The 144,179-nt window shown below is 36.0% G+C and overlaps 4 protein-coding genes, 2 long non-coding RNA genes and 1 pseudogene across 20 annotated transcripts; 5 read left to right on the forward strand and 2 right to left on the reverse strand.

Moving 5' to 3' along the window:
* Nucleotides 1-14,147: 14,147 nt before the first annotated feature.
* LOC148779051 (uncharacterized) lies at nucleotides 14,148-18,157 on the reverse strand. The gene is made up of 2 exons (XR_016047321.1): nucleotides 17,748-18,157; nucleotides 14,148-14,334 (listed from the first exon to the last, which is right to left on the reverse strand). It is a non-coding gene; the product is annotated as an uncharacterized LOC148779051 (long non-coding RNA).
* A 670-nt stretch (nucleotides 18,158-18,827) lies between these two features.
* Nucleotides 18,828-50,716, forward strand: LOC18433907 (26S proteasome non-ATPase regulatory subunit 2 homolog A). 2 transcript variants are annotated; one of them, XM_020667013.2, is made up of 27 exons: nucleotides 18,828-18,942; nucleotides 19,030-19,143; nucleotides 19,275-19,375; nucleotides 22,273-22,393; nucleotides 22,477-22,536; nucleotides 23,189-23,256; nucleotides 25,871-25,913; nucleotides 37,799-37,864; nucleotides 38,083-38,121; nucleotides 38,206-38,288; nucleotides 39,828-39,942; nucleotides 40,031-40,105; nucleotides 41,819-41,980; nucleotides 44,401-44,508; nucleotides 44,599-44,703; nucleotides 44,784-44,924; nucleotides 45,022-45,126; nucleotides 46,544-46,765; nucleotides 46,990-47,103; nucleotides 47,200-47,415; nucleotides 47,508-47,567; nucleotides 47,643-47,756; nucleotides 47,838-47,923; nucleotides 48,333-48,441; nucleotides 48,536-48,714; nucleotides 49,407-49,535; nucleotides 50,446-50,716. In XM_020667013.2, the coding sequence occupies exons 2-26, from the start codon at nucleotides 19,039-19,041 to the stop codon at nucleotides 49,489-49,491; spliced, it is 2,682 nt and encodes an 893-aa protein (XP_020522672.1). In that variant the 5' UTR covers nucleotides 18,828-18,942; nucleotides 19,030-19,038; the 3' UTR covers nucleotides 49,492-49,535; nucleotides 50,446-50,716. The 2 variants fall into 2 exon arrangements, with proteins under 2 accessions (XP_020522672.1, XP_011623224.1); XM_011624922.3 differs by having other exon boundaries at nucleotides 18,828-19,143.
* Nucleotides 50,717-54,395: 3,679 nt separating this feature from the next.
* SWA1 (transducin family protein / WD-40 repeat family protein) lies at nucleotides 54,396-70,302 on the reverse strand. 5 transcript variants are annotated; one of them, XR_016047324.1, is made up of 6 exons: nucleotides 70,159-70,302; nucleotides 56,569-57,256; nucleotides 55,610-56,249; nucleotides 55,313-55,526; nucleotides 55,002-55,058; nucleotides 54,526-54,844 (listed from the first exon to the last, which is right to left on the reverse strand). XR_016047324.1 is itself a non-coding variant. In XM_006843983.4 (4 exons), the coding sequence occupies exons 2-3, from the start codon at nucleotides 57,224-57,226 to the stop codon at nucleotides 55,342-55,344; spliced, it is 1,566 nt and encodes a 521-aa protein (XP_006844046.1). In that variant the 5' UTR covers nucleotides 57,227-57,256; nucleotides 70,159-70,302; the 3' UTR covers nucleotides 54,526-55,058; nucleotides 55,313-55,341. The 5 variants fall into 5 exon arrangements, 1 of the variants encoding a protein (XP_006844046.1); XR_002280905.2 differs by lacking the exon at nucleotides 54,526-54,844 and adding an exon at nucleotides 54,396-54,485 and having other exon boundaries at nucleotides 55,313-56,249; XR_016047323.1 differs by having other exon boundaries at nucleotides 54,526-55,058.
* Nucleotides 70,303-97,793: 27,491 nt separating this feature from the next.
* On the forward strand, nucleotides 97,794-98,829 carry LOC18433903 (uncharacterized). 2 transcript variants are annotated; one of them, XR_016047330.1, is made up of 2 exons: nucleotides 97,794-98,234; nucleotides 98,792-98,829. It is a non-coding gene; the product is annotated as an uncharacterized LOC18433903 (long non-coding RNA). The 2 variants fall into 2 exon arrangements; XR_002280892.2 differs by having other exon boundaries at nucleotides 97,794-98,228.
* A 162-nt stretch (nucleotides 98,830-98,991) lies between these two features.
* Nucleotides 98,992-102,713, forward strand: LOC148779052 (DNA mismatch repair protein MSH7-like). 6 transcript variants are annotated; one of them, XM_088855487.1, is made up of 6 exons: nucleotides 98,992-99,115; nucleotides 100,536-100,552; nucleotides 100,720-101,093; nucleotides 101,395-101,490; nucleotides 102,063-102,118; nucleotides 102,461-102,642. In XM_088855487.1, exons 3-6 carry the CDS (start codon nucleotides 100,737-100,739, stop codon nucleotides 102,507-102,509), a joined length of 558 nt encoding a protein of 185 aa, XP_088711613.1. In that variant the 5' UTR covers nucleotides 98,992-99,115; nucleotides 100,536-100,552; nucleotides 100,720-100,736; the 3' UTR covers nucleotides 102,510-102,642. The 6 variants fall into 6 exon arrangements, 3 of the variants coding, with proteins under 3 accessions (XP_088711613.1, XP_088711612.1, XP_088711611.1); XM_088855486.1 differs by having other exon boundaries at nucleotides 98,999-99,135; XR_016047328.1 differs by lacking the exons at nucleotides 98,992-99,115; nucleotides 100,536-100,552 and having other exon boundaries at nucleotides 100,591-101,093; nucleotides 101,395-101,476; nucleotides 102,063-102,199; nucleotides 102,461-102,713.
* A 101-nt stretch (nucleotides 102,714-102,814) lies between these two features.
* LOC148779053 (DNA mismatch repair protein MSH7-like) lies at nucleotides 102,815-104,940 on the forward strand (annotated as a pseudogene). The gene is made up of 5 exons (XR_016047329.1): nucleotides 102,815-102,955; nucleotides 103,277-103,414; nucleotides 103,498-103,531; nucleotides 103,614-103,659; nucleotides 104,741-104,940. The product of XR_016047329.1 is annotated as a DNA mismatch repair protein MSH7-like (transcript).
* Nucleotides 104,941-105,047: 107 nt separating this feature from the next.
* On the forward strand, nucleotides 105,048-119,629 carry LOC18433902 (glutamine synthetase nodule isozyme). 3 transcript variants are annotated; one of them, XM_088855484.1, is made up of 15 exons: nucleotides 105,048-105,145; nucleotides 105,357-105,541; nucleotides 108,934-109,120; nucleotides 115,115-115,154; nucleotides 115,280-115,383; nucleotides 115,530-115,578; nucleotides 115,762-115,868; nucleotides 116,364-116,451; nucleotides 116,730-116,858; nucleotides 117,271-117,345; nucleotides 117,491-117,544; nucleotides 117,655-117,692; nucleotides 118,345-118,504; nucleotides 118,705-118,765; nucleotides 119,300-119,629. In XM_088855484.1, the coding sequence occupies exons 3-15, from the start codon at nucleotides 109,047-109,049 to the stop codon at nucleotides 119,389-119,391; spliced, it is 1,071 nt and encodes a 356-aa protein (XP_088711610.1). In that variant the 5' UTR covers nucleotides 105,048-105,145; nucleotides 105,357-105,541; nucleotides 108,934-109,046; the 3' UTR covers nucleotides 119,392-119,629. The 3 variants fall into 3 exon arrangements, with proteins under 3 accessions (XP_088711610.1, XP_020522650.1, XP_006844043.1); XM_020666991.2 differs by lacking the exons at nucleotides 105,048-105,145; nucleotides 105,357-105,541; nucleotides 108,934-109,120 and adding an exon at nucleotides 113,817-114,133; XM_006843980.4 differs by lacking the exons at nucleotides 105,048-105,145; nucleotides 105,357-105,541; nucleotides 108,934-109,120 and adding an exon at nucleotides 114,835-114,997.
* Nucleotides 119,630-144,179: the final 24,550 nt, after the last annotated feature.

Below are 144,179 nucleotides of genomic sequence, written 5' to 3' on the forward strand. Positions count from 1 at the left end.
ACTATTTTAAAAAATTTCATATGCTTATAGATCTACTTGATTTTAACCATTTTTGGAGTTTAAAAGTTTATAATTAGATATAATAATAGATTTTCATATAATCCGAAGAATTTTTTATACCAAAATTACAGGTTATGATAAAATTTGGAGGTACACGATAAATAGATTGTTTAGGGTTGCAACGTTATAGAAACCACACCCCCTTAGTTAATATGAGAGGTCAAAATAATTGTTATATTTCTTTATTAATTGTTAGTGAGAGAAGTACGGGGTGAGGTGTTTGGCATTTATTAGTCTTTTGAGAGAAAGAGAGAAAATGGTATTACAGGTACGTTTGGATTCCCCTATGTTAGTAACTCAGTTCTAAATCTTGCTTGTAAGAAGAATAACGTTAGTTAGGGAAAAGAAGATTATCTTCTCATCCGCTAATACTTAGCGGCTTTGGAGACTATTATCTTCTTCTTGGTCAATAATGCTCTTATTACTATCAAAATGTAAATTATATTCTAAATGGGATTCGAAACAATGTTATTTTGCATTCAATGTTATCCCTGAGGATTTGGCGGTGCACCATAAATAGATTGGGGGAGTTTAAATGTAAAAGCATTAAAGATTTAGATTGGGGGAGTTTAAATGTAAAAGAATTAAAGATTTAGATTGGGGGAGTTTAAATGTAAAAGCATTAAAGATTTAGAATTAGGAAGATCTTCTTTGAGGATTTTCTTGACACCTGCATCTTACAATTTGATATTTGATTAACATGAGAAATTAAAGATAAGCACCTGTCTGATACACTTCGATATCGAATTTCTCTTTGCTCTCTCTCAACAAATGCTATGTGATGAGGACAATTTCAAATTATATTACTATATTATAATAAAAGGTTATTATAGTGTATTATATAAGGAAAAAAAATTATATAAGGGGCAATGATTTCATGCAACCGTTGTATAGTTATATGATGCAACAACCTTAAAAAACCATCTTATAGCCATTTGTTTGATCCAAATTTTGAAATATACACTCTTTTCATTCTAATGAACAATCACAAAAAAAGAAAAAATGGAAAACGCAATCTAGAAACTATTTTTTTAGCCTAATTCATATAGGCCGTTCATTTTTGTGAGATGCTTGGATCTAGGCTTGGAAGAATTTTTTCATTTCCATTTTTTTTTGGATGGTTTTATTATCATTAGATGAACAATATTAAAAAAGAAAAAAAATGATTAGGTTAAAATATTGAAATTCACAAAATGAATGGTCTAGATTCGTTTTTGGGGGGATTCATTTTGGCCATATCTAGGGTTCAAATTGAACTTTATTTATTTAGGGGATTGATTATTGAGATGAAGAGAATGTGTGTGCAAAATTTGGGGTTATGGCACCTTTCTTTCCAACTCGAAAGATCAGAAAACCCATCAAGAATATCTTCCAGAATTCCCACTTGTTTCTCATTTTGCTCTCTTTCTATCTGCTACGGATTCTCTTTCCACCATGTATATGGACTGCCGGCAACAGTCCACAAGACTGCAACAATGAGTTCGAAAAAGCGAATAAGTTGCTCTCTCTTTGTCGTTGAGAATCGTATTCATTCTTCTTTAAAACTTTAAACGAGATGAGCATGTTTTACTGCAATGGATGTCTTTCGGTGTGCGAGAGAGAATACATAGTAAATGCAATCACCGTCATTAACTTGTCTATTAATAATAGAAGCGATAGTAACACCTTTATAGACTCTTTAAGTTCTTGTCCTAGGTCCTAACTAACTAGATAGATCTTCTGCTTCAAACGCAACCCTAATTATTAATCAATACAAACCCAAGCACCTATCCAATTACTCGGTTAAGTGGGGTTTATTATCTTAGTTAAGGAAAATGTTTATATAAGGTTGCAACCTTAAAATGTTGAATTACATATGTACCTAAAAAATCCATCGTACAAAATTATTTTAACGTTGGAAACCCCTCTAATTGATCATCTCGAAATTGGGATATATGAATAAAGTTAGTTAGAGGAATCTTCCTATATGTTAGAAACTCAATTCTAAATCTTGCTTGTAAGAAGAATAAAGTTAGTTAGGGGAAAGAAGAATATATTCTCATCCGCTAATACTTAGGGGCTTTGGAGATTATTATCTTCTTCTTGGTCAATAATGCTCTTATCACTATCAAAATGTAAATTATATTTTAAATGGGATTTGTAATTAATTTTATTTTGCATTCAATGTTTATCCTCTGGATTTAATAAAGTTTCAAGTAAACAAATATGCTTCAAATTGCAACAATAAAAGCAATTCTTTTGTCAAGAAAATTTGTAACTTTTTTAGTTTTTGTTTATTTAATTGTGAGCGGATGACTATAGAGTTCAATTTAAAAAATGTTTCCATATTCGAAGGAATTTCATAGGCTCCATTACATTAGAAGAACAAAGAATCAAGAATAGGGATCAAACCTGAAATAATAAATTTTTTTTTTTATTGGAGTACACTATCCATCTAGCCCCTCAAGCGTAACACATTTTATGTATGTGTTTTTTAGATCTAAAATTCTGGGAATGTAATATCTAAAATGTAGCAGTAAACCTTAAAGAAAAAAAAAAAAAAAAAAAAAAATTAACTCCACACTCTCTATGTGCCTAAAAGAATGATATCCCATGGCAGACAAGCGTCCAATTTTTATAGGAAGAGATCTAGATGTTCTAAATTCGAAATATTTTTTTTTATGAAAATAATCATTTTAGTAATATTTAGATGGATCCCCAGATTTCAAATTTTAAAAAAATCCCCCAAAATCACCATTTGGCCTGAGAGAATTTTTGTACACATAGCATGCTATATGCGCCCTAAATAATAATGATTTAAGTGGGATTAGTAGCTAAATTGGTTTTATTTTAAATGTTTTAGAGAAAATATATGCTTCAATTGAATATTTTTCAGAAATAGTATGATTCTTTAGTTTTTTAACAAAGGAGAACCACAAAAATTTGGGATATCTGTTATTACACTTATACCAGTTTTATATCCATTATTACAATAATACACAAAAATTGTTTTAATGAGTAAATTATCCTTCTTTAGATTTTCAAAATCCATTTTAAAACTTTCGATTGCTTAGCATGTGATTAAAATTTTCTATTTTAAAAATCCAAATATTGTGAAAATAGTTTTAATGTTAACAAAAAAAAAGTTAACAAAAAAAAAGTGTCAAAACAACATTGGGTTATGGACAAAAATTGATTTGAAAATTGAAATTTTATATTTTAAAAATGTGAGAATTGCATTTCAGCCACCCAACAATTTCAGATTTTTAAAATCTAAAATTTATTTGCAAATTGCACTATTGGATATTGCATATCCGAAAGTGGCATTTAGTCTCCCTGAACATTTTCGATTTTCCAAAGTCCAAAATTTCCATTATAAAGTTTGGATTTTCAAAATCTTAGAATTGCATTTTCCTACCATATCATTAATTTTTGTTAAATTCAGATATTAAAAATACAAAAAAGTTTCTCAAGGAAAAATAATAAAAAATCCAAACTCCCCTTCAAGATCCAAAATCTGCAATTTCACATCTTGCATGATTCGATATTTTTTATTGATTTTGCATCTAAGAATATCATAAATGTCAGCAATTTTGAAATCACCAAAAAAATGGATACACATATAATAGCAATAAATTATGGGTAAATTTTAAATACTGTGAAGTAAAATGGATACTAATGTAAATTTCTCTTTTTAATATCAACAATGAGACACACCCCGACCTCTGAGGTGGGGCCAGTTCTTGACACAATCTCCTTTCATTCATCTAATATGGTAGTGATTAAGCTCAAGCCCACCCTTTTTTTTTTTTTGCGGTCATGCGTTCCAAAAAAATAAAAGCAAACAAAATCACCTACTAGTCTGGACACTCCATGCATCCAAGTAAAGCAAATTTTAGATTCTAAATATAGACAAGTGACGTTAGAAACAACAAAGAAATTGATAATTAAGACACCATAAAAAGCAAAAAAAGATCAAAATAAATAACAGAACGTTAATCTCAACATTCTCCCTAAAAGATAATAAAAATTGAATAATTCCATCTTTTGCTGCATGCTCCAAAACAAAAAGAAACTCACAATGATTCTTGACCATTTCTGTCACCACGAAACTAGGAAAACTCATCCTACACTATAAAAAATATTAATAAGAAATACTATGAACATCAAAGAAAAAAAAAATATAGGGTCGCTTCTTCATCTATCTATAGAAAGGCAAAAAAGCTCTTAGATGAGGAAGCTTCAGTATTGAATGACATCTGCGAGCATCCATATGACCACCCAATGCTTGGGGAGATTTGAAACGCAATGGACAAATCCTGCATTCATAAAATCTACATTCATTGCTTTCTTTCTTCTTTTCCTCTGAATTCATCTTTGAAATAACTTTTCTGTGGGCAGTCATGTGACCCCCAAGGGCCTGGCCAAAAGTGAAACTCGCGCTCCAAAAACTACATCGATGGCCTTTACTAAAATTGGAATTTTGAGAATCTTGCATATCATCATTGCCCAAATATGGGTTATAGGGCTGCGCTCACCAACATCTTCTAAATCTTGAGTATGATGGCTAGAATATGCTTGCAAGTGCATGAATATGTAAATAAAGAGTGATGAGAAGAATCTTGTTGGGGTAAAAACGAGAGTAAGAGTTGTGGAGATAGGTGGAAAGGTGGTACGGTTGCCTTGGTATGAAGGTAAAGAAAGTAATAAAGAAAGAGGATCAATGATGGTGGGGTTGGGATTAGAGAGAAAGAGAGAGAGAGTTAGAGAGAGTTGCTCAATGTCCATCTAATCCAAAAGAGAGAGTTAGGTGCAATTTATTGGTGAGAGGGACTATTATTTTAGAGGAGCGAGGGTCTAGGGCTTGTATGATAGATTGAGAGAGAGAGAGGAAGTTCTACTTTATATAGGACTTACCTGTATATTTAGCCGCAGGGGTAGGTGAAAATTTCCTGGTACTAACTGATGGAGAATGTGACCAGGTTTGAACTGAATCTGGAAAACATCCTAAGGTTAATGTAACCATATCAAAGGCTGTTTGGGCCTTCAACCGCTTTAGGCGGCCTCATGGCGGACCGGAAGTAGAGGCACAAGAACTATAGTTGGTGCTAACTTAGATTTGTAAATGCCTACCAACCGTCAAGGTAGGCCGATATATGTTGGTGAACATTGTTGACCAAAAGGCATTCTTAAAGACAAGGGTGCTTGCAGCTTGTGCTGCAAGCACACGGTAACCTAGAGAGAGAGAGAGGGGAAGTTCTATCGCGTTTAGGACTTAAAAGAGAGAAATAGAGAGGATATGCGTATGATGGAGACAAATTACAATTTTGGTGAAGGCAAGAAGTAGAAAAAGAAGTCAGGGGATAAAATAGATGCACCGGAATTTAATTACCAATGAGTAAGCCTATCATTGATTGGGTGCGGTTTGTATAGAGCGTAGGCTCTGAACAATTAGAGCCTACGTTCAAATAGTTTGCAGAAATGTGGTTTCAATGTTGTAAATCTTTGTGATAGCCTTAAAATGCATTTTCATCTTTATTTATAAAGTTTAAAGCTGTAAAAATAATGTAGATCGACAGATCCATGAGAATTTGAAAATCTTGAAAATTAACGGTCCACAAATGCGTTGTAAAATACACTATTTCCAAAACTTGAAATCCATTTTTCTCTCGTGTTCATACATCTTGATGTCGAGATGATCAATTTGAGGATATTTGGACATCAAAACAACCTCTTCTAACTCTTATTTGATTGTTTAGAGCCTTGGCTCTCTATAAACTTTTCCCTTAATTAATTACCAACGGGTAGGCCTATCTAATAGCCTCCAACAAAGCTTTATCGGAAGAATGGGAACAAGAAGAATAACAATATACTCCCTAGGGCAAAACTCATGTTATAGATAATTTTTAGATCCCAAATTTTGGAATTGCCATTTTTCAGGTTTTCAATTGCAAAAAAAATAAAAATTGTCCTAACAATTTTGAATTTGGAAAATAAAAAAAAAATTATTTGAAAATATGAAATTTATTCGAAAATTTAAATTTCAGAATTTAAAAATAGAAAATTACGTATAAATATGTTATTTTTGCCATTTTTACAAAATCACCAAAAAATTTGTGTTATATCAAATATTACAACATTTTGTCGCTAGTTTTAAAAATGACCGTACACGCAACTTGATCATAATATACTACTCAAAGTCAAACCTGTCCCGATGTATTTGTAAACTTGTTATTTAAAATACTATGTGTATTTGTAAACTTGTTATTTAAAATACTATTTAAAATACTATTTAAAATACTATTTAAAATACTATGTGTATTTTGTAAACTTGTTAAAATTCCAATCTATGATAAATTAATTTAGAATGAGATTTCATTCTATCAAATGTTTTTGGAGCAAGGTGATAAATATTAAGAGAAAAATATGAGAAACAATCAAAAGAAAATACATGGAAACAGGGCCCTCAAGCCCAGCACTAGGAGTTGGGGCCTAGATCAAACGGAAAAAGTGAGTCTATGTTGCTTTCTCCTTCGAGGATTTGCCAATCAAGATTTTGTTTTTTGAACTCCTGGGAGAGATGCCTCGAAATGTTCTTCTTGGGCTTGCAGGCTAGAAGGAATGTTCTTCTTGTAGGTTTTGTTGGTTTTGTTCTCAGTTGAAGAGGATATAAGGTTTGGTTTGATTTGAGGTTTTGTTACACTTCTGAGGATTTCTGGACTAAAACTAGGAGACTAGGGTGTAGATTTCATCTGCCATAAGTCCCGAAAACCACAAACGCATCATCAATCTGAACCACTGAACCATCAAGCGACGTATATCGCATCCCTAGAATGTAATTAGCTCAAAATCTTGGATTTTACTGGGATTTTGTGATTTGGGGATTTGTAAATACTACAATATGTTAATTTTCAAATTTTTTATTCCTGATAATGGGTTTTGTGGAATATTTGGGGAATATTTGGTGGTTGGACAGTGATTTGGAGATGTGGACAACAAGTTTGGTGTGTCCAATGGTTCATTATGCTAGTGTGGTCGTTAGGGTTCAGCATTGTAGGTTTATAGGAGTTCTTTTAACCACTACTTAAAGTAGAGCGTCTACAATTGCTTCTCTTTGGCACTCCTTGTTCTTCAGAGAGCATGATAGCGCTAAAGAAGTAGAGACGTTTGATACCAAGTTTATAAAATGAAAAAACATTCACTTGAATGGCTATCAATCAGGATTTATAGGGAGTGCATATTGCCAACGCTTCGAAGTGATGGTCATGTTTAGACTCAAAATGGTTTCTTCAGCCCTAAACTGCCAATTCTTCGAGGGGATATTTAACTGTTGCCGATTCTTCAATTCCGACTCTCAGCTGTCACTTATTTGAGGCGAAAATAAGTTGTCATCATTCTGACCCTTACTTGCAACTACTTCGAGGCGATGGTTAGCCGTTGTCGGTGGCTTTCAAGCTCTTAACTACCAATGCTTCAAGAGCGATGGTCTATCGTGGCTTAGGTACTGGTTTTCAATTGAATGTAGAGAAGTATTGACTTAAAAAGAAATATGGAAAAAATAAATTGGCAAATTGAATGTCCATCATACCTTCGACTCCTGAGGTTATCTAGAGCTCAGGTTGATTTTAAGCGAAGGCTTTGACTGGGACAGTTTCGAAAAAACATTATTTTTCTTAGGACTTTTTGTGTCCTTGATTCATTCTTGATAGACTTTTAAGCCCGACAATCCTCTCGGGTTCTAGATTTAGACTTCTTATGACAATATGTCAGTGTCATTATTTTTGGAGCCCTATCCAACTCTTTTACCTTTTAAAACATTTTACAAGTTTAAAAAAGGAGAGATTTTAGAATTGGTGCTAGATTTAAAAATAGAAAATTGAAGTTCTAAAAAATATCTAACCTAGAATTTACGAACTTAAAGGGAAACTTAAACTTTGTTTAAAGTTTTTTTTTGAAATAATTTGTTCTTTCTCTTTTTGAGAAAATATTTTCACTAAACATTTTTTGTGGGCCCTACAATTTAGCCACTTTTTTGTGAATTTTTTATTTACATTTTTTTTTTTATTGATTTAGGGAGTGTTTAATTGGGATCCTGTTTTAAAAAAAAGAGATTTGCCAAGTTTCCTCTACAGATTCGGAAGGGTAGGATGACATCAAGATTCGGTAGTGGGCGCAACTGCACGCTTACAACGTGTCGTGCTCAACTCCTTTAAAATTTTGGTAAGGCTTTTGTTGCATCTAATTCCCAAAGTTTAAACAATGAGTTAGGTAACTCTTCTTTCCTTTCTCATTCTTTATCTTCTTGGATTATTGATTCTGGTGCCACTGACCATATGATAGGATCTAAATATGTTTTAACTCAATATCATACCTCTCAAAAAAATACTCTTGTTACTATTGCTAATGGGTCCATGGTTCCTGTTGAAAGAAGTGGAAAAACAATATTTTTTCACAATCATCCTAGTACTGATGTTCTGTACTTACCTGATTTCTCGTCAAGCCTCCTTTCTGTTAGCAAAATTACACAAATTTTAATTGCAATGTTATTTTTTCTCCTACTGATGTCATGTTTTAGAACCAAGCCATAGGGAGGATGATTGGTGAGGGTCGGTTGAAACGAGGTCTTTACATATTAGATGTCCATTCAAAGGCATTAGTTTCTAATAATAAGAAGGTAACAGAGAGTCAGTTGTGGTATTGGCATTTTGGTCATCCTTCAGATAGAGTACTGGGAGTTCTCTTCTTTATTTGCATTTGGACTGTGAAAGTCGTGGCGTTTGTCAGTTTGCTAAACAGACTCGTTTGCCTTTTAAGACTTCAAGTAGGACTTCCTCGACTTCTTTTAATCTAATTCATTTTGATGTTTGGGGACCTGCACTTGTCCCCTCATGTCGAGGACACCGTTATTTTTTAATGTTTATTGATGATCTCTCAAGAATTACTTGGGTCTATCTTTTACAAACTAAGGATCAAGTTTTCTCAACTTTTCAGGAATTCTATAAGATGATTGAAACTCAATATGAGACTCCAATCAAAATTATACCATCAGATAACGGGACATAATATGTAATTATGTTTTTTCTAATTTTTTTGAAGAAAATGGAATCCTTCATCAAACCTCATTTGTGGGCACCCCATAACAAAAATGGGATAGCTGAACGAAAAAATAGACATCGCTTAGAGGTTGCCAGATCCATAATGTTTCAATCTAATGTCCCAAAGTGCTTTTGGAGTGATGTCGTGTTAACGACCAGCTACCTCATTAATAAATGGCCTAATAAATTTTACAAGAAAAAACTCCTATTAAAGTGCTAACAAAAAAGAAGAGCTCATCATCTCACTTGAAGGTGTTTGGGTGTGTTTGTTATGTGCACAATCCTGGTTTTGACAAAATTAGTCTTAGGGCACAAAAATGTATGTTCCTTAGCTATTCTCCTACAAAAAAGGCTTATAAATGTTATGATAATATAGAGAAACGTTTAATTATTTCTCGCGATGTTATGTTTCAAGAAAATGAATATTATTTTCCTCAAACCCAAACTGATGAGGAAAATAAGCTTCAGGGGGAGAATTATATTACGCCTCTTGTCACCGATGAAGACTATGTTAAAACCGATACTAAACATGAAGGAACCAATGATGGAAGACACACTTAAGAAGAAGAAGAACCTCAAGCTTCCGCCCTTATACAACGGCTCCTCAAGTGGCCCCTCCCATGGTGCCCATTATTGACTCTAATCGCCATCGTCGCACCATTCGACCTCCAAGTAAGTTTCAAGATTTTCAAACTTACCAAGTTTCTTTAAAATATCTCACTCAAAAGGTTTTAGATTATTCTATAATATCTAAAGAACATCATTGTTACCTTAGCTCTATTTCTGCCAATCAGGAACCTATTAGCTTTCAGGAGGCATTTTCTCACCATGTGTGGAAAAAAACAATGAAAGAAGAACTCATTGCTCTTGATGAAAATCACACATGGGAACTTATCAAGTTACCAGAAGGAAAAAAGGTTGTTGGGAATAAATGGATATATAAAATAGAGTACAATAATAATTGTACAATTGAGAGATAAAAGGCAAGGTTGGTTGCTAAGGGGTTTACTCAAACGTATGGAGAGGCGCCGATCCTTGCATGAACTAAGGATCCGATAATTCCAACATTGATTCCTTCGGACGTGTCAATTGGGCAAATACGTCCATTGCAAGGAAACATTCGCTCCTATTGTTAAAATGAATACTATTAGAATTATGCTCTCCATTGCAACCAACCTTGATTGGCCATTGTACCAACTTGTGTTAAAAATGTGTTTCTTCGAGGGGATCTTGAAGAAAAAGTTTACATGAAAATTCCTCAAGGTTATCCAAAGGAAAACTTAAATATGGTTTGCAAGCTAAGAAAAGCTATCTATGGCCTAAAGAGCCTGGTATGTCAAATTGAACTCTGCACTTATTTCTCAAGGTTTCTCTAGGAGCACTGTTAACACCTCTACATTTATAAAAATCGGAAAACAAGGCAAAGTTGTTATTCTTGTTTATGTGGATGACATCATAATCACTGCAAGTGATGTTCAAGTAATTTCTCTGATTAAGAAATATCTTCATCATGTTTTTTATCTAGAGGACCTAGGGAAATTGAAGTTTTTTTTTGGTATTGAAGTTGCATACTAAAAAGGGGGTACTTTCGTGTCTCAAAGAAAATATACTTTGGATTTGCTAACGAAAACAGGTAAATTAGGCGCTCATCCTATTGAAATACAAGTTGAAATAAATCAGAAATTAACTCTTGAAGATGGAGAACCCATCAAAGATATTTCAAGATGTCAACAACTTGTGGGAAAATTAATTTATCTAACTATCACTAGACCAAACATCACTCATGCTATGAGTCTAGTTAGTCAGTTCATGCATGCTCCTCGCACCACACACATGGAAGTGTGGGGTAGTCTAGTTAGTCAGTGCATTAAGATACTTTTAAAGTATCTTAAAAGTTCTCCAGGAAATGGAATTTTAATGAAGAAAAATTGTCATACTACTATTATGGGATATTGTGATGCTGATTGAGCAGGAGATCCTTCTGATAGAAAATCCATTATGGGATGCTGTACTTTTGTTGGAGGAAATTTAGTCACTTGGAAGAGTAAAAAACAAAGCATTGTAGCTAGATCTAGTGTTGAAGCTGAATATCGGGCTATGACTTCTAGAGTGTGTGAACTCAGCTGGTTCAAGGCTCTTCTTCATAATCTTGAGTTCAAAAACTCCACTCCAATTAAGCTCCATTATGATAATCAAGCCGTTATTCACATAGCATCAAACCTTGTGTTCCATGAACGAACTTAGCACATTGAGGTTGATTGTCATTTCATCAGAGAAAATGTTCAAGATACGATCATTCAAACTCCTTACATTGACAGTGGAAACCAACTTGCAGATATTTTTAAAAAAGCCATCAGAAACGAGAAATTTAAAGAAATTCTTAACAAGTTAGGTGCTTTTAATCTTTTTGTACCAACTTGAGGGGGAGTGTTGGAATAGTTGGCACTGAGGCTGTAACCGTGTTGACAAGTTGTATATAATGATTACCTCAAAACCTTGGATTTCTCTCTATCACCTCTTATTTTTTCTCCTCTATCTGCTTTGAAGTTGTAATCTTATATAATGTAAGAGAAACAAGGAGTCGTACAATCATAAGAAAGCAATCTCCCTTCTCGTGGATGTAGGCAAAAACGCCGAACCACATAATTCCTTCTTCGTTTTATTTTTCTCAATATATTCCTCTCATGGGGTTGTCGTATTCTATGTTTCCTCATATGATGGTTGGTCCTCTAGCTTATTCTTGGCTTGTGGCTCATGGGCTAAAGCAATCCCCATCATCATCATTTTGACGATCCTCAACTATAGAGTCTTATTTGAGCTCATGCTTGGGTTCATCTAGATCTTTAATCTGATTTCTTCTTGTACCCCAAAGCAATATTGGATGATCTTTTGACCTGGGTTGGGTCTTTAACTTATTTTTTTGGAGTAGGTTGGCCTCAACTATCGTTGAGGCTATCAGAGTCGTTTCTTCCTCTTCATTTATTTGAGAGACATTGTAGGCCTATTTGTCCTTGACGCTTATAACCCCTTTGTCAATGAGTTATTAGACCACAAGTCTAAAGGTGAGGCACTCATCGATGTCATATGCATAATTTTGGTGCCATGCACACCATTTTGATTGATCTCTAGTGGGGAGAGGGAATGCCTACTTAGACCAGTCTATGGCTGAATAAAAGGTTCATAACGTCATTCATTGGCTCAACAATGGTTGTGAATTCCCTGGGTGTGGTGCTTTGTGACCACCATGTGTATGAATAAGCTTAGTTTTCATCTTGAAAGCTATGCATGGACTTTGTTGTTGGACTATCTACCAAGCTCCACTAGTCAATTCATTATGTCCTAGTAGAGGTTTGGCCGGTTTGGGGTTTTGAAATGGCATGATGCTAGTTGCATGACACTTTGCTTGCCCATAAAGTTCAACCCTTTCAATCATGGAGTTGATTAAGAAAGATAGGATTCACTTGTTTAAGAAGTGATTTGTATTCAGTTGTAGCATTCTCAATGATGATACTTATTTTTGTAGGATCAGACCATGAACACTCAATGATCTGTGAAGCCTTTTTTTTTTAGTCGAGCAAGGTAATCACTTAAGGATTCACCTAGGGTTTATCTTATGACTGTTAGTTAACCGAGAGAGACTGTCTGGGGATTTGCTGCTCAATAGTGTGAGGCACCTCAACATATTGTTAGTGGTGATGTGAGGGAAGTTTTTCATCGTTTCCCGATGCCACAAGAGAGCGTCTCATAATAAACTATATTAAAACACCGTCATAAGGCAATTAGGCCTATCCCATAAGGAAAGAACCGCATGGAGGTATGCTTAGAAACGTGTAGTTTGAGGTTGCCTCTTCTTGAAAACTTGTGCCTAAATTCTAGAATGACAAAATTGGTCTATAGGTTTTCTAGGTTCTTAAAGGGTTTCTTCCACATGGTTTTTAAGGGGTGAAAAGTCTTAGATCCCCATTCTTTTTAGGGATAATTGAAGGATTTTCATGCTTTCTTGCATCTTAGTTAGCTGAGATGTAGGCATGATGATGACTGAGCCAGCTTGCTAATTGTTTGGCACAAACTGGCATGATTGCATCGACTGTTAATATATCAACTGTTAGGTTGCCCCAAAGGTTGGATTGGGGGAACTGACCAAGCGATGTATGTTGTTTGATAGTCAGCAAGGTTGTTAAGTTGAATTTGTCGACTATCTGGTGTATGAATTTGGAGGAATTAGAACTGGCATTTCAAACTCACATAAATTAGATACGAAGGCTATCTCCATGCCCATACTATCTGGTGTATGAATTTGGTGTACTATTATTTTAGTATTAAAAGCTAAGGAGTACTATTGGAAGCGCAAACCATCCATAGAGTTCGTAGGAAGGGGAGAGAGAGAGAGACAAACACGCACACACACCCAAAGAGTGAGAAAGAGAGTAAGATAGCTAGGTCACGGATAGCGTGAGAGATCTACATATTGTTTACAATATATGGAAGCTATACAAAAAATTTATTTGCAACATCAATTTGCAAAATGGAAAGCTATACAAAAATTCCATTTGAAGCTATTCAACGTGCACTTTGAAACTATACAAAATTCTACTTGCAACATGAATTTGCAACATTTGGAAGCTATATAAAATTCCATTTCGAAGCTCCATTCTAAGATAAAGTCTTCTCCACAAGCATTGGGGATGCAAAAACTTTCTAAAATGACGAGCTTGATTGTTGAGCTTTGGGCTTGCAAAAAATTTCTAGGATGATGAGCTTGATTGTTGAGCATTGGGCTTGCAAAATATTTCTAAGATGATGAGTTTGATTGTTAAGCATTGGGCTTGCAAAAAATTTATGAGATGATGAGCTTGAGGGTTGACCATTGGGCTTATAAAAAAACTCCAGTCTTGATCTTAAAGTTATGGCCTCTGCTTTGACTTCTTGCATTGTTATCCAAACTAATATAGTCATTAAAAATTTAAAATATACATTAGCTTGGCAACCAATTGAAAATATAAACCAATTGAAAATGGAAAGAACTAAGCATTTAACATAAAACATATGCCATTATATCCTAATACATTTAATATATAACAATCAATTAGTGCAAATGTATTATCAATATACTATCAAAAAAGCGAATGGTGTACATAGCGAAGTCTACATATTGTTTTGCTCAGCTTCAGGCTCCATTGTGGGAATTTTCATGTCGGACCTGCATAAGTTGCAAAATAGTGATTAGTTGATGCATTATTTCAAATTCACAAGAAAATATTAAAGTATAACAATATTAAATTATAATTGAAAGCATAATTATAATTTTACCCTTGAGTTCTAAAAGTTGGACAAGTTCGCCTATCGTGCCCTACATTTTGGCAAACAGAACACGTCCTCATGCTTGTCTTCTCTTCACATGGTGCTTTCTTTCTTGCAGTGCTAGGCCGCCCTTTTGTTCGAGCACATTGTGGTTCAAGTATAAAAGTGTTCGAATTAGTCTATGGTGTATAACTATGACTAAGCATTACATCATTTATATTGCTACCTTGATTCGAACAAGTTGCCTCTTTTTCATAATCCAATCTCTTCCTCTCCACTTTTTCATTATACTCCATAAGTTTTTGTAAATTCCCAAAGTCTTTCACTATCTGATCCGTTCGATACAACTTTAAAGGCGACTCTACTTAAATCATCGTAACGAGCAGTTTGAGACTCCTTATAGTCAACCTTAATTTGAACACCATCGCCATCTGATACCATCCCTTTGTTTCCTTCCTTAGTCCATTTTCTTATGATGTAGTACTCGGGAATGAGCATAACATTATTTTAATAGAAAACCTAAGACATGTGCACAAAGAATACCATTATGTTCATACAAGCAAAATGTACAAGTTGTTGTAATTTCTGATTCATTGAATACCACTTTATATTGTGGTCGATTAGCATCATATTTATACACCTTATATGTGGTGGTATCATACTTATACATCCTATATGTGGTATTTGGTCGATCAACTTCTATAGACTCTACAATCATGAGAGGTATCTTTTGAATTTCCTAAATACACTATGAGTATACAACTTAGTAGCTTGTTTTTCATAGGGGAATGTCGTTCTCATTATTGGAATACCTTAAGTGCTCTTAAAGTCCATCATATTTTTTTTCTTATATAGATGATCAATTGCTTTTTGGCACTGCTTTACAAATCCTGAAAAATTAGTGTGTGAATTTACATACTGTTTAATAAAACTATTCATAGTTACACTCTGTTGATTAGACCGTGCACCATCAAGAAATGTATCATTCATATATACATCAACCCATTGAGAACGACGTCCATATATTATGTCCAACCATTCATTTCCCCTGAGCTCATATTTTTGGAGCATTTTGGACCAACGATCCTCAAAATCATTAATTGTCTCATTATGGTTAGTAATGATTCCATTCAACTCATGTAAGAACCTTGGGTGCTTCCGCTCAACATGGCCCAATTTTTCTTGAAACTTTCATGAAAGGTGCCATCTAGATAATCGATGCCGTGCATTTGGAAGAACTTCTTTAATTGCAGCAGCCATGGTTGCATCTTGATCATTAATGATGCAACCCGGTGCTTGACCCTACATAGCGTCTAACCAATGCCCAAACAACCAACTAAAAGACTCTATTGTCTCATGCCTAATTAATGCACAACCAAAGACTATATTGTTTTTATGGTGGTTTGCTCTAATAATAAGGGTAAAAGGCATGTGATATGCATTTGTCTTATATGTTGTATAAAAAATAACTACATCATCAAAGTACTCATATGATATCATTGATCGCGAGTCAATCTATAGCACATTACAAACTTAACCTACTTCATCAAGTTGTATTTTATAAAAAAAACTATGGGTTCGCCTCAACACGCTCACGAAAGTACGCCAAAAGAGCCTCTCCATCCCTCCCTCTAATACTCGTCTTCCTACAAGTTCTATGGATAAAGTTTTTGACATCTACGTGAGTGAAGCCCAGAGCACTTGACCGATTCACATGTTCTGTTAAAATTTACATAATTTTATGTACACCAAACCTTGCTGAAGATATCGCTTTAATCAAATTCATGGTAATTGTTGGGATAGCCCAATGTGATCTCAAATGTAAACTTATGGGAATGCTCCTCAACAAATTTCATTACAACCCACTTTCCCTCTTTCATCCTGCGTACCCTTAACCTTGCTTCGCATCCCTCCCTTGTTATTGGTCGAGGATGAATTTTTCTTGCATACTTTGGATCACGTTTACCTTCTTTTGAGCAAACATAATCTCACATCCTCAAATTGTTGTCATTGTCCTTCCTTGGCCTCTCAAGACGAATGCTAAAGCCTTGTTGTTGGGCATATGTATTGCAGCATTCTCAGATTCAAAGTTCATTCTTACAAATAAGTCCTTTTGATGCTCACTATTGTCTTGTTGATCACAAAACAGTGGGACCTCATTGTCCTCACCATCCCCAGTTACTATGACATTATCATAACTCGCTTCCATAAAATTGTCTTTATAGAACTCATGCTGGTCCATCTTTATAGAAAAAACATTATTTGGATGTTATGAAAGGAAGCTAAAGAAGTAACATTTTTCCTTTTTGATAAATAATATAGTTGATAATGAGAGATAAATCCGAGGCTTGGGTATATGTAATCTACAAAGCCAAGACACCACACGCGATTAGGCAGTGAATTGAGCACTGAGCAAAGAAGTGTTCGATTAAGTAATTCATTGAGATAAGCAATCACCATTCAATAAAAAAAAAATGCCAATTTAAGGGGGTGCCTTGTTTTTTCTTTCTCTTTTCCTTTTTTTTTTTTTTTGGAGCAAGGTTTAAAACCAGTAGCCCACTTTTGCAAATTCACAATTTGTGTCTCATTCAGTGATCAAAGACAAGAATCCCCTATCAACATGGATCCTTAAAATGACTAAAGAAATACTATTAGTTCAAAAGTTCAACAAAAAAAAAATGTAGGAGCCACAGTTTTAAAGGATCCACAAATTAACTAAAAGATATTGCTTGGCCCTGATATTCATAAAAAATGGCAAGGATAATCAGTTCAAAATTCATAAAAGGAATTTTCCCCTCAATGGGTCCAAAAAACAAACAGGTAACCACTACCTCAACTTTCAGATTAAAGAAAAAATGGAAGCAATCCTATGCCTAATGGATTCTAAAAATTGCATAGAAACACTACTAAGCTCCAAATTTCACAAAAAAACAACGCTCCAAAAATTTCACAAAATAGCAACAAGCCCTACCAAGATGGATTAAAAAAAGTAACATAGAAAATTTCCATGGCAAGAACCTACTAAGCTCCAAGGCATCTTAAAAATAAAAAAGTCACCACTTTGCTCAAATTTCACATAAAAAAACAGCTATCAATCCTTCATAGCTCTAAATTTCACAAAATTAGTATCATTCAAGAAACAAAGATAGAGAGAGATAATAAACAACTCTAAATTTGACAAATAATGCTAGAGAGAGAGAGAGCAAAAAGCTATAAATTTCACAAATGATGCTACAGAGATTACTTTAAAATATACACACGCGCAAACACACATCTAAATTAAATAAAAAGGAAAATAGACAAATATCAAACCTGTGATCTGCAAATTAATGGCGAAGATGAGAGCCTTGGGTGCTGACCTAGAGGCTTGGGCACGGCGAAGAGCAGCGGCTACCCTGTTGTCGGGATGACCGAGCAAATTGTCGAGCCTCACACTCGACCACCACCAATCAACCACAAGTGGCTTCAAGAGCCAATCGCCAAGGGGGATTTTTGTTTTCTGGCAAAGCAATTCTTGGCCCTAAGAGAAAAGAGGTCGCCAAGGGGTGGGCCCACCCTCTTTCTCACTCCTCTTCAAGAATCTTCTTGCCTCCTACCTGCCTTTCTTGTAGACTCTCTCTAGGATCTTCCTGCTCTAATCCTTTGAAAAAAAAAACTCTCTCCCTCTCGGGAAAGCTTTCTATGCTTCCCCTATAGCATAGAGAAACTATCCTCTCCCTTCAAGAACCTCCCTCTTCCTCTTTTAAAGGTGCGTGCTCTCTCTCCTCTCCAAGAAGCCCTCTCTCCCTCTTTTACCGTTGTGTGCTCTCTCTTTCTCTCGCACTAGTTTATGTGTGCTCTCCCTCTCCTCCAAGAAACCCTCTATCCCCTTCTTCTCCTATGCTCTTTCTCTCCAACAAGAAGCCCCCTATCTCCTTCTTCTCCCGTAATTTCTCTCTCTAAAAATGGGTTTCTCTACTACAGACTTATTTCAAATGGGTTACCGGTTGATCCCGTGCCTCCCATTTTGTCACAACTTGAGTGAATGAATATCAACCCTCCATTTTAAATTAATGGTTAAAAAAGTAGGGGAGGATAAAACTTCTATGCTATAGGAGAAGCGCAGAAAGCTTTCCCTTTGTATTGGGGGTATTAGCTAAAAAAATTGGTTTTGGGAAAAAATATGTTAAAAAAAATTATGATGGGGTAAAGTGCCTAAAAAGTCTATATTTGTCAAGATTTAATTTGTTACAATAGTGATTTCCAGATGTGTAAAAAGAAAGGCTGAACTTCCAACCAGGGACTAATTGTACAATATGCTCCCGCTGGAGCACCGTGTACTCGGTCGGCAAGCAAAGCGTTCCCCGACTGCGCGATGTCTCAAAAGAAGGGAAAGGCCAAAAACAATCTCTCCTCTCTACTTGAACTACACGTTTACCGCTGTGGCTTTTGAGGCTTTTTCTCAATCTCTTCCCTTTCCTCGTCTTTCTCAGTCTCGTAAACCCAAAGGAGCAAACATCCCCTTCAGGTTTTTAGGGTTTATCACTATTCCACCAGGGTTTCTGCTTCTATTGGTTTTGTTTACAGGGTTTCAGGTTCCTCTTATTTTCTTCAGCTCTTCAAGATGGCCCAAGATCCCAATCAAAGCACCAACTCAGAGCAGGCGTCTGTTAAAGTCCCATCTAAAGACCCTAAAAAGAAGAAGGATGAAAAGAAAGATGAAGATTTGGTAAACATTTTAACAGTTTATTGTTCATTAATATACATTGTTTTGTTGAACGTGTCCATCGAGTCGTCTCGTACTTAAAAAATTATCAATTTTTTGTTTATTTTGGGGGGTTTATGGTTTTTTTGCTCCAGTCTGATGAGGATTTGGCTTTGAAACAACAATTGGAACTGTATGTTGAGAGAGTCCAAGACTCTGACCCAGGTGTCCAGAAGTTAGCTCTTGAAAGTATGAGGTAAGGGCCTGGTTTATTGTCCTTTCCTAAAATCATCTTCCTTTTCCATTCACTGTTGTTATTGTTATTGTGATTTGTTTATTTGCTCATTTGTTTGTCTGATTGATTTAGTCCCACTTTTTATCTTGACATCTTCTTATTTATTTGATTGATTAGTGCTACGTATTTATTTTAGTGTACAATTGATATTCCGATTCAATTTAACGATTATTGTTGCCTTTTAGTTGGTGTGAGTGACTGTTGGAAATTCAGTGTATCTGTGACTTGCAAGTGCTCTGAAATCATGCTTCATGAAGTGGCATCAAATAGTTTATTTTTGTCTAAGGACTATGGTTGCCTAGTTCAACTTTTCTGGATTGCTACTCCAGTGCTCTCCATTATATTATAGATGTCAAAGTTAGAACAGTCAAGACTAATGTGAGTGCTATTATGTTTCTCCCTCTCTCGCTCTACCAGTCTGAGAAAACGTAACTAGCTAATTTTGTCATGATTTTTTATCATATTTGACAAGCTACCTTGGAGCATCCTTCCTGACATTATAGGTCATAGCAATCTTTTGCCAGCATGGAACCCTTGTTCAAGACTTGAGAGCATCATATCTGCCATTCCCTTTTCTTTTTTCTTTTAGATTAGGTCATCTGTTCCATGATATGTTATCCAAATATGGATATCCTTTTTAGGTACAAACATTTTTCTCATTCAAATGCGTCTTGAGTTGTGCGCACCTAGAATTATCAGTTTATATGGTGTCAGACACTGAGAATCCAACTCTCACTGAACATCAGAATTCCTTTGTCCTCCTTGCTGAAAAATCTCTTACCCCAATTGAGATCTGAATTCTCTTAAAAATATGAATAAAATGTGGTTCTCAAATCTCTAAAATGGGTTTTAGTTCCTTCTGAATCCAGATCTTTGGCAAATAACAAATTCTTTTTGATAATAAATAACATTTAATAAGAGAACAAGATCATCGAACTCTTGGATTACTAGAAACTCCCATGACGTAGAACATTGATTTCATTCATTGGCTTCTTTGTCTCCTTCTAGGTGGTTTCTATCCTAAAGTTTCCAACCTCACCGTTTTCTCTTACAGCTCTATGAACACGCTTACATATTGAACAACTTTGCATGCTTGTTTATGCGATCGTCAGAAAAAAATTAGAAAAGAAAAATTCTTGTTGAATATATGTTCCAGGCAACTATTTCTGACATGCAAGATGCAGTATGAAATTTTAAATTTCTCTTTCCTAGACTCTTGAGAAAAGGACTGGGATACTAGCTTGGAACCAACTCTTGAGTTCGCGTCTATAAATATGACATGCTATTTTATTATAATATGAAAGTGATTATGCTATTTCTCTATCCACGAATTGGGGTTGGGCCACTAAAATTCAAGCAACTAAGTCTTGGTTCCGCATGCTAAATTAAGAAGCCAAGTTCCTCATACTTGTGAGGGTGTCCCACACTAGCTTAATAGCCCTAGGCTTATGTAATTGATGACCATGGATATACTGACAGAGAGGAATGTCCATCGTCTCCTCCAAACTTCGATGCGTGGGCTTCGTATGAGAAGTAGAACCCTCAATTTCGGAGATGGAAGTTGAAAAGAATATTGTTTTACAATGAAACTTACAATACATGTTTCTTTTATCTCCTTTTGCTTCACAAGAACCAAATTTGTTTCCTCGAATGTCTTGCAAAAAATGGGGGGTTAATGGTCATTTTCCTCTTGATAGCGTGTTGAAATGGTCACCACTACAAGCTCCTCCTCTTCCCTACACTGTGCACTTGTCAGTATGAGAAGTATGAGAAGGTGGTTATTGTGGCCATGTTAGGAGATGCTATAGTTGTATGCATATATACTACTGATTAGCTTGTTACCAGTGGATTGCTTGTCCTAAAATATGAAATTTCAGTATATCTTAATTTCCAATCCGAAGCTATATATAAGGTTAGGAGTTAGAAAAGGGCTATTTGTTTGGATGAACTTATCAGAATTCTACGGTGGATCTATATGAAAACCCAACTTTTTAAGCAAGTAGGTTCATTCAGGTGTGTTTGGTATGCTTGGAGTTGAAGTTACATAATATGCGTGTGCATGTGTTGAGTTACATATGCTAATGAAACAAGAAAAATTTGTAAAAAGGAGTTACATGAAAAAATTGGCAACTTAGTAAAAAAAAAAAAGCACATCAAGAAACTTATATGAGAATTTCAAGAAATTTATCATATATTTCCTATTGTTAGCATGTTGAAATGGTTGCACTGTGAGGTTAGCATTCTCCTTTGGTGATTATTCGAGCCATATTTAGAAAATTTTCTCTTGTCTGCATATGTATTATTTGGCAAGCTACTTATGCTAAAATGCAAAATCTCACTAGATACGCTACTTCTAATTTTAGGAGATGGAAACAGATCTAATGGTAGCAGGGATGAACTTGTCGGCATTTTGTGGCAGATCTATAGGAAAATCTGTCTTTTTTTGGCAAATAGTTTTTGGCAAATAGGTTCATGATTTAGGAGTGTCCAATAAGCTTGGAGTTCAATTATTGCATGTATCTGTGTGCATGTGTGGGTTGTATACGCTAATGTAACAAGAAAATTTTGGAAAAGGAGTTACAGGAAAAAAATTGTAAAATAAGTAGCGATATAGAATAATAGATCACAAAACTTATAGGAGCATTTCTATCTATATATTTTTAGTATGTATGTATCTATGTGTGTGTGTGTGTGTGTGTGTGTTTGTTTGTTTGTTTGTATCTGTGTGTGTGTGTGTGTATATATATATATATATATGCTGCGCATATTCTGTGAGTTGTAAATACTTATGGTTCTGGCAAATTGGTCCCTTTTTTTCCTAGCTTTGTTTAGTATTTATTGTTTATTTTCTTCAATAGGCAAGAAATACGCACTTCAACAAGCTCCATGACTTCCGTTCCAAAACCCCTGAAGTTTCTTCGTCCCCATTATGGTACTTTGAAAGCATACTATGAGGCAATGGCAGATACTGATCTTAAGGTGGGACTTTTTACGTTTACACCTCTCAGTGTTTTTGTGGTTAATGTTGCATGACCCACTCATTTGTTTCATGCAAATTACAGAAATACTTAGCAGATATTCTCTCGGTTCTGGCGCTGACCATGTCTGCAGAAGGGGAGCGGGTATGTGAAAAGTGAACAGTGAAACTATTCCATATGGTCTATTGATTTCCTTTCAATATCTTAGTGACTAAATTCTATTTGGACCTCAGAGAGTTAATGTATAATGGAACCCAATGAATGAATATTTAAATGCCGACTTAAACAAAAAGAAAACTTTCAATGGTAACATGTATTTGTCAGAAGGTATAGTGGTTGTCTTGTGCATATGTTTCTCTATTCTCTCTTTCCATGTACGTATCTTGATTACTTCTGTCAGTAAGATGGTTTGTTCTTGTCTATTGGCTGCTTTCTTGTTTTTCCATCATGCAGCTAATGGGATTGGTTCCTTGAATTTGACTTGTCAACTATGCTTGCAAGTTTTGCTTAAGTTACTTGCATATCTTTAGAGGGTACTCTCGGATTAACCCAAAACTCTACTCCAAACTCTTTATAGTAATACAAAAGTTAACGTTTATAAAAAAAAAATGTTACTTGCATATCTTTGTAGAGCTTTATAATATTGAAATTTGAATTTTGTTATTTTTGCTGTGGTTACAGTTTGCAACCAACTTATACCGAATGAGTCGAACAATTTATAATACCTTAAATAATCCATTTACTATTATTCATCATTCCTCAACAATATAGTATGTTTGCTTGTCTATATTTGTAGGAGAGCTTGAAGTATCGGCTGTTGGGGTCAGAAGGAGATATTGGTTCATGGGGCCATGAATATGTACGGTAAGTATTTTGTCATGAATGAAGATTTGGATTTTAGGTTCCTTGTTCTTTTCCTTTTCATTTAGGATTTATCTTATCAAATGAGAAAATACAATTATGCGTTATCATATGCTTATTAGACATTTTTTCCCATTGGATTATATGCTTATCATACATTTCTAGGTTTGCTTGATGGTGTATTTTGAAACTAATGACTAAGGGGGATACGACACGAAATTGTTCATTTTAGATTGATGTTTCTCAACAAGATCTTTGTGCTTCAAAAATATTGAGTCCCCTGTCATTTAATAAATTCACTGGATTAGGTTGTTCGAGATGGATACCATATTATTGTTCTTTTATAGACATTAGTTGATGCAACAAATATTGGTGTTTCAAAGATAGAAGTTGGTTTTGTTTTATGCTCTGTTTTTCTTTATTGGTGGCCAATGCTTGTCTATGGTGGGACGCAAGTAGAGACCATGAAACGTGTGAAATGGCCGTGAAACATTTCAAATTCTAGGAGTTATATAGAGCTTTGATGTGTTCTCATGAGAAGAGGTTGTGGAGGTTCTTGTTAGAGATGAATCACTGAGTTCCATTGGGTCTTGAAATTCGATTTGGAAGAGTTTCACAATCTCATTGCATCTTTGTCCTGTATTGGGGGTGATTTCTGTTATTGATTTTATGGAGTTTCGGTTGGAAAAGAGCTTAATCCTATCTGATTCAATTCATCCTAAAAGAGAAGCTTAACTTATGTTTCAAATTTTTTTCTTGAATACAAATATAGTAAGAAACTGTATGTAACACATATATCAAGACATAAGATTATAATCTACGCTCAAAATGTTAAAACTACTTTCAACTTGAAATGTATATCAGATGAAGTCGTTTATGATACTACTTCAATTAAAATGGTGTGCATCATACGTCAAAAGACTGGTAATTTTTTTCAAAAAAAAAAGTTTAGGTCAATTGATTTAACAATCAGGAGAATTCCAAGTGAACTGTTTGTAATTCCATTGCAAAGGTTTTGAGTTACAAGGGTATGAGTACAGTGAATCCCCACCCCAGCAAAATGTACTCTTCTAATGTCCCACATTGAAGTCAAACATCCTGCTGACCGTGTTCTTGCTTCTCCTACTTATACTGGTCCCCAAGAAAGAAGGATGAAAGACCCCCTTGGCCTCGACACTCTAAGCTACAAAGTTTTATTTCTTGGTGTTGTCTCTCTCAGTGCCAAGCCTACCCAAATCACCATAGCAGATGTTGTCTGTCATTATAGAGTCTCTCAGTGTAATGATCTGCCTGAACCTCATCTCCTACCTCTGTGCTGGCATCAATTGTCTGCAAGTTTCAGTCATGTATCACTAGCCCTACACTCTCCTATACATATCTTGTTGACGTATGAATATGATTAGGCATTAGCCTTTATTAATGATGCTGTTATTTTAGAAAATGGAAGTAGCAAAAGTTAGTCTGAAAATTTTTCATTTTACTGTTTAGAAAGGGTTTCCAAAGGTCGTTTTGAGCAAGATGAAGTCAAAATTGAAGCCGAAGGACTAGGGAGGTCTCGAGGGCTACAGAGTGTATTGATAGACATTTACTTATAATTGCTGGAGGTCTTTAACAGTTCCATGCAGTCTTATGTGTTACTTGGTTCTTATACCATTCTTGACATTGATTCAAATGATGTGTACAGGGTTCTTTGGAAGTGCTGGGCATGTGACATAAACTTATCCAGATCTTTAGAAATATTGACTCTGAGTTTTATGGAGAGTACATTTGGCTTCCTATCAATAAGCTTTATCCCCAGCACGCTTTTTGTATTTTTTCCAAATTTTCTGACTGTGTAGGATAGTGTCCACAATGGGGTTTCCTACTCTGGATAATAGGGATTGGTCTTTTTTTTTAATCCACAAGAAAAAGTTTGCAGTATTCATATGCACTGTTTTAATTTAATGATTAAATCTCTACTATGGGGGGTAATTTTGTTTGCAATTTGTGTGCTACATTTTTTTCTCTTGCTCGTCCTTTTCCCTATATTACTATTGCTGTATTATTTATTGTTATTATTATGATGATGATTTGTATTTTTTACCTTGGGAAAGTGTAGGGTCCACATGATGTGGGCGCTTGAATGGTGCACAAGCACCCTCTCAATAGTTTAGATTACAAGGGAGGAAAATGGATGGTCACGATTGCATACAGTTCTTTGGTTTAAATTTTTTATACAAATTGTATTAACTTGAAATTTTTTATGTGCACATTTCTCAATGAGGCACCCCTAAAATAAATATAAAAAATTGCAAAAAAGACTAAACTACTGGGATGTAGAACAAAATTAAAATGAAAATACAGTATGAAATTGGGACTGGCATTTTCTTCCATTCTAATATGAACCGTTGGAGGGTGCTTGGGTACCATTTGAGCATCATGTGGATGCTCTACCAACCCTTTTGCGTTGTTGCTTTACTGTTAATGCTTTGTTTGCAACAAAAGCATTGTTTTACTGTGAACCCTGGTGTTTCCTTTTTTTAGATTATCCTTCTGCTTCGTATCTTTTCATTTATTCAGGTTTGAATAACTTGAGTGTGATTGATACTTTTTTCTCTGAAAATATTGTTCTGGTCAGGAACCTTGCTGGTGAAATTTCTCAAGAATATACAAAGCGCCAGGTTATGTTGAATTGTTTTGAACTTTCCCAATAGTAGAATTTTTTTGCTTTGTGCTATAGGCCATGCATGTTGGATTTGTTGGGTGGTTACCACTACTTTGAGGTTCTTGTTTGTGCTTCCAGCCCCTATTTTGATGAACCGTCTGCTTTTGATGCTGGTAGATTTCACACTAAATGAAACTTGATGGCTGTTGCAGTTGTGTTTTTCCCATAATCTCATTAACTGTTTTGCTGTTGTTATTGGGACTTAATTAGGTATGGAATGCTTGCACATTCACAAACTGTTTACCTAATAAATATTGAATGTTGAAAATATTTGACACAGAAATTATGTAATTGTTGACATAATAGACAAAATGCATGGAATCACGTGACTGGACCTTGGAAGGTATTTGGGATTTGTTTCCCATACTTTGTTTCTACAATAGTTTATGTGGTCAAAGACTTTGAGACTTTAAATTGGTAAGACTTGCTTGGGAAACTGTTGAGATGAAAAGCAGACTTGTTTTTTGTGAATGTAGCCTTAGTAAACATCACTGCTGGTGAAGTACCATATTTCCTCTCTAGCATAGATGTCAATCAATCACTTCTGTCTTCCTTTTCTCTGAGATTGTTAGGTATGATTTGTTTTTTGGGTGAATAATCAATTGCCATTTCAGGCTTAATCTTTCAGTATTTTGCCCTTCCTGGTGTGGTGTACCATCTGAAAAGTCAGAAAATGTCTTGTAGTGAATGTGGAAGAGGCCTTTCTATAGGATTGCTTCATTCTCCTCCTGCTTGAAATTACCTGCTGTTTCTTGTGGATATAATTCTAATGGCGTACATTAAGTTACATTGGACACTACAGACAATCGAAGATGTATACTAAAGAATAGTATGGGTGGTTATTGGAGTGAGAGATCATTCCCACTATAGATGAAGCTCTTTACGGTTCCACCCACTCTTTAGGTTAAAGTCAGCTCCTAAGTAGCAACTCTAAGCGCACGTTTGTTTTTTGAAATATATCTTTTGGAAAGTTGAATGTTTTTAAATCTTTTGGAAGTTGAATGTTTTGTTCTAGAAGGTTTAAATAAGTTATGGGTACTATGTATACATATATATTAACAATATAAATATAAATATATTATATATATAACATAATATAATATTAATATAATATATTTTATTAATATATATTTGTATTATATAACATATAATATAATATTTATTATAATATAAGATATTTATATATTATATATAATATATAATATATATTTAATATATCATATATAATATATAAATATCTTATATTATGTTATATATTATATATGATATATTACAATATTATATATAATATAATATTAATATATATTATATATTTATATTCATTTTACTAATGTAATTATATTATATATTATTATATATTATTATATTTTATAATATTATATTATATTATATTGATAATATTAATATTATGTATTTATATCATGTATAATGAATAGTGATCAACAAAAATGTTCTGAAAGATTAAGCTCCTACGCCCCCCCCTCTCCCACAGAGGAACTTAATGTTTCATGTTTTAACAAAAGAATGGGAACTTTGATAGAAGATTACTTTTTGAACTTTTAGATGGAAACCGTGCGTCAAACACCGAAATTTTGGAAAATTAGAAAGATTTCTTTTTGAAAGAAATCTTTCAGAAAAACAAACACGCCTAAAAGTTCAATAATCTTCCAACAAAGTTCTCATTCATTTGTTAAAACATGAAAGATTGAGTTCTGACGGGGAAAGGGGGTAGGAACTTAATCTTTCATAATGTTTTTGTTGATCACTATTCACTATGCATAATATAAATACATAATATAATATTATAAATATTATATTATATTCTATAGTATATAATGAGTAATGATCCTATAGGACCCTTCTATAGATCCGTGCCACACATGGGTGTGGGATTGGACTTTTCTATAGATCCATGCCAAATTTAATCGTGATCCTTTGGGGTCCTACACACATGGGTGGGGCAGGGTCCTATAGGATCATTTCTCTTATATAACATATATTTATGGTATTATCTATAATATATGAATATATTTATGTATTATATATAATATATATTTATTATATTATATATAATATATATTTATTATATTATATATAATATATAAGAGTAATGATACTATGAGACCCTCCCACACCCATGTGAGTAGGACCCCGAAGGATCACCATTAAATTTTGACACAGATCTTTAGAAAAGTTATCAATAAGCCCATTCATCCAAGTCCCACACCCATATGATAACTTTTCTAGAGATATATGTCGAAATTTAATGGTGATCCTTTGAGGTCCTACTCACATGGGTGTCAGAGGGTCTCATAGTGTCATTACTCAATATAATATATAAATATCTCATATTATATTATATATTATATAATAAATATTATATGTTATATATAATACAAATATACGTTAATAAAATATATAAAGTACATTTTATTATATATTATATTATGTTAATATACAATCGAGCAGGTTTTACCCGAAGAAAAAAATTTTGTTCAACATTTTCTAGTCGATACTGGAAGGAGAAGAACCCGACTCGGCATTGTTAAAAGAAAAAAAAAGAGGAAGCAGAACCCATTCAAGATGATACGGATCAACCCGTTCTTCTTGCGCCAAAGATCTTACCGTTTTCGGAGGAACTGGAGCTACATCTCCTTCCTATTTCCATTCAAGAGTTTTTGTGTTTCCACGCCCTTTTGAGACCTCGAAAAATGGACTCATTCCTTTTCTTAGGAAAACATATAGGATTCGTCACTAAAAAAGGATGATGGTAACCCCATTGTTAACTACTTAATACAGATATACATTAATAAAATATATAAAGTACATTATATTATATATATTATATTATGTTATATATATTATATATTTATATTTATATTGTTAATATATATATATATATATATATATATATATGTTATCAAACACTATACCCAGAACTTATTTGAACATTCCTGAACAAAACATTCAACTTTCCAGAAGATATCTTTCAGAAAAACAAACGCGCCCTAAAGGTATTCTTTCCTTCTGGATTGCTGCTTTCTCATTCTTGTTTCATGGGAAGTGGTGGACACTATAGTGGCTGAGAAAGCACGTTCCGAGCCTTTCCCAACGTGCCATGTATTTTGTCTCTATCTGGTGACAAACTGTTACAGGGCCCATGGAAAGCACTTTCCAACCAAGGTTTAAGAAAACGTTAGGTAGGCCCTAGGCGGCCGGCCTGGCGCCCAGCCCCCAGCACTTAGGAGGGTGCTCAGAACCTCGGGCGCCCTGTAGTACAATTTTTTATCATATATACACTTATTTGCTGTCTAAACGCACATATATGCATATATTTATGTCAATTTTGTAATTTATTGCATTTGAAAATATTGTAACATACGTTTTTATAACAAACATATGATATATCGGCATATCACATGTTGATTGTTGAGAATAAACTTGTTCAAAATTTCAAAATTTCAAAATTCAAACCATAATAAACTGACTCTCCAATTTTCCATTTTTCATATCCATAAAATAAACCATAATAACATTGAAGTCTCCAACTCTCGAAGTCTTCAACAAACTAACTTTCAAAAGTATAAAACCACACAACAAAATAGTCCAAAAAGGCAAAAAAAGTATGTTTAACATCCAAAATCCAAATGTCTAAAGCCTGAACCAAGATGGTGCAATAAAGATACTACAAAAGAAGAGAGACGACCTCAATAAGAATCCAAATAATCATCGTTATTGCTTGCATTTTCATCGGAATCGAGTTCGTCATCATCAAAATCATCACCCTCTTCAACATATTCCTCTTCTTCAATAGATTCTTCTGAATTTGCCTCATGTGAAGTACCAACAGAAGTTGTTGCTCGAGTGGCCCTCCGAGGGTTAGAAGCTCGTCCCAAAGCCTCCTCGACCATTTCCTAGGTCAAACTCTCTCCTGGGAAGACCTCCTTAGCACTAGGGACCCCAACTAGCCAATCTGAAGCATTCTCCATGTCTTTCGAAGCGATGGGATCATTCTTTGGCTGGTTTTTCTTCTCCTTGGGTTTCTGATGGTCTCTGACATAAACCAAGTCATTGAGCTTCTTTTGCTCAAGCGTATTTCTTCTCTTGTATGCACTTATAAGGAAAAATATATGAATACTAAACTACTATGATCTTCTTATCTTCTATGAATGTATATTAGAAAGATGAAGTAGTAAATGAGAAAAGCATAGAAAATAGAAAAATACCATCTCAAACGAACTCCAATCACGCTCACAACCAGAAGAGGTTAGTTGTCGAACTCAGGATCCAAATAGCCATCTTTTGGAGGTGTGGAGCGCTACTCCCATGTTGTTTCCACCATTGGGCTGCAATATGTGGACAACCTTTATAATTAATTAAAGTATTTAACATTATCATACATAATTTTAGGAACCTTAAACGTTGAAAGAAAGTTAGAAAACTATGAAACAAAAGTATAAAACATATTACCTGGTTCGTCTTTGTTTCGTTGTCTTAGTGTCATGTCTTTCCCAAATGACATCAAAGCACACTTGTACGAAATGAGCTCTTTTGTTGATATCTTATTTTGGATATGTGGATCGGGAACTAATCTCTCAAGGCACTCATTAAAACCATCCATAATTGTACCTTTTGCCTCGATATCTGCATCTGCATTAAAGAATGAGGTTCAAGTAGGAACCTGCTGCATGCAATGGTCTATGGAGCTGCTTAACCCACTTGACATCTATAATCTCCCAAATTGGGTCGTACTTGGTCTCATCATTGCTCAAATTCTCTGCAATCTCATTCTTAGCCCTTTCAAGTGCATCATATATAAAGCCCATGGAGGGCTTATCAGCATCAGCCAAGCGCAAGACCTTCACCAAGGGACGAAATACTACTATCGCATGTTTTACCCCACGCCAAAAATATTTAGAGAGATCAATATCTTGTGCCTTCTTTCCCTTGGCATCTCTAGGCCACTTACACCTACTCCACTTCTCTGAAGCAAACATAGACCTTTTTTCCCTTTTTCCTTCCCTTTCTCAATTACTGTCTCAGGGCTAGGTGTAAAAGAACTATCAATAGATCCTCTCATACGAGGCTGCTTAGACCCAAAAGGCCTCTTACCCTTAGAGCTCTGAGTACCAACCATGACTACCTCCTCTTCCCCCTCTTCATCCTCTTCAGTGTCAATACCATCATAAAAAACATTGACCCCTGCCATTAATTCTGCCATATCCTTTTCTTTTGATTTTTTTTTATTCTTTTGACCTTCAATGTACTCAGAAATTTCTTTCCTTACAAGCTCTAGGACTTTCTTACACAGGGCAATATCATCTCTAATATCGGCAAGATGCTTCTTAAATTTATTTATGCTGACATTAGAAACATGTCAACATAAATTGCACATAATTTTGTTCCTATCGTTTTTATCTGGGTTAACACAATACTTCCATCCCGGATCCCCACCCCTGGTAGACCCCGCAAAAGACATCTCAAATCGGAAAAATAAAACTCAAATAAAGATTACAAATTGACATTTTTGGCCCAATCTCTAGTCTTCGATGTTTGTTACCTCAATCAAGCTACTAATCAACTCAAAAGTCTTCTAATACCTCCCATAGCATTTTAAAAATAATTTCAATGAGAAAAATAAATTTTTTCAATCCATAAAAAATACTATCTTGGGGGTCAAAATGACCCCTTTGCCCTTTTGGGCCAATTTAAAAAACGAAAAAGGGTCTACAGCCATGAGTGCTTGCCCAGGTACATCCGCCCATGTAGGGACGCCCGGGTTTGGGAGTGCGGTGAATATGGTCTAGGGCGTCGAGACGTCGGGTGGACTGTTTTTTAAAACATTGTTTCTAACAAAACAAATGTGCCCTAAGAGCATGATGGAAAGTCATACACGGCCTACCACTAACATCCAAGATTTCTACAAGCCTCCACAAATATAGTAATAATGGTTCTTGACAAGCCCAACTAATCACACAGTACAAATCTTGAGTTAGTTTGCCTTTGCCATTGGAATTTTGAAAGAGAATGAAAAGAACATTCTCAAGGCTCACAAACACTTCAGTAAGGTTCCCCATGTCTACGGTTTACACATACACCTTCTCACTATAGAACTATTCATAAGAAGTTACCTTCCCCTCGAAAGGACCTACAGTACCTTGTGAACTGCCTTTGAGCTTTAGAACCCTATCCAAGGGATCTACCAATTTGGTGCCAATGTTGTCAAGGCCATACTTGTAATGGAACTGGTGAGGGCAGTGATCTGGTCAAACCGATCTGACTAGATTGGTTTATCGGTTGAACTGGAGGTCTAACTCAAAAAAAAGAAAAGAAAAATAAATGAGTAAAAAATCCAAAAAAGGGAAAATTATTGGAAATTCATATAAAATAAGAAAATTTTGAAAAATTAAAACAAATACTACAAAAAAGTAGCCCATACAAAAACAAATTGTGTGTGCCTGTCTATCTATCTATCTATTTATCTCTCTCTCTCTCTCTCTCTCTCTCTCTCTCTCTCTCTCTCTCTATATATATATATATATATATATATATATAGGGTGCGGTTTGTATAGAGCCTAGGCTCTAAACAATCAAATTAGAGCCTACCTTCAAATAGTGTTGAGAAATGTGGTTTTAATATTGGAAACCTTTGTGATAGCCTTAAAATATATTATTATATTTATTTAATAAGTTTAAAGCTTCAAAAATAGTGTAGATCGACATATCTATGAAAACTTGAAAATCTTAAAAATTGACGGTCCAAAAATGTGTTACAAAATATACTATTTCCAAAACTTGAAATCTATTTTTTTCTCATGTCCATACATCTTGATGTCGAGATGGTCGATTTGAAGATATTTGAGCATCAAAATAACCTCGTCTAGTGAAATTTTTGGGGTAGGCTTAAATTTGATTGTTTAGTGCCTCAACTCTATATAAACTTTTCCCATATATATATATATATATATATATATATATATAGAAAAAACTACAAAACGGCTATAGGTGAAGTTTTACCGTACTTCATCTATGGCTTTATCATCGTTCAACGTTTTTCATTTGGTCACAGAGGGTTGATAGTGTTTGAATTTTAAGATTTTCTTTACAAATCATAATGATCTGACATTTTGTAAGTGTGTGCGCCTTAGTGAGATGGACATGAATAAAATATAAAACAAATAATTTGAATGATAAAAATTATGCAAAATACCCCTATAAAGTTTCAGGGGTAATTATGTCATTTTATTTTATACCTATTATTTTTTTTAATTTTTATTTTGGTACAACTTGGTCATATGTACACAGCCCCAAATTTTAGATAAATCTGATTAGTACAATAATTATAAAAATGCAAATACTACCGAACAACTGTGATTGTGTGATGAACTTTGGACAGTGATGAGATGTAGGTGAAGTATTGTAGAACTTCACCTATAGGCGTTTTGTAGATGCTTCATATATATATATATATATATATATATATATATATATATATATATATATATATATATATATATATATATATATATATATGGATAACCTCAAGTTCACAACCCTTCAAATTATAAAGTTGAGTGATAGAATGAGTTGTGAAGGGTCGATTTACTAACTTTGTGGTTTATTTCTTTAAAAAAGTTACTTTTGTGGTATCTTGCTCATTAAGAGTATTTTTGTAAATATCACTACCAAACTATGGGTACTTTTGTCATCTCCATATGAAGTAAAGTTGAAATTTTTACTAAAGGACAAGGGCACTCTACAAATAAAGGTTTAGGACACTAACTTTCAAAATGCCATTGTACTTTTATAAAAATTTCAAATATATCCTTGCTTAATAGTTAAGTTACTTATTAAATTAATTTTTTAAATATCTTTTTGATACATACACCCATCACAATCCCTTCTAAACTACTTTTGTATTTTGAGGGGTTGTTAAGGTTAAAAGTTAGAAGGGGTTGTGATGGGTGTATTTACCAAAAAGATGATTACTTTTTGTTTAAAAATTTATTTTAATAGGTATCTTAACCATTAAGCGAGGGCAAATTTGAAATTTTTACAAAAGTACAATGGCATTTTGGAAGTTAATGTCTTGAAATTTTATTTGTAGAGTGCCGTTGTCTTTTAATAAAAATTTCAACTTTACTCTTTATGAAGATGACAAAAGTACCTTTTGTTTTGTAGTAATATTTACAAAATTGCCCTTAATTAAGGATGAAAATATGACTAAAAGTAATTTTTTTTAAAAAATAGACTATAAAATTAGTAAATCCACCCTTCACAACTCTATCTATATTTAACCTTTGTAATTTGAGGGTTGTGAAGTTTAGATTATCCCTCTATATATATATATATATGAGTAATGACACTATGAGACCCTCCCATACCCATGTGAGTAGGACCCCAAATGATCACTATTAAATTTTGACACAGATATCTAGAAAAGTTATCACATGGGTGTAGGACTTGGGTGAATGGGTTTATTGATAACTTTTCTAGAGATCTGTGTCATAATTTAATGGTGATCTTTTAGAGTCCTACTCACATGGGTGTGGGAGGGTCTCATAGGATCATTGCTTTATATATATATATATATATATATATATATATATATATATATATGGAAGCCACTATGCAATGCTTATGGGCGAAAATGAACAGTGTTTTCGCCCATAGGCTCGGCGCCGTCCAATTTTTTAGGACGGCATGGATTAAAAGACCGCTACGGACATAGTAGGTCTGTTGCCGTCAAAAAAACGTGGAAACTGCCACAGACCACACGCTGTCCGTTGCGACTCCGTTCAATAAACACCATGGACATAATAACATGTCTGAGGCGGGGCGAAACACTGTTCATAATCGCCTATAGGCGTTTTTAAGAGTTTTCCTATATATATATATGGAAAAGTTTTCCTAACGTCTATAGACGAAAATGAATAGTGATTTCTCCTATGTTCATCATCGTTCAAAGTTCATCCCACGGTCACGATTGTCCAGTAGTGTTTCAATTTTTCATTTTTTTCTATAAATCGGAATGATCTGAAATTTGAAGCGTGTATACATCTTAGTGAGACACACCTAATAAAAATATGAAACACTAACGGACAACTGTGACCGTACGATAAACTTTGGACGTTGATGAACATAGGAGAAATCACTGTTCATTTTCACCTATAGGTGTTGCGTAGTGCTTTTCTCTCTCTCTCTCTCTCTCTCTCTCTCTCTATATATATATATATATATATATATATATATATATATATATATATGGTGTGGTTTGTGTAGAGCCGAAGCTCTAAACAATCAAAGTAAAGCCCACCTTCAAATAGTGTCGTGAAATATGGTTTCAATACTTGAAATCTTTATGATGGCCTTAAAATATATTTTCATCTTTAATTTTAAAATTTAAAGCTTCAAAAATAGTGTAGATTGAGCAGATCTATGAAAACTTGAAAATTTTGAAAATTGACGGTCCAAAAATGCATTAAGAGATGCACTATTTCCAAAACTTGATGTCCATGCATCTTGATGTCGAGATGATCAATTTGAGGATATTTGGGCATCAAAACTACCTCTTCTAGTGAAATTTTTTAGGTAGGTTCTACTTTGATTGTTTAGAGCCTTGGCTCTATATAAGCTTTCCCTGTATATATATATATATATATATATATATAGAGAGAGAGAGAGAGAGAGAGAGAGAGAATGGCACAAGGACTGTAAAAAACCCATAAAAAAGCATTATTTTACGAAGAAAGTGGCATGAAAAAGCACTCTCACATAATGATATTGGATTGAGATTGAAGATCACTAATCAAGAGATTCAAGACTCATTACAAGAGTTCTTGCAAAATCCTACAAAACATTGTATTTTTCTGTTCTTTTCCAACAGTGACTAAAACAATAAGAAAAATGGTTGAATGTACTTACTTGGGCTTCAGAAAGGGCAGATTGTTGTTCAGATTCACCATCGAAAAGTCGTTGGAAAACAGCCCTAGGGATGATGATTTTTGGTAGAGAAAGAGAGCAAATATTTCCCAATTTAGCTCTCCCCCTTTAAAATTTGTTCTCTGAAAACCTATTCTTTCCTTTTATTGTAGTTGATGAAAATGGCCTAAACAATTTGAAAGGTTGAAATTGAACCAATTAAAATGGGTATTTTGGATAAAACATAGGGCATTGTGTAAAAACAATGTGATCTATGGACCGGCCGGTTCGACACTTGACCGTTGGACCAGCTGGTCCAGACATAGGATTGGCCGATCCTGCTGTCCAGTGCCGGTTCACTGGGCCACCCAGACTAGTATAGTGGACCGGACCATATAGGCAACCAGTTCAGCAGTTCCGGATTGAACTGGCTTGTGGATTGTGGTCCCGATAGCATTGATTATCACAGATATTTCTTGGGACAAACTTCGCAGGCACCTGGTATTTTTAATCACCAGCGAAGTCTAGCTCCCTTTTGTGGAACTCTACACCTTATGAGTTGTCAGATCTTGAACCTAATCTCAAACTGAAGCCTAGCTTGAGACAATCCCGTTGGAATTTGTGTTGTTTCTTTATTACTCTACGGCCTAGAAATCTCCATAATTGGTGACCTTTTTGGTCAAAATGTCCTCCATCAATGACCTTTTTTGTGGAAGGTCTGAATAGCCAGTACAAATTTGCCGCTGAAAGTGACTTGACCTTGGAGACCCCTAGTAAGGAACAATATTCACATTGCTCTGGAGAAAGAACATTTAAGAACAACATCCACATTAGTAGATAGTTTGGGGTTCTTTAGTTCCACTCTACAGATCCTTGAGAGATGGTCCCTGACAAGGACATCATTGATCCTTGTCGATTAAATGAAAGTTAGAACCCTCAGCAGGATTAGGATGTCCCAAACAAGGCAACAATATTCTTTTGACCTTGGAATTTGGTGATGAAGATGGGCCTGGTAGCTTGTTTTTTCATAGGTGTCTGTTGAGAGTGGTGTTGATTTATCTGTTATTTTTTACTTCCTTGAAGGCCCCAAGAGGCTCACTTGCACATCCTCTCTCCAATATATGGTTTTGAATGGCTGTATTTTAGTGTCTTATCTTCTCTTACATTATTTTTTGTTTGTATATGCTCCTCCTAGAATATCAAAATAATAACAAAATCGATTGTGGTCAATACATTGAAGCATTGCTTGGGGATATTACCTTCTGTATTGCTTTTAGGAATGTGTTCTAGGTTATATTATTTTTGGAAAGGGTTAACTATGGATATATGGAACTATATTTTGGTTGTTATAGCATGTTATTTGTGGCCCATCTCAAATTCTGTAGTTTCGAGAATAGGGGATGAATTTCTCATGCAAGTTGCTGCACTGTGTCCAGTGACTTTTTGCTTCATTTGCATGCTACCCCTAAACATACTTTGATGCTGATCATGCTGTTGAGGCTGCCTTTTAGGTGAGGGATCCTTTGTGGTTCAGATGGTCCCTTTAAATTCCTCTTTAGAGACCAAGTAGAAGTCACAAACTCACAAAATGCCACTGTTTTATGCGTGACATGAAAACTGGAAATACCGGTTTTCATCCAACTTGCAAACGGTGTTATGTGGTGCTTTGACCAACCACTTGACCAAAATGTGTATTGGTATCCAAACTGGTGTTACTTTGCATTGGCGATTTTCTCAATGAGATAAATGGTTAGGATTCCATGGTCAGACAACCTCGACTTTTATTAGCCATTTAATGCATTGCTGCTGCTTATTGTTTTAACCAACTATCAAATACAATGTCATCTTATGTACAAATTATGCCATTCTATGAAGGTTCCTTGTGTTCTGGTACCAACTCCATCACTTCTTTGTAAACAGATCGATGAAACCCCAATTGATGATCTTATGGAACTTGTTCAGCAAATTGTTGCTTTCCATGTAAAGGTACATTGCTAATGTGCCTCAAATTTTCTTCTTCATGCTTTTCTTATGTCCTCAGTTGCTATATTTTTTTTGTGGCTCTTCAACTGTCTGTAAAAAAAAATCTTTCCACAGCTTCTTTTGACAGACTTCATCACTGTTGAACTACTTCACTTCTGATTTTGCTTTGGTGTTCTTTTTTTATATCATTTACTGTTTCTTCTGTCTTGAATTTGTTGCAGCACAATGCTGAACCTGAAGCTGTTGATCTCTTAATGGAGGTACGCTTCTATTCTCCCATTCTTTTTGATGCATAATACTTTGATCTTTATTTTTATTTGCTAGATTTTTTATTATGTTTTCAGGTAGAAGACTTGGACATGTTAATTGATCATATCGACTCCACTAACTACAAAAGGACCTGCTTGTACTTAACCAGCTTTGCCAGGTGAGAGCCTTGTAAACTATTGGACAAATAAGTTGGTTACTTTTCTGATAGTATCCATTAGTTCTCTATATGAGTTGTTTTCTAATGTAACTTCTCATAAAACTGTGAAGGGATTCAAGTATGACAAACGCTGAATTCAACTTTAGGGAACAGGGATGGAGTACATAGTAGTTCTTGTAAATGCACCCATATTTGGCTATGGAGTTGAAATCTAGTCTTATATTCCATAATACATGATAGGGAACAGTTCATGGCATGTGAAGCTTGTGGATATCTTGATCATGTTTGGTTATCAATGGCACTTCACTCTACCTTCGAATCATATTCAATAGATCACTTGCCACTGAAAAAAGCCCGTAGAACTCCTAGAGAAACAGTTGTGCCCAATTTCAAGTGCTCTTGCTTCTGCATGGGAATCACAAATGCCTTCAGTCTCCTGAATGTCTTTCAAACTGAAACTCCTCCATTCTGTATAAGGCCTTAACAAAAAAAATTTCCGGAACATTTATAAGGCTCCACATTTGATGGCTAGATTCTGTTTGGATCTACCATCAAAATTACATATTTTCCCATATTAGTTGCTTCCTCATTGGAAGTGGGGTTTGAATCTTATCACTTTTTTTTGTATTTTTTAATTTGCACCTCACCAAAATGACTCATCTTTCGCTGAGTCAAATCATACACTTAGATGCCATGGAACTTTTGCATATGCCCTGTCAAAGCTCTAATATGCAGCTTGAGATCCTCGATCCTGCATATCATTTGAAATTCTGTTGTTCTGTTTCTTACTGAGTCCGCAAACGATAGCTGGAAGGTATATCCTTATGAGACTCTTCCACTTTGGAGGAAGGGTAGATGTTGGCCTCACAATAGGTCTGTGACTTGTAGTGGCATCCATGAAGCACTGAAGATAATTATATCCTCCTGGCATAGCCAGGGTGTAGTAGAAAATGTTCCATTGGTGCACATATAAAATATTTGAGAAACTCGATGATGCTTTAGCGTTTGATTGTTCCATGCCCACCACACAACCTGAAGCAAACAGCCTTGGCATGGTCAGAACGCCATCCATACCTGGTTAGGTATTAGGATTCCTCTTTTAGTGTGATGAATTCAGAAAAAACCTTTTATCATACTTATTCCTTCGATCTAAGACCTTTTAAAGGGGATGAATGCCTCTTCTAGTTCAGCCAGAAGCCTATACTTTCAAAGATCTCTTTGTCTCTACGGCTATGAGGCATAGATACTTCAAATAGGAAGCTGAATCCGTATCGGATACTTCAAATTGTATATAATATCTCAAAAAATGGGTGTTTTGGCTGCTTGCACAGTCGTATCTCTGCCTCATAGTTCTAAGGTCCTTTCTACAGCATGGGTTCCAAACTCTACCCTAACCTGCTGCTCAAAATTGTGTAACCGAGAATGTAGCTTCAATGTGTAGAAGTATTTATTTGGGGAGATTGTTGTGTTTATGAGTTTCTAATTGTTGTTTTGTGTTTTTTATTTTCGACTAATAATTCAGTATTCAAAACCTGTCAGTTATCTTCCTAGCCCTGACGATATGCTGGTTCTCGAAATTGCATTTGCCATTTACACCAAGTTTGAGGAACACACCAGTGCACTGTGTGTAGCACTTCGCATGGATAATTCTCATGTATGCTCCCTTTTCCCTTGATGTCCACTATGTTGCCACTATTTATTTCTTGATTCCATTAGCTTACCATTTGTTTTGTCTTTGACAGTATGTCCGACAGGTGTTTGTTTGCTGTTCCGATCTTTTAAAGAAGAAACAACTTTGTTACATTTTGGCTCAACAGGTGGGTGTCCTCATAGTTTCACACTTTTTATCTTGGGAATCTCTTTGGTGTATTTGAAGCCTGAAGGCCTAAGTTTGTTCTTTTTGATGTTGCTTCTTCGTATGTGCTTCTTAGTTGGAAATGATTTTATCCATTCAGAATTTTGTGAAACTTTTCTTGCTCTTAATAGCCAACCTAATGGTTTGAAGTAATGGGACCAATGGATCTGCAATCCGGTAGTCACATGCTCAAATTCTTTATAGTTTGCATGTCTAGTCTTTGGCCGTGTCCACGTACTGAACTATTCTAAGTCAGTGTGTGTTGCTAACTATTCTAAGTCAGTGTGTGTTGCTAAGATCTGTATTGGTACCATTTCTGGGGTATTACATTGATAGTTTCTTTCTTTGGGCAGAACATTATGAGTTATACTTCTAATTGCTTTGTCATGTCATAGCTACCTAGAAAGTGGTACCCGGAATTTTTTGTAATGAAGTTGACTGTCTTGAATCCTAAATCCTTGTTTGAAGGATATTGTTTTTGTAGTTGTATGAAATATGAGCTATTTTTCTATGTGCCCGCTCCCCCACCTACCCACATACTGACATGCACCCAATAAAAGAAAAGAAAAAGAAGGGAAAAGAAATCAAATAATAGCATACAAACCCATGAAAGAGCTAAGGGACCTCACGTTGCCTTGATGCTCCATGATTATCTTTGAAAATGCTGGCCAACGATAACTCCCATGTCCCTTTTCCGTACTTCTGAGAAACTTCTTTAAAGTCAACGAGTCTTGGATATTACTTCCCACTTGTGTGAAGCACAGATTTGCTTGTTATTTTCATCTTCTTCATTGTTCTCCTGTTTAAAAAAAGAGCATTTCATTAGAGACCTAACTCAACATCACCTATTCTTCCAAATTTTGGCGATTGCTATCATATCTTGCTAAGTAATTGGCATTATTTATCCATATCATGGAGGATTCATGAAGCAATTCTACTCGTTTCTACAATACACACTTTCCTTGTTTATATACTTTGCATGACTAGGTTTTTTGAAAACATTTTGTTTAGAAACAAGTTTTCAAAACTCCACTTACCTACTTTAATAACTTTCTTGTGCTTAATAATTTCTTTTAAACCACAAGTCTGATCCCTATATGGCTGAAGATCAAGTGTTACAAGTATTAATGCATCTATAGTTGTTCAAAAGGATTTTCGTATTCGAATTTTTTCTTGAAGTCCCATTTTATTATTGGAATTTAAAAATAGTCCCCTATACATTTCTTATGCTCAAATCCCACTTTTTGAGAATGCATATTGTACTTCATTTTATTTTTGCTATATGCATCAGATTAAAGCTCAAATGGTGTCCATACTTCTCACCAGTCATGCTTCTGTAAAAAGTAGGAAAAAATAAATTTTAAAGAAATAAAATACCAAAACACCCATGAAATTCGTAGGGTTATTTTGGTCATGTATTCTATTGAATTATTAGTTTATATGTTTTAGAGGTGCATGACTATGACTATGGACTTGCCAAATTTAAGCTCAATCCGATGCATAGGAAAAAATAAAATTGAAATACAATATGTGCTCCTAGAAAGTGGGACTTGAGCGTAAAATATAAAATATAGGGGACTATTTTTAAAATTCTGATAACAGATAACTTTCCTGTAAGCTTTTCTTTTGTTTTATTTCCATTTTTTTAGTTTTGTATTCACATATCTTGGTTCAGGGTGTAACATTGGAACTTGATGATGAGTTGATTCATGGAAACGAAGAACAACGAGAAATCCTACAAGAAATCATGAACAACGCTAAACTAAGTGAAGGTTATCTTACTCTTGCTCGTGACATTGAGGTCATGGAGCCTAAATCCCCTGATGATATCTATAAGGTAATCCATCTAGATTTTTTAATTCTGAAGTGATCTATGTATTGCTATTTTTATTTTTTAATTTGTCTTACCTGTGCATTTCTCTGTAGTACATTCTGTTCTAGAGTTTCCATGTGATGTTCAAATATATCATATTTTACATTATGTGTTCGTGGCTGTCGTAACTTTTAAAAAAATCTTCATAGAAGTTGTCATCTTTCATCTTGTGTGTCTAGGCCTACCTTAGAAAACATTATCTGCCGTCTGGACCTGTGTGTCCATGTGCATGTCATTGGATATGTACTGAACATTTCTCTGTTTTTTTTTTGGTGTGACATGGCATATTTCCATTAATTGATTATGTATTGGTTTTTACTCTTGTTCTTTTTGGATAAGAGTATATGGATTTCTTAATCTTGGATATGGTATGTGCTCTGTGTTTATAGAGATCTTATGGCATGTAAAACTTTTGTTGCATAAAGAGAACTTATCATAGAGTGTATTGGTTAAATTTTTTGCATGATTTTTGAGAATCTACTTGTTAAAAGAAGCTATAGACCTAATAATCTAGATTCTTGGATGAATTATTCTTTGGTATTCTTTGTATTCATGACATATGGTATCAACATGTGCGATGATACCCATGCTGATCTCGACTATAATATCAAAATTTTGCCTTCTAATATGATATATCTAGTCATCCTTCTGGCAAGGCTCAGTATAGATATATGATAAATTTTTATCTGTGTGTGTGCATGTGTAAAAGTGCACATGCTCGTACAGGTGGGTTCTTGCGAAATACTGTGTCATATTCCAGCTAGAAACATAAGCACCACAAAAATATGGGGGATTGATGTGTTTTTATGCCTTATGAATTTGGATATTTCCCTCAGAGTCTACAAGGCATCATATTTTATGTTACTATCCTGAAATAGTTCACGCTTTTTTTTAAAGAAAAACCAAAGAAATTCTCGAGATTCCAAAGTGATGTTTCCCAGACATAGTTTCACAGAGCAGCTGACTTTTGTTGCTGCTAGTTCTCACTAACCACCTGGGATTTACAATTAATCCCTAGTTATTCTGTCATACTGCCTTCCACCTTAAGTCTACAAAACATTTCGAACTTAGTCCAATGATTTCGTAGTTTTCCCCAAGAAACAAGATGCTCGGGGAAAAACATTGGTTGACAATAAATATTATCTGAAAGAAGCTACAGGCAGTAACTGCCGGCTGCAAATGTTTTATGAAACAGCAGAGGTTTCCATTCATTTCATTGAGAAATTGTTTTTAAATGGATATGGGATATCCAAAAAGCGAATTCACCCTTTAGGTATTGCTTGCCTTTTAAGTAGTAGCTGTAACTTTCAAGATAATTGTTTGTCTTATCCATTATTGGAATCAGTCAATCAAGTCTACAAGGAACACATGATCACCTCATATAATAATAGGAAATCAGATTCTTTACATCATGTTTACGAAACAAGAAGGTTGCACATCTTGCAACTATATGTTCACTGAACAGAAGTAGAGATGAACCCTAGTTTGGGCATGGCAGACTACAGGGTTCATCTCCTTAGTCCGTCTTAGATCTAAGGAGGATTATATCTATTAATGAAAAAAAAAGAAAAAAAAAGAAGAGAATGGATCGGGGATGCCCTTGCCCCACTTGTGTATTGTGATTCACATATAAATGATATAGTGTCCTTATAATGAATCAAATTTTTGGATTGGTATTCCTCAGCTTTTTATTCTGAGCTGGTGCTGTGATCATTTATCCATGTCATATTTATGAGGCACTAATGGCTTAGCTTTAAGGCTCTTTTAGGTAAGCTGGTTTGTATGAGGGAAGAACTCTGAATGCTTGAGCTTCCTCTCATGGAAAGTGTCAGACTACTGGTCTAAACTCTCAACACTTTGTTAAGATGAACATGCTACTGCTTTAAATGTTCGTCTATCCTCAAATGTTCTCTTGAACTTCATAAATCTGTTCTTCTCAGTAGAATAACTCTTTAGGAACACCTTTGGCCTTTTACACTTCTGAAGTTTCACTACTATAAAATATATTTTGAACCGTTGAGCCCTGTCCTTGGTGGCTAGAAGACATCTTTGAGGAGATAATTTTATATGGTAACAGATCCATATCGTTTTGTCATTTTCTTGGGGATGCCATTGTGGAGGTGGACATGTTGGCAAGTAGAGGGCTTATTACTATGTTACGTTTATAGTGGGAAGTAACCAGCTGTCAATCTCTTGAGATTGGCATCTTGACATTTTTCGACTTCACTTGCTTGTTTTATCCTATGTACTTTTATTTACTTTTAATGAAATGTATTGAGAAATATATATTTGAAGCAAAGGAACCTTTAATAGTCGGAGTTGTAATTTTCTTGATAGTTGTTGGAACTAATTGGCTTTCTTTGTGTATTATATTTTTTCCCCAGGTGCATTTGATTGACGGCCGGGCGAGTGCTGGAGCCAGTGTTGATTCAGCTAGGCAAAACCTAGCAGCCACTTTTGTTAATGCATTTGTGAACGCAGGTTTTGGCCAGGTAACTGACTGCCATGGTTTCTGGACATGGAAATACTTGATTAGCCATGGAAAGTGGATTGGATTTGCCTTTATATTCCTCATTTTTCAGGATAAGTTAATGACCGTTCCTTCAGAATCTTCAAGCGGTGGTTCAACAGGAAGTTGGCTTTTCAAGAATAAGGAACACGGAAAAGCCAGTGCTGCTGCAAGTTTGGTAAGTTAATTTAAGTATATGGTTAGTGTGCTCCTCTTGAGTTTTTCTAAAATTTTTAATACTGGGAGCTAATTATCCAGGGCTTGATCCACCTATGGGAGGTAGATGCTGGCCTTGCACAAATTGACAAGTATTTCCATAGTAATGACAATCATGTCATTGCGGGGGCTTTATTAGCAGTTGGGATTGTCAATTGTGGGATCCGCAATGAATGTGACCCCGTAAGTTTCATTACATGTTATTTTATGTTTATCATCTGGGATTAAGTAAGTGGATACGGAAAAACTAACCCTTCGGTATTTGCATTTTGTTTTGCAGGCTTATGCCCTTCTTGCGGATTATGTAACTAAGGATGATTCTAGCATCCGGATTGGTGCTATTATGGGGCTTGGTATTGCCTATGCTGGAACCCAGAAAGTGGAGGTATTCTTTTTTCTTTTCCTGATGATTCCAGAATCTGGATGTGATTTTTCTTTTCTTGTTTTGTTTGAAGAGTAGCCTTATTTATTCATTAAATAGTACAAATCAACGTTTTAGTACTTGGGCCAGTCGACTCGGACTCATCTGAGCAACTCGGGCTCCACAGGTTGCCTTGCATGAGGAACCCCAAACTCAGGGGTATCTAAATAAAATAAATTTTACAGTGACATTTTTACGCTAAATGACTTAAAATCAATTATAAGTGACTTATATTTTTGTTTTTGTTATACTTTTAGGAGGTTTTACTTTTTTAATGACTTTCTGTTTTTTTCTATAATTTCTCATTTTTCTGAGAAACTAATCTTTAAACAGTATTTTTTTTTTTTTTACTTTCTGGAAAATTTTGTCATCATTTATACATTTGTGCTATTGTCTTCCTTTGATTCCCCCCCCCCCCAAAAAAAACAGATTTTTAAGGATTTTTCCATATTTTTTTAAGCTTTTTTTTGGTGTGGACTCATGGGAGTCAACTTGGACTTTCCCGAGTAACTTGTCCATGTCAGTGGTCGAGTTCTGTGGCCGAGCTGAGTAAAAAAGCTCTTGGTGCCAAGCCACAACTGAATTGGCGTCTGAAAGAAAACCGAGTCCTAGTCATCAAGTGGGATAGGGTCTTCATTGTCCTTGACGTTTTTTTGGATATCATAGCACAATTCGAGTCCCCAATGGATGGGACAGACCTTGCTAGCCCATTCTTAATTGTCATGACCACCCTGTTGATCTTGTTTTATTAGTCTTTCATATTCAATAGACCAGAAAAAAGGTTTTAAGAAAATTTTAGGGCCCAGCTATAGGAGCTGTAAGCCCAGGAATCAACATTCCTATGCAGATTGCATACACCTTAGTGAACCACACAGGGTTCATCTCTTATATGTCCACCATTTTGAGCCCTAAGTTACCGAAATTTTTCTTCTAATTTTTCTGTGGGCCCTCCCACCTATCTGTGGCCCTTACTTCATGCAACTTCACCACATGGTACACTTCCGAATCCTGCCAACCACAGATTTATCAAAACTGTCATGAAAGTTGGTCCTGCGAGTACCCATGGCTGGATTTCTACATTGTCCAGGCCTTAATCTATAGACCTACACTATATTCAATTTTCTTCAATATGACCCGTAAACTCATTGATGATGAGAGCCAGAGCATGATGTTCACTGATGCCCTGCCCTACCTCATCCCTTTGCATTCCTTCCAATTTCTAAAAAGATCTTCCTTGGCCAGTATCGTCATTAAAAAAAGAGTAAAGAAAGATAAGGAAAGATAATAGGCAGAAACATGATTATCTGACTGTAGAAGGTTGGTTTAAACTGTCTCAATTAATCTAATGCTGCCTTTACTTGTGCTGCTTATGTTTTCGCAGGTTCTTAGGCTGCTTGCTCCAATTTTGATAGACTTAAAGGTTCCGATTGATGTTATTGCCTTTACTGCTCTCTCACTTGGGCTTATCTACGTGGGTTCTTGCCATGATGATATTGCGCAGTCCATTATACTTGCACTTATGGAAAGAAGTGAATCTGAGCTCGGAGAGCCCCTTGCTAGGTTTCTTTCTCTTGGTCTTGGCCTTTTGTACCTAGGGAAACAGGTAAAATGTCTTTCAACTTTGGAGAAATTATCTCCTTCATTATTTATTTCTTATTCTTTCTGGTGTCTAATTTCTGAATTAATTTCGTTGCAAATTTTTTGTTTAATGGATTTCTATCGAATGATTTAGAAAGTCCTCAGGATCACACTGTTCTATATTTTATGCCTTGTCATTATTATTTTTATTCTCCTTCAATAACTAGTTGGTGGTCCTGTCTGTAATAGGAAAATGTTGATGCCACAGTCGAAGTTGCTAAGACATTTAATGAGAAGATCTCCAGATACTGTCAAGCGACACTCATGTCTTGTGCATTTGCAGGCACTGGAAATGTGCTCAAGGTCCATTTCTTCTTGATCTTTTAAGATAGAAACATGAAAAATCTGATATATTGCTTGCTTAAACTGTTTTTTTTTTTTTTGGGTATATTCTTACAGGTTCAGAGCCTTTTGGGCCTCTGTGCAGAACATCTTGATAAAGGCGAGATCCATCAAGGACCTGCTGTACTTGGATACGCACTTGTTGCAATGGCTGAAGAATTGGGTCTCGAAATGGGTATCCGATCACTGGAGCATCTTTTACAATATGGAGAGCAGAACATTAGAAGAGCCGTACCTTTGGCTCTTGGCCTGCTTTGCATCTCAAACCCAAAGGTTTCCTCTTTGACCCAACTGGTCTTCTGTACTTCGTCCCATAAATTGTGGCTTGGGGAGATTACATGTGCTGACATATTTGATGTGGCTAGGTCAACGTGATGGACACCTTGAGCAGATTGAGCCACGACTCTGATTCAGAAGTAGCCATGGTCAGTGTTCTTGGAGCTGGGACTTTTGTTTTCTTGGACTTCATTCTTAGTTTCTGACTGCTATGATATTTTCAGGCAGCCACCATCTCCTTGGGCTTAATAGGTGCAGGCACGAATAATGCCCGCATAGCTGGGATGCTTCGAAACCTTTCGAGTTATTACTACAAAGATGCCAGCCTTTTGTTTTGTGTAAGTTAATAATACCAAAGTCGCATCTTTTGAGTGTACAAACAGGCTTTTGATCTTTTGTTTCACTTTAACTATATGCAGGTGCGGATTGCTCAGGGCCTTGTGCATCTAGGCAAGGGGTTATTGACTCTAGCTCCATATCATTCAGATCGATTTTTGTTGTCACCGTAAGTCAGGCAACCACTGCAGGAGTTTTATGGAAAATTTTGGGAAATATCAGCCAAAACTCTTGGGTTAGAACTTTCCTTTTTTATGGTGTAGTGGCCAGTGGGCATTATTTATTTCAATGGAATGTTTGCGAAAGTTGAGTCCAATAACCCAAATTCCTCTCTGAAATTTGGTTCCAATCTTAGTTAATTTCAAACATGTTAATATATTTCCCCTTTTCCCAGTTTGAAATGATATAGATAGTGAAATTAAGGCTTCCATCAGACTTCCAAAACTTGTTTCCAGAATTTTGTTTGACTGAGGAGTTCTCAGACACTGCTTCTCATTATATTGCATGGTCATGTCTTCATTGGTCTTATTTGTTTCATATGATTTATACATCTCAGTCTCACTCTCATTTTCTGTCAGTTCTGCTGCGGCTGGATTAATAACTTTTCTACATGCCTGCCTTGACATGAAATCCATCATATTGGGGAAGTACCACTATGTCCTCTACTACCTTGTTTTGGCCATGCAGGTGTGAGCTCGGCTTCTACATATCTTTTCGACTGTGTTAAGATTGATGGATAGGGATGATTATGTTTTATGCTTCTTGATTTCTGCTATTTCAGCCGAGAATGTTAACGACAGTGGATGAAAATTTGAAGCCCATATCTGTACCAGTCCGAGTTGGTCAGGCTGTTGATGTTGTTGGGCAGGCAGGTCGCCCTAAAACTATTACAGGGTTCCAGACTCATTCAACCCCTGTCCTACTTTCAGCAGGAGACAGGGCAGAGCTGGCAACAGAGAAGTATGGTTTCTCCCTTACTGTGCTTCCATTTATTAGGGCCGGACAGGTCAACCCTGGCCCTACCCCGCCTTGATCCCCTGGCGTGGCCGCGACAGGGCCAAAGTGGCCCTGGTCCAGGCCCGGCTCCAGCCCTATCAAGGATGGGCTAGGCTGGGCCAAGCCAAATGGGGAAAAATGAAGTTAAAAAAATATAAATAACAAAAAGGGCCAGGCAGGCAAAACGAGCTTGGATCTGGCCCCACCCTCAGGCCACATTGTTTGGTCCAGGCCCAAAATTTTTAGGGCCTGGCTGACTGGGCTGGGCAGGGCCTCCCAGCTCATTGCCATCCCTACTATCTATTTGCACCATTCCTAATCATTTTGAACATAAAGAATTAAATTTGGATACTCTTAGGTCACATAATTTTTTGGCTCCAATTTGAAGTTGGTTATATATGGGCAGGGCATTTTTGTTGTCAGCATAATAAATACAGCTCAACCTAACCAAAAATTTCCCCCTTCCTATGAGAAATTGCAAAATTTCCCAGTACCAAAATTTTAAAGCACTTTAGGAATGCCCTCCTAAGTGTGGTGTGTACATGCACACCTACAAAATGTTTCTTGCATTCATTTACTGTTGCATATATTTCTTCTGATGTCCCTTTGACAAAGAAAATGTAGTGGATAAATTTGTGGTCTGTTTCCACTTACAGATATGTGGCACTCTCATCTATCCTCGAAGGTTTTGTCATATTGAAGGAGAACCCGGAATATCAGGCTGATCACCACTCGAGTTAATTTGTTTGGGAATTATTTCTTCCGCAATGGTTTGTCTCCCAAAGGTACATTCAGCTTAGTGTGCTTATACATAAGTGCTTGAATACCCATGAAATTGCATATATAATGAAAATTTTCAGCTATAAATCACTGCGTGCAATTTACAGTGGTGGGAGATCTACCAAAGTGTTAAGATCTAGAAAGAAAAGTAAAAATCTTGAAAGCAATTTGCAGAATTTAAACTGATGTCATGAAAGTAGAAAGGCTGGTTTTTTTTGCAATAGAAGTAAACAATTCCTGGATCGTTTCTTAAACATAATGAGTATTTCAGTTAGGGAAGATATTCTGCACCTAGGAACCAGGCTTGGATTTGATTGTTTCGTTGTTGATTGCAATGCTACATCCCAAGTTCGATTCCTCCCACTGAGCTATGTAAGAAAAGGGAAAAAAAGGTACTATTCCCACTATGGAACAGTCTGCAAGATGCGTGCTCCATTTACCAGAGTTGTGACCTTGGATATTGGACCAGTGTAGACCGATAATTATGTATGGCCTGTCTCATTGGTACGGCCTGATGGTGCTGTTGAGCTTCAACGTGCAACATTATTTGGATGGTACTGCTCAGTAGTAAATATGGAACACTACGCTCAGTTCCGTTCGGTTATATTATCTGGCTTTTTCTTTGGGGTGGGTTAACTTGGGGATTTTGTCACTTGTGCCTTGAACTACTGTTCAATAGGTTGGACCCCGATTTTGAAACCCCACCTAGTTTCCTCTGTAACTCATTTGGCCCACTCTGGTTTTCCTGAGAATAGAAGTTAATGTTCATCGTAGCTTTGCCGACTATGTGTCAAAGATCTTAATCGCGTATATAAGTAATCAATTTTTTCATCTTAACGTAGTTTTGGGTTGAGTTTTTTGGTTTGGAATGATTATTTGTTTGTCAAATGTTTTAATTTGTGAATATGTTTACAGCTTGTGGAACAACCCTCTTTTTGTGGAGTTTCCAGTGTAATTTATCAGTGCTGCTCAGAAGGTACAATGGAGAAGCTTTTGCTTGAATGCATCCAAGGCAAGGGGAAAGGGAAGTTAGCAAGCCATTTATGAATGATCTGGCAAGTTTATTTTAGTAGTAGAAATTTTTTTTTTTTTTTCCGCACTTTTTATATATATATCTGAAGCAGTCATTTTTCTGAAAGTTAAAGCACGGTGAGGTTTATGAGAATGGAATCGTTCGTTTACTGTATCTTTATATGAATTTTGTCTTTTATTTTTTATTGGAGAAGTGGTTAATGCGTTGGGGAGCGCATAAAGATCTCGAGCGCATCGCACATCCATCCCCTAAAGATAGATGTGGAGTTGTGGTCTCTCCATCTACTTTTTAAAAATTTCTTTCAAAAAAATCCGCATTTTCAATTTTTAAAATTTATTAATTCATTTATGATTTGTGTTAGAGATTATATATACTTAAAAAATTAGGTCCAAAATTCATCTTAGAAAACAAATTGTGAATAGGGGACGCATATCTAGATATGAGTCCTAGGATTCATAAAAGGGAAATGCTTATCTAAAAAGGAAATGTCTTGTGTGACCCCAACATACATTTAAGTTGTTTGTGACCCTATGATTGTTTTTAAGTTTTATCTACAAAATATTTTTGGATGAAATTTTGGGCATCCCATCATAAAATTAGGGTGAACCTGGCAAAAACAAATATATAGTGTAAAAATAAATGGTCAAAATGCCCCTGTAATTTTAAGGGGTATTTAGGTAATTTTTATCACTATAAATACTTGATTCTTTATCATGTGCGCCCTTGTAGATCGCCCCTAATTTTGCTTTAAAACTCTATTGAAAAAAAAAAAAAAACTGGGGTGTCGGCTAAAATCTGATGATTAAGAGCTGACTTGTGACTCAAGCGATATCAGCATCTACCAAGATCGATTAGCTGAGATTAAGGGTCACATATATTATACAGGGTTACATATACTATACATATACCATACATGTGGGTGGGGTCACATAGAAAGCTCCCTCTCAAACTGTACTTACTTTCAATGAATTTAAAATCCAAACTGACGCCAAAATTTTGGTCTCAATATTTGGTGGTCTAACGAAATAAAGGAAAGCATAGCCCATGAGAACCCATAGTCCTCAAGGCCATTACAAAACATGGACAACAATGGATGCCTTGGAACTCACCAATGGGTTCATTTATGGTTTTGGGATTCTCACCCTCGCTCTGTTTATCCATTTTGAATGGATGGTGATGACCCTAAGAACTATGGCTTTTCCACCGTCCGTTTACACGAGCAGATGGAGAGTGCGTATAGCCTATTCCTGTGGGATCATATTGTACACTTGGGAGAAATTTTTGGATCCAAATTTTGGACCTTGAATCGGTAGATGATTTTTTTCTAAAAATTAGATTTTATGTTCTACACTTGGATCTTGCTCTCCAAAAAATGGATGGTCAGTCGTTCAATCTTAGGATGTTATTTTCTCAGGTAGAGAGTGTGATTTGAAGTTTCTTAAATTGAGGTTGGTCATTAGATTTAGGAGGTTACATCCTGAAACTTGGGGTCCTAAAATTACTCCCAACTTTGCTTTTAGCCGAGGGTGTAAACGGATACGATCTGCAGGAGCAGGAAATTATTTCACAAGAAAGAAAGAAAGAAAGAATGAGCCAACACCTTGCAATAGGAGATTTTCAACATTTCGTTCAATTCATTGAGACTGGGAAGCTATGAAATAGAAATTGGTTCCAAGAAAAACGCTTTTCATGCATGGGAGAACGTCTGTATTCTCTTGTAAAAGATTAAATGACCAAATAATAAAAGAAAAGGTGCAGTGATATAGAATGCTAGTCAGTATTCTCGTGGAAAAGATTAAATGACCAAATAATAGAAGAAAAGGTGCAATGATATAGAATACTCCAAAGAGGTCAAAGAGCATATGCCAACCAGATCCCTGAAGTACAAGCACTCGCCTAACGCCGTGTTATCCCCAATTGTCTGAGGCCAAGAGATCTCAACTTTGATCGGTAGAGGTTTATACTGACATGCATATATAATTAAAGGGATGGTATACAATGAGACCATTTACTTTTTGTTTAGAGTGGTCACAATTATTTATAACCATCCAATGTGAAATCTGACAGTTTGGATGTCACAAAGTTTGAAAAAATTTGTTGTGAACTTTGAGCTTGGTTGATGAAATAAATGCAACCACTCAATTTAACATCCAATGGTCATGATTAATTGTGACCACCTTGTACCAAAGCAAATGGTCTCATTGTATACTTTCCCATAAATAAAAAGTTGTATCCCAGGAGACACATTCCAATATTTGTATTCCCGAGCTTAAACTATATCTTATATAAATATATAAAAGGAAAGTCATCAAATCATAGATCCACTAGTTAAAATTTCATAAAATTTATCCCAAAAATAGTGTAGAAATCGTTGGAGGTGGGAGTGTAAATGGGCAGGGTTGAGGCCAACCTAGGCTTTGGCCATTAAGCTAAAGGGCCTTGATTGAAGGCTCGGCCTGGCCCGGCACTGTAGGCCTTATTAAGGGGCCCAAACCCTGCCCATGACAGGCGTGCCTTCAAGGCCCATTGGACCTACAAAGTCCATTTACATAATTTTGAACTAAAGGCATGTTTGGTATGCATAAAAAATACTAATGTGAATGTATTTTCATGCGAAAAAACTCCATCATGCGACTAGACATGAGAGTTTTTTCATACTAATTGACAGTCAATAGTGAAAAAACTCCCACACCAAATCACATAAAGGAGTTTTTCCTCGTAAAAGACTTGACAGAAGTATTTTCATGAGTATCAAACGTGCCCTAACAAATTTAATATAATTATGGCCTATCGGACCTTATACTAACGTACGGCGCAGCTTGTTAAGCTAATAGGCCTTAAATTAAGGACCCGCCAGGCCGTAATTACCTATTTCGTGAAATGCGCACATTAGCCAAGGAAATTAGCTTTGCTGGAGACTTTTGGGTCGATGCTTGTATGGGTAATTATTGGTCTCAGGGCTAGTTATTGTATGTTACTGGCCAAAAGCTGAAATTATGTGCATGTGATGTGGGTCACTGAAATTGGCCGCTACCTCGAAGTGGATTCACTAACGCAGTTGTCCCTGTAGCTCAATTTGGATGGAAAGTTAGAAGGCCGTGGACTCCTTGGGATTTTGATTGTGCCATAAAAAATGAAAACCTCAAATTGGAATTAACATGGATATTTGGATTAGAAAGATATAGAATGAGACCATTTACTTTTGATACAAAGTAATCACATTATTCTTAACCATTGGATGTGAAATTGGATAACTGCAATTATTCCATTGACCAAGCTCAAACTTCAAAAAAAAAATTATCCAACTCTATAATATATCCAAACTATCAAATTTCATAACGGATGGTTATAAGTAATTACAACTACCTTGTACCAAAAGTAAATGATCACATTGTATACTTATCTTATTTTTTAACCTCAATATCTCAATAAGCCACCACACGTGCAAATACTGTTGTTTTTACACCAATATCTCACTCACTCTTGAGCTATTGGTATTGGAATTTATGAACACTAATCTCGAACGTTTAGAGTAAGGGATTCGTATTCCAAATACAAATATCTCACATAGGTTTGGAAGGGCGAAATAGGAACTTCCATTCCATTAGTGTGACCCCTTGTGACGTGTATTTTTTGGGCTTCTTGGAGAGAGGACAAAAGCAATGATAAAATGTTCAATGGCGAGGTGAATCTCTAGAGTGTGTTCTGATAAATTTTCCATAATTATTACCCCCTACGTCTCTACATCTACCAAACCTAGCTGATGACAGCCACTAAGCAAAGGGTCTCTCTCTCTCTCTCACTTGGGTGGGATCCTCATCACTTCCTCTGGTTTGTATAGAACCAAGATTCTCACTTCGATAGAATATTCAAACAATTACTTAGGATATGAAATGCCCCTCCTCAATGGTGTTGCGAGTTTCTGAAAATATAGGCATAAAGCAGGAAAAATCAGATACAAATGATAGAAACATGTGGAAGATATTAAAACAAATGGGCATCCTGCGACACAATTCAACAGGGACAATAATCAAATCTCAAATTCCAAGTCTTATATGCCTCAATTTCATCAAAACTTTATCTTCTAGCATCTCCCCAGTTCAATACCCAGGTCTCAAATGAACTAATCCATTGCACAGCAACAACCCCATTGGTCAAAAATCTACTCCTTGGTTCAAGTCAGGATGGATACAAAAAGTGGGGGCAATATGGGATACTCTTGTCATTTTCTGAAGATGTGGGGCTTCTCTGTCAGGCTCAGTCGTCAATAAGGAAAATTTTCTGTCACGCAATACGTTCTTTTCTTTTATGAATTCAGTAACACTACGCAGAGAATAAAAAAACAAACAACGACGTCCATGCAGAACAGAAACGACCATGACACCCCCACAGATGCATGCACTCCAAGAAATAATGGGAATATAAAGACATTTCTTACTTCTTTAATGTGCTTGATTTCCATGCCCTGAAAGCCACCAGACGATTCCATCCCTTACTGCAAATGCATAAAATTGTATACAATTTAAAATATATTTTTATAAAATGCAAAGAGATGGCAAGAGAGCAGGACACAACACTAAGTCTTGCACCTATGTCTCCCCCTCTCACCATGACTGTCTGTTTCACTGGACAGTGATGACCCAGTGAACCAATTTAACATATTGCCCACAGAGATTATTATCGTGTGGAAGTCATGAGGAAAGCAAACAAACAATAAATCTTTACCACACAAAAGGAAACGAGGAATACCTTGTCATGATAATGTCCATACAATAGAACTATCTCCCAGCCATTCTCAGTATTGGTGAAATGATCCCTTGTATCTCCAGGAGTGAGCGTTGTATTTGAATCTCTTCGCTTACCATACCTTTCAATCGTAAAACATGGTATGTCAACTCCTCTGAACCTTCAATATCCTCCCCACGCAACTGAAGCACCCTCTCAGCAAACCTCATTAGGAGCCCTGCGTATCTCGGCAATGTCACATATTTATCCAAGAACTTCATCAGCAATTCAAGTTCCTCCAAATCCAAATTCATAACAGACCTCACCATGGCCTTCCTTGCCACTAATTCCTCCATCACAGGCACCACAACCTCCGGGTTATTGGAGTTCAAGGCCGATACAAAAGCTTCCTTGTGATGAAATTTTCGCAACAACTTATCATGCTGTGGAACTCTCACCCTTTTTGGTTGGTTCACAACCAAGTCCCCTTCAGAGTGTTTCTCAGTTTGTCCCCTTTGAAAATATCCCCGATGCCAAGGCTTTGTCGGGGCCCACTTCCCGTTTTCCTCCCCAACCCCTTCAATTGGCAGCATTAGCTCATCAGGCCCATCTTTTTTAGGCTCCACTTTATGACCCTTCCTCTTGCCAATAAAGAATCTCCCATTTGAAGAGCCTGCCACTCTACATGAGGAAGAGGGTGACATGCCAACTGAGAGTAGAGAAGCTGGGAACTTTGCAGTGTGGACCACTTTGAAAGACATGTAATCAAAGACCTTCAAGTATCCATCAATCGACACACTAAGAAGCCGTGATTGCTCACTCTCTCCTGGAACCAAGGCCTTCCCAACACAAAGGGACGTCACAGTCTTATTATGGCTCTCCATAGTGTGGACTAGCTTTCCCCCACCAATGACGTCCCATATTTTCACCACATTACCACCCGCCGTTGCCAAGAACCCACCTGTAGTTTCACATTGTTATTATCAAAGGAAAGTAAAACAGCAAACATGAAAAAAAATAGTCCTGAACAACAGCATAAAGTTCGCTCCAAATTTTGAATCCCAAAACAGTGCTTAAGGGGGATCAATTTTTTCCCTAAATCGATCAATGTTCCCTAAGCCATTTTAGTAGACCACACTCAAACTTGCTACAGGAGCAACAGTCAATTAGATCCCTCAAACAAAATGTTGGTCTGGACACTATTTCATACAACTATGTACAAAAGAGCTACAGGCACTACTTTGGTATTTTTCAAAATAAAATGAGAAAAATAAAACCACCTGAAGGAAGGAAAACTGCTGCCTCTACCGGCTTCCCGTGACCCAACTCCATGACAGGGCTCGTGTTTCTGAGGTCCCACAACCTCACCATGTCGTCATACGAGCCTGTTGCCCACAAGTGCTCACTAGCTGGACTTGGTGACCCACACCGAATGTAGTCACGATGCCCTGATAGCGTGGTAATCTCAGTCTCTGACGCCACATCCCACCACTTAACAAGGCCATCATCCCCACCTGAAAGTATATGAAGCTTGTCATTGTGAGGATAAGACACATAATGAACAGGGTGAACGTGGCCCACGAGGCGGCGAAGGGGATCTCCCTTGGGATTGAAGATTTGGACATTGCCAGACTCTCCGCCAGCAGCAAGCAGTTTCCCATCGGGACGGAAAGTTCCGGAGTATGCAACGTCAGAGAATTTGCGGATGGTGGATTTGGGCGTGAAGGTGATGCCATCAAAGGTGAAGAGAGTCGCGGAGGAGGTGACTACAAAGTCGTGAGGGGGTTCTGGGCAGAAGTTGATGGAAGTGATAGGGAGGTTGTAGGTTAGGAACGTGGTCTTGAATGATGACCAGAACTTAGATTCAGGTGAGGATTTTAGGGTTTTTTTGGGGTGGAGTCGGGCAGAGATGGGGACAAAGGTTCCGGGGCCATCCATTGGGGAGAGTAGGGGAGATACTATTCTTACCTGCTTATTAAAGAAAACATTGTTAGGCAGAATATATATATAACCATAAACAAACATATTTATTTAATTAATTGCTAGAAAATATAAAGAAAAATTAACTGTTAAATAAGTTGAGGTGCACAAGCATGACTATGCCCTAGAATGCATGCAGCATCTTCACATGCTGTTCGGGAATTATATTTCTTTCAAAAGGTGTTATCTCACAGAGGTAAATATTAAATATTTAAAATCCATGAAAAGCACATCAGGCTATATATATATATTGGTTATTCTAGGAATACACCACACTAATGGTGAACTTAGAATTTACTATAAGATATTGCCGTTATATGTTCAACAATGACTTTTGACTATAAATAGTTTATGTAGTTTTAGAAGGTTATTTTTGTCTTTTTAAAATCCCTCCACAACTCAATTTCAAATTTAAAAGCATTACTTTGATTTTTTGAATGATGACTGAATCTTTAAAGCAATTTAAAATTACAAAACTGTCCTCAAAATTTTCAAACAAGCTATTGCTAATGTAATTTTTATATTCGTAATGGCATTATGTTGTCAAAAACTCCAAAGTAATTCTAAGTTCACCATTATATATATATATATATATATATAGGGAAAAGTTTATATAAGGTTGCAACATAAAATGTAGAATTCCAGATGCACCTCAAAAATCTATCGGAAAGGTTGTTTTAATGTTGAAAAATCCTCCATTTGATCATCTCAACATCGAGATGTAATATATAAAAAAAAAATTTTGAGTCTCAGAAATAGTGCATCTTGCAACACATTATCTAGACCATCCATTTTCAAGATTTTCATATGTTTATAGATCTCCTTGATTTTAACCATTTTTGGAGTTTAAAATTTTCTAATTAGATATGAAAATAGATTTTAAGATAATACTAAGAATTTTTTACAACAAAATTACATGTTATGATCAAATTTGGAGGTGCACCTTAATTGGATTGTTTAAGGTTGCAACCTTATAGAAACCACACCCATGTGTATATATTCCTCCAAATTTATGAAAACATCCGCGTCACTCTTTGTCGATGAACTCTCATTCCTAAAATATCTTTCCATAAAAATTTCTTTCATGTGTTATTAAATCCTATGATAATAAAATTGCCCAAAAAAAAAAGCATGCCCATCTCTCCTTACAAATCTCTTTTACATTTTATCCCAATCCTGAATCTGTCCCAAACACCCCATCTCTCTCCACCACTACCCTCCGGTTCCTCGTTCCCACCCCCTACCTTCTATTCCTGAATTTTGAGAAAGATATATGCCATGGACAATATTAAAAAAGGCAGAGGTCCCTGCCTAGGCAGTTTGGGGGCCTGGCTGCCTATACGAGCGCCTAGGAACAAGGAAAAGGTAACCCCACCCTAAACCAAAAAAAATATTCTTAGGTAAGGGGTTTAGGCCCCTTAGGCAGTTCTTAGTCCATAAGATTTGGTCTAAATACTCGCATAATATCAATTTAATTCGAAGTTCCAAACTATTCACAGAATAGAAGCCCAAACAGGTATATATTCACACAACATTCCATCCACTAACATGTAAAAATATCAGAAAAGAAAAACAAAAAATAACACATTGCACTAAGCTTTATAGAATGAATTTGATATAGGTCCAAAGTCCAAACCAGGAAATATTCACAAAATGTTTCAAGTTTTCAACTACAAACATGTAAAAATATCACAAAAAAAAGGTAAAAGAATATCAAATGATTCAAATCATAACACATAATAAAAAACAAAAAAACAAAACAAAACCTGATTCAAATATTTTAATGCACTAACTTTTTCAAAATGAAAGCCATAACGGCCCAAACCGTTGATCTTTGGTCGCCAAAAGTCCTCTTATGCAACCAATCCAAGCTCCAAAAAGTATCATGAAGTATTTGTTTTGATTTCACAAGAAATCAAAGAAGTTGAAATTTCTTTCGATCTTTAGAAAAATCTCAAATCCTTCGTCTTTTGAAAGTTTTCTCTCTCTAACTTACACAAGAGGGGTTTTGGGGAACAAGAATGCTCCCCAAAACCCTTTTCCCCCCCTTTTACGGGGCAGATCCCCAAAAGTCCCTCGGCTGAGGGCCTTTTTCCAACTTCGGCCTCCCTACGTTGAGGCACTGCCTAGGCGCTCACCTGATGCACAACGCCTAGGTAGTCTGCCAAGGCCATGCATATGCGTTTTGAACATTGGTCATGGAGAGGAATAGGAGAAAGCAAAACTTAAGGCAAAATTTATAATTAGGCTTTAATATGCAAGATTATTTAAAGATCGAATTTATATAAGAGTTTTTAGCTCATCCAAAAAACATTATAACTACAGCTGTAAAAATAACTTTAATGACCTAAAATGAAACAAAATAGGAAATCAATTATTCAAGAATTTCAAAACTAATTTTATTCAATAATTTAAAATTTAATGCTCAAACTAATCTCTCAGCATAAGCATCATGTAATGCACGTGCCATTAGTAGTACTAGTATATCCTAAGTCAGCCTTTTATAAAACCTAGTACAAAAATCACTTAAAACAAAATAAATTTACTTAAATGTGTTAGAACCACATGAATTGAACATTGCTTTAATCACTATAGCAGTGTGGCTCAGCAGAATAGAATCAGGGACATATTATGGCAATTCATAAGAGGTTGCTAATTTCATGAAGACTTTTCAAGTTGAGGTTCATTACAATGCAGTTTATTTAATAAATTACCAAAGTAACATATAATTATAGGCATGCCACTGGTGTCAATTATTAACTAACAAAATCAGTTGATAATACCAGACTAAGTATTTGGTTTCAATACCCCCTTCCAATTCACCTATTCATATGGGAAAATGAAGTATGATCTTTCAAGTAAACCTCTTTCTTTTCCCATAAAATATTTCTTCTATAAAAAATATGTTACCTTTTCTCCTGAGGATCAAATTCATCTACCCACACACCAGTTTAAGGAACATTGATAATTGCGAATATCCTTCAATAATTCACCTGATGCTGTCAACTGGGCACATCTAGTTCTTATTTCATGTCTATGTTTAATACACAAATCCAATCGAGGGAAACCTCAACTTCTGTGGATAAATTGCAGTAAGTTACAGCCTCCTCAATCAACTATGCTGCCAGAACTAATTTATAAGGCTAAGACTAACACAATTAAGGAGCATTGTACCATACTTTTCCATGGTCAAAACAATCACGTGTTATGAAACCACAAGGGGCTTGAAGAACTCATGCGAAAAAGAAGTATCTTGAATTCAATACAACGTGAAGGGCACCCTAAAAGATCCTTGGAAAAATGTCATTAGAATGGTCAAACCACCTCAAAAAATCAATGAGGTGGTTAAATCCACAACTTTCTAAGAAAATTCATTATTTAATAAAAACCCTTCTATTTAGGAAACTCCTTATGAATTTTGTTAGAACTTACCAAATTGCCCTTGTTTTGGGTTTTTAATCCTAAACAAAAGGCATTTTGGTAATTTGGCCACTTAACTTACTTGAGCCAAATGATCTAAATAAACATAATTGTTCCAGGTTCCAAACTGTTGGACTTATGGCCTTTCAAGGTCTTGTGTGTTGCCAGAACAGTTTTGGGTCACAGTGGGAATGACCAAGAATGTAGAGGCTACCAAGATCTTTGCGCACTGGGATCCAGATAAGTCTAAATAACCCCGATTACATGAGGCGAGGTTTTTAAGCCATGTTATGAACCCAGAAGTTTGAGGGTTTCCTTTAGTCAAGGTTTGTGTGTGTGCGCCCGCCTCATGTGGTGTGAGCTAGGGCTTAGGGATCAGTGGATCCCGGTTTGTTTGAGATATTTTTGTGTATGAGAAGCCCTGTGTGAGCTGAGCTGGGCTTTGAGAAAATATAAGGCCAAATCCTTGATATATGTAGCTTGCTCACAACGTGTGTACGGGACGGTCGCAATTTGGGAAGCCGTTCTGATAAGGTAAGATTCACCTATCAAAACCAATGCTGTGAAGATCGCTTCAATTCATACAAAGCACCCGAAGTCTTCAAGTTTTGCCTCACCAACAGCGAAGAGTAATCTTGGTTAGTTACTACTAAAGTAAGCAATATGAATGCCATGTATACAAAGAAATACAAAGGAGAAATAGCACCTCACCTACTTTGACACGTAAAAGGAGAAGTACAACAAGGCCATAACACCTTACCTGCTATGACAGACCTAAAATGTCAAAAGTAAAAAGAAGCATTGATATTTTTAAATTTGAAAGAACTATTCAAGTAATTTTCATTACCATGCTCCTAACTCCAAACGCATTAAAAATTTTAATTTAAAAGTGACAGTATTAAAAAAATATTTCAACCATTTTATTTATTATTGTGTAGTAATAAATTTATATATATATATATTTTTTTTTTTTTTTTTATTTAAAATAATATTTCAACCATTTTATTTATATATATTTTTATTTATTTTTTTTCAATTTTTAAAAATATTTTTATTTATTTTAAAATATAAAAAAATAGCTGAAGTCTTCCCCCGAATCAACCAAAGCACCGAATTGCTTCATTTTTCAGACCAAACCGAAGCAGACTCCAAAGCGAATATGACAACATTTAGCAAAACTATGCACACGTGCTGAGAGGACCCCCGCATCCACAAGAGTGCATGCGCTTGGGGGACACTTGTAAGCCACTGAACACCAGGGGATCCAACCACCTATTAGTTATCTTTGATAGGTCCAATCATGCCCTGAGTCTGGACACATAGGGGGCATGTTGGGTTGGTCTGAGAAAGTGGTATGGGTTCTCGGATCTATCCTAGAGGAGTACCATGCAGCTCAACCTCTTGAGGGATTCTAATTTCCCAACTGGATTTATCTGAAGTGCTAGACTGTGATATTTTGATGGAAAATGATTAAAAATGATTTGTTGAGATTTTAAAGAATTTTTCAAATTTTATTTTGAGGAAAAATGGCCTGTTTAAATTGTTGATTTGAAATTTTCACTAAGGACATTCGCATGTGTGGCGTGTAGTACACAAGTTGTGCCACCCATGGGACTCACTTGACCACCACATCACTACCATGCAGGGATGATTTGGACAATCCTAGGGTTTGGGTAAATATGCCTTGTTTGGTTTTGGACATAACTTTGATCAGTATAACTTTGTGGCATATGTGTGGTAGCATGTGTGTATACACGTGTGTGTGTAGGATTTGAATTTTTAAAAATGCTTAATCTATAAATTTTGTGATTTGTGGATCAATGGATTTTTATAAATAAAGGCATATGATTAGTGGTGAAAAGCTAAGGGAACGCCTCATGACAAATAATGATGTAATGTCCCCTTTGAAAATGGCACTTCATGAGATGAAGTGGAGTGCAAGCATGCATGAAATGGATGGAGAGAGAGGGTGGCACGGCCCCCTTAGGAGATGTTGCACTTTAAAATTTGAAATTGATGGTTATGATTAAGTGATTTGAAGATCAATGGTTGAGCTTCGCTTAAATTCAAATTAGGTTTTGAAGGGCACTAAGTGTAATTATGGGAAATTTAGTGGTGGCTTATGGGCATGGTGATAAAGGTGTGTTTGATCATCACTATTCATATAGCTATCAATGGTGATTATAGCTATCAGTGGTGATTGATAAGGCTAGGTCTTTACCTCTCTCAACCCTTGGATCACTCATTGGATAGCTAAGATCTAATCTAGTTAAAGTCCACGCTTGGAACCTCTATAAATAAGACCTATTCCACCTCATTAACTCACTTTTTTCTCTTACCCATGTTCACTTGTTAACCTCTCTTAGTTGGCCATGCCCGATTCCATATATTTCCTCTTCATGTCTTGAGCATTTAAGATCTAGTTGAGGTAGGGGAGTGCATAGACCTCACTTGTTCATGAAGAGATAGCTTTCATATTGGTCACACACCTAACCTTTAGCATTTACTTGCCCATTTGAATGTGAAGGAGCTGCTGTAAATGAGGACACCAGTAAGCTCACTTCCCTTATTTCTTTTCTTTTGATGCTCATTAAGTTTCATTACAGGGCTCACTGTGGTATGCATCTAGAGGTGTAGTTTTGAGCAAGTCATTGCCAAAGTCTTGTGACATATGCATTGCTGTAAATGCAAATTCTAGATACATTCAATCGTGCCCATTTGTCCCCATTTTGTGCAGGACCATCTTGTATAAACCTTAGTTTCCAAAATACACCATTTGGGCCTGTTTTGGCTGTGGTTCTCCTACCTACTGCTCTCATTATCTTGTGTCCCACGTGAGGTTCTTTTGGTCCATAGTTGATGTGTGAACATTAGTTAGAGTGGCGATTTTGTTTATGCTTCCCATGCTTACATCTGAGTCATCCCTCTTGCGCAATCGGTTGAGAGTGATAACAGAGGTTGTACCGAAACCGTTGCACCAGTCGCACGGTACTTGAGAATTAAATCGGCTTCCCAAAGTCATATTTAACTCGTGCATAGTTAAGTACATTTGCCTTTTATTTTTCTCATAATATTATATTTTGAAAAATGTTGTAATAGAGCATGGCTCATCCTTGTAATTGGAAGTTATTTAATGGAAGACAAGTGTACTTGTAATCTTCTTATTTTATAGTAGTGGGGATTTCCCCAAGGTTTTGTAAGCACTTAGGAAAAGTGAAAAATTTTTATTTTGTATACCTTGAATGGAGTCCTTGGTACTACTTAACGAACCTGGAACATGTTTTTTGATTGAAAAATCTTGTTATGGCTTTGGAATCCAGAACAAGCAGATGCATTTTACTTGATCACCTACACCAAAAAACGTCAATAACCATACTTGCTCCGGATCCAAACTTGGAACAAGATATTTTTAATGTTAAAAATATGTTCCAAGTTTGGAAGTCCGAAAAAGTAGGGGTATTTAGGTAATTTGGCTCTTGTTACATGTGACCAAATTATCAAAAAGTCTCACTTGTTCATGACTCCAAACCCCAATCAAGGATAACATGACTGCAATGATACCCAAAAGTAACCACTTTACTGGTGAATTGGTTGATTTAACGAACCTCAATGATCCTGCGAAGTGGGTTGACCATTTTATTGATATTTTTCCAAGATAATTCTATTTCTCTTGTTGCAACCCCATAAGATGGCCAAGCCTAACAACTTTAAGAGCAAAAAACCACTTTTGGGCCTAAGCATGGGAGTCAAGCTGCACATCATGGCAATTGTATAACGAGGCAATCCAAGCAAGTGATGAAAGAAATAACATAATATGTTTGAGAAGGCACAATGAAATAGGTTCTCTACAGTCTCCTATTTAATGACATCTTGACACATGTTTGGGATTTGTTACCATTGCTTCAAATGATGTCTGATGCAAACCTACTTCATTCTAGTTAGCCCGTTGAAAGCATGTGGTAGAACAGAAGCTGCCCACTAGTGACGATTGGCTCTTGTGGCACTTCCAGTCAAAAGGACTCGACGTAAAATGATTATTAGAGAGACTACTAACATTGTTCACATCCGCACAAACCTATCAACTCCAATCAAACATATATATACACAAACTCTAAGCAGCTTAGAGATAACCCAACATGATTAACCCTAGATTCCTCAGAAAGAACAGTGGATGCCAATTAAGGGACCCTAGAGCGTATAGCCAAGACACCTAGAACAGTTATTTCATTTCGTTTTGTTTTATTTTATTTGGTGGGGTGGGGTGGGGTGGGGTGGGGTGGGGTGGGGGGGGGGGATTGGTGTAGGGGCAAGTACTAGACCATTTACACATCGAAGACATGGAAAGCTATCAAATAGACATCAGACCAAAACGAAATTTCTCTCATTAGACATTCTCAATCTACTACCCCCAAAAAAGACAAACCTTTGGAGCCTATTACACCTACCTAGCTCTCCAATCTCCCACTACCATTACATCTATACTTGCTGTCCACCAAACAAGACCATAAACTACTTGAAACCTCAAGTAAGTACCAGTGCCATTGAATAGAACCTCTCTGACACATCACATCAGCAAGATTCCATCCTCCTTACACTTGCCTACCACCTCCCATTTCACCTAGTGAAAGGTACAACTTCCATTGTTCCCTGCCCCAGAAGAGCCCTCTAGAAGTTTCCTTGGTTGTGGACTAGTATAACCATATGTAAGTCATTAATCAGAACATTAAATAGAACAAGATAATGCTAAGCCTTGCTGTAATAAATCACTTCTAGCTTCAAAGGAGAGAAATTGACTTTTCGATGGACAAATCTTCTCATGAGCATTTCAATAATATGATCTCATAGCCCTTTCTTAGGTTTCTAAAATCCAAGGTAAACCAAGACATTCATGCGATTTCCTTTTTGTCCTTTCCTTTTTCCCTAAACTGTTCCCAGTAAGCATTAAAGGAACTCCAGAAAAGAGAGGCACAGACAGAGAAAGAAGGTTGAAGATATTAAGGAAAAAGCCTACAGAGAGAATAAAGAGAGGAAAAATGGAGAGATAAGGGAAGAAGGCAGAGGTTAGAAGGAAAAGGGATTCAAGGGTTCAGACAAAACCAGAGAGATATTGGTTAGAGAGAGACTGATGATGGTCAGAGAGAGGCTGGGGAGAGAGGGAGAGGATAAGAGGAGAAGAATAGCCATGGAAGGGGTCAGAACTGAGATAAATGGGGAGGAGTTAGAAGTTGGGGTAAAGAAAAGAAGGTAGAGAGTATGGTGGGTAGAAGAGAACAGAAAGATGGAGGTTTGGGTGACGTAGAAGAGAAGAGAGGGAGAAGAGTAAAATGAAACATACCTGATTTGAGGGGCTGTTGGGAGCGGCAGCAAGCCTCAAGCATAGGAGGATCTGCTTGGGATTCTTCTGAAATAGACGAAGACAAGTACCCCTCTATCCCTCTTAATCCATCATCCGGCAATTATTTTCCTCTTCCTATTTTCCCTGTTTACCTTTTTTCTTCATGATTTCCTTTTTTTTTCTTTTTTATTTCCTTCTTTTTTTCTCCTTTTCCTTTTCCATGTCCATTACAACTAATAAGCCGTGGGAGTGAGAAGCCGAAAAGGGGGAGAAATGAGAGAGAAAGAAAGGGGAGAGGGGACCAAATCTATGTATAGAAATGAGAGAGAAAGAAAGGGGAGAGGGCGACCAAAACTATGTATCTTGCTGAGATGTAGAACCAATGTTAGCTCCCTCTTTTGCTAGCCGATCTGCCTCAGAATTTGCCTCTCTATAGATATGAGTGAGAGCCTACAAGAAGGCTGTTGAAGCTTTGTCACCCAACAGAGTGTTGAAATAGTCTGATTTCACTAAAATGCCTTGTACTTCTGGCGCTAATTCAGGTATCTGATAAAGACCTACTAACAGAGCCTTAGCTTCCGTGAAAGTTGAATCCTGGTGGCCTATGAACTCAGAGAAGGTCAGGATGGTTGAAGAATGGGATGTCAATGTTCCTCCAGTGCCCAAAGGGGAACTATCTATATTGAGTTTGAGGAAGCCTTTGGGGGGGGACCATTGAGGTCTGGGTCTATTCATTTGGACTGCTATGCGTACGAGGCAATTCCAGATATTTAGGAAGTGAGAGATAGGGAGGCTGGCAAAAATGGGAATCGAGTTGGCCCAGAAGGCAATCAGTGCAGTTATAGAATCACAGACAACCTGTATCATTTTTTGTATACCTCTAAAGGTCCTAGAGTTTCTTGCTAGCCAAATACTCCAAAAGAGGGCAGCAACAGCAAGTTGCCAAAGTTTTCTCCCTATTTTTGAAAAAGGTGGTGCAAAATATGTTTCAAAGAATTGGGTCAGAGTAGCTGGGGTGACCCATGGTAAGCTGAAAAGGTTGAGGAGAGAAGATCAAAGGCTTTGGGACACTTCACAATGGAAAAAAAGATGAGGAATTGTCTCCTCTTCTTGGAGACATAGGATGCAGCGGTTAGGGAAGGCAAAACCTCTCTTTTGAGTTGATCAAGTATGAGGGTTTTACCATGTAAGAGAACCCAAATGAATGCCTAAACTTTGTGACGTATAGGTAGAGACCAAGAGAGATTGATTAGGGGTTTAGGAGTGGGATTGGATAATAGGGAGGAGTAAAAAGATGAAACAAAGAAGGAACCCGAGGGGGCAAGGGACCAGATTAGGCAATCGGGTCTAGATAAAGTACGAAAACAGCTTCCTAAAAGTTGTAATAGCGAGATTAGGGCGGTTGATTCTTGGTCAGTGAGATTGCGCCTGAAGATGGGTGTCCAGACCAGAATTGTGCCTAAGAAAGTCGTGTAAACTGTGACAAGGCCCGCTTGATTACGAGCAATAAGCAAAAGAGAGGGGAAAACTAAAGAGATGGGAGATGATCCTAGCCAGATATCAGTCCACAATTTGATTCTTAGGCCATTGCCTAATCTGTATCTAGATCTGTATTCTGGTGGAAGATATACTTTTCCATGCACCTGAGGATCTGTGTTGGGGGGATCTAGGATGCGAATCAACTTCGTTCAGCCCATATTTAGATTGAACTACTTCTTTCCAAAGGAGGGTGAGGAGAAGCGAATTTCCACCACCAGTTGCCTAGGAGAGCTCGATTCATGATTCTGAGATTTTTAATTCCTAGGCCACTGAAAATCTTTGGATTGCATACTATATCCTATACTACTGAGTGAATTTTCCTAGTTTCATCTACCCCTGACCAAAGGAAATCTCGCATGAGTTTTTTCCAATTTTTTGATGACTGATAAAGGGATTTGGAAAATTGACATGTAATAGATGGGGATACTGCCTAAAGTTGCTCGGATGAGGACGATTCTCCCCCCAAATGAGATCTGCCTTTCCAGGAGGCAAATTTCCAAGTGAATCTCTATACAAGGTTATCCCACATATTTTTCTTTGGTTTTCCTAAGCAAAGGGGAGGACCTAGGAAAGAGGATGGGATGGTTTCTGAGGCACAACCTAAATGAGAGGCAAGGCTGAGAAGAGCTGCATTGTCAACATATATACCCATATTTTAGCCTTGGAAAGGTTTACTTTCATACCAGTAAGCAACTCGAAGGTTCTCAAGAATCTCAAAGACATTCTACTTGGGAAGGATTGGCGTCATAGAAAATGAGTGTGTCATCAGCGTAAAGAAGGTGAGAGATGATAGGACCTGAGGCGGAAGAAAGTGAAAATTGGTAGCCTGAAAGCTGGAAACCCTGTTTGATAAACTGTGGTGCTACTATTTTCACCTGTTTGGTAGTGGGAAAGCAAGAAACAACCTGTTTTAACCGTTCAATATGTATTTCATTGATTTGATGCGCAAAATGTCTATTTTGGAATAAGATTTTCTTGCTATAATCCATCTAATGCATTTCTTACAATGTATCGTTAAGATGGAAATTTAATCTCATATCTATGTGACTTAAGAGAGAAAAACCCTAAGTAAAAAAATAAAATTTCAACCACACGAGTACACCAGAAAAGATAAGTACATACCCATATCAAAAGTTTACCACGGAAGTCTTATGAAAGGCATGACAATGTTTCGAAAGCATAACAATATTTCGTTACAACTCAAGACAAAAGATATGAACATATATGGAGAACAATATAACTTAGTACAATTCCATGTAATCCACTATGGATCATTCCATGAAAATACTTGCACGAAAACATCCATTCAAATCATTTATGGCTCCTTCTAATAAGTTTAGGCCAAAACTTTCATAAATGCATATCTTATAAAATGTAATGGTTGAGATTGAAGTTTGTTCTTGTATCGTGCAATGCTCATTTAACATTTAAATCCCAAAAAACAGGGCGAGCATATCAACAACTGGAAGCGAAAAACCGACTCTAATCCAAAGAATGATATTAAGATGATAATTTCTCCTAGAAAACCAAACGAAAGGAGAACGAATTTCAATCGAACCACTCATTTGAACCACAGAGTCCACCCATAGCAATTCTACATAACAATAGCAATAATTCACAACAAAAATGATGGAACAAAATAAATGACTAATCAACTTATCCATGGAAGAATTTTTTTTTTTAAAAAAAGTGCATAAGAAAAAATGAGCAATAATGATGAATAAATCATGGATAAACTGAATAAAATACTCATAGAAGAATCCTAAGATGTGAAAAATTACAGAAATAGCAACGCAATCAAACAACAAACAGATGAATAACAAATCAACGAAGTTACCAACTAGTAGCAGATCATTAAAAAACAGAATCAGATCACACCAAAACACGATTGAATTCCACCCCAGAAACACATTTAAAAAATAATGGTACCTCAAAAGAGGCATATGAACAGCACCTCGAAAGAGGGAAAAAAAATCGCACCTCACAAGACAGCAAAAAAAAAAAAAAAACAATATGAACAAGACCATTCATGCCATTCATGGATGAACGGCATGCCATTCCATAAAAAAGTTAACTTCAAAAAAAAAAACATGTCATCCATGTAAAAAATACCAAAAATGCAGAAAATTTGAAGAAAAAATAAGAAAACTTCAAAAAAAAACATGTCATTCATGGTAAAAATATCAAAATTGCAGAAAATTTGAAGAAAAAAATAAGAAACTAGACAACAAACCTGTGAATGATTCTTCAGTTAAATGAGCAGAATAAACGAACTTGACCCTATTAAAGTTGGTTATTGATATTCCGTATAATCTCTTTAACAGAAAAACCATATATTAGATTTGGGTATTCTCTAATGCAAAACTAAGGTTAACAGCAAAACCCTGTTAAACTTCTAGAAAGAGATCAATGAAACCTCCGACTAGAATGTCGAGAGATAGACCTAAATCATCTCAAAGTTCTAGAGAGAGACTCAAACCCATCTGAAGATTCAATAACATCTAGAGACAAATGAGGCTAAGCAAAACCAGTCTCAGAAATTGTAGAGAGAGAAACAAAGAGACCAAGACCAAGAGAGAGAGACGGATGAGCGTACCTGCTATCCTCCTTCCAGAGGAAGAAAGTAGGGTTCCTGGATGGCGAGAGCGAAAATGAGAGAGTGAACTTTGGGCCAGGAGGAGGGAAGTTGCAGGGCTGTGTCTCTGTGGGCCGAGCGGCAATGGTAGGCTGCGTTTGGGTTGAACCTCAGTAGGGCAATGAAAGGGTTTTAGTAGAGAGAACAGAAGGTGGAGTTCGGGTTAAAAGTTGAAACTCGGTAACGCAGTAGAAGTGGCAGTGCAGGGACCGCCACTTTAGTCAAGGAACCGTTAAACGGGTCCGATTTTCTCGGTTTTTACCTTTCTCGGGTGAAAAAAATTCATGTCTAACAGGACCCGTTACCTGGAAATGGGGTTGGGGCACTTCAACCGGTGAGAAATTGGGCAGCTCAATTGACCTAACCGGACAAGATTTGAAGAGTCAAAACAATATTAAAAACTAAATAAATATAAAATAAATCTAATAAAATATAAAATATATATTTAAAGCTTGATTAAATAAAGCCCATCCAATGAAGTTAAAAATTAATGAAATAATTGAATTTTAAAATTTTAATTTGTGTCTATAAGTATTTTAATTTTTTAAACAAATATGTGAAAAAATTTTAAAAATAAATATTAAAAACAATTTTTAATCATCAAAATGATAAAACACATTAAAATATATATATATATATATATATATATATATATATATATATATATATATATATATATATATATATATATATATATATATATATATATTACCAACAAAATCTTTTATTTTTTAGAATTTTATAATAATTTTTTGTTTTATTTTTTAAAATACCTGACGAGTTCACCAATACCAACTAAATGAAAGAAAGACTAATGTGATCTTGCCAAGAGATATGTTTTTTTTATTTTTCTTCTTTTCACCATTTTTCTTTTTTTTTGGTAAAGATCACTTACAAGTAGTCTTATTACAATAATTATTACTTCAAAAAAAAATAAAACTAACAAATCTAAGATCTCAAAAACCTTGATGGCAGTAAATCAATTTTCTTTAAACAAATAAAATATCAATAATTCTTATGCTTGAAAATATAAAGATAATATAATTAAATATGACATAAAACAAAAGAGAGTGTCGGAGATTACCTCAGCTAGGCTTATTACACCCCACACCGAGTTACCACTATCCGATAGCGCGGGATCAACGATCAACCTTCAATATCAACCGGAAAAGCAAGTTTAGGCAAACCCTTTTGATGGAACTATGAAATCCTTTATAACAAATCTCAAACCCTTAGGTGAATCCCCTTAGCAACATCGTTTGAGAGAAATACTTCTCTTTTCTACCACAACCTTATATTCTAAAACTCAAATAAAAGATGAGAGATCATGAGAGGGTTGAGAGAACCACCATTACAGAGATATCAAAGATGAGATAGAAGGGTGTGCCCCTTTGAGTTTCTTGAGGGAGAGAGAAAAAGATATATTCTAACTGGGGTGTGCCCCTTTTACGGGATATGGGAGAGATATGGGAATTAGGTGTAAGAGATAAAGTGTAGAGATTTTGGATACAGATAATATATTGTTATAGGCTTTGAACAAGATTAAGGTTTCTTAGAGTTTTCCTTGGCTTGCATCTTCTTATGAGATTGAATATGAACCATTGATCTTGGGTGTCTTGTGAGGTGAAAGAATTGAACCATCCATTCCATAGATGATCGATCAACATTATGGAAGGTGGAAGAACTTTTATCCCCCATACCTAACCAATTTTCCATCAGTAGAAATTAAATAAAATAATTCCATTTATAATATAGTGCTTACCGAAATTATGTACAAGCCTTCTCATGCTTTTCAAAAATCCTTTGAAAGCTTCCTCAAGGAAAAATCTTTTCAAAACACGTCAAAGCTTTCTCTTCAAGCCAAAGTTTGAACTAACATAAAGAAAGTTTCATTAACGTGGGGTGTGCCACCCTAGGTGACACTTCAATCGCCCCACCCACATGCAATGGTGGACCTATTAGCATATTAGGTCTCCCATGCAATATTAAAATTATTAAAATTATTTATATGATATTTAGAAATCTATAAAATCAAATTTGAATATTTAAATCAATCTAAAATCAATATCTATGTTTTTATAAATCCAAATTTGATAAATAAAATATCCAGAAATCTAGAAAAAATCAAATAGTAATTTTAAAAATCATATATCATTAAATAAACATAATAACTTCATTAGAAGAGAAAATGATCCATATGGTTTTAGGAATGAAATAAATTAATGCTGGGGCACTCCACCTTCAATACGATCCACACTTGCTTTATCAAACCGACCAAATATTTCCCATGACCTATAGCCCATGTAGGGGCTCATTAGTAGGACACCAAAGTCTAGCCAATGAGCCAAGGGGTCGTAATTCCAGTTTGTGGATTTCAGGTTTTTCCCTAGAGACGTACCAAGGTTAATAGACCCTATGCAACCACAGCTCATATGGTGCATAAGGATATCTCTCGCAAATGCATACGCTTCACCCTAAAAGGTAGTCCGCTTTTTTGAAACGGCTATCATTATGTATGCCGTGTAGTGGCTCGTGGATGAGGCTTTGGCCCTTGTCTCTAAAGGCCACCATCACACACAAGAGTCATACAGTCCCTCGGCTCACTCATTCAGACAAACTCCGACCTCATCAAGGGTTAACCTATTAAAAGCCTTATCAGATAGTTTTCTATGCCCATATAACATATGTTTTTCTCAACCGACTGGCCTAGCTCATCAAGCTCAATTTAGTATCAACAAACATCGTTTGATTAGTATGGTCCATAAAGGACCACATTCTCACTGAGTTCATGTTCCACTATATCATTCCATTTTACAAACACTCATAGGGCCTTTAATGACCACACTCACCCAACATCTCCCACTTGGCCTTTGAAGGCCTTACATAATCTCTTCCTCACTTGCTCTCTCTCAAGTACAATCTCTCTCTCAAGCATTTTTCACTTATTCTCTCTCAATACATTAATCATGGCTTTCGTCATCAATCTTTTCACAAAATGACTTATAAAAACAACGTCTTTTTCTCTTTATTGTTTGGATCTCATCCCAAAAGTGGATATAGTATATCTTTCATATTGCATCGCTAATCGTGAACATGTTATCGCAGAAGATCATTATATACCCTCATCGCATGGGGTCACATGTTTATGAGCTCAAAGGAGTTCTTCAAACAAGATTCTCCCATCTGTAGCTATACAACCAGCGCCACACATCCGGGTTCTATGGGTGAACAACATTATAGTATGTTTTTCCAACTGGCCTGTCAAATATTAGCAGGTGCTCCCACTAAAATATTTAGTTTATCTGAATCTTTCTCAATCTTACCTCATTCCTCAGATGATAGAAACATGGTTTTATATACTTAGAGTTCTTATAGAATCGTGACTCATTTGACATGTATATCACCGCCGTGTTGTCATAAAAAATCCTTACTGCATCATAACGTACGAGGTGAAAATATAGTTGATTAAGAAATTTCTTAATCCATACAACCTCCTTGGCCGCCAAACAACACGTCACGTATTCTGCCTCCATGGTGGACAATTCCACAACATCATGTTTATTTGATTTTCAAGAAATTGTGCCCTCTCCAAGCATGAACACATATCCAGATATAGACTTCGCGTCATCTGGATCCGTGAGATAGCTTGCATCTGTATATCTGAATATCTAAACAGCTAAAAAAAATATGGGACTGTAGCATGTCCCACTCAATTATTGCACATATAACATATACATTCTCAACATTATTTTGCATATATCATGAGGTAGCATAACAAGTCTCATGCAATATGTAATTCAATGCCCGTTGGTTTCACAATATGCAAAACCTTCCTGAACCATAAAGGTTCAACCACACTAGTTATCTTGTCACTAAATTCATACGAGCCACGTTATCTCATCAATACAATATGTGTCAAGGAAGTCTAGCAAGATGGATTTCCTACAACATTCTCTATGTTTCAAGGTCTTAAGAAATCGATGATTCTAAATAACTAGAAACATGGGTCAATGTACATGGGTATTTAAAAACCATTGCATGACAATTTTTTTCTCATTTTTATAAATACCTTCAAGACACAATTCTTTCCCTTTAATAATAAAAAACTATTGACTTGGTGTGTGTGTGTGTGTGTATGTGTGTGTATGCATTTACAAGCAGTAGTTCATAAAGACTTAGTGGACCTTATAAGACTATGTGGTTTTTTCAAAACCATATTCATAGACTTAGGTTTTTCTCAAATCATCCAATTTAATTTTAAAATACATGCCTAGCATTCATAAATCATTTGACCGCATTCACCTTTAATTTTCTTCCAAATCAAGTTCATGGCCACAAAAACAAATCATATATACCATATTATAATTTTATCCAAGATAAAGCTTTACTAACGAATGATTAGTAAAGCCTTGATAAAATATTTTTTTTTTGGCAAATATGGAGAATTAATCAAGAAATCATCATAACATGCAACACATCATATTCTACACATTATTGGGAGGATGATCACTAAGGCTGAGTTCCATTAGAATACTTCATTCATGCTTACATATTTGAATAAGCCACACCTGAAAGAAATACCTATGTTGCAAGGGAAATACAATTTTTTTTTTTTAATAATCATCACCCCTTATAATTTTGGCTAAAAAATCACTCACAGATGGTCTTATTACAAACAATAGAAATTCCAACAACAAATAACACATCAATAAAATAAATCTCAACTAGTTGATGTTATTCATACAACCTAATACTATGCTTGAGAATATAAAATAAAAGAACAAACAAATAAAAGAAAAGATGCATGTGATTACCTCAACAGGGCTTTTTACACCCCACACCGAGTCAGCACATCCAATGACGCGGGATCAGCAGTCTAGCTTCAATCTCGAACCGAGAAAACTAATTTCGGCCAAAATAAGTAACCACCCTTAAATTTTTACAAAACCCTAACTCCAAAATAATTAGGCTCAAACCCTAATTTTCCCAACCCTTAAATTAAATCATGAGAGAAAGAGAGTCTCTATGTTGGAGCATCCCCCTAGGGTCTTTTTAGGAGAGAGAGTATAGAGAGAGGGGCATGGCCCCTAGGGAGGAGAGAGAAAGAGTTTATGGGAGAGAGAGAGGTGTGTAGAGATGGGAGAGAGCACTCCTATTTATAGTGAAATTTAGGTCTAGGGTTTCTCATAGTTTGCCTCTTTCTTGAAATTGAATATGGACCGTTAATCAAGGTGACTTGTGGGGTTAGAGATCTGAGCTATCTATTCCATAGATGGGCCATCAACATTATGGAAAGTGCATGAACTATTATCCCCCTTTCCTTAAACCATTTTCCCATCAATATATTTAAATAAAATAAATATCATGCATTCTATAAAATTGCATGATCTGACCCATCTCACATATTCCATAATAATATATCAACAAAAATCAAGTAAATAAATACTACCAAATATGAACAAGATAAGGTCAATATTTATTATCTATTCAAATTGACCATATCATTTTAAAACAAACTTGCCAAAATATAAAATAAGTCACAGTCATTATTTCCTTTCCAAGATATGACTACATGACATAAGATGCTATTTCCAAATTTAAACAACTTACAACCAAAATCAACAAAGAGTATCCAAGAGGGTGGGGCGTGCCACCCCTATGTGGCACGTGTGGGTCGCCACATAGTGGGCCCATGTACACTATAGGCCCCTATAGAATTTTTATAAAAATATATTAGTTTAAAATTGAATAAAACAATTTAAAATATATATTCGAATTTTCATAACTTTGTAAGAACAATAACTATATTTTTATAAATCCAAAAATCACAAATAAAATATTGAGAGATTCATAAAAAGTCCAATAATAAAACTAAAATCATTTCAATAATAAAATGAATACAATTAAATTAATATGATGGGAAAAGTATCCATATGGTTTTAAGAATTCAATCTGTAATAATGGGGTACTCCACCTTCAATTGTGGACTACAGACCGCACTAGCTTTATCGAACCGACCTAATGTTTACCATGACCCACAGTCCAAGCAAGGGCTCATTAGCGGGTCACTAAAGTCAGGTTGATGAATCAAGGGGTCACAATCTCAGTCTGTGGATTACAGGTCCTCCCTTAGAGACGAGTCAAGGTCACCACGACCTGATGCGACCACAACTCTATGGCGCATAGGGGTATCTCTCGCACATGCATACGCTTCACCTAAAGGTGCATATCTGGCTTTCCCGAATGATCTATCGATATGCATACCATGTGATGGCACATGGATGAGATTTTGACCCTCATCTCAGTAGGCCTACCATCACACACAAGGGTCACACAATCCTTTGGCTCACTCATCTAAGCATAAACTTTGACCTCATCAAGGGCTAACCAAAACCCTCATCGGTTTGATTCTTTATGCCCAGGTACCTTGGGTTTTTCAACCGACTGGTCTAGATCGATAAACACAGTCCGGTATAAGTAAACATCATTTGCTTAATATGGTTCTGAGGGGACCACACTCCCACTGAGTTTATGTTTCACTGTAATAATATTTCAATACACACTCATAAAGCCACATAAACCCAACATCTCCCACTTGGCCTTTGAAGGCTTTACATTCTCTCTTCCTCACTTTCTCTCATCCTCATCTCTCTCACATGTCTTACAGAAACATTAGGGACAACTCCCTTAGTTAGAGGGTCTGCAATCGTCAAATCTGTAGATATGTAGCTGATCTCGATCTCTTTCAATCTCACCTCATTTCTCAGGTGATAAAAATAAGGCTTAATATGCTTAGAGTTCTTGTGAAACCGATGCTCCTTACAGAAACAAATAGCCGCAGTGTCATCGTAGAAAAATTGCACTGCCTCACAACGTACATGATGAAAATTAAGTTGATTAAGAAACTTTTTAATCCACACGGCCTCACTGACTGCTAGACAGCATGTCATATACTCGGATTCCATGGTGGACAATGCCACAATATCTTGTTTCTTTGACTTCCAAGAAACTGCACCCCCTCAAAGCATAAACACATACCCAGATGTAGACTTTGCATCATCTGGATCCACGAGATAGCTTGCATCTGATTATCCCTATATTGTTATTTTAGTTCCCCTTTTATATGTGAACGCATAGTTCATGGTCCCCTTTAAATATCTGAGAATTCTTTTTACAGCTTTTCAATGCTCCTCTCTTGGATTACTTTGGAAATGACTCGCCAGACTTATGACGAAAGACAAGTCAGGCCATGTTCCCGTCATGGCATACATAGGGGACCCAACTGTGCTCCTGTATAATACTCGCTCCATGGCTCTTATATCCATGTCTTCGTTAGGACATGTTTTATTACTAACCTTCGTCTTTTTGTCAATTAGGTAGACATGGGCTTACACATACTCATATCAAACTTTTCTAAAATCCTCTTACAGTAAGTTGCCTAGGAAAGTTGGATAGTCTTCTCTCTCCTGTTTCTTATTATCTTGATGCCCAACACATATGATGCTTCTCCAAGATCCTTCATATCGAAGTGTTATGTAAGGAAATTTTTCATCTCTACTATTAGGGCAATTGAGCTACTAACAATTAGCATATCATCCACATATAACAATATAAAAGCCACATAACTCCTACTGACCTTTTGATATATGCAATAATGCTCATTATTTGTGGAGAACCCTGCAAGAGCAAGGGTCTCTTGGAATTTTATATACCACTGTCGTGATGCTTGTTTCAGACTATAAGGGGATTTATTAAGTTTGCATATTAGGTTCTGTTTCCCTTTCTCCTCAAATCCCTCAGGTTGGGTCATGTAAATTTCTTCTTCTAAATCCCCATTTAGGAAGGATGTTTTGACATCCATTTAATGAACCTCAAAGTCAAAATGGGCAGCTATAGCTATAAGGATTCGGATGGATGAAAATTTGGAAACAGGGGAAAAAGTTTCCTCATAATCTATCCCTTCTTTCTGGAAAATCCACTTACAACTAATGACCTTACGTTTTTCAGGTAGGGGTACTAATTCTCATACATGGTTTTGGTTAATGGAAGCATACTCATCTTTCATGGCTTCTACCCATTATTCCCTTTCAGGACAGGTCAAGGCTTCATGGTGAGTTTTGGGTTTTGAATATGGATTTTCTCCAATCTTATCAAAATGTTATCCAAGGTAGATAAAATGTTCTAGGTCAAGAGGTGGTCTACTGACTCGGTTACTTCGTCTTTGTTCAGGTAAAGGTTCACTTTTTATAGGGTGTTCAGGATCAGGTTCGATTGGTTTGGAAGTTTCAAGTTCAGGGTCTCAAACTACATCCTTGTTTTGGGCTTCCTCATAAAGGTCGGCTTGTTTTCTACTCACCCTCGCTTCAAAGAACTCTTCCTTCAAGAAGTGAGCATCACGACTTTCAATAACCGCACTTGTTTCAAGGTTGTAAAATCGATACCCCTTACCATGATCTGGATAACCAATGAAAATGGATTTGACAGTTTTGGATTGCAATTTGGGATATGAGCTGAGCAACCCCAAACTTTCAGGTGTTCAAGGGAGGGAGTACGACCTGTGAAAATTTCGTGAGGAGTAAGTGGGGCAGCTTTTATGGGAGTCTGGTTAAGGATGTAACATGTTGTTAATACAGCTTCTCCCCAAAACTCTAATGAGAGATTTGCATGCTCCATCATATTCTTTACCATTTCCACTAAGGTCTTATTCCTTCTCTCAGCTATACCATTTTGTTCTGGAGTACAAGGCATGGTGTACTGATGGATGATCACATTTTCAATGCACAATTCTAAGATTAGATGAATATCCCCCCCCCCCCCTTTTCGGTTCTAAGGACTTTAATTTTTAAGTTGGTTGGTTTCTCTACCTGGGCCTTATATTCTTTGAATTTTTCTAGTGCTTCTGATTTTGCATGAATAAGGTACGCATGGTCATATCGCGAGTGGTCATCTATAAAAGAGATAACATATCTTTTTCCACTTTTGATGGTCACATTCATAGGTCCACATATGTAACTATGAATGATTTTCAATACGCTAGTAGCTCTTTTTGCCGTGGTAGTATTTTTTCTTATTAGTTTTCCTTGCATACAAGACTCGCACACTTTCGATAAATCTCTTTTATAATTTTGAAGAATCTCGTCCCTTTTTAATCTTTCCATTCGTTTGATATTAAGGTGTTCTAACCGCATATGTCATAGGGTAACATCTAATTCATTAAGGAACGAAATATAAGCAACGTTCTCTTTTATTTCAATAGTAAATCTACAAGTCGTCCAGTCATGATCACATCTTTCTCCTTCGTGACCACCACTTTCTCCCCAATGAAAGTGGTTATGAATCCAGCCATAAACATTTTAGGAATCGAAACCAAGCACTTCCTCAAATCAAGAGCATAAAGTGCTCGCTTTAGGATCAAGGTGTTCCCACTATTCAATTTCAGCTCAAAATCTCCAACTCCAAGTACATCAATCTTCTAATTTCCTCCCATATTATCCTAGCCCCGTGAGAGTGAAAGAACGGTAACCTTCTTTGGTGTTTGTGACATGGGTCATAGCCCTCGACAACTATTAGCTATGGAGCTCACCTTCTTGCAAATAAAACAAGTTCAAGTCTTTCTCTTTGCTCCCTTATTTCCAAAATCTATTCTTTTGAAATATCTTTTCTTCTCAAAAGTATTTCTTCCCTTTCCTTTCTTAAATTTAAAAGATGGTTGAGATTTTACCATATGCACAACATCCCTTTAGGTTTGCCTTGAACTCATCTTTTCTTCTTCAGATTTGATGGTCGTGGTGAGTTCCTCCAATTTTGGTGCCTCGTTTCTAACAGAGATGGAAGATATGAAAGTCTCCCATGAATTAGGAAGAGAATTCATTTAATGAATCACTTGCATAGATTCATTGGGCTTCATGCTTGTATCTTCCAAATCTCTGACTAACGCACGAAACACGTGAACATGACATTAAAACTTGGTACCTTTTACCATTTTTAAATCATTGTACCTTATCATAGCCATAGTTTGCTCCATGAGAGAGGGTTCAGCATACTCTCTTTCAAGTTTATCAAAAATCTCACTTGCAGTATAGATTTACTCGTACTCAAAAGCATAAGAGTTATGACACATAAAAGAATGTGCTTGCATCTCAAGTTCTTTCTCTTCGAATTGGCTTACTCATCTTTGATTATTTGAGATGAGTCGTCAGTTAGACGACGAGGTTGGTCCTCAAAGAGTACCTCATGCAAGTTTTTTTCATAAAGCACAAATTTGATTTTTCTTTTCCATGAAGCAAAGTTAGTCTCATCAAACCTTTCGATATTCAGGATCTTAGAGATGAAGGTACGAACATTTATTATATTTTTATTCTCAAGCAAAAAATAAGAAAATACTCCTAATAGCAATCAAGTAAAACTAGCTCTGATATGAAGAAAGAAAGACCTATGTGATCTTTTGTCGAGAAAATACAATTTTTTTTTAAAAAAAATAATAATCACCCCTTATAATGTTGGCAACAAGATCACTCATAGATGGTCTTATTACAAACAACAGAAATTCCAAAAATAAATAACACATTAATAAAATAAGTCTCAACTACTTGATGTCATTCATACAACCTAATGTTGTGCTTGGGAATATAAAATAAAAGAACAAACAAATAAAAGAAATGATGCCAGAGATTACCTCAATCAGGTTTTTTACACCCCACACTGAGTCACCACATGGCGCGGGATCAACAGTCTAGCTTCAATCTCGAACCGGGAAGCTAATTTCTGCCAAACTAAGTAATCACCATTAAATCTCTACAAAAACCTAACTCCAAAATAATTAGGCTCAAATTTTTCCAAAACTTAGATTAGATCATGAGAGAGAGCAAGTCTCTATGTTGGGGCGTGCCCCCTAAGGTCTTTTTAGGAGAGAGAGAGTAGAGGGAAAATCAGAGAGTAGAGAGAGAGAGGTGTGGCCCCTAGGGAGGAGAGAGAGAAAGTTTATAGGAGAGAGAGGTGTGTAGAGATGGGAGAGAGCACCCCTATTTATAGTGAAATTTAGGTCTAGGGTTTCTTTAGGGTTTCCCATAGTTTGCCTCTTTCTTGAGATTTAATGTGGACCGTTGATCAAGGTGACTTGTGGAGTGACAGATCTTAGCCATCCATTTCATAGATGAGCTATCAATATTATGAAAGGTGCATGAATCATTATCCCCTTTTCCTTAAACCAATTTTCCATCAATATATTTAAATAAAATAAATATCATGCATTGCATAAAATTGCATGATCTGACCCATCTCACATATTCCATAATAATATATCAATAAAAATTAAGTAAATAAATACCATAAAATATGAACAAGATAAGGTCAATATTTACTATCTATTCAAATTGGCCATATCATTTTAAAACAAACTTGCCAAAATATCAAATAAGGCATAGTTATTATTTCCTTTCCAAGATATGACTACATGACATAAGATGCTATTTCCAAACTTAAAAAACTTACAACCAAAATCAACAAAGAGTATCCAAGAGGATGGGGTGTGCCACCCCTATGTGGCCACTATGGGCCCCCACCCACATGCCACATAGTGGGTCCATGTGCACTATGGGCCCCTATAGAATTTTTATAAGAATATATTATTTTAAAAATAAATAAAACAATTTAAAATATATATTCAAATTTTTATAACTTTGGAAGAACAATAACTGTATTTTTATAAGTCCAAAAATTACAAATAAAATATTGAGAGATTCATAAAAATTTAAATAATAAAACTAAAATCATTTCAATAATAAAATGAACACAATTAGATTAATATGATGGGAAAATGATCCATATGGTTTTAGGAATTCAATCTATAATAATGGGGTACTCTACCTTCAACTGTGGACTACAGACCACACTAGCTTTATTGAACCGACCCATCATTTTCCATGACCCACAGTCCAAGCAGGGGCTCATTAGCGGGTCACCAAAGTCAGGTCGATGAATTAGGGGGTCACAATCCTAGTCTGTGGATTACAGGTCCTCCCCTAGAGACGAGTCAAGGTCACCATGACCTGATGCGACCACAGCTCTATGACAGATAGGGGTATCTCTCGCACATGCATACGCTTCATCCAAAGGTGGATATCTGGTTTTCTCGAACGATCTATCGATATGCATACCGTGTGATAGAACATGGATGAGGTTTTGGCCCCTGTCTCAGTAGGCCTACCATCACATACAAGGGTCACACAGTCCCTCAGCTCACTCATCTAGGCATAAGCTCAGACCTCATCAAGGGCTAACCCAAAACCCTCCTCGGTTTAATTCTTTATGTTTAGGTACCTTGGGTTTTCCAACCGACTGGCCTAGAGCGATAAACACAGTCCGGTATAAGCAAACATCATTTGCTTAGTATGGTCATCGCGGGACCACATTCCCACTGAGTTTATGTTTCACTATAATAAAAGTATTTCAATAAGTATTTCAATACACACTCATAAGGCCTTTAAAGGCCACATAAATCCAACAACACCCATCTATCTTGCTTCATCCTTAGAGCTCAAAGCTCTTGATCAAATCACATCTCCATGTGTATTACTACCTTAAGTAGTTCATACTCTAGCACAAAGAGGTATTAAAACATATGGTATTCATAAATCGGCTCTTTAAAATTTGTTAGCACCCATCACTTAATGTCCATACACTCCATACATATTCATAAAACAATTAACCAAAATATAACTAAAACATATTAAACATAAAATAAAAAGTTATTGAGTCATCTTTCCCTGTATGACCTTACCATGTAACGTGAGATAAATGTCATACCTCACAACCATGTAGTGTGGTACTTGGGATTTCTTGATTCATTGATTTTACTTGTTTGACAAGTTTTTGTAATATTGGAAGAGCACACAACTGATGGAGAATATATTAGTCATCAGGTTTCACATGTCACGAAGTGTCTATCTCTTTGACTCTTGGATTCTCCTTGTCTCACATCGTGAAAAAATTATCTTATTCATCCCATCATTTCGAATATCACAAATTTGATTATCCCACTAATCTTTAGCGTTTCTTTGCTACCATCAAGTCTCTCTATGTATCCCTTCATCTTGAAGAAACCAAGATGCTTTTGTAGGTATTGTGTTTCTTCTTTTTTCTGCTATTCTCAGATCGAAAACTCTTCATATAGAGTGCTTTATCTCGTCAACTGTGTATTACATCTCTCTGAAGTTTTATTATAATAAATTATACTCATGGCATACTATAAAACCTTTTAAATGAGCCCTAAAAAAGTCTTCATAATTAGAAATCTAAAGATGTGCTTTATCATGCCACATCTTTTAATTTACTGCATAATAGAACTTGAACATCCTATGATAAAAATATGATATCTCTCAACTCATTAAGAGTTCATCTCTGATTCCTTTTGAATATTAAAATAGACTAGAAAATATAAAATAATGCTAACTTCCATCACTAAATCATACAATTTAGCGAGTCTTCGTTTTAGTGACATTTACATCACAATGCAAATTTTTCAGCAGAAAATCAGGTTGAGAACCTCTCGATAAAAATTGTTTTTCGCAATCCTCAAAGAATTTCTTCTTGAAATCGTTTGTGTTGAAAACTAGATTCAAAACCAAATCATAACTTCATGGTGTGAATCCCAAATAATGTATTTCTTCATAAATAAATAAGTGATATTCACGGCACAAAATAATTTATACTGCAGAATTCCAGGATGAACACTATCTAGTAAAATTGTCTTTTCTGTCTACCATCATGGAGTTTCCCTTTCAAACCAATTTTGTTTGAAAGTAGACACATAATAGTTACACATATGTTTCCATAAGCCTCATATCACTATGTTAAATAGGCTTGATAAAAATTATTATAAAAAGCACCTACTACAAGAAAGAGCTGTATTATATATATTTATTATGAAAAGCACCTACTACAATAAGAAGGAGCTTTAATATAAATAAATATATATTTAAAAATTTTAAATAGTTTTTAAGCTTGTTTTCTGCTGAATTTAAACAATTTAGAGTTATTTTGACTTTTTATTTTGGGTTTAGATGTGTTAATGGCATTATTGCGTTTCTTACTTTAGAACATTAGTGAATGATTCACTGAGAGATCAAATGGGGCCACTTTACTTCGTTGCATGGTATGGAGAGCGTTAGTCACAAATTAGAATGTCTCCATATCCAACCCCACCACCATTGATCATCTGTCCTCATCCGTATCTCTCTTTTCATACCAAGACAACCATACTCCCTCTCAACACATCTCCGCAACTCTTATTCTCTCCTTACCCCAACAAGACTCTTTCCATCCCTCTCTCTTTACATATTTTAGCACTTGCGAGCAGTATTCTGGCAATCATACTCAAGATTTAGAAGATGTTGGTGAGCGCAACCCTATAACTCATGATTTTGGCATTGGTGATACACAAGACTCTCAAAATTCCGGATATCATGTTCAAGATATTAGTAATGGCCGCCGATGTAATTTTTGCAGCAAGAGTTTCACTTCTGGTCAGGCACTTGGAGGCCACATGACTATCCATAGAGAGGTTCTTTCGAAGATGAATTCAAAGGAAAAGAAGAGAAAAAGCAATGGGGGGAGATTTTATGAATGCAGGGTTTGCAAAAAGCATTTCAAATCTTCCCCAGCATTGGGTGGTCATATGCGAGCGCACGTATCGCCTTTCAATACTGAAGCTTCCTCTTCTCAGAGCTGTTTTGCCTTTCTGTAAATGATGAAGAAGCGACTCTATATTTCTTATTTCTTTGATGTTCATAATATTTCGTGTTAATCTTTTTATGGTTTAGGATTTCTTGATTTTGTGGTGAAAGAGATGGTAAATGATCATTATGAGGTTGTCTTGTTTTGGAACATGTAGCGAACGACTGAATTATTCTATTTTTATTATCTTTTAGTGAGAATGTTGAAACTAATGTGATTCTCACTTTTGTTATTTATTTTGATCATTTTTTTGCTTTTTATGGTGTGTTAATTGTTCATTTCTTTGTTGTTTTTTAACGTCACTTAATCTATATTTAGAGTCTAAAATTTGCTTTACTTGGGTGCATGGAGAGTTCATTGATTTTGTTTGCTTTTGTTTTCCGGGAACACATGACCACAAAAAAAAAAAAAGTTGGGGCTTAGCTTAATCACCACTATATTAGATGAGTGAAAGGAGATTATCATGAACTTGCCCCACCTCAAGATGTCCTAGTGGGTCCCATTGCTGATATAAAAAAGAGAAAATTATATTAGTATCCATTTTACTTCACAATATTTAAATTTTACCTGTAATTTACTATCATTACATATGTATCCATTTTTTTGGTGATTTCGAATTTGCCAACATTCTTTATATTCTTAGATCCGAAATCAATAAAAAATTTCAAACCCTACAAGATCTGAAATTGTAGATATTTGGATATTGAAGGGGAGTTTGGATTTTTTTATTATTTTTTCTTGAAATTGTTTTTCGAATTTTCATTATCCTAATTTAAGAAAACTACATGATCGGGTAGTAAAATGCAATTTTAAGATTTTTGAAATTCTAAATATTATAAGTAAATATTGGGTTTTTGAAACTTGAAAATGCTCAGGAACACTGAATGCAACTTTCGGAAATGGAAAATCCAAAAATTCAATTTTCAAATAAATTTTTTATTACTTAAATCTGAAATTGTTGGGAAGCTAAAATGCAATTTTTAGATTTTTAAAATATGAAATTTCATATTGAAAATCATTTTTTTATTTTCATAACTTAAAATTGTTTTTACATGTTTTTTTGGTTTGGAAATCTCCTCTTCCAAGGACTCTACAGAGTTATGTATGGGAAAAAATGAAAAATATTTAAAAATTAGTAAAAAATTTAAAAAATAATAGAGTGCATAAGAATACTAAATAAGATGAAAAAGAATTTATAAATAATGGATTATTGAAAAACTTGATTCATATCTTAAATGTTGCAAAATATATATATAAAAAAAGGTTTTCAAATAATCTTAGAAACTGTCAAACCATCTAAAAACATATTACTAACTAATATATTGTTGTTTTTTAAACTTTTTTTTTTCTTAATCTCACCCCAAACCAATGTTCGCAAAATCAAACCGGAATGGTTAACCGGACATGGGCCTGGAAGCGGTTTAACTGGCCTAACCGATAAACCGGTCGATTCAACTGCTCTAATAGGGCAAGTCCCGGGCGGTCAAAAAAGTATTGAAAAAAAATCTACTAAAATATGAAAAGCATATAAATAATGATTAAAACAAAACACATTCAAAAATTAATGAAAAATTGGATTTCAACCCATTTTATATTTTTCAAGGGCTATTTTAAAAATTTTCTAAAAAAGATGGAAAAATATAAAAGTGAGTATTAATGACCAAAGCAATTTTTAATCCCATAATGTAAACAATATTTAAAAATACATTACAAATCAAATTCTTTATTTTTGAAAATTTATATATATATATATATATATTTTAAATACCGGTTGATCACCCTAACCACCCAAAACCGGAACCGGCCACTTGCTGATTCCGATCTAACTGGGCGGTTGGCCTTTAACAACCCGATTAGATAGGACAATTTTGCTAACAATGCCCCAAACTCAGCTCACCATAGGGGCAAGGCTGAGTTACTCACCCAAGTCTAATGGGGGACTCGAGTGAATTCTGAAACACTACTGAGAAGCATATTGTAACATAACAATATAATATTATTATAAATAATATTACCCATGGAAATATAATATAATATATTATATTATATATTTTTATGTTATATTTATATTATAATAATATACGATTATATAATGTGTGCGATTTCTACAATCTTAGACAATCCAATTAAGGCTCACCTCCAAATTTTATCGTAGCAAGTAATTTTGGTGAAAAAGATTCTTAGGATTAACTCAAAATCTATTTTCATATCTAATTATAAAATTTTAAACTCTAAAAATAGTTAAAATCATGTAGATTTATAAATATATAAAAATATTGAACTCTAAAAATTGCTAGATGCACTATGTATGGGACTCGAAGTGTTTTTTATTTTATTTTCATACATCTTGATGCGAGATGATCAAAAGGTTTTTCAACATTAAAATAACATTTTTCAATAGATTTTTGAGGTGCATATGTAATTCTATATTTTAAAGTTGCAACCTTATATACGAGCAATGATCCAATGCAACAGTTGTATCATAGTATAATGCAATGACACTTCCAGAAAACCATGTGTTGTGGTAGTTGTATGACCTCAAATTTTGCACACACACTCTCTTCACCTCAATAATCAATTTCCAAAGTAAAAAAAGTTCGATTTGAACCCTAGATATGGCCAAAACCAATGTAATTTTTGCAGCAAGAGTTTCACTTCTGGTCAGGCACTTGGAGGCCACATGACTATCCAAAGAGAAGTTCTTTCGAAGATGAATTAAGAGGAAAAGAAGAGAAAAAGCAATGAGAGGAGATTTTATAAATGTAGGGTTCGCAAAAAGCATTTCAAATCTTCCCAAGCATTGGGTGGTCATATGCGAGCGCACAGATTGCCTTTCAATACCGAAGCTTCCTCTTCTCAAAGTTGTTTTGCCTTTCTATAGATGATGAAGAAGCGACTCTATATTTCTTATTTCTTTGATGTTCATAATATTTCGTGTTAATCTTTTTTATAGTTTAGGATTTCTTGATTTTGTGGTGAAAGAGATGGTAAAGTATCATTATGTGGTTTTCTTGTTTTGGAACATGTAGCGAATGATTGAATTATTCTATTTTTATTATCTTTTAGTGAGAATACTGAGATTAATGTGATTTTTACTTTTGTTATTTATTTTGATCATTTTTTTGCTTTTTATGGTGTTTTAATTATTCATTTCTTTATTATTTTTTACGTTACTTAATCTATATTTAGAGTCTAAAATTTTGCTTTACTTGGGTGCATGGAGAGTTCATACTAGTTGGTGATTTTGTTTGCTTTTATTTTCCTAGAACACTTAACCACAAAAAAAATAAAGGTGGGGGTGAGCTTAATCACCACCATATTAGATGAATGAAAGGAGACATCATGAACTTGCCCTACCTCAGATGTCCTAGTGGATCCATTGCTGATATAAAAAAGAGAAAATTATATTAGTATCCATTTTACTTCACAATATTTAAAATTTACCTGTAATATCATTACATATGTATCCATTTTTTTGGTGATTTCGAATTTGCCAACATTCTTGATATTCTTAGATCCGAAATCAACAAAAAATTTCAAACCCTGCAGGATCTGAAATTGTAGATATTTGGATATTGAAGGGGAGTTTCGATTTTTTTATTATTTTCCCTTGAATATTTTTCGGATTTTCAATATCCAAATTTAACAAAACTACATGATCGGGTAGGAAAATGTAATTTTAAGATTTTTTAAATTCTAAATATTATAAAGTAAATTTTGGGTTTTGATCAGTGTTTAAAAAAACGTCAAGTCGAACCGGACTCGCCCCGTTCGACTCGGGAATAGCCACGGACGGTTCGAATCGGTGGAAAAAACGGGAATCGTCCGGTTCTAGAGAGAACCGGACTATTCTACACAGTGACTCGCCGATTCACTGTACGGAATAGGCAAGTCCGTACAGTGAATAGGCGAGTCCGTACTGAAGAACAGAAAATTTTTTTTTTTTTTTGGTAATCCATGATAGATTTTTTTGTAATACTTGATCGATTTTTTTGTAATCCATGATTGAATTGTTTTTTTTTTTTTTTTGTTATCCATGATCGAATTTTTTCTAACCCATGATAGAATTTTTTGTAATCCATGATCGAATTTTTTGTAATCCATGATCGAAATGTTTGTTTTTTTTTCTTGTAATCCATGATCGAATTTTTTGTTTTTTTTTTTTTTTTTGTAAACCCATGATAGAATTTTTTGTAATCCATGATTGAATGTTTCGTAATCCATTATCGAAATGTTTGTTTTTTTTTGTAATCCATGATCGAAATGTTTGTCTTTTTTTTTGTAATCCATGATCGAATTTTTTGTTTTTTGTTTTTTTTGTAACCCATGATAGAGTTTTTGGTAATCCATGATTGAATTTTTAATAATCGATGATCGAATTGTTTTTTTCTTTTTTTGTAATCCATGATGGAATTTTTTGTTTTTTTATGTTTTTTTATTTTTTGTAATCCATGATAGAATTTTATGTAATCCATGATCGAATTTTTTGTAATCCATGATCGAATTTTTTGTAATCCATGATCGAATTTTTTGTAATCCATGATTGAATTTTTTGAAAATTTGTGATTTTTTTTTTTAATCCATGATCGAATTTTTTTTTGTAATCCATGATAGAATTTTTTGAAAATTTGTGATTTTTTTTTTTTAATCCATGATTGATTTTTTTGAAAATTTGTTAATTTTTTTTTTAATCCATATTATTCAAAGAGAAAATGAGAGCGATGATGATTCTGAAGCCACCCTATCCCAGCCATATTATTCACATATCGAGTCCCAACAGCAACAGTGTAGGGATGAGCACGACAGTGCAGGTGAGCATGAAGGAAGGACAAGCTTCGGGGATTTTGGATTGGGAACACAACAAAACACTAACACTCACGGATTTGGGAATAGTTAGACGCCTGCTAATATCGATGATTCGTTTTTAGATCGAATCAATGAATTGTTAAACGAATTCAATCAATGGCACTAGCGTGACCAAGAAGAACAATAACATTGTCTATCATTTTATTTTTAGATCATATGTTACTAATTTTATGCTTTATTGTAGTCCATGTATGTTGATATATTTATTCCATGATAATTCTATGTTTATCCTTTTGTGTGATGTAAATTAAATGCTGAATGGCGGTTCATGCTGGAAAATAACATATCAATATTCGTATATTCATTCAAACACATGAAAATTCTTAATGGAGTACCCTCATTTCTTATTGAATTCCTAAAAAACAATATTTATAATGAATTTTAATAATTTTTTCGGATTTTTTTTAAGCTTTATTATGACCGATTCACCCGATTCCCGATTCGGATTGCCGATTCGCCGATCCGGATCGATTTTTTGGATGCCCGATCCGGTTCACCGATCCATTTTTTAAACCATTGGTTTTGATACTTGAAAAGGTTCGAGAACACTGAATGCAACTTTCGAATTTGGAAAATCCAAAAATTCAAATTTCAAATAAATTTTTTAACATTAAAGCAATATTTTGCAAAAGCTTTTTGAGGTACATTATTCTACATTTTAAAGTTGCAATCTTATATAAACCTTTTCCTTATACAATACATTATAATGACTTTTTATTATAATATAATAATATAATTTGAAATTGTCATCATCACATGGCCTTTGTTGAGAGAGCAAATAGAAATTCGATATTAAAGTCCATCGGACAGGGCCTTGTCTTTAATTCCTCATGTTAAGCAAATATCAAATGGTAACGTGCAGGTGTCAAGAAAATCCTATCATTTAAAATCCCCCAATCTTTAAACCCGGCGAGCGATACATTCGTAGGGAGAAAGAAAGTCGTGAGAAAACCCATTCAATAGAAAATTCGAGAGAGACGACAGAGTCAAGATTTAATAGATTTTGATTGGAGTCCAGAAAAACTACTTTCAATCTATCAGAGTTTAAAGAGTATCTTCAATCAATAAACAAAGCGAGTTCCTGTCCAGCTTTATGGGCGACTCAAATGCCCATGACAAGTTTTGTGTTTTATGGGCGACTCAGTTTTGTTTTTGATAAGAAAAATGAACTTCAAACAAAACTTCAAGGAGTAACTGTTCAAGTTCTAATCATGCTTTAAAAAAAAAAGTTGCGATCCAAGGGTTCGAACTTAAACTTGGAACTTTTTTTTATGAAACCCCCACATATATAAAATGTATATATATTTTATTGTATAATATACAATATAATTTATTATACAATATATAATATATTTTATTATATTTTATTTATATAATAGATATTTATAATATTATATAATAAAAATATATACAATGTATAATATATTATTTTATATATATATATATATATATATATATATATATATATATATATACTATTGTCTGGTAGTTTTTTTATTTTATTTTATTTTTCTAAAAATTAGAATGACCTGAAATTTGGAGGGTATATGCATCTTATTGAGGCGCATCTAATAAAAATATAAAAAAAATTATCCGTAAAAAATGACCAAAATACCCCCAAAAAGTGATGAGGGTAGGCGAAAAAAACAATTTTGGTCAATTTGCTTTCATGTAAAATATTTTATTTATATTTTTCGAAGATTCCCCTATTTTTTATTAATACATACTTCAAATTTCAGGTCATTTCGATTTGTAGAAAAAAAATGAAAAATGAAATATTACAGGACAATTGTGGCCGCGTGATGAACTTTGGACAGTGATAGGGGTAGGCAAAATCACTGTTCATTTTCGCCTATAAGCGTTGCATAGTATTTTCCATAAAATATATATTTATATATTATATATTTATGCAATATAAGATACTTTCATATATATATATATATATATATATATATATATATATATATATATATATATATATATATATATATATATATATATATTAAAAATAAATGTAAAATACAGTATATTATATATTATAATATGTTATAAATATTATAAAATATAATCGATATTTATAATATTATATAATAAAAATATTTATTAATATAATAAATATAAAATACAATGTACAATATACTATATTATTTTATGTCAATATATAATAATAAAATAAATAAAACATACATTATTATGTTATTTATATTATAAATTTATGTAATATAATATATTTTATTATCTAATATATATTATATATTATATAATAAAATAAATATAAAATACACTATATGATATATTTATTTTATTATATATTATATAATAAAATATCTTATATTACACTCTATTATTTATTATACTATGTTATATATATTATATAAAATATTATATATATATATATATATATATATATATATATATATATATATATATATATATATATATATATATATATATTAAAAATAAGTATATAATACAATATATCATATATTATAGTATGTTATGAATATTATATATTTAAATTTAGAGTATTATCAATGTAAATATAAATATAAGATATTTACCATAACTTCCTAGGGAGGTTATCGACACAAAAACTATGAACTTCTTAAGTAACTTCTAATTTACAATTCTTCAGGAACTTCCAGCTTACAGTTGATAACTGGCCAAATGGAAGTAAAGAGTTAGAAGTGGACACATAGCACTTCTCTAGGCCCTCCAAGGCGGTTGCGAAGGATCAAGAGGATTTCCTTTCGGCATTTTTTAAAAGTCTTCCCTCGAACAATTTTCGGAAAGTGAAAAGAAGCGGCTCTAATAACCTGATGAATAGCCATGGAGTCCCGTCCACCATAGATGCAACGAAGCTGAGTCAATCTTGTTGAAAAAACTTGAGGGAAGAGATGGACCCACTCCTAGATTAAGGGCAGTGTCTTTAGACTATCGATCGCAAATATCAGGCTTTTACCAGAACCATGAGAACTTTGAAAATTTCTGTATACCTCTCCATGGCCATGAAACCCTTCTTAAAGAGGGATGGAGGAAGTTGTTCTCCAATGTTTGGCTTCCTCCTGAAATCTTGAAGAAAACGTGGCCCTATAATCCTGGGAAGTGGGTGGTTACTTTCTAACCGTTAAATAACAACACTTTTTCTCTCTAAAAAGCCTCCATTTTTTAGTGATAAATATTAAATTATAAGAGAGATAAATATTGCACATTTAAGGGCCCTATGGCCACACACACGTACCAACATCTCTCACTTAACAATGAGGGCCAAATATATTGAAATATCATAAAGTCTTTACCACTTAATGAATTTAACATTTATGTGCATATTTTTGTCATGAGTCAACGCAAGTGCGGTTATACATCTTATAACAAAAAATATCCAAAGTCATGTCATAGTTTTTCACGCTAATGTGGTTTTTCCTCTCATGACCAATACATCAAAAAATATCCCATTTGGGAGTTTTTGACTTAAATATTTTAAGTCCCATCAAAACCACATGCTTTGATAATATTATACGTTCAATCCCTTTGTTAAAAGGTCAGCAATCATATCTGAAGATGGCAAATAACTTACGGTTATTTCATTCTTTCTAATAATATCATAAATATACTGATAATCAATTTCATTATGCTTACCTTTAGAACTATAAGCTCCATTTCTAATTAATGAAATAGCAGCCTGGTTGTCACAAAAAATTTTAACAGGTCCGTCGGCTATATCCAACTTCGAATCATTTATGAAGCATTTAATCCAAACAGCATAAATTGTAGCAATGTTACAATCAATATACTCGGCTTCCATAGTATATCGAGCTACACAACATTGTTTCTTACTAGACCAAGAAACACATCCACCACCAAAGAGGAATACAATTCCTGAGGTTGATTTTCTAGCATCTGTGTTTCCTGCAAATTCTACATCAGAGTACCCAGTAACCTCTAAGTTGTCAGCTTGGAAGCACAACTTGTAATTTTTAGTTTTCTAAATATATCTAAGTATCATTTTTATAGCTTGCCAATGAGTCATCCCAAGATTACTCTGAAATCTACTTACAATACCATATGTATGACTCAAATTAGGTCTTGTACACAACATGATATAATTTACGCATCCTACAACTTGAGCATATGGAATTCTTTTCATTTCAGCTTTAACACTATCATTTAATAGACACATTTTTTTTGATAATTTCAAGCCTTTACAAACAGGTGTATCTATGGGCTTGCAATTTTTCATCTTAAATATCTTTAAAACACTTTCTAAATAATTTTCTTGAGATAAACATAGAAGTCTTGAACTTCTATCTCTTGTTATCTTAATGCCCAATGCATATGAGGCTTCTCCCATGAAAAGTAAAGTACCATTGCTGAGAAGATTGTTTTAGACCATATAAAGATTTCTTAAGTTTATATAATTTGTCTTCTTGGCCTTTAATTATATAGTTTGTTGTTTTATGTATATATCTTCTATTAATTCTCTATTTAAGAAAGCTGTTTTGACATCCATCTGAAATAATTCTAGATCATAATATGCAACTAATGCAAAGATGATCCTAATAGATGAAAATTTTGCTACTGGATAATAAGTTTCTACATAATCTATGTCCTCCCTTTGGGTAAATCCTTTAGCTACCAACATAGCTTTATATTTATAAATGGATCCATTTGCATTAAGCTTTTTCTTTATGACCTATTTTCAACCGATGGCTTTTCTATCTTTAAGGAGGTCAACCAACTCCCAAACTTGATTTCTTTTAATAGAATCAAGTTCATCATCCATGGCTTCAGTCCACTCAGCTAAGTTATGTGAGCTAATAGCTTAATTGTAGCTACGAGGTTCATCATCCTCACTCATTGAAGAGTAATTATCTTCATTCATAAATACATAAAATTATTCTAAAGTCGTAGGTGGGGCTCTAGTTCTTTTAGGCTTATCTGGTATACTTGATTCAATTGAATCATTCTCACCAAATGTAGAGGGAGTCTGAGAAACAGGGTCTTCTAGACCCTTATCTTTATCAATTTCATGTAAGTCAATAGGCCTATTTAAAATATTTTCATCATCTATATTTTATAAGAAAAAAGCATCACGACTCTCTACTACTGATCTAGTATCATAATTATAAAATCTATACCCTTTAGAATTTTCTGAATAGCCTATAAAATACTATTTTATAGTTTTACTTTGTAATTTATTTCTATTTTGTGGTGGTATAAACACATGTGCTCAAGAACCCCAAACTTTCAAGATAGTATGGTCAGGTTTCCTACCTGTCCATAATTCATATGGGGTAAAGTCTATAGATTTAGTTGGAACACGATTAATAATATATATTACAGTGATGAGAGCCTCACCCAAAAAACGAGGTGATAAATTTGAATGGCTCATCACCTAACCATGTCCATTAAAGTTCTATTTATCCTTTCGACTACAACATTTTGTATGGTGAATTATACCATGCTCCTTACAAAATTCAGAAAATAAGGTGGGGCAATATTCACCTCCCCTATCTGTTCGAAGAATTTTAATATGTCTACCTAACTGATTTTCTACCTCAGCTTTATATTATTTAAATGTTTATAATGCATCTGATTTCTTACTAAGTAGGTATACATATCCATAACATGAATAATTGTCTATAAATGTTATGAAATATTCCATACCTCTATGTGTTTTCACATTTAATGGGCCACATATATCAGAGTGAACAATACTAAGTAGTTCTCTAAACCTTTTCCCTTTAAGGACAAGTTTTTCAGTTAATTTATCAGAAATACATGGCTCGCATGTTTTGAACACAATTTCTCCTAAATTGGGGTGCAAGTATCTTTTAACCATTTGATTCATTTTGTCTTTATTTATATGTCTTAATCTCAAGTGCCATAAATATGGATCATCCATACACATAAAAGCATAAAAAGAAGCTTCATTATAACAAAAAAATGATGAACTTTCATTAATATTCAGTCGGTATAAATTGTCAACTTTAGTACCATACACCAAAGCTCTAGAACACTTCCCAATGGTAACCCGATCAGACCTGAACCTAAAAATCTATAGTAAAATAATGTTTTGAAGGTGAAAACCCTATAATTGATCATCTCGGCATCAAGATGTATAAAAATATATATATATAAAAAAAAAAAGAAATTTGTAGTCTAAAAAATAGTGTATCTTGCAACACATTATCTAGATTGTGCATTTTTTAGATTTTCATATGTTTATAGATCTACTTGATTTAAATTATTTTTGGAGTTTAAAATTTTATAATTAAATAAAAAATAGATTCTCATCACATTCTAAAAATTTTGAACACCAAAATTATATATGGTTATAAATTTTGGTGGTGCACCTTATTTTTTATTAACCTCATACAAACCACGCCCTTTTTCTTTTAGATATGGCCCTGCATAAAAAACATTAAGGGAAAATTGTTAAAAACCCCAAAAAATATACTTTTTAGACACTCTACCCCCACCCTAAATTTGTTTCACTTATTTTTCTCAAAAAATCCTCTTTTCTAACTAATACCCCTACCATAAAAAAAAAGAAAAAAAAGACAAAATTACCCTCCCTTTTAATTTTTCCCTTTTCCATTTCCACTTACCCATTTTTTTATGCGTTTAGTTTGGCAGTTTATGTACCCGATCCGGCAAGTTGTTTACTGTAATATGGGCAGTATGGCGATTGGAAGTAGCGCTCCGGTAAGTTACTTAATGGAGTGGGCTTAGTTCGGTGTTTGTAATGTGCTGTCTGGCGTGTGGTTATGGAATGATGTTAAGTCCGACATTTTACAGCCGCGCTCCGGCGTTAGGGTCGAACTATCTAGCACTGGGAGGATGCAGTTTGGCAATATCTTACTTGCGGTCCAGTGTTATAGAGCTTCGCTCTGGTGATTTTGTTACTGGAGACGTAAGTCCGGCATTTCATGGTCTTCATCCGGCGTTTTAGATACACGAGTAGGGTGGTTCGACGTTAGTAATCTATGGTTTGGCATATCATTGTCTAAATAAAGCAATCCGGCATTGTAGAAATGCAATCTGGCATATGTCATAAGTCCGGTAAATAATAACCGCGGTCTGACAAAAGTATTATTGGGGTCCGTCCAAATGATTTGTTCGTACGGTAAAGGTATGGGAAGGGGTAGTTTTGTCAAAAAAGACAACTTTTTAGTTGGGGATATTAGTTAGAAAATATGGTTTTTGAGAAAAATAAGTGAAAAAAGTTTAGGGTGGGAGTAGAGGGTCTAAAAAGTACATTTTTTTGGTGTTTTGAGCAATTTTCCCAAAACTTAACCTTACTCTCTAGTCTCCACATAGCACGGCCAAAAAGCATTTCATAAAGGGTGTAGTTTGCATAAGAGTGCAACCTTAAACAATCATAGCAACGTGCACTTTCATAATCTATAGTACGATGTAATTTTGGCACAAAATATTATTAAGATAGCTTAATAATTCATTTTCATCTCTAATTATGAAATTTTAAACCAACAAATGACTTAAATTAAATAGATCCGTAAACATAAAAAAATATTGAAAATAGACGATCCAAATAATATAGTGCAAGATGTATTATTTTTGGTGCTCAAATTTTTTTTTTTAATGTCCATACATTTCAATGTCGAGAAGCAAACTTGTTTTTTACTATAGATTTTTTGTTTTCCAACTTACTTTTTACAATAGATTTTTTAGGTGCACATAATTCTATATTTCTTAGGTTGCAACTTTACATAAGCTTTTTCCTTGCATAAATTTTGTCGCGAAAATTAACCAAAAATTCGCCTGAAAAGTTCGCCAAAATGTACAGCAACAGTTTAAAGGAAATGATTTCTTTCGCCCTTTATTCTTTCCCATTTTACGCTTCCACCCTCAATCCACGTTATCCCGTATTTACGGCGAGACTACATATGATAATTCACCTAATCTACAGGGTAAATATATTCAAGAGTCGATTTTGCCGCCAATAATACAGTGGTCGAAAACGAATGTACAATGGCGCCATTCTCTCTCTCCCTGTTCACACGCACCTCTCGCTCTCTACCAACACTCGCATCCCTCCAGCCTCCGAAGCATACATCTTTCTCTCAAAAATGCAGCGCCAAAAATCGATTGATTCATTTTTTTACCAAACCCTCGCAGGGAAATGAGAATTCCGGCGGTTCTTCTCACGCCGAGATGCTTATCCGGCTGCGGAAAATGCAGTTCCCTACGAATCGAGTGAAGCAAACCTCAGCTGTTGCGAAGGTGTCTAGTGTTTCAAATGAGAGGGAGTTTCCATTTGTGGAAACAAAGGGTCCAGATACGCCACCTGAGAAATTGCACGCTCGGCCTGTTAATTTATCCGTGAACGGAAATAGTGATTCTATGCCTTTTGAGAAATTGATGCAAATTTTTTTAGTGGAAGATGAACCAGAAGTCGATGGAAAAGGGTCAATGTGATTAAACCTTTTTTTTAAGTCATTTGTGCTTTATTTTTTGTTTCTTTGTGTTTTGATTAACTCTTTGTTTTGGATTGATGCAAGCTTTAATATCCTATTCACTTATTGTTTTATTAAGCGGAAATTTTTCTTTTAAATACAGTTTTTTGTTGTTTTAATCTGGCAAATTCACTTATTGTTTTATTAAGCGGAAATTTTTCTTTTAAATACAGTTTTTTGTTGTTTTAATCTGGAATGTGCCGGTTTTAGCTACGGATTACAACCTTTTATGTTTTTCCTTTAATTTATGTATCATCTGTGATTGATTGGTTTATTGTAGTAGTGTTGCCTTCATATGATATTGTGGTTTTTCCCCTATAGTTTGTTTTGTATGGCATTTCATTTTTTGGCATTAAATTTAGAATCAAATTCAGAGAGTCTCTGTAGCATACTCTTATCAATAGTTGGGTGTTTCTATGCAATGGCACCGTGTACATATGATTTTGCTCGTCTCTGTAGCTTATTTTTATAACAAAATACCGAATACAGTTTCTATTCTTCTGATGAATTGGCAGGTTACTACGATTTATCAAAAATGGCACAAAAAAAGAAAGAAGAAGAAGAAGATGATGATGATATCTTTCTTAACTGTTACTTATTGGCTATTGCAGGAAACAGATGGGAAAAGGTACTGTTAGTTCAAAGCCAAAATTGCAACCAACTTTTGATGAGGACATTGGTTTATCAAAGCAGAGAACTCCCTTTAGGCCCCCATTGAAGATTGGTGCTAGTAATTTATGTGCTAATATTTAAAATGGTGGTTCTCAAACTACTGAAACTACTCCTGAAGGCATAGAGACTCCACCAGAAAAATTGCTGGCACGGCCTCGTTCCAGCAGGTTCTTCAAAAAGGAAGAAAGTAATTTTGTGTCTCTTGAAAGTTTAATGGGCAAGTTTGTAGTGGAAGATGAACCAGAATGGGATGAAAAAAGATATATTGGGAGTAAACCTTATTTTTATTGTAATTCATGCTTTATTTTCAAAATACTAAACCTTTCAACATTTACCCATCTGCAACTACTCTAACTCAAGTCCATGTCTTTTTTATGGGTATTTTGAAATTAAATCAAAATATATCGGTAAAGTGTTTGTTCATGTACTTTTGTCAAGAAAATAAAAAACGTTAAATTGTTCATCTCTATGGAATTTAGTAATTTTCCTTTTTTCTTTTTTCTTTGATATTTGTTTTTGCATGATCTGGAGTTAATTACATGTGCTGTTCATTCTGACAAGGCGTGGAGTATTGTCACATATATCTAATGGATTTCTGTTTTATTCTAGTTCATTCTGTTTTGTTGTTTTCTTATGTCATTATTTACCATGAAACTAAAATTGACTTCAGTGTGTACTTCTATTTAACCATGTGCTTCCATATTGCTGTTTTGTCATGATTTTCTTCCTTATTGTAACCTATCTTAAGTTACTAATATTGTTTTGGAATATACTATAAGACCATTTATTTTTAGTACAAGGTGGTCACAATTAATCTTCACCATTCGATGTGAAATTAGATGGCCGAATTTATTCAATTGACCAAGCTCAAACTTCAAAGGAAATTTTCTTGAACATTGTGACACATCCAAACTATTAGATTTCACATCAGACAGTTGTAAGTAATTGTGACCTCCTTGTATCAAAGGTAAATGGTCTCATTGTATACAATCCCTATTGTTTTTCATTCTTTTTATACCAGTATGGGCTAATGCTAGGGGAAAAACTAAAATGTTGACTAAAGTTCTTCATCAAATAATTATGCTCTCTTTAATGGTTTTAGACTTGGATTGGTGTTTGATATTTCTTTTCCAGTGTGGGTTTTTGCTAGGAAAAAAACTGAAATTTTTGCTAAAGTACTGAAGCTGTATCCAATTTCATTTAGCTAATAGATAAACAAAGAATGACTATGAGAAAGTGAAGGAGTATTCAGAAGTTAAACGTAACAGCTGTCGAAATTATGTGCCAAACAGATCAAAATTTGGCTGGCTACAGTAGCTCTAATTTGTTTGTTATTGAAACAATTGTGTCTAGCACATAGTACTCTTTGACTGCACAATATAGTATTTTACTGTGCTTCTTTAACTCAACGTTGTGTAATTTAGAATGTGCTTGAGATTATGTCCTTCACTTCTCAATGATAAGGTGATTGAGTTATTTTATTTATAATGAGTTTTTTATTTTTTCTGATGATTTAATCAAGAACTTTATTATTTATATGAAGAGAGAGATCATAATTTTCTACTGCTTTTACTTGCCTCTTTGCAGGAAGCAATGTCGACAAGGTACTACTTGTTCAAATCGGAAATTAGAACCAACTTTTGATAAGAATGTTGCTTTTGAAATCTGACAAACCGCTTTAGGCCTCTTTTAAAGAATGAATCTGTTGAGTTTAGTGCTGGTCTTGAAAATGGAGGTTCTCGAAGTGTTGAAACTGTACATGAGATTTCAGGGCGAGAAACACCAGCTATGCGGCCACTAGTTCCCCAGTTGCAAAGAATCCAAGAGGAACAGTGTAACTTCAATGATATGCTTAGAGATTCTTTGACGTTTGGCTTAAACAAAAAGCAAAAATTGGTTAATGATTTAGACTTAGGGCCAGGCATTGGTAGTTACGGTGGAGCATCCGAAAATATAGACAGTAAGTTTGAATGGCTCAACCCATCATCGATAAGGGACTCAAATAAAAGAAGACCAGGTGATCCCTTTTATGATAAGCAGACCCTCTGCATACCTCCTGATGCCTTAAATAAGATGTCTGCATCCCAGAGACAGTATTGGACTGTAAAAAGCCAGTATATGAATGTTGTTCTCTTCTTCAAAGTGGTAAGTTTGAATCATACTTTCATGGGTTCTCTGATTCTCTCGTTTTTATATGGTTTCTCTTGGTATGTTGAAAACACCCTTTACTGTTCCCATAGCCAACTACTCATGACAATGTTCACAACTTTATATTGCATTTTCTATTCGTTTTCATGTCACTTAGTTGCATACATACCAAGTGTACTTTCAAAGATTCTCATGATGTTTCTTGGAGTTTTTTATTAGTAAAAAATGCCACTTGTACACAATTGGATCTTTGATGACCATGTATATTTCAATATTTCTCTTTTCTTATGCTGGTCAGGCCAAATTTTATGAGCTTTATGAATTAGATGTGGAGATTGGTCACAAAGAGCTCAATTGGAATATGACATTCACTGGTGTGGGTAAGTGTAGACAGGTAAAATTTCTATCTTCCTGATGGTTTTTTTTGTTCAAGCAACTGCATATTTACTTTTGCAAGATGCTAATCTCTTTTGATATATTTTCTATCAATAATGCCCATCAAGTTAACCTCTTATGAATATTGGCTGCCATGTTGCTTATGCACTCATGCTCTCTTTCATTTTTATTGCAGCTCATCTCAATAGCAAGCAATTTGTTCTGCTGTTGTCATGCATTTTAATGCTTTTCTTCTGATGATTCTGAAGGGTTCTCGATGAAGTGGGGGGAAAATGATATAATGTGATATAGCTTATGAATTATGATCTGTTTTGCAGTTAATATGTTTGCTTTGTATTAAACGTTCAAATGGAAGTTGTAGTATAACCATGAACATGACTACTATAATTGGTTATGCTTATGTTTTAGAATTCGCGCAGGGGTCCCAGTTTATTTATTGCACATATATTGTGTCCAGCTGTCATGACTCGGACATAATCTAGCATGGTTCTCATGATTTTTTCTTTTATACTTAATATTGTAAATCCAATTTTTATGTTGATATTAATATACTTTTTACCTTGTGGGCAGGTTGGAATTTCTGAGAGTGGAATAGACGATGCTGTTCAGAAGCTGATAGCCCGCGGGTATGGATATTTTCTGTGTGACCATGTGTGACCATCCCATGGAAACTTCTCACCAGTGTACAGAAAAATGGCTCGGCCAAGGTATTCAGTCGTTGGCTGAGGCGAGTTGCTAGGGCGAGTCTGAGTTAGAAGTTTCTAATTGCTTTCTTTTTCCCTTCCCATGAGTTGGCAAGAGTACTGCCAATTGACTGGGTGTTATGCCTAACATTTTGATGCATCTGTTTTACCTGATCTTAAAGTGTATTAAGAATTTATTTCTCTATATTGGTCTTTTACTCTCTTCTTTTTCGGATGCTGCAAAAATGTTGTGTAATTTAACTCACTTCAGTTTTTATATGGAAGATACAAAGTTGCAAGAATGGAACAAACCGAGACAGCTGATCAAGTTTAGGCTAGAGGAGGAGCAAGTACTGTAAGTATTTCTTGGGGCTTTGGGACAAATTGTGTGCAGGTGTTGGTATGGATGTTGTGTTTGTGGGTGCGTTTTGCCAACTGACAATTGTACTGTCCCTTCCCAAACTAGTTTTTCATATAATAGTGCAATGGAGATTCTATGTGCTTTTTTCCTTGTGCAACATATGTTTTGAGGGATGATATTGTCATTTTGGGCATGCACCTTTATGTGTTGTTCAATAAGATTTTGCTATATACCCTTGTATATATGTGGTTATTTGTGATTACTTGTGGAGTATAGGACTATGCAGGGTTCTGTTCTGCTCGTAGCTATGCTTATATTTGCAGGTGATGGAGCGGAAATTTGTTCATGTCTTAACTCCATCAACGACTTCGGATGGCAACATTGGAGCTCATGCCATTCATCTTCTTGCTTTGAAAGAGGTATGCAATGTCTCCTGTATTTTTATGATGCTAGAAAATGCTTAAAAATAATCTGCTCTTAAAGTACTATTTGTTTTTTTGCTCTATTGATGATGCAATAATCATGATCCTTAATGTTTTCTTCAAAAGGTCATTAAAGCATTTTTTGGGAAGCTTAATGATGCTATGATACTAGTTATTGATGTCATGGACTCGGTGAATTATGTCACATTCATCAGCCCTTCCTAATCAGTGCCATATGTGCATCTATTTTTCAAATTCAAGATACTTCTATGATAATTCTGGTTTATGTTTTAACCTGCATTATATTCTTATCTTCAGGGATGTTCCGGCCCATATGGTGGCAGTTCACCTGTTTATGGATTTGCCTTCCTGGATTGTGCTGCTTTGAAATTTTGGGTTGGTTCGTAAAGCGATGATGCTTCTTCTTCTTCAGCATTGGGAGCTTTGCTGATGCATGCGAGTGACTTGACTTTCATCCATATTGCTTTTCATGAGCTTTTCAGAAATGTGTGCGGTTGACTTCTTCTTTTGTGTTTCAGGTTTCCCCTAAAGAAGTGTTGTATGAAAATGAAGGTGAACTTCTTACTGTTGTTTCTTGATTAAGTTGATGAGATCTAGTTTATTAGATGTAGTCCTGAATATTCGTTTGGTGCAGGCTCTTGAAACAAACTCAGCAAGCACTTAAAGATTTGCTTCAACAGGTAAAATTTTCAAATGAATATCTCATATTGAAAGTTATATGGAAGAATTTCCTCATGATAATTGTACCTCCTGGTTTATACTGACAAATTTTGAGGCAGGAAGCTTGCTTGTAGCCTGTATGAATGTTTTCCTCAAATCATTTATTTGATTTCTGCTTCCTAATGTAGCATCAGTGGTCAACTAATCATTATTATAAAAAAATTAGCAAAATTACTAACCAAATGAGATGCATCTGCGATGCAAACTATGGAAGAAAACTTTTTCAGTGTCCCTGTAAATTGATTAGTAGGAACCTCATTGGCTGACCAGTACTTGCTCACTTGAGCCCTGACTAACAAATAGAGATCATCATATCCTATTCTAAGAAATTTCAAGGACCTTATAATTGATGCAAACCAGTTTTCTTTACACAAGTGTGCTCAGTTTTCAAGCTTTAATGGCAAGGTGGATGGGGATAAACTGATATATTGCATACATGAGCTGATGGAGAACATAAACTGCCATTACCTTTAGAGTTGATAAAGAGAATTGAATGACATAGAAGAAACCCACAAAATACGTACGCATACTAGATGATTATTGCCTCCTTATATCATGCCATTACTTAGGGCTGCCCATTATGAAGAAAGGTTCAGTAAATTTGAGATCAATGGCTTCATATGCCCCCTTGCAATTGAAATGGATCCTATTGTGATAATGTTGCAGTTGACTATATTTTATATAATTATTCAAGGTGATTTTTCACATTGCGTTGCTTGTATTTGCTGTTTCAAGGATTCTTGGAAGATGTGATAATTCTAGTTGCAGTGCGTACTCAACTTCTTAGGGTTCTGCTGGCTGTCAATAATCAATTTAGTGGAACTTATAGATGATGGCTTTTTTCCTTTGTTCTTGCTATGGTTCCATTGAAGAACTCTTTGGGCTTATCTAGACAAATTTTTTGGTAATTGATGTGGACCATTGTGAATGGGTGACATGATTTATATGTTATCAATCCAGGTGATTTTTAGACAGTGTTAAGATGAATACTCCTCTGATTTCAGAATGTGTTCATTGTTTTCATTTTGGTTTCACATGCAGGTTCCACCTCTTTACTGTTGGGCCCTGTTCTACCAGGGACATAGTTCGCAGATGCCTCTGAAGTTGAAAAGTTGATACAATCAAAGCACTATTTGAAGGATCCTGTAACCCTTGCACTTCTGCTTTCGTTGACATCAAGCACCCGGAGCTTGCAATTAGTGCCCTCGGGGGACTTGGTTTGTCACCTATCTAGGTTGATGGTGAGCCCATTTGGCCATGTTGTTCTAAATTTTCACTCATACTAGTTGTAAATTTATTTTTACCGATACAGACAGCTCTGATGCCAGCTAGATGATGTTTTAAGAAATGGAGATGTTGCACCCTATGACATTTATGCAAGATGTCTACAAATGGATGGATGGCCGAACTCTTGAGCTTTTTAATAATAATGCTGATGGTGGGAAAGTGGGTAACTTTTAACAGTCTCCATAATTTAAATTTGTTTTGAAGGTTGAATTATTCTGGAAATTTCAAAAACATTTTTCCACAATCGTCGGGGAAGGTTAAACTTTCTCGTCTTGTTTGCCTTTCAGCCACACTGTTGAATTATATTGATAGTTGCATTACTCCATCTGGCAAACGGCTGCTAAGAAACTGGATTTGCCATCCCCTACAGAATATTGAAGAAATTAATATGGTGGAAAATCTCATGAAGCATGTGGATATGAATATATCCTCATTACACAGCCTTTGCGCAAACTTCCTGACCTTGAAAGGCTGATGGGCCGGGTTAAATCTATCGTCCGGTCATCAGATGTACTGTCCTTGCCCTTGGTTGGAAAAAAGGTACAGAAACAATATGTAAGTATTATTGAAAGTTTTGTGAAAGAAGACCTATATGATCTTTTGTCGGGGAAATACAATTTTTTTTAAAAATAATAATCACCTCTTATAATTTTAACAATAAGATCACTCACAGTTGGATTTATTACAAACAATAGAAATTCTAAAAATAAATAACACATCAATAAAATAAATCTCAACTAATTGATGTCATTCATACAACCTAATACTATGTTTGAAAGTATAAAATAAAAGAACAAACAAATAAAAGAAAAGATGCTGGAAATTACCTCAATCAGGTATTTTACACTCCACACCGAGTCACCACATCTAATGGCGCGGGATTTGTGGTTAAGCTTCAATCTCGAACTGGGATAGCTGATTTTGGCCAAACTATGTAACCATCCCTTAAAATCTCTACTAAACCTTAACCTCAAAATTAACTTGGGCCCCTTTTAATTTTTTCAACCCTTAAAATTAATTTAGTTTCCTCCCATATAAATATGTTAGGAGAGGACCTGTAATCCACAAATTGGGATTGCGACCCTTTGGCTTATCGGCCAGATTTTGGTGACTCGCTAATGAGTCCCTGCTTAGATTAACACTGGGTCGGTTTGATAAAGCAAGTGTGCTCTGTAGTCCACAGTTGAAGGTGTAGTACCCCGTGATCGTTGATAGAATTCTTGAATCATATGGATATTTTTCCCATCATATTAATTTAATTGTGTTCATTTTATTATTGAAATGATTTTAGTTTTATTATTTGATTTTTTATGAATCTTTCAATATTTTAATTATGATTTTATGACTTATAAAAATACAGTTATTGATTTTACAAAGTTGTAAAAATTCAAATATATATTAATTCGTTTTATTTAATTTTAAAACTTTTTTATAAAATTTTATGGGAGCCCAAAGTACATATGGGCTCACCATGTGGCATGTGGGTGGGGGCCCAAATGTGCCACAAAAGGGTGGCACGCCCCACCCTTTTGGATTCTCTTTAATGGCTTTGTGTTCAAGACTTTAAGTTAAGGTAAGTTTGATTTGTGGCATGTGGTCAAATCTTGGAAGGGAAATATTGACCATCACTTTATTTGTTTTATAGCAAGTTTGTTTTAAAGGGATATGATCAATTTGAATAGGTAGTAAATATTGACCTTATCTTATTTATATTTGGTAGTATTTATTTATTTGATAATATTTGATAATATCCTTATGAAATACGTGATTTGGATCATGTAATTTTATGGAATGCATGATATTTATTTTATTTAAATATATTGATGGGAAAATAGTTTAAGGAAAGGGAGATAATGGTTCAAGCACCTTCCATAATGTTGATGGCTCATCGATGGAATGGATGGTTTAGATCTCTTACCCCATAAGTCACCTTGATCAACGGTTTAGATTCAATCTCATGAAAGAGGCAAATTATGGGAAAACCCTAAGAAACCTTAAACCTAAATATCCACTATAAATAGGGGTGCTCTCCCCCCAATCTCTACACAACCTCTCCCTCTCTAGGCATAAGCTCCAACCTCATCAAGGGCTAACCTAAAACCTTCATCGATTAATTCTTTATGCTCAGGTATCTTGGGTTTTCCAACCGTCTGACCTAGATTGATAAGCACAGTTCGGTATAAGTAAACATCATTTGCCTAATATGGTCCTTGAGGGACAATACTCCCACTGAGTTTATGTTTCACTATAATGAAAGTATTTCAATACACACTCAAAAGGCCTTTAAAGGCCACATAAACCCAACATTTTGGAAGTCATATTTTTGTTATTTCATAGTGTTTCGGTCACCAGTTGGGTGAATGGTTTTTCATTCTTATACAATCTTACTATAACCTTGAGTATGGACTACTGAAATTTCAGTTACTTAGTGAACTGTTTGCCTTGATGTTCTTATGTGGTATCTTAAAAAGTTGGGTTTCCAAAATCGATGATTCTTCATGGGATGGAGGTCGGTTGGAACTAATGTTCGCAAAACTGGCCGATCTAACCACTAACTGCTAACCGCCCAATTAGATCGGAACCTGGTAGTGGCCGGTTTCGGTTTTGAGTGGTCTTGGTGATCAATCGATTTCTTAAAGTTTAAATAGCATACTACTTCACATTTATAACAAATATTTTAGAATGGTGTATTGGTTAGCGCTGGCGACTATACTTTATACGAATCGCGGTTGAAATCCCACCATCAACGGTTTTCTTTTTAAACATTGGTGTGATTCATTTTCTTTTTAAACATTGGTGTGGTTCATTTTAACAATTCTAAGAATTCATTACATTGGTAAGAAGTTCAAAACATTTACTTGCCCACATGAATCAAACTTGAAAGTTCTTGTAAAAGCAATAATTTGCTATTAAACCCACTAACCAATGCACCATATACTATTTAGTTGCGTATTAGATCTATTAACCGATATGTCATTTACTACGTATTTACAAAATGAATGGTCTATATTGTATATAACTTAATTTTTTTTCCATTTTCTTTTAAAAAAGAGTTGGTGAAGTCGATTTTTTAATACTATTTTAATATTATTTACATTATGGTAAAGATTAAAAAACATTGTGGTCATTGATACTCACTTTTATACTTTCCCATCTTTTTCAGAAAATTTTAAAAATACCCCTAGGCACAATTCGATTCGTTAAAATCCATTTTTTTCAATAATTTTCAATTTCATTTGAGTGTGTTTTGTTTTAATCACATTCTTTATATGTTTTTCACATTTTAGTAGTTTTGTTTTTGTATCTTTGTCAATACTTTTTTGATCGTTTGGGACTTGTCCGGTTAGAGCGGTTTAATCGGCCGGTTTACCAGTTAGACAGGTTAAATCGCTTCCAGGCCCATGTCTGGTTAACCGTTCCAGTTTGATTTTACGAACACTGGTTGGAACTATATTGCTACATTTTGGTTTCTCGTGACACTAAGACATGATTGTGTGTTTTTTGGGTAGGAAGTTCCCATTATTGATTCTGAGCCTATGTATATGTTGAGTCATTCGCGAGTTTTGAACTTCTATGTGTGCAGCTGGTTGCACGGTTTTTTTGTGTCTTTTAGGCTTTCACTGCTTCTGAAGATTCAGTTAAAGATCTGCTTTCTTTGAGCCGATGTGGGACAAATTTTATCTGCATAATCTTGCTCATGAATAGTCTCTTTGTGTTTTTTATCTTATTGCGAGATTTTCTGGATGGCTGGTTTAGATGTTCCCTTTTTTTATTCTCATGGTGTTCCTAATTTTATTGGGATCACGGCACAACATGTGTTGTTTCTCCCAGTGGAAAAGATTTTTGGAATTTTTGTACAAATATTTTACATCCAACAATTCATAGGTGCTGAAGCTTTTTCTTTTGCATGTTACAATTTTCAGCGGTTGTCTTTGCATGTGTTTCAGGTGAAAGTGTTTGGATCTCTCATAAAAGGCCTCCGAATTGGGATTGGGATGGACCTGTTGAAAGTCTTATTGGTGTTCTCAACTAGCAAACTTCTTGGCTCCTTCATTGCTTAATGGCACTAAAAATCTTGATGTCCTTCTTACTCAATTGGAAGCTGCTTTTGATGATGATTTTCCTCATTTCCAGGTTGGTTTAGTAAGATTATTCTTCATAACCTAATCTTTTGAAGACACTCCCCGTTAAATTATGCATTTAATGCAGATTTGCTAAGTTATACTACCAGCCATGCATATGCTTCTAATCTCAGGTGGGTTGTTAGTTAAAGGGGGTAGATATATGCATGCATACTTTCCAGAAATGTTTTTGCCACAAAGGTTTAGTTTGAATATAAATGCTTACACGCATAAGCTCTCCATGTCGAATACTTTCCTGAAATGTTAAAACTTATTCGTAACAAATAATGAAGGAAGGATTTTGTTCGACATAGACCTCGACTAGATTCAATAACAGAACAAAGTGCATAGAATAACAACAGCAGGATTGATGAGTAACCTTGTTGCTTCATTCGATTAGTTTCAAAATATTGGTGATGTTTTCCTGATATTTCTGTGGAATTGGCTTCACTTTGTGACGGCAAAGACTTGAGGCTGAGTCTAACTGACGATCATTACACTGTGTACCATTGTTATATCTATTTAGGTGGGCTTTATAGGTTCTAATGGAATTCCTTCTTACTCCCCATCTTTTTTATTTGCACTTATTTTCTCTCCTAAAAACTGGCCCTTGTTTCTTTGATCTGTCTTTTAAGTAAATCAGGAAGTTGACAAGTTCTCAAAAATAAAGATGTGGAAGTACCTTTTTTATTCAACAAACTATTACACAACAAATCGCAATTTTTTGCTTATGAAATAATTAACATCAATGTTCAACTGATAAAAAATAGAAAATGACTTGTGTAACATTTGGACTATTATATTTTTTTTATGCTTATATTTATACTGCGTGGTTTGTTATATTTAGACTGTTCCCTTATTTTTCTGGTGCATCTTTTCAATTTGTTTTGGATTCCATCTTTAGTTGAATATTTCTTCTTTAAATGTGGAAACAAGAATCCCGGAGTAATTAGTTGGGGTGGATGATCCAGATCGCCGATCCATTTTTTTAAGCCTTGGTTGTATCGTCTCCAATTAAAATACGATTTTTTCAAAAAATCTCCGATTTTTTGAAATACATTTGGAACTCCGATTTTTACAAAAGATCTTCAAAAAATCATGACTTTTTAATGGAGCCGATTTAAATCCGTATTTTATCTTTTTTCAAAAAAAGATTTTCAAAAAAACTTTTTCCTATAACTTTATTTCTTCATTAACTTAATATTATCAAATTTTGATCTAAAGATAAATGCCCTAACAGTGGGAGTAAATTAATATTCTTGATTTAACAAAAAATTCCATCAAGAATTCACCAATGAGTTATCTTAAAAAAAGTATAAAAAAACTACAAGCAATATATTCCTAAAAAAAAAAAAAATACATTCATACATTTCAAAATAATAGGCAAAATTAGAAGAACAACGTAATAAAAAATCTATTTTTTTTTTACTTTAAACCCATAATGTCCTTGTAAAGAGTGAGAGAGAGAATCATACTAAAGATTTAGGTAGCTATTCATTCAAATTTTCTTGAGCATTTTTTTTTTTTGTAAAAAGAATTTTAATTAATTTTATATATATTTTTATATTTTATTGGTGTATACAACATAGCATTTTGGATGGAATATTATTTCACATATTTGGGTATTTGTGTGTTTTTTTTTAATTAGCCTCAATCTTATATTGAGGGTGTTTTTTTGTTTTAGAAATAATCGTATACCTTGGTTTACAGTTCTTATTATTTATTCATTAGTTCTTGTGTTTAGTATTGTTGTTGTTTCATTTTATGCATGTAATAGATTTACAATATGTTTTGTGATGCGACAATAAAGTAAGTATTGTTATTATATTTATTTAAAATTACAACAAAAAATTGTTAAGTATTATTCTAATGTCATTCGTAAGGCTATAAAATTATTGTTTAGTGACTTTAGCATACCTATACAATAATTACAAATCATAATCTTATATTTTATCGTCTTTACATATTCGATTTTTTCATTACATTTTTTTGAACCAAATATGAAATATTCACGATTTTATAGCTTACTTTATTTTTTGGCGATCTAATTTTTTGACCTGATTTTTTCCGGACTTTTTTGAAATAAAATCAATTTATTGCCTATGTTTTGGTGTGCCGATCTTTTATTATCCCCGGACTTGTTGACTATGGTTGTACCACAACATTCCGTATTACACACCCTTAATAAATAAGATTACGTAAATGCCCTTCACAGTTGTCCCTTATTTCATGAATGAAAGCACGCTTCGGATATTTGTTTCTCACCCCCTCCCATTTCTCACCCCCTCCCACCAACCATCCCTCTCATCTTCCCAAACATAATAAACCAATCCATACCTGCTATTTTTGTTCAATTTTTTCCATTGCTTCCTTTATTTATTCCTTGCCTTTACATAAAAAGTTTGGTTTTACATGGTGGGAAACACACTGTAAATGTGAGTCCGCCCTCCCCAAATCCAAAATTGCGTGTCTAGATCAAATCTTCGTGAAGAAAGCACTTTCGGCAAAAAAAATCTCCACAATGGTTTTAAAATCAATTTTCAACACCAACAATAAAGTTCGAACTAAAAAAATGGTACAGATTTTGTGGATATGTGAACATTTAATAGGGGTAAAATGGACGGTTTAGATGATTTGTTACAATATATACTATTTTTAGAGTTCAAAATCTTATGTTTTTTACAACCATAATGTTCACGCCAAGATGATTGATAAAATGGTTTTTCAATGCTTGAATTATAATGTTCGATGAGTAATGAGGTGAAAATTTACTTATTTTGATAAGGCTGCAGCTACCAAACCATTGTCCATAATAAATTGCTATGGTTTTTAATTTGAAATAAAAAAAAAAGAAGGAGAAATAAAGATTGAGCTTTAGTAATAGTTTATTTTGAACTTTTTTAGCTCTATTTATTTATTGAGATTGTATACAATGAGACTATTTACCTTTGATACAAGGTGGTCACAATTATTTATTGAAAAAGTATAGAATGAGACCATTTACCTTTGAAACAAAGTGGTCACAATAATATTGACCATTGAATATGAAATTGGGTGGCTGTAATTATTCTATTGATGAAGCTCAAACTTCAAATTTTTTTTTTTCGAACTTTGTGATACATCCAAACTATCAAATTTTTACATCAAATGGTTGTAAAGAATTGTGACCACTTTATATCAAAAGTAAATGGTTTCATTGTATATAATCTCTTACTTATTATCATCCCATGTAAAATTTGATAGCCACTTAATTTTACTTCTAATGGTCAAGATTGATTGTGACCACCTTATACTTAAAATAAATGGTCTCATTCTATACTTCTACTTATTTTAATACTGTATTGACCGTCAAATTTATATTTTTGAATCACCAATTCGTAGATCTAACATGTAAAGGGATTCATAGTAATCGATGCGTTTCGCACCATAAATCCTTTGAAAACTAGGGCAGACGAATGAGACAATTCCTCAAGAAATACTTTTTTAAAAAATTATATTAATCAAAGGGGTTAATGCCTTTGCCACCCTCCATTAAGGGTGGCAATGGTCCGGGTGGCTCGGTCCCTAAAACTTAGGTTCTAGGCCAAAAATGTGGCGTCAAGGCCAGGCCAGGGCTAGAGCCTGCTTGATTCGGACTAGTGATGCTCTTGTTAGCTTTATTTTTCTTAAAAAAAAAATCTATCGGCTTTGCTCTAATAGGATCAGGGTGGGGCCTAGGTTAGGGCCATCTTGGCCTAGTCTGGGCACGGGCCAGCCCTAAAGGGAATAGGTTTGGGCTTGAGCCAGGGCCAGGGCTGGCTCTGCCCGTTGCCCGCCGTACCCTCCATTCCTGCTGCTAACATGTCAAAAAATAAATAAATTAATAATTATTAATTTCATAATATTAAAAGTATAGTAAGGTCATTCCTCATAATTATCGAAGTCTTCTTTTTTTTCTTTTTTTCAAAGCCATCTCCTTAGTCGTTGGAGATTGCATTGGGGTATGGCCCACATTACCCCCACATTACTACGTGTCATAATATAATCTAGTCCAGCAACTCGATACAACCCATTCTCGCCTACTTATCGTTATTAATCACCTTAATACTTGCTCTAATATCCTATAAACCATGCCTTTAAGTTTTAATAATTACGGTTTGTGCCTCCACCCACTCCATTCCCACCCTCTAGTCAACGACTCCTGACCTTCTTTAGTAATTATTAATTTTAGGAAAATAGTTGGATAGAGCTGCATCCCTATTAAAATAAGTAAAGCTTTACTTCATAATTCATCAAAAATTACAATTCAAGCATTGAAAATTTTTTAGAGCGATATCTCAGCATGAACATTATGGTTGTAAAAAAAAATTAAGATTTTAAGCTCTAAAGTTGTGTATATTGTAGTAAATTATCTAGACCATCAATTTTACCTTTAAAATAAGTGCTCATTAATCTACAAGATTTGTACTATATTTTGAGTTTCAAATTTTATTATCAGTGTTGGAAACTTATTATAGATCCATCATGGATATTTCCATTGCCGAAAGTACTTTTTTGAGAATTTGAAATGTGGGTTTTATTTTGTTTTCATAAAACCTAGGCCTTATAGAAACTTCATCGGTTACTAAATTAAGTCTAATTTTAATATGGATAGTTTTGGTTAATGAGAAAAATATCTCTACCTTTTATTTTTGCCATCTATTTCTCAATAGACCTCAAATATTTAAATTATTCCTATCAACATAAAATCCTGATCTTTTCTATTTTCCCATTTATGTTTCATGCATCTCCCTCTAAATTAGGTCCCTCATTTTCTCGCTTCTCTTTTTTTTCTCTCTCCAATACACAAGTTGAGATTTGAGTTTTCCTTGCATCGCTCTCTAATACACAAATTGAGGTTTGGGTTTTCCTTGAAAGACGCGCATCCTAGCCCTTTTCGAGAACAAGTTTTGCAATGTCCTTTTTCCTCAAGCACCAAAGAAAAACCCGTGACTGTGTATGTAGGGTTTGCAACAAAAGTGGGAAAAGATCTAGCATCATATCCAAGGTGAGAGCTGTGTGGTACTGTTGACAAAGAAAGAATAACTCAGAAGGAGATGCCAAATGTGAAGCCATTTGATTTTTGGAAAGAGTGTCTTGGCAAAATTGGAACACATTGTTATTGTTATATACCATAGCCACCACTGCCATTACTACAAGCACCATGATTGCACTCTCTACGAAAGACCTTAATTTTTCTATTGTCAAGATTTCGAAACCCTAAAGAAAAACCTTAGTTTTTCTATTGTCAAGATTTCAAAAAATAAAGCTCTTTAAACTACAGAAAATTGAAATTAAAGAGAGCTCTAGGGTTTGTAAGTCAAATGGGGTTCATCTTGAAGCTCTTAATAGGAAATTGAAAATTGAAGCCGTTTCTAGTGGCCTCCTCTATATTGAAATTGGGGAGAATTTTCGATGTTTAGAGAGAGAAACGGAGAGGCGGAGTTTTTAGAGAGAGTGAGAGACGAGATATACGGAGTTTTTTGAGAGTTAGAAATGGAGTCATTTTATAGATTTTGTAGGGCATGTATGGTGAAAGGGCCTAATGGTCGAAAGATAGAAACTTTGGGCTTCTTGATAGGAAACCAAAAGTGTACGGAGATATTTTCATTAATTATATTAACCTTTTTAGTTATTACTGATTTCTGCTTGATAAATTTGACTTTCAATTGACCGTTATAAGAACCCGGGATCCCCGCTCTCTTGGTTACCCGTCTTGTGCTGTTCTTCTCCTCTCGATTAGATTTTTCATAGCAATTGTTTTTGGAGAGAATATTTCTCTTTTTCTCTTTCTGGCCATGGCTCTTCTTCAAGACCTCATTAGCCTGAACCTCTCTGATTCAACAGAGAAGATCATTGCAGAGTACATATGGTATTCAAGCCATTGACATCTCTGTTTTTTCTATGGTTTTTTCTTTAGTAGTTTTTTTAATGATATTCTTATTTTCTGCTAATAATTTTTGAAAAAAAATTATGTGGGTTTTTGCAGGATTGGTGGATCTGGCCTGGACATGAGAAGCAAAGCAAGGGTAAGTTTATTTTCTCCTTGATGTTTCTTATTTTTTATATGTTGTTTTTTCTCTCTCTTTTCTAACGTTATTTATTTATTTGCTTTTTTTGTTGGTATTTATTTATTTATATATTTTTGGGTTAGACTTTGTCTGGTCCTGTATCTGACTCACGCAAGCTACCTAAGTGGAATTATGATGGATCAAGCACAGGCCAAGCTCCTGGAGATGATAGTGAAGTCATCCTTTAGTAAGATTCATACTCGTTTTTTTTTTTTCAGATTTTTTTTTGTTATTTGCCGTTTGTTATTTACCCATAAAAAGATTTATTTGTTATAGGTTATATATTTTATGTTTTTAATTATTCTTATTTGCCTTATTTCTTTTGTATAACAGTCCTCAGGCTGTATTCAAGGACCCATTCAGGAGGGGAAACAATATTCTGGTAAGTTATCTTAATTGGGTTTTCTTTTTTTATTTATTTTCTATTAATCATGTGCATATATGATATTCCTTGAAATATCTTTTGTGATTAATTAATTTTCATTAGTAAATGATTTATTTCCTTAGTCCATCTGTTGTTTTGTTTTGTTTTCAATGATATATATTTTCTTGGGATTTTTTAAAGGTTATGTGTGATGCTTACACCCCTGGAGGAGGGCCAATCCCAACTAATAAAAGGTTTAATGCTGCCAAAATTTTTAGCCATCCAGATGTTGCAGCTGAAGTACCATGGTAAGAAAAATGAATACCTCCTCCTGTACCTTTTTCTTTTTCTCCCTTGTAACTTTTTATTGCTCTTATTTATTCCTTTCTTTTTTTAGAAATTCTTTTGTCACTCATGTGGGTATTCATTACTATTACACATTTACCTCTAGTTTTTGTCTTTTTGTTGAGATCTTAGAAAATATGGAGTACCCCAGTTTTCTAGATGAAAGAGTAAATAAAATCATTATTTTTAATTTTTTGGTCTTACAAAATTCATTAAGGGATTATTCTTGTTAATTAAGGTATTCTAGAGAAGAATAGTAAAATTCAGAGGAAAAAATTCTCTTGAAATAATGTTCTTTTGTGGAACACTAAGAACATGGGTGTCTTAGGTACTTTTTGAAAAGCCAAGGGAAAAGTTTGATGTTTTGGTTAAATCACAAGAAAAAAGTAGTTATATTTTATAGTCAAGATTAATATTTTAATTTTTTATTTATTTACTTTTCTATAATTTTTATGCAGGTATGGTATTGAACAAGAGTACACTCTCTTGCGGAAAGATGTTAACTGGCCTCTTGGTTGGCCAGTGGGTGGCTTTCCTGGACCTCAGGTATCGTTTAAATTAGATTTTTTTTCTTGATATTATTACAACCATTTTTATTGTTTTTGGGTAAGCAATAGTTCATTTTTTTGATTTTGTTTTCTATAAAAAGACTGAAATATCAATAAGATTGGTGAAAATCAGGGGAATTGTCATGATTATTCGCTATTAATTCTTTGATTTTTATTTATTTATTTGGTAATGCATATTGGATTGTCAAACAAACCATAGAGAAGTACATTATCAAAGGATGATGATATATTTAATGATCTTTGAATTTTGATCAGGGCCCCTACTACTGCGGAGTTGGTGCCGACAAGGCTTTTGGCCGAGATATCGTGGATGCTCACTACAAGGCTTGCCTCTATGCTGGTATTAATATTAGTGGTATCAATGGAGAGGTTATGCCTGGGCAGGTAATTTCGTGCTCATATTTTCAGCGACTTTTTCCTCATCTTAGTTTCATTGTTTTCCGTTAAAGAACTGCAATTCACACTTTAATTTAGACTATATTCAGGTATGTATTTATTTCAACCCCAATTAGCTGGGATTGATAGTTAACTCTTTCTTTTATTGATTTAAAATGGTCCAAAATTTTGTCATGGTGCATCGTCTGTATAAAAATTGGTGTATGTGTAACAAAATGCAGACCATGATTCAAAATACAGTATTGATGGGGGAGAGGGATCTACTTTTGTAGAACCAATCAACCAATCCATATGAGCATTTTTCATTTTTCTTTGGGTTGCTGTTTTCTTATTAGCAATAATAACTGTGATAGTTCTTATGGGACCTAAAATACCATATTTTGCTGTATTCTTTCGACAGTGGGAATTCCAAGTCGGTCCTGCTGTTGGGATCTCAGCTGGTGATGAAATATGGGTTGCACGTTATATTCTCGAGGTACCAAATGTTTTCTTTACCGAATTTCAGTTTGTTTATTTTTTCCCTGTTCATAAATTAGGATACTTGGTAACGATTCCTTTGGTTTTCAAAATTGACTTGCAATATTAACTTTTCTGGGTTTTAAAAATTTGGGGAAATTCAGAGGATCACTGAGATTGCAGGAGTTGTTGTGTCCTTCGACCCAAAGCCCATCCCGGTTAGTTGAAAACCTTATACTTTAATTTTGATTTGTAATCATAAAAATACATTAGAAGCCATAATAGATGTGCTTGTAATATCCCATATCTGTACTGATGGGAAATGCAGGGTGATTGGAATGGAGCTGGTGCTCACACAAACTACAGGTTGGTTGCCATTTATTTGTACTTCTTTTCTCGAAGTTTCTAGTAACACTTTTGAAATTTCATCAAGTAAATTATACACAAGTGCACAAAACTTAAAAAATTCAGAAAGTTTCAATTTGATGGATTTTGAAAAATGTCTCGTTATGTAACATGCTTCTTGAAAGACACCCCTTAACAATTTCTGAAAAATGGATATAAATGTTTATTTGTACCCTATCTTCGAACTACTAAAGCTTACATGCCAACACTCATGTAACCCTATTTTGTCTATTTTTTCAAAGTACAAACTAATCTTAAAATTCATAATTGCTGACATATTGTTACTGCACTTATCTGTATATTTTCCTTTTGGATTTGTATATTAAGCTTCAAGGCCGGAATCAAAGGTGTTCTGTATAGAGGGTTGATATAAACTGTAACGAGAATTGGAAGTTCCATGAACTCCTTGCGAACCCCAGCATATATGTAAAAACCCTTTTATTTCCATGATATCTATATTAAGTTAATGTATCATAATGTCATATCTGTTTCTGAAAAGCTAATATCAAACAACTAGGTTCCCTTTTTATTTATTGATCTGACTTTCTCCCTTTCTTATCAATAATTTTGCCTAACATTTGTCCTCTCTGTCTCTCTAATTTTTTTTTCTCAGTACTAAGTCTATGAGGGAAGATGGTGGTATTGATGTGATTAAGAAAGCAATTGAGAAGTTGGGATTGCGACACAAGGAACACATTTCTGCCTATGGTGAGGGCAACGAGAGGCGCTTGACTGGTCACCATGAGACTGCAGACATCAACACTTTCTCTTGGGTAATTTCTTTTTCTTTTTTCTCTATAAATTTTTCTAAGAAGAGAAAGCAATTACAGTAATCATATTTATTGGGACCATAATTTATTCACTCAATCAACCTTTGTTTATTTGTTGAATAAGGATCCTTGTTCAATGCTCTGATTAATCAATTAATTCTTGATTGTTGCTGTTGTTTTCTTGTTTGTTTTTTCTTTTGCAGGGTGTTGCTAACCGTGGTGCTTCAGTTCGTGTCGGCCGTGATACTGAGAAGGATGGCAAAGGTTAGAATTATTTTCCCTTATTTCTTTTTGGTATATAAATTTGAAATATTCTAGAATTTGTGAAATGCTCCTCCCTTTACACTCCTTTTTTTTGCCAGATTACAAACATTTCTATGAATTACATGAAAAATAGAATTATTTTCCCTTATTTCTTTTTGGGATATAAATTTGAAATATTCTAGAATTTGTGAAATGCTCCTCCCTTTATACTCCTTTTTTTTCCAGATTACAAACATTTCTATGAATTACATGAAAAATATGCATGAAAGACGTAGTTTCAATAAGTTTAGTTTTTTTATGGGAAAATAAAAATGACAGTTTCGTAGTCTTGTCTCTCTCTTAGTTCTCTTTTATGTGTGACCCTCGAGCCTCTTCTTTGTTAAAACTTGCACCTCAGTTTAATTTCTATGACTGGATATGTGGCCCTCATACTTCTATTTTGTCATTCTATTTTCACTTCTTAGTAGAACTCTTTCTTTGCTTGATCTTAATTTTAAAATTTTGTGATATGGTGTTTGTGTTTTTATTTGACAGGGTATTTTGAGGACAGGAGACCTGCATCCAACATGGATCCTTATGTGGTCACCTCCATGATCGCTGAAACGACTATTCTGTGGAAACCATAATCATGCAAAAGAAATGGAGAGTACATAATCATGAGAGAGAGAGAGAGAGAGAGAGAGAGAGAGAGAGAGAGAGAGAGAGAGATTATTTGAAAACTTCATTGTTGGATTGCTTATTTAAGTCTTGCGATGGCTAGGCTCCATGGATTGGCATGTGGTTTTGGTTTTATCTTTTCTTCAATTATTCTGTCTTTATATATAGTCATTGTTTATAAATAAAAGGATTATATATTTCATGTCCTCTCTTTGCTGGCATGGACATGTCTGGTTTTTCTGTAGAATTTAAAAATCCAGATAAGACATAATTAGTAAATAAGCCCACGTTGCCTTGCATGGGGCTCATATTATTGACAAGGGAGAGAGACTTGTTAAATTGAATTATTGAACAAGTTAAGTTGACAAATTAGCTTGAAGTAATAGATATCAAATCTACATCGTCCAATTAAAATTGACGTGGTGAACAACGATTTTTATAAAGTTGCACTGGTAACATACCAATATATCCTTCCGAAAGTTTGTTAAATTTTTTCAATGACTTGAAAAAGTAAAAATACCTCCAACTGTAATTTGGGAAGTGCTTTATTGAAAAAATAAAAATAACTCCAACTGTAATTTGGGAAGTGTTCATAAACCATTTGGAACGCAAATATTTGTGGGTATGTTTCCCTTTGCAAAACTTTGTAACAATAACGAGCCCAAATAATAGAACTTGGGCAGCCAGCTTAATGGTGAGGTAGCATAAGGGTGATACATAATACCTAGACATCAAAGAGCCACCTATCTTGCTCGTGAATTATAGCCTTCATGTTCTCAAGCAGTGCACTATTCCTGTCATCTCTCTCTTGGACTGGCTTTCAGGGAACAGCTTAGTATTTCTTCAAGTTTTAGACAGCGATGATATTAGTTGACCAGGGGAGCGAGAAGTATGGGAGATGTCTAGTGTTTCTCTGTGTTGTGAGAGAGATGATGCTGTCCCGGCTAGTCTGTATTGTATGAATCCAGAGAAGCCCCCAAGAGGAAGAAATGGTGAAGAGTAAAAGAATACTTAATCTAAAAAAAATTAAGTATTGCTTTTCATGCATGGTGAAAAGTTTTTCATCTCTATTTTCTTATTTATATGGATTTTATGTATTTTTTCGAGCAGATCAGATGGAACTAGGCTTAAGTTTTGATGGATTTTTTTGCAAATTTCACGTTTTCCTTACTTAAGTTCATTCCTCTAAGGAAATTTGAAATTGTTTTGGAACTTCAGCAAGGAAGGGGGACCACTGTCTTAGTATTGGTCCTGGTGTTTTCTCTGGACTGGGATTTTTTCTTGGGTCTCTCGCTTTTGTAGAAGGTCTTTTAAGCTCTTTCTCAATGAAAAATTTAGAGAGAGATAGAGAGGTGATTAGAACGCCTTTTAAGCTCTTTCCCAGTGAAAAATTTAGAGAAAGACAACTAGAAGGCCTTTTAAGCTTTTTCTCAGTAAAAAATTTATAAAGAGACGGAGAGAGAGGTGATTTGGCTGAGAAGAAATAAAACGTTCTCTTAAGAGGGAGGTGTAAATTGGGGAGATAGAAGAGAATTGTATACTCTGAAAAGAGACAGAGGGTGTAGGGCAATGGGTTACGGGAAGAGGTGGAGAGAGAAGATGTGAAACAACTTGAGAGCTAGAGAGAGAAAGAAAGAAAAAAAAAAAAAGGAAAAGTTTAGAAAAGGACAAAGGATATCGGGGTTCTCAGTCCTTTAAGTTTATTTTGTCGTTTACCATCTATATAGATTAACGGTGTACACAGCCGCAGCGCAACTTCAATAAAAAGGGTTGCAGCCAAACTTCAATAAAAAGGTTGCAGTCAAACTTCAATAAAAAAAGGGACTTCAACAAAAATGTTTGCAGCCAAACTTCAATAAAAAGGTTGCAGTCAAACTTCAATAAAAAAAGGGACTTCAACAAAAATGTTTGCAGCCAAATTTCAATAACGGTGTACACAGCCGCAGCCTAAGCCTAATTTCAATAAAAAGGGTTGCAGCCAAACTTCAATAAAAAGGTTGCAGTCAAACTTCAATAAAAAAGTGATTTCAACAAAAATGGTTGCAGCCAAACTTCAATAAAAAGAGCAGCAGCCAAACTTCAATGAAAAAGCACTTCAATAAAAAAGGGTTGCAGCCAAACTTCAATTTCAATAAAAAGGGTACCAGTCAAACTTCAATTTCAATAAAAAGGGTACCAGTCAAACTTCAATAAAAAGGGACTTCAATAAAAAGGGTAGCAGCCAAATTTCAATAAAAAAGGACTTCAATAAAAAGGGTTGCGGACATATATATATATATATATATATATATATATATATATATATATATAGAAAAGTACTACAAAACGTTTATAGGTAAAAATGAACAGTGATTTTGTCTACCCTCATCATCATTCAAACATCATCGTATAGTCATAGTTGTCTAGTAGTGTTTCAATTTTTATTTTTTTTAATAATCAGAACAATTTGAAATTTAAAACATATGTACATCTTAAGGAGGCGCACCTTAATAAAAATATGAAACAAATAATTCGTAAAACATAAATCGATCAAAATACCTCTGAAAATTTATGGAGGTATTTTGATCAATTTATATTTTGTGAATTATTTTTTTCATATTTTTATTGGATGTGCATCACTAAGATGTACACACGTTCCAAATTTCAAGTAATTTGAATTTGTATAAAAAAATGAAAATTGAAACATTACCGAACAACTGTGACCGTACAATGAAGTTTGAATAGTGATGAGGGTAAGCAAAATCACGGTTCATTATTGATTATGTTGCTATTTTGCTTTGCTTGATAGAGAGAGATTATTTGAAAACTTCATTGTTGGATTGCTTATTTAAGTGGCAAAGTTCCAAGGATTGGGATGTGGTTTAGGTTTTATCTTTTCTTCCTTTGTGCTGTCTTTATATATAGTCATTGATTATAAATAAAAGGATTATATATTTTGTGTCTCTTTACTCGCATGGACACGTCTGGTTTTCTTTTGTAGAACTTGAAAATCCAGATAAGACATAATTAGTAAATAAACCCAAATTGGCTTGTTTGGGGCTCATATTGACAAGTGAGAGATATTTGTTAAGTTGAATTATTGAACAAGTTAAGTTGACAAATTAGCCACCAAATCTATATCGTCCAACTAAAATAGACATGGTGGACAACAACTTCTATATAGTTACCCCGGTAACATGGCAATATAATATTCCGAAAGTTTGTGAAAATTTTGTCAGTGACTTGAGAAAATAAAAATACCTTCAACTGTTAGTTGGGAAGTGCTCACAATATTTGGAACCCAAATATTTGTGGGTATGTTTTCCTTTGCAAAATTTTGTAACAATAACGAACCAAATAATAGAACTTGGGCACCCAGCGTAATGGTGAGGGAGCATAAGGGTGCTACACAATACAACCTTGTCATGGTTAAAAAACAAAAAGCTTTTCAACAATAGTTGGATGTTGCGGATGGGAACTGTGGGCTGTCATGGTCTAAATATTGTTCGGGCTTTTTGGTGTAGCAAAGTACAAAGCGAGTATTGTCTAGTATAGGCTAGACATCGAAGAGCCACCTATCTTGCTCGTGAATTATAGCCTTCATGTTCTCAAGCAGTGCACTATCTCTCTCTTGGACCGGCTTTCAGTGAACAACTTGGTGTTCTTTCAAGTTTTAGATGTCCAGTGTTTCTGTGTTGAGAGAGAGAGATGATGCTGTCCCGGCTATTGTATGTATTTTTATGAATCCAGTGATGCCTCAAGAGGAAGAAATGGTGAAGAGTAAAAGAATACTTGGTCTAAAAAAAATTAGTATTGCTTTTCATACATGGTGAAGAGTTTATCATCTCTATTTTCTTATTTATATGGATTTTATATATTTTTTCGAGCAGATCAGATAGAACTAGGCCTAAGTTTTGATGGATTTTTCTGCAAATTTTACGTTTCTCTCACTAAAGCTCATTTCTCTTTGAAAATTTGAAATTGTTTTGGAGCTTCAGCAAGGATTGGGGTTACTGTTTCAGTATTGGTCCTAGTGTTTTCTCTGGATTGGGACCTTTTTCTTGGGTCTCTGGTGTTTGTAGAAGGCCTTTTAAGCTCTTATCCAATGAAAAGTTTAGAGAGAAACGGAGAGAGAGGTGATTTGGCTGAGAGAAAATAGGACGTTCTCTTAAGTGGGAGGTGTAAATTGGGGAGATAGAAGAGAATTGCGTACTCTGAAATGAGACAGAGGGTTTAGGGCAATGGGTTACGGGAAGAGCTGGAGAGAGAAGGTGATACAAATCTGATAAAACAACTTGGGAGCAACGGAGAAACGAGAGAGAGAGAACGAAATGAAAAAAAAACAAAAAAAGTTTAGACAGGACAAATGATATCGTGGCTCCCAATCCTTTAAGTTTATTTTGTTGGGTACCATCTATATAGGCAGCCCAACTTCAATAAAAAAGGTTGCAGCCCGATAGAAACTGCATCATATATATATAAATAAAACTAAAGGGTTGCAGCCTTATAGAAACTATTGCATTAACTATATATATATATATATATAAAAGAAAAATTACAAAAAAATATCAAAAATAGACTTTCTAAGTAATTTACCCCAACTTAAACTTTTTCCATAAAAATCATGTTTCCTAGCAAATACCCTAATACAATTTTTTTTTATACAAATACCCTTCCCTTACATAAGGGATCATTTTTAGAAGAGGGCGGTCCGGCGTTTGGAAGAGGCAGTCCCGTGATTATTTTGCTGGAATGGGCGGTCCGGTGTTTCATTGTGGCAGTTCAGGGATTATGCTATTGGAGAAACGGTGATTATTTTGCTAGAATGGGTGGTCCGGTGTTTCATTGTGGCAGTTCGGGGATTATGTTATTGGAGAAATGGGCAGTCCGACATTTTGAAAGGGATTATGTTATTGGAGAAATGGGCAGTCCGACATTTTGAAAGGCCAGTCAGGAGTTTTGATGTAGTGGTACGACATTTTGAAGGGGCATTCCGCCATTTTAGGGTGGCGGTCTTGAAGTGCATAGTCCGGCGTTGTACAAGTGCGGTGCGGTCTAGTATTTTGAAAGGGCATTTCGGAGTTTTGGCGAGGCGGTACGACATTTTGAAGGGGCAGTCCACCATTTTAATGTGGCGGTCCGGTGTTTTGAAGTGCGCAGTTTGCTTTTGTACAAGTGCGGTGCGACGTTTCTTTTTATTGGGATCCGAAAATAATTTGTTATATATAAGAATGGTATTTTTGTCCAAAAAAATGAATGTTTTGTATTGAAACATGTTTTTTGGATGGAAGTTGCTAGGAAAAGTTAGGTTGGGGTAAATTGATTAGAAAGTTTATTTTTGGGGATTTTATGCAATTTTCCTATATATATATATATATATGAGAAAATTTTATATAGAGCTAAGGCTCTAAATAATCAAATTTGAGCCTACCTTAAAATTTTCACTAGAAGAGGCTGTTTTCATGCTCAAATGTCCTCAAATTGATCATCTCAACATCAAGATACATGGACATGAGAAAAAAATGGATTTCAAGTTTTGGAAATAGTGTATTTTATAACGCACATTTTGACCGTCAATTTTCAAGATTTTCAAGTTTACATAGATCTCTTGATCGACACTATTTTTGAAGCTATAAACTTTATAAATGAACATAAAAATTTAAGGCTATCACAAAGGTTCCAATATTGAAACCACATTTCTCGACTCTATTTGATGCCAGGCTCTAATTGGATCGCCTTCCTCAATTGGATCGCCTGCCCCATTTCTTCATTAGAAAGAATGCCACAGAAATCGCATCAAAATTGAAGGAACTCAATTAAATAGAAAGCAAGTTTCAAATTGTCCAACAATTAGAGGTGCATTAGATGAAACTCCCACTGCAAAACTTGTTGGAAATTTTATTTTTTGAAATATTTAATTTCAACAAAAAGAAGCCTTTTATTTCCTCATAATTTAGAGTCATTCAGTATTATTAACCAAAAAAAACTCTATAATGTAATTTTCCATAGCTTTTTGTTTAATTGTCATCCCTTTTCTTCATACCATATCAACTAAAATTTAATGTAGCATAAAAACCTCAGCCAACTATTTTCCAAACTTAACATATATTCTCTTTTGTTGGAACAGTTTGTACACTCATATTGTCTTTTATTGGAACAGTTTGGGCTCTCTCTCTCTCTCTCTCTCTCTCTCTGCGTGCGGATTGGAGGGAGGGAGGAGGGAAGGGTGAAAGATTGTGCGCATTGAATATCTTAACTGATGTTTTCATTTAATACGGAAACGGTAGTTTAATATAGGAGAATTATCACAAATATACTTTAATTTTTGTTTATTTAGAAAAAAAAAACCTTCAGCTTTCATAAACCTCAACCACATTATTTTTTTTCAATTTTGATCATTTTTTTTATAAACCTCACCCACACCATTTTTTTTCAATTTTGATCATTTTTTTTATCAAAATAATATGCGGCATTTTAAATACCTTAAAACCTAAACCATGTTATACAGTATTTATGTTATACGCTTAAAAACTAAACCATGTTATATGACATTTTAAATACAGTAAAAAGTATACCATATTATACGGCATTTTAAATGTCGTAAACCTTTTTCTCCTTATATTTATCTCTTTCATCTCTCTAATTTTTTTTTATGTTTATCTCTTCTTTCTTTCTAATTTTTTTATATTTATCAACTCAACAAATGCAATTCCAACATGATCAAATGGGCATCAGAGCAACCCCAGATCAGTCATAAAAGATCACACAAGTTCTAAGGCAGCAGTAGAGACTGTTCCGAAATTCCATCTGTTGTTGGACAGGGGCAAAACAATCCTTTTTTACCCATTTTTAGAATTTATTTTAATTCAATTAAATTGTAAATATTATCAATTTAGCTAGTTTTTGGGCATACACCCATGTTTAGGCCTAATTCTATATAAACATGCAAAACCTAATTGTAACAGCCCTGGTTCATTTTACACATTGATCAATAAAGCTTCAATTTTTACCTTGAGTTCGTGGGTGCATCTTAGAGAGAGAAAGACGAGAGAGAAGAAAAGGGTTGGTATCCTTCGATAAGGTAAGTTTCTCTCTCCTGCTCTTTCTCTCTCATCTCTATTCCTCTTTTCTCTCTTATCCTTAACTATCATCTCTATCTCTCTTTCTCTCTCCTCTTTTCTCTCTTTCTATCTCTTCTCTCTTTATCTATCTTTCCTTTTTCTTCTATTGTTTTATAATTCCACACATTGTTAAGTAAGGGCAAAACAATCATTTTTTACCTATTTTTAGAATTTCTTTTAATTCAATTAAATCTTAATTTTCAGCAATTAGGTCTAATTTTGATCAATCTACCCTTGTTTGGGCACAATTGTATATAAACAAGCACTGTGTCATGGTGAGAGGACTCCCAACGCTCAATTCATTCCTTGAGGATTCAATAAAATTTCCATTCTTGCTTGAGCCTGTGAGTACGTTTTGGAGAGAGAGAGAGGAGAGAGAAGAAAAAGGGCAGTGCCCTTCGAGTAGGTAACTCTCTCTCCTCCCCACTCTCTCTCTTCTTCTCTCTTTCTTTCTCCTCCCCTCTCTCTCTTCTTCTCACTTTCTCTATTTCTCTCTCTTCTTTCTCTCTCTTTCTCTCTCTCTTTCATTCTCTCGTCATCTCTATCTCTTTCTCTCTCATCTTCTCTTCTTGTCTCTATCTTATTCCGTCAACTGGCGAGACCTAACGCCGGTTGGTCTTCTTTATCTTCTTTTATCAACTGGAGAGACTTAGCGCCGATTTGTCTTCTCTATCTTCTTCTGTCAACTGGTGAGAACTAGAGCCGGTTGGTCTTTTCTACCTTCTTCTGTCAACTGGAGAGACTTAGCACCGGTTGGTCTTCTCTATCTTCTTCTATCAACTGGTGAGCCTAGCTCCAGTTGGTCTTTTTTATCTTCTTCTATCAACTGGCAAGGCCTAGCGCTGGTTGGCCTCCTCTCTCTTCTTCTATCAGTCGACGAGACCTAGAGCCAGCTAGTCTTCTCTCTCTGCTTCTATCAATCAGCGAGACCTAACACCGGTTGGTCTTCTCTCTCTTCTTCTATCAGTTAACGAGACCTAGCACCGGTTGGTCTTCTCTCTTCTCTTCTATCAGTCGGTGAGACCTAGCGTAGATTGGTCTTCTCTCTCATCTTTTATCAGCCGACAAGACCTAATGTTGGTTGATATTCTCTCTCCTCTTCTATCAGTCGATGAGACCTAGCATCGGTTGGTCTTCTCTCTCTTCTTCTATCAGTCGACGAGGCCTAGCATGGATTGGTCTTTTCTCTCTTCTTCTATCAGTCGACGAGGCCTAGCATGGATTGGTCTTTTCTCTCTTCTTCTATTAGTCAGTGAGACTTAGCATCGGTTGGTCTTCTTTTACGAAGATTTTGTAACTTTGGACTTTTTACCAAAATCTGGAATTTCGATGCCGAAATTTGCAGCCATTTTATTGGCTTTGTGTGCAAAATCTGATCGTTCATCATGTACGTGATTTGGACCAAAGGTAGCCCTAAACGTTACTCACATGATGGAACTGGTCTCATGTCAATCCGATGCGCGACGCCATGATTCGACCACTTGAGCGAGGCGTGTCTCTGTTGATTTTCTGTAACTTTCTTCACAAATCAACAACTTATCTCTTGTTTTTGTCCTTGTTTGGGTGTTGTCATAGATCATTCCACATATCAAAATACTCCTCATGACAAGACGAACACGCTCGCAAAATTTGAGCGTGATCCGACTCGAGACGAATGAGATATGGACCTTGAAAGTCATTGCACAAGACAACGCTTTAATGGAGTCTAGTTGCAGGGTGGCAACATGGGAATAGTGTGCAGCTCCTCCTCTTTCAATATTTTGCCGATAACTTCTTCTTTGAGCGCCTGTTTGGCTGAATTTAACACCTGGGGGTTTGAGCTGAAATTTGACACCGAGAGATTGATTTTTCTGAAATTTGTTTCTTTATCTATACTACCTTGAACATGTCGGATTGCGACGAAACTTGGCAGATGGATTTTTGTAGTGCTTAGGAGGATTTTCGTGGATAATTCTGAGACTATCGAGAATTCCACTGTATGTCAGGCTTTATTGACCGGCTTCCTCTTTATTCCGCATCAGGGACCCAAGGTGCTGAAAAATGACTTCAAACAGCTTGCCCCACTGATTGTTGTGCTTCGAGAGAAGCGAGAAGGACAACATTAGGAAAATTTCTTTCGGTTTTATTACTTTTTTCTTTCGAGCCACACCATGTGAATGCCAAGGAGACTCACATAATGCTGCAACTAGGATTCTCAGACGTTTGGTTGCAATGTACAAGTCAATTCTTAGAGACTTTAGGGGGAGAAGAGACTGTTTTGGGGGATCCTCTCAAAGTCCGAACCCTCGCGTGGACTGTTTGTAATTTTGACAGCGGTTGATTTTGTACGGACCTCGTTGGTCAGAATCAGGCCTGTCTGATAGTCGAGTGCCATGTCAAAGGGTATTTTTCCCATTTTATCTGAGTTTGTTTGTATCCTCTAGTGTTGGTCCACGTTTCGAGGATTTTGTTTTGTTTGTTTTGGATGGTCTGCTAAAGGACCTTATGTAGGCGTCATCTACATTGTGCACCAGATATTCCTTGGCGAGCAGGGTACCTCAGTTTATCAAGGTGACCTACTTTGGGTATAACCCCTGCCTACTGCTTTGCAGTTTCAACAATCATGATACCTCTCTTCTTTGTCCGAGGCGACCCTTGATGATCAATCCTAATTGTTACATCACAGGTCCAAAGTCATGGCTGACTTATCCTTCTTGAGGAACCTTTAGCATTTTGAAGTGTGTTAGTGACCTTGCTGGAATAATGCTCTTCCTCATAAGAATTGTCTCACCATCTTGGCGAGTTTTCTGACCTTCAAGTCCTTTTTTTTGTAAATGGACTCAGGCTATCTTAATCTTTTCCTTGAAGATCGTATTTTTGAGGTCCTGACATTGTGTCACCATGGATTTTTCTTTTTGAGTGTGGGTGAAACCACCTGTGGAGGTGAATGGTGCATCAACTTGTCTAATTGATCCAAGCGTCCTTTACGGATTTTCACTTGGATTTGGGAAATGGCGCCATAGAGATGGTTTTCACCAACTTCTTTTTATTTGAGGCTCTTTTACCCACTACCCTTTCGGCCATGTCCACCCTTTTCCTTCGATTTTTACTCACGATGCCCTTTCAGGTTTTCATCATGCCCAGGTTTTATTTTCACGGAACTTTCTTACTCATGGTTTCGTGACCATGTCCATCCGTCATTTTTACTCATGGTGTTCCCTTGTCTAGGAATACATCATGCCCATTATTTTCCTTTTTTTTTTTGTGAAGGTGTGTTTAGGGTCATGCCTTCGGGACCTGTGCGAAGCCTTTTATCGTCATGCGACCAAGACGTGCACTCTGATTTAAGGTCATACAGCTGGACCATAATGGAGATGGATGGGAGTCTATGGAGGCCATGGAGTGAGTATGGTGTTGGTTTTAGCTCACTCTGGGGAGATGGCATGAGGCTACCTAGGAATGATGGAGAATGTATAGATAGAAGGTGAAAAAGTGGTAGGCCACTAACTGACAGCGAGTATGGATGGCGGGATGGCTCAATGTTTTGTGATCGTGGGTAAAACTCGCTACAGAATGATGAAGGATGAAGAAATGAAGATGGATTCACTGGGGAGGTAATGAAGGTGGTGCATGCACACAAATGAGTCGGTTAGGGAAGACATGTGTGAAAATGCACCAAAAAAGCACGTGCACGTGTGTTGGGGCATTTTTAAGGTCATGCCTCTGGGACCTGTTTAAAACAATTTAACGTCATGCAGCTAGGACGTGCACTATGGCTCAAGGTCATATAGCTTGGACCGTGATTATGCAGTTTAGAGTCATGGAACTAGTACTATGCAGTTTATGGTCATGCAACTAGACCTCTGGTACAGTTTTAAGATCATATAGTTTGGATCAATGGTTGAAAGCAATAAGGTCATGCAGTATGGAACGAGGCTTGGCAGTTTAGGGCCATATAGTATGGAAAAAGGTTGAGAAGTTTAGGGCCATGCAATATGGACCGAGGCTGAGGAGTTTAGGATCATGCAATACTGAAAGAGGATGAGTAGTTTAGGGTCATGCTGTAAGCGACGAGGCAGAGAGGTTTAAGGTCATGTAATATGGACTGATGCTAAGTAGTTTGAGGTCATAGAGTAGGGACCGAGGTTAAGCAGTTTAGGGTTCTACAATATGGACCAAGGTTGAGCATTTTAAGGTCATGCGGTATGGACCGAGGCAGAGCAGTTTAGGCTCATGCAGCATAGACCGAGGCTACGCAGCTTAGGGACATACAGTATGGACCGCAGCTGAGCAATTTAGGGTCATGCAGTATGGACCGAGGCTGAGAAGTTTAGGGTCATGCAGTATGGACCTAGGCTAAGCAGTTAATGTTCAAGCAGTATGGACTGAGGCTGAGCAGTTTAGGGTCATGCAGTATGGACCGAGGCAAAGCAGTTTAAGGTCATGCATAATGGACTGGGGCTGAGCATTTTAGTGTGATGCAGTATGGACCGAGGTTGTGCAATTTAGGGTCATGCAGAACGGTCTGAGGCTGAGCATTTTACGGTCATGTGGTATGGACCATGGCTGAGAAGTTTAGGGTCTTGCAGTGTGGTTTGAGGGTTAACAGTTTAAGGCCATGCAGTATGGACCGAGGCTGAGCAATTTAGAGTCATGCAACATTGACCAAGGCTGAGCAGTTTAGGGTCATGTAGTATGGATCGAGGTTGAGCAGTTTACATGCAGTATGGACCGAGGTTGAGCAGTTTAGGGTCATGCAGTATGGACCGAGGCTAAGCTGTTTAGGGTCATGCAGGATGGACCAAGGCTAAGCTGTTTAGGGTCATGAGGGATGAACCGAGGCTCAGCAGTTCAAGGTCATGTAGTATGGACTGAGACTGAGCAGTTTAAGACCCTGCAGTATGGGCCGAGGCTGAGCAATTTATGTTCATGCAGTATGGACTGAGGTTGAGCAGTATATGGTCATGCAGTATGGACTGAGGCTGAGCCATTTAGGGTCATGTAGTGTGGACCGATGTTGAGAAATATAGGGTTACGCAGTATAGATCGAGGCTGAGCAATTGCAGGTCATTGAGTATGGATCGAGTCTTAGCAGTTTAGGGTCATACAGTGCAAACCGAGGTCGAGCAGTTTAAGGTCATGCAGTATGGACTGAGGCTGAGCAGTTCAGGGTCATGCAGTGTGGATCGAGGTTGAGTAGTGTAGGGTCATGCAAGATGGATCAAGGCTCAGCAGTTCAGGATCATGCAATATGGACTGAGGCTGAGCAATTTAGGGTCATGCAGTATGGATCGAGGTTGAACAGTATATGGTCATGCAATATGGTCTGAGGCTGAGCAGTTTAGGGTCATGCAGTGTGGACCGATGCTGAGCAATAGAGGGTTACGCAGTATGGATCGAGGTTGAGCAGTTTAGGGTCCTGGAGTATGAACCGAGTATGAGAAGTTTAGGGTCATACAGTACGTATCGAGGCTGAGCAGTTTAGGGTGCAGTATGGACCGAGCCTGAGCGGTTTAGGGTCATGCAGTATGGACTAAGCCTCAGCAGTTTAAGGTCATGCAGCATGGACCAAGGTTGAGCAAATTAAGACGCTGCATAATGTATCGATGTCGAGCAATTTAGCGTCATTCAGTATGGATAGAGGCTGGACAGTTTAGGGTCACGCAGTATGGACCAAGGCTGAACAATTTAGGGTCATGCAATATTGACTGAGGTTGAGAGGTTTAGGGTCTTGCAATATGGACCGAGGTTGAGCAGTTTAGGGTCATGCCGTATAGATCGAGACTGAGCAGTTTAAGATCATGCAGTATTCACTGAGGCTAAGCAGTTTAGGGTCATGCGAGATGCACCGAGGCTCAGCAGTTTAAGGTCATACAGTATCGACCGAGGCTGAACAGTTTACGACCCTGCAGTACATACCGAGGCTGAGTAGTTTAAGGTCATGCAGCATGGACCGAGGCTGAGAAGTTTAGGGTCATACAGTATGGATCGAGGCTGAGCAGTTTAGGGTCATGTCATATGGACCGAGCCTCAGCAGTTAAAGATCATGCAGCATGGACCGAGGTTGAGAAGTTTAGGACCCTACAGAATGGACCAATGCTGAGCAATTTAGGGTCATGCAGTATGGACAGAGGCTGGGTAGTTTAGGGTCACACAGTATGGACCGAGTCTGAGCAGTTTAGGACCTTGCAGTATGGACCTATGCTGAGAAATTTAGGGTTATGTAGTATGCACCGAGGTTGAGAAGTTTATGGTCATGCAGTATGGACTAAGGCTGACCAGTTTAGGGTCATGCAGAGTGGACCGAGGCAAAGCAGTTTAAGGTTATGCGATATGGACCGACGCTGAGCAACTTAGGGTCATGCATTATGGACCGAGGCTGAGCAATTTAGGGTCATGCAGTGTGGACTGAGTCTCAGAAGTTTAAGTTCATGTAGCATGGACCGAGGTTGAGAAGTTTAGGACCCTACAGAATGGACCGATGCTGAGCAATTTAGGGTCATGCAGTATAGACAGAGGCTAGGAAGTTTAGGGTCACGCAGTATGGACCGTGTCTGAACAGCTTAGGACCCTATAGTATGAACCGAGACCTGTAATTTAGGGTGTTGAAGTACGGACCAAGGTTGATCAATTTACAGTCATGCTGTTTGGACTTAGGTTGAGCAGTTTAGGGTCATGCAATATGGACCCTGGTTGAGTAGTTTAGGTTCATGCAATGTGGACCGAAGCTGAGCAGTTTAGGGTCATGAAGTATGAATCAAGGCTTAGTAGTTTAGAGTCATGCAGTATTGACCGAGGCTGAGAAGCTTAGGGTCATGCTGACAGACCGAGGCTGAGAAGTTTAGGGTCATGCTATATGGGTCGAGGCTGAGCAGTATAGGGTCATGCAGTATGGATTGAGGCGAAGCCATTTAGGGTCACACAGTACGGACATATGCAGAGTAGTTTAAGGTCATGTAGTATGGCCCGAGGCAAAAAATTTTAGGGTCATGCAGTATGGACAGAGGATGAGCAGACGTTTTCAAGATTCTCACGAATTTCAAGTCGCATGTTTGTGGCTTAAAAACACGATCCGTGCCTCGAAGTTGGTATCAAATCGATCGCCATGTCGATCCCTACAATAAAACATTCATCTTTTTGATAAATGGGCTGCAGAGCAACCTCAAATCATCCATAGAAGATCACAAACATTCTAGAGCAGCAATAGGGACTGTTTTAGAATTCCATGAATTATTAGGCAGGGGCAAAACAGTCAATTTGTACCCATTTTTAGATTTTTCTTTAATTCAAAATAATTTTAATTATCATCAATTGGCATAGTTTTTGGGCATCCACTCATGTTTTGGGCCCAATTCTATAAATACATGTTAAACCTAATTGTAAAAGGACCCCTTCATAATTTCAATTGATGAATAAAGTTTTGAGTTTTTCCATTGAGTTTGGGGGGCACATATTAGAGAGAGAGAGAGAGAGAAGAGAGAAGAAAACTTATGGTATCCCTCAGTGAAGGTAACTTTCTCTCTCCTCCTCTCTTCTTTTTTCATCTTTATCTTTCTCTTTCCTTCTCTTTTCCCTCTCCTCACCTCTATATTTCTCTCCCATCCTCTTTTCTCTCTCCTCATCTCTATCTTTCTCTCTCCTCATCTCTATCTTTCTCTCTTCTCGTCTCTTTCTCTCTCCTCTCATCTCTCTTCCTCTCTTCTTCTTGTTCACTCTCCTCTTCGTTTCTCTCTTGTCTATCTCTTTCTCTTTCCTCCACATCTCTTCTCTCTATCTTTCTCATCTTTATCTTTCTCTCTCCTCTCATTTATCTCTCTCATCTCTATCTCAAGCATGCACAGTAGTGATCATCACAGTGCATGTCTTCCTCTCTCTCTCTTCTTCTTCCTTTCCCTTTTCTCTCTGTTTTCTTTTTTTTCTTGTTCTCTCTTTCTTTTTCTTCTCCTTTTCTCTTTCTTCTTTCCCTCCTTTATCTTTCACTATGTCTCTCTCTGTTTGAACATGCACAACGATGGCAATGTTGTGCTCAAATCTTTCTCCTTATTTTCTTCTCTCTAACACACACGATAGTGGCAACGTCGTGCGTGTTTCTTTCTCTCCTCTTTCCTTATTCTTCTTCTCTCTTTCCTAATCTCTTTCTCTCTCTTTCCTTCCTTCTCTCTCTACTTTCCTTTCTTCTTTCTCTTTCTTAAACCCTCTTTCTTCCTCCCTGTCTTTCTTGCTCTCACTTTGTTATTTCTTTCTCTCTGCTCTCTGATCACGCACGACGAAGTTCATTGCCAGGCATGACATTCTCATACTTCTCTAATCTTTTGGAAACATGCATAGTGAGCTGGGCTTTAACTCGAGTGACGGGCTAGGCCTCTGTTCAAGTTTCCCCTTTCTTATGTTGTGCACGGCGATGCTCATCACCACGCATGATACTTCTTTCTCATTATTATCGTTCTCTTTGTCATGGACGGAGTAAGCCCATCACTGTCCTTGTTCTTTCTCTCTCCTCTCTCCTCTGTCATGGATGGCAGAAGTCCATCGTCGTTCATGTTCTTTCTCTCCCCACTTTCCTTTAGTATGGAAGGTGAAAGTCCATCACCGTCCATGTTCTTTCTCTCCCCTCTTTCCTTTGTCATGAACGACGAAAGTCCATCATCATTCATGCTTTCTTTTCTTTCTCTTCTTTCTCTCTCTTCTTTTCCCTTTCTTCTTTCTCTCTCTTCTCTTCTCTCTTCTTTCTTTCTCTTCTCTCTCTTTTCTCTCTCTTCATTCTCTCTCTTCTCTTCTTTTCTCTCTTCTTTCTTTCTCTTCTCTTCTTCTATCTCTTTTCTCTTTTCTCTTCTTTCTCTTTCTTCTTCTTTCCTCTCTCATTTGACCAAGGGACAAGTCTAGCACTGTCATGGTAGTCTCATTGTTGGGCAGTATCGCCACTGTGTTGGTCTAAGTTATCGTGCCCATCTTACTGCCATGTCAAACTTGCCATTATGTCAGGCTGGCTGGTGTTGGTGTTTTGTAGTTGAGTAATATTACCGTTGTGCCGGTCTGCGTTACCGTGCTCATCTTGCTACCACGTCAGGTCAATCATCAAGTCAATCTAACCGTTGTGTTAGGCTAGCTACCCGGTCAAATGTCTCTTTCTTTTCTTTTCTTCTCTCTTCTTCCTTCTCCTAACCCTCATCTTAACATCTCTTCTCTTTTCTCCTTTCAATGTGTACGCCTGTGTACATTCGCCCAAAGACAAGGTGGGGTCCATTATCCGACTTCTCTTGTAAAATTAATCATGTGTGTGTGATTGCAAAAACAGGAGAATACAGGCCAAGGGAGATGATTCCGAACTAGTTGTGGGACTGAGGGGCTTTCTTTGTGATTTAAAAGGGCACCCACATGAGTCAGCCCGAGTAAGTCCCAAGCCCACCTTGAATTCCTCTCTCATCGGTTGGTATACCTGCCCTTGTTCTTGAGCAAGGTTCCTAAGAGAAAGATCTCAAGTCCTGGGTTCTCCTAAAACCCGAGACACATGTCGCCAAGTCAACCCGACCCAGAGGGCGAGATCAAGACACCTAACTAGCTTGACGACTCTATTGAGGACTTACTATCCTTTTGTTGGATCGCACTTGTTTGGCTAGCTTCTCCTTTGTTTTTCTGTTTTCACACACCACGTGGCTTCTGGGTCTCTTAACCCATTTATCCGAATCAGGGATTTTCTCATCCGTGTATTCGTGAGGGTCCCTTGGGAACAAGTTCCTCGAACATCGTTCTCAAGTTTCCTTCTGAGCAAAGACCCATTGTCTAGCTCCCAGGTTTTAACCTGGATAAGCGTGAGGAGGGACTTAAAAGTCCCAAACTCCCCATCTCATTTCCCTGGTGAAACTTTCACCAAGGCACCCTACTTCGGTAGCACATCTGCTATCACTCCCTACATGCACCCTGTTACCGGCAAGTCACTTGTCAGTCTTATTGCCGAGGTATGTTGAAAGGCTGCCCAGTCCCTTGCTGCAAAAGGCAAAGAAGTCACCTTTGTTTTTGTGGGTCACCGCAAGGCTTTCCCCCACATTCCTGCACCACCTCAGGTCTCTATGATTAGAAACTCAACACATCAAGAAGGAGACCCTAGGGCCTCCACCTTTCACACACACCCTAAGACTTATGGATCATCCACTCGAGTCACACCTCAAGGTAACCCTCTTGTTACTTAGAGTAAGCGTTCAGGATCAGGCCTCCTTAGGCCAAAACCTGTACACACTATGCATGTGCATCTCACTCTTTGGGGCAACACCGTTGTTGCGCCAACCCAAGCACATGGGAGATGACCACTTCGTCCTCTCACTTAGCACACACTTGCACACCTTGCAAGGGGCAAGCCTCCACCTATTCCCTTACATAGCCGTGCTTGCAGTTCTCGTCATCCTCAAGTCAGACCATTTGTTCAAGTCCAGGCTGAAACCCAAGTCACCCAGAATGCTACTTCAAGGGGCGTACATGCACCACCATCCTAGGAAACTACTTCCTCCTCCTGACAGATATCTCAAGACCTAGTACTCGAAGGTCTTCCCTAAGAGTGTCATCCTCAGTCAGCCCCATCAGGTCGGCTATGGCTTTGGAGCCAACTGTTTCAACGTATTTTTCATCACCTTGGTCCTTGATAGGAAACAGGTAAATAAAGCCTACAAAATAGTGGAAAATTCATGACAAACTCTGAATGGCCCCAAAATTGCTCAAATATTGTCATCAGTGTGGTCACAGAAAAACATTAAGGAAGGACCACACTATCGATTCGAAGTTTCCAATATTCAAACAAATTTCAAGTCTTGTGATCATGACTCATAAACATGATTCATGGCTCGAAGTTGATATCAAAACAATCGCCATGTTGAGTCTTACAAGAAAACAATAATCGTTCGATCAAACAGGCATCAGAACAACCCTGAATCAGCCATGGAAGATCACGTAAGCTCTTGGGCAGCCATAGGGACTGTTCTGGAATTGTACACATTGTTAGGCAGGGGAAAAACAATCATTTTACACCCAATTTTCGAAATTCTTTTAGTTCAATTAAATCTTAATTTTCAGCAATTAGGTCTACTTTTGATGAATCCACCCATGTTTGGGCACAACTCTTTATAAACAGGCACTGCCTCATTATAAAAGGGCGCCGCTGATTTTTGAGAAGATTGAATAGAAATTTTGATTCCATACTTGAGCATGTGAGTATGTCTTGGAGAGAGAGAGAGAGAAGAGAGAAGAAAAAGGTCGATACCCTTCAAGCAAGAACCTTTTTCTCTCCTCCCCTCTCTTTCTTCTCTCTTTCTTCTCTCTTTCTCTCTCTTCTCTCTCTTTTTTCTCTCTCTCTCTCTCTTATCTTCTCTCTCTTTCTTCTCTCTTTCTCTCTCTTTTCCCTCTGTTTCTTTCTTCTCTCTTTCTCTTTCTTCTTCTCTCTTTCTCTCTCTTCTTTCTCTCTTCTCTCTTTTCTCTCTCTTTCTCTTTCTTCTCTCCCTTTCTCTCTCCAATCTCTCTCTTCTTCTCTCTCTTTATCTCTCTCTTTCTCTCTCTTCTCTCTTGCTCTCTCTTCTTCGCCCTTTTCATCTACCAGTTGACGAGACCTAGCACCAGTTGGTTTTCTCTCTATTCCTCTGTCAACCGGTGAGACCTAGCACTAGTTGGTCTTCTCCTCTTCGTCTATCAATCGACGAGACTTAACGCCAGTTGATTTTCTCTCTCTTTTTTTGTTAGTCGACGAGACCTAGTGCCAGTTGGTCTTCTCCCTCTTCCTCTGTCAGTCAGTGAGACTTAGCACTGGTAGGCCTTCTCTCCTTTCTTCTATCAGTTGACGAGACTTCACACCTGTTGGTTTCCTCTCTCTTCATCTATTAGTCGACGAGACCTAGTGCCGATTGATTTTCTCACTCTTCTTTTACCAGTCGATGAGGCCTAACGTTGATTGTCTTTTCTCTCTCTACCAATTGACGAGTTAGTCTATTCCCTCTCTTCTTTTGTCAAATGGCGAGACTAAGTGCCAGTTGGTTCCCTTCCTCTCTTCTCATCTGACACAGTCGGTGAAGCCTAGCACCGACTGCTTCCTCTCTTTCCCATCTCCTGAAACAGTAGGCAATGTCTAGCACCAACTACATCTCATCTTCCTTCTTCTCTCTCCTTCCCTGTATCCCCTTCTTCTCTTTAACCATTTCTCTGTTGCTCTCTCTTTCGACCAAGAGGAATTGAGGTTAGCATCTCATGACGTTCCTATCGTCTAACCGTAATGTTGTTGCCTCAGGTTCGTTTGGCTCGCTTTACTGCCATGACAGGCTGACCATCGTGCCTAACTAGTCGATATCGACAATAACGTCTAGTAGCGATCCCGTGAGCCAGTCTCAGTTACCGAGCCCGTTTAACCACCACATTTTGTTAATTATCCACTAGCCTAGTCACTGCCTTGACCTTCTCACTTGGTCGAATCCTTCTCTCCCCTTGTCGTTCTTTCTTCTTTTTGAATACCCATGCTTGCATACGTTCATAAAGAGGAAAAGGGTGAGCCTTGACTGTGGTCAGTGTCATAGAAGATGACCTGACCACCCAGCAACCACGGTCCCAAGACCAACAAGAACCAGTCCTCACACAGTCGGCATACAAGAGTCGAGTTCAGTCGGGGCATGCTGACCCATTACTAATCGATCTGCCACATATGACCTGTCAAGCTCGGAAGCCCTCAGCCACACCTAAAGCTGACCTCCCTGAAGAAATAGTCAGCTTAATGGTCGTAAATCAACCTAGCGACTCTCAAGAAGCACTCATGGAAAGGTTCGAACAGATGGTATAAGCAATGATGGAGAAGATTGATTGCATGGAAGCTGCACGACACTCATAGAACTAAGACGTCAATTCCCATCATTCAAATGATACAGCTCTAAGGTCGCCGCCTCCTTCTGCCTCACAGGCAGACATCGATGCTATGGTGACTCACAAACTCAAGAACAGACAAATCCTAGGAATACAGGGTGCAACACTTTACCAAAAGTCGTACCCGTCGTACATTGATTAGGTGTCGTTTCCCTCAGACTACAAGAAAGGGAAGTTTCTCCTGTTCAATGGTATCACATCCTCGCACCAGCATATCGCCCACTTTCAAGTAGCACATCGAGAGACAACGGCTGATGGGAGGCTCCTCCTCCGTCAGTTCGTTGAAACTCTGGATGGCCTGACCTTTCAGTGGTATGCTCGGCTTCCCCCAAATTAAGTACATACTTGGGAGGAAATGGAGAAATTGTTCCATCAACGCTTCTATGAGGTTGAGGGAGAGGTTCAAACCATCAATCTTCTCACCTTGACCCAAGAACCAGATGAACCTGTGGACCAATTCATAGCAAGGTGGACAGATTTAGCTGCTTGTCACCTTAATCCTATACCTGAGAAAGAAGCAGTTCAGACTTGTGTGTAAAACATGTGTCCTGAGATTTATCTACATGTTGAGGCCTTCAATCCGACCTCCATGTCAGAGTTGATCGCTAAGTTGGTTCACATGGAGAGCTTATTGACACCATGGCAGGTCACGATAATAATCTTCAAGCTTGGAAAACAACTGGGGCAATGGTAATTCTCAGACCAACGCCCCCGAGTAACCAACAAAAAGGGGTGATCAGTGTAGCTGTTACCATCAGTGATCCAAAGAAGGCTACCTCTCAGACTTTGAACCTCTCCAAAGGGGTAAGCACAGCAAAGACAACATCTCAGCTAGGCAAGCAGTCGTCATACAACTGGGTACCCCCACCAGCGAACCTTAATCGAGATGACTATTGGACCAGACATCAGAATAAAGTATATCCTTTTGAAAAGGAATGGGTTCTTGTGCTGCTCCGACTATTACTGGAACAAAACATGATTGAGCTGCCCATGATCAAGTTCCCCGACCAAGCTGGTCTCGATACGCACGTAAGATACTTTGTTTATCATCGAAGGGTAAACCACTCCACAAAAGACTGCTATACACTTAAAGACCTTGTCGGCGCTCTGATCCAGAAGGGTCAAATGAAACTCAAAGAGCTAAAGAAAGCATTCGAGGCATCAGAAGCTTCCCATATAGTGACAGTCCATGAGGAAGATGAAGCACCCGATCTCCTTCACGCCTTGTTTGTCATGACGCTTCAAGAAGGCCTCATCACATCAAAGCCGATAAGGCAGCCTCGACACCTTGCTCAGGGAACTGACAACCATTGGTGCCCATGCCATCAGATATGGGGCCATGACTTGAGTGAGTGTTCTGGTTTCCACAACATAATCGCAAAGAAAATACAGGGAGGCTAACAGGCTTGTAACATTTTAGAAAGAGATCCCCAAGTCACTGCCCCATTGGTGCTACAAGGTCTCCCGACACAAGACCCGGGTAATGATGATTTTGATATCTTCCCAGCCATAGAAAGTCCATCATGGTCAGAGCAGGCTCAAGTCTTTAAAGAGAGAAGCGATTCATCAAGCTAGGGAAGTTCACAAACCTAACAAGACAGACCAAGCACCTCGAAAGGTACCCAAAAGGAGACGAGCACCAAGGGCTGCTTGCCGAAAGAATAAGGTTCCTTAGCCATCGGTCGAGCCAAAATTTCTCAGACATCTTCCTCTACTGCCGACTTCATACCAGTTGCCAGTGACCGTATTCTTTCATCTCACCAAGAGAACATCCCTGAGCCATCTCTTACTCGGGGCATGCCCAATGAGGGTGATGACATTAAAATCCCGGCAACGGTCTAAGCACGGGAAAGACCTAAAAGACTCCCTTCACATGTTCAACCTTAGTGATGACGTAAAACGCTGCCTAGATTGGTCTGATGAGGGGAGCGACCTTAAAAGTCCCTCACTTATTAAACCCTCTTCTTCTTCTTCCCCTTCTTCCCCCTCCTCCTCTTCATGGAAGATCACGCACGTTCTAGGGCAGCAGCAGGGACTGTTTTAGAATTCTATGAATTGTTAGGCAGGGGTAAAATAATCATTTTGTGTCCATTTTTAGATTTTTATTTAATTCAAAATAGTTGCAATTATCATCAATTGACATATTTTTTGGGCATCCACCTATGTTTTGTGCCCAATTCTATAAATACATGCTAAACCTAATTGTAAAAGGTACCCCTCATAATTTCAATTGATGAATAAAGTTTGTGTTTTTCCATTGAGTGTGGGACGCATGTCTTAGAGAGAGAAAGAGAGAGAATAGAGAAGAAAAATTTTGGTACCCCTTGGTGAAGGTAACTTTCTATCTCCTCCTCTTTTCTTTCTCCTCATCTCTATCTTTCTCTCTCCTCTTCTTTTCTCTCTACTCATCTCTATCTCTCTCCTCGTCTTTTCTCTTTCCTCATCTCTATTTTTCTCTCTCCTCCTCTTTTCTCTCTACTTATCTCTATCTTTCTCTCTTCTCATCTCTTTCTCTCTCCTCCTCTCGTCTATCTCTTTCTCTCTTCTTCTTTTGTGTCTATCTTTCTCTCCTCTTCCTTATCACTTTCTCTTTCATCCACACTCTTCTCTCTATCTCTCTCATCCCTATCTATCTCTCTCCTCTCATCTATCTCTCTCATCGCTATCTCAAGCATGCACAATAGTGATCATCATCATGCATGTCTTTCTCTCTCTCTTCTTCTTTCTTCCCCTTTTCCCTCGGCTTTCTTTCTTTTCTTATTCTCTCTTTCTTTTTCTTCTCCTATTCTCTTTCTTCTTTCCTTGCTCTATCTTTTTCTCTGTCTCTATCTGTCTGAACATGCACGGTGATGACAATGTTGTGCATGAATCTTTCTCCCTATTTCCTTCTCTCTCTAACACACATAGCAGTGGCAACGACGTGCGTGTTTCTTTCTCTTCTCTTTCTTTCTTTTTCTCTTTCCTACTCTATTTCTCTCTCTTTCCTTCTTTCTCCTCCATTTTTCTCCCAATAACTCTCCTCACTTTCCTTTGCTCTCTCTTCTTTCCTTCTCTCTCTACTTTATTTTCTTCTTTCGCTTTCCTAGACCCTCTTTCTTCCTCCCTGCCTTTCTTGCTCTCACTCTATTATTTCCTTTCTCTCTGCTCTCCGATCACGCACAACGATGCTCATCGCCGAGCATGACATTCTCGTGCTTCTCTTATATTCTGGGAACATGCACAATCAACTGGGCCTTAACCCGAGTCGTTGGCCGGGCGTCTGACAAAGTTCCCCCTTTCTTATGTTGTGCACGGCGATGCTCATCGTCGCGAATGACACTCCTTTATCATTCATGTCTCTCTCTATCATTGAGGGTGGAAGTCCATCGCCATCCATGTTCTTTCTCTCTGCTCTTTCCTCTGTCATGGATGGCGAAAGTCCATTGCCATCCATGTTCTTTCTCTCCCCTCTTTCCTCTGTCATGGATGGTGGAAGTCCATCATTATCCATGTACTTTCTCTCTCTTCTTTCCTCTATCATGGATGGTGGAAGGCCATCGCCGTCCATGCTTCCTTTTCTTTCTCTTCTTTCTCTCTCTTCTTTTCCCTTTCTTCTTTCTCCTCTTCTCTCTTCTTACTTTCTCTTCTCTCTCTTCTCTTCTCTCTTCATTCTTTCTCTTCTCTCTCTTCATTCTCGCTCTTCACTTCTCTCTTTCTTTCTCTTCTCTTTTTCAATCTCTTTTCCCCTCGCTCTTCTTTCTCTTTCTTCTTCTTCGTCCTCTCTCATTTGACCAAGGGACAAGTCTAGCACTGTCACGGTACTCTTATCGTCAAGTTATAATGCTGTTGTGCCAGTCTAAGTTAACGTGTCCATCTTGCAGGCACGTTGAACTCGGCGTTTTGTCAGGCTAGCTGGTGTTGGTGTTCTATCGTTGAGTAGTATTGTCATTGTGCCGGTATGCATTACTGTGCATGTCTTACTACCACATCAGGTCAATCATCATGCCAATCTAACCGCTATTTTAGGCTAGCCATCTGGTCAAATGTCTCCTTCTTTTCTTTTCTTCTCTCTTCTTCCTTCTCCCAACCCTCATTTCATCATCTCTTCTCTTTTCTCCGTTGAATGTGCATACCTGTGTACATTCGTCCAAAGACAAGGTGGGGTCCTTTGGCCCACTTTTCTTCTAAAATTATCCATGTGTGTGTGATTGTAGAAACAAGGGAATATAGGCCAAGGGGGACGATTTCAAACCAGTTGTAGGACTGGGGGGCTTTCTTCGTGATCTAAGATTGCGCCCATGTAAGCCAGCCCTAGTAAATCCCGAACCCACTTTAAATTTCTCTCTCATCGGTTGGTATACCTACCCTTGTTCTTAAGTAAGGTTCCCTAGAAAGCAACTAAATCTCCGAAAACAGTCACCATTAATAGTGATTTGGTGCAGGCAGGGCGCATGAGAATAGTGTGCGATCTACCCCTTTTTAGTATTTTACCCATAACTTTGTCCTGGAGTGTCTGTTTGAGCCAAAACTTGACCCATAATGGTTTTCGACCATGTCAGATCCAATAGCGGTGGTACCAAAACTGTTTGACGTACCTAGAGTTCTAGTTACATGATCTGTTTCAAGGTGCTAGAGGTTGATTTTTCTGAATTGTTTCTTTGTATGCACTACCTTATACATGTTGGATTGCGACAAAACTTGGCAAGTAGCCTTTTGAAGTCTTTAGAAATAACCCATTCTGGGGCAATTTTAAGACTGTCAAAATTTCCACTGTAAATCAGGGCTTCATTGACCAGCTTCCTCTTTATTCTGCA

Source organism: Amborella trichopoda, chromosome 13 (assembly GCF_054954075.1).
Source record: "Amborella trichopoda isolate Santa Cruz 75 chromosome 13, AtrichopodaSantaCruz75HAP2 v2.0, whole genome shotgun sequence".
Classification (NCBI taxonomy): domain Eukaryota; kingdom Viridiplantae; phylum Streptophyta; class Magnoliopsida; order Amborellales; family Amborellaceae; genus Amborella; species Amborella trichopoda.

What these genes read in the sequence shown, in the direction of transcription:
- LOC148779052 (XM_088855487.1), top strand. Translation starts at nt 100,737, where the DNA reads ATGCGGCCACTAGTTCCCCAGTTGCAAAGAATCCAAGAGGAACAGTGT. An exon ending in GTGTGGGTAAGTGTAGACAG is followed by an intron (nt 101,491 to 102,062) that starts GTAAAATTTCTA and finishes CCTTGTGGGCAG; the next exon opens with GTTGGAATTTCTGAGAGTGG. An exon ending in CAGAAGCTGATAGCCCGCGG is followed by an intron (nt 102,119 to 102,460) that starts GTATGGATATTT and finishes TTTATATGGAAG; the next exon opens with ATACAAAGTTGCAAGAATGG.
- LOC18433902 (XM_088855484.1), top strand. Translation starts at nt 109,047, where the DNA reads ATGGCACTAAAAATCTTGATGTCCTTCTTACTCAATTGGAAGCTGCTT. An exon ending in GAGAGGTTATGCCTGGGCAG is followed by an intron (nt 116,859 to 117,270) that starts GTAATTTCGTGC and finishes TTCTTTCGACAG; the next exon opens with TGGGAATTCCAAGTCGGTCC. An exon ending in TACTGAGAAGGATGGCAAAG is followed by an intron (nt 118,766 to 119,299) that starts GTTAGAATTATT and finishes TTTATTTGACAG; the next exon opens with GGTATTTTGAGGACAGGAGA.
- LOC18433907 (XM_011624922.3), top strand. Translation starts at nt 19,039, where the DNA reads ATGGCCCAAGATCCCAATCAAAGCACCAACTCAGAGCAGGCGTCTGTT. An exon ending in AAGAATATACAAAGCGCCAG is followed by an intron (nt 25,914 to 37,798) that starts GTTATGTTGAAT and finishes CTTTGTAAACAG; the next exon opens with ATCGATGAAACCCCAATTGA. An exon ending in GTTACATTTTGGCTCAACAG is followed by an intron (nt 40,106 to 41,818) that starts GTGGGTGTCCTC and finishes ATCTTGGTTCAG; the next exon opens with GGTGTAACATTGGAACTTGA.
- SWA1 (XM_006843983.4), bottom strand. Translation starts at nt 57,226, where the DNA reads ATGGATGGCCCCGGAACCTTTGTCCCCATCTCTGCCCGACTCCACCCC. An exon ending in AGCAGTTTTCCTTCCTTCAG is followed by an intron (nt 56,250 to 56,568) that starts GTGGTTTTATTT and finishes GTGAAACTACAG; the next exon opens with GTGGGTTCTTGGCAACGGCG.